The 144,179-nt window shown below is 43.9% G+C and overlaps 4 protein-coding genes across 5 annotated transcripts; 1 reads left to right on the plus strand and 3 right to left on the minus strand.

Annotated features, from left to right (window-relative positions):
* Positions 1–14,363: 14,363 nt before the first annotated feature.
* On the minus strand, positions 14,364–29,058 carry GSTA4 (glutathione S-transferase alpha 4). The gene is made up of 7 exons (XM_081245686.1): positions 28,965–29,058; positions 27,904–28,008; positions 21,395–21,446; positions 19,780–19,912; positions 18,767–18,908; positions 16,856–16,987; positions 14,364–14,968 (listed from the first exon to the last, which is right to left on the minus strand). Exons 2-7 carry the CDS (start codon positions 27,991–27,993, stop codon positions 14,846–14,848), a joined length of 672 nt encoding a protein of 223 aa, XP_081101812.1. The 5' UTR covers positions 27,994–28,008; positions 28,965–29,058; the 3' UTR covers positions 14,364–14,845.
* A 3,519-nt stretch (positions 29,059–32,577) lies between these two features.
* Positions 32,578–85,618, minus strand: CILK1 (ciliogenesis associated kinase 1). Its single transcript, XM_081245357.1, has 14 exons — positions 85,240–85,618; positions 67,692–67,964; positions 64,303–64,357; positions 59,529–59,650; positions 58,446–58,525; positions 51,185–51,317; positions 49,581–49,752; positions 47,079–47,246; positions 44,502–44,813; positions 42,941–43,131; positions 42,679–42,827; positions 40,472–40,600; positions 37,091–37,213; positions 32,578–36,122 (listed from the first exon to the last, which is right to left on the minus strand). Exons 2-14 carry the CDS (start codon positions 67,790–67,792, stop codon positions 35,968–35,970), a joined length of 1,890 nt encoding a protein of 629 aa, XP_081101483.1. The 5' UTR covers positions 67,793–67,964; positions 85,240–85,618; the 3' UTR covers positions 32,578–35,967.
* Positions 85,619–88,472: 2,854 nt separating this feature from the next.
* FBXO9 (F-box protein 9) lies at positions 88,473–110,033 on the plus strand. 2 transcript variants are annotated; one of them, XM_081246415.1, is made up of 13 exons: positions 88,473–88,828; positions 91,818–91,904; positions 94,065–94,218; positions 96,462–96,521; positions 98,144–98,243; positions 100,267–100,397; positions 101,179–101,305; positions 104,042–104,160; positions 104,358–104,448; positions 105,033–105,128; positions 105,576–105,669; positions 107,458–107,609; positions 109,446–110,033. In XM_081246415.1, the coding sequence occupies exons 1-13, from the start codon at positions 88,826–88,828 to the stop codon at positions 109,552–109,554; spliced, it is 1,323 nt and encodes a 440-aa protein (XP_081102541.1). In that variant the 5' UTR covers positions 88,473–88,825; the 3' UTR covers positions 109,555–110,033. The 2 variants fall into 2 exon arrangements, with proteins under 2 accessions (XP_081102541.1, XP_081102542.1); XM_081246416.1 differs by having other exon boundaries at positions 88,476–88,828; positions 101,191–101,305.
* Positions 110,034–124,139: 14,106 nt separating this feature from the next.
* Positions 124,140–139,204, minus strand: GCM1 (glial cells missing transcription factor 1; the record flags this gene model as incomplete). Its single annotated transcript, XM_081245540.1, has 5 exons — positions 124,140–124,961; positions 126,367–126,495; positions 128,091–128,203; positions 129,234–129,486; positions 139,130–139,204. 5 exons carry the CDS (start codon positions 139,202–139,204, stop codon positions 124,227–124,229), a joined length of 1,305 nt encoding a protein of 434 aa, XP_081101666.1. The 3' UTR covers positions 124,140–124,226.
* Between the last annotated feature and the right edge of the window lie 4,975 nt (positions 139,205–144,179).

The following is a 144,179-nucleotide window of genomic DNA, read 5'->3' on the forward strand; positions in this document are numbered from 1 at the left end:
GACTTCCCTGGCTGTCCAGTGGTTAAGGCTTCACCTTCCAATGCAGGGGGTGCAGGTTCTATCCCTGATTGGGGAGCTAAGATCCCACATGCCTGCCGGCCAAAAAACCAAAACATAAAACAGAAGCAATATTGTAACAAATTCAATAAAGGCTTTAAAAATGGTCCACATTAAAAAAATATATTTAAAAAAGAAACAAAACAAAGTCTTGACTGAGGAAAGCAAGCAGACGTAATATTTTAATCCAAGCTCCTCTCATTATTTTGAAATATTGTTTCCTTAACTGTAACCCAGACCCCTAAGCTTCGTCTGCAACGTTAAGGGCTGGTGCTGGGACTCTCTACTGATTTTACCTTAAAATCAAATTAAACTGTAGAAGCAACACACTTCATAAAACTGGTACTTCTTTAACTTTTTGATTATTCAGATATTATCAAATATATATATATGGCTTGTATAAATACTTAATAAAAATAAAGATTAAATATATACATCAATTTCAGCTTTTTTTCCCATTTGGGGAAAAATACCGCTGAAAAATTCAATTTCCTTTCTCACTGAATTGCCAACAGGGATAGAATGGGTCTTCTTGCCTCTGCTAACCTCTAGTGGTGTCAGCAATTGTGGTTAAAAAGAACAGAAAATGCAGGTGGAAATGGAAGGGGAAAAAAAGGACACGCTCCTTGTGGAATGCATGGAAATCCCAAACACGTTTTAGTTAGAACTGCAATTTAGACCACTGACATGTAAACTCATTGATTGGTGGTGGTTAAATACCGTTTCCTCTCAAACAAAAAGTTGCCATAGGTGCAAAAATAACAACCATGTCATTACCACATTTTACCTGGAAAGCAACTAGAGTAAAGAATCTCAACCTAAATTTGCAACCCAGGAACTGCCTAAATCAGAGCTGAATTCAGGGCAGACCAGTAACAGATGTTACATGGAGGCAGCCCTGGTTTATATCGTAAGTGCGGTTCACATCCCGTTCTTTGGAGTTGTTACTGGATAAGGGTATGGATCCAAGGACAACAGTTATGAAGAGGTAATCAAGGCCGCCAGGGAGGTGGAGCGGTGATGCATTTTGTTCCAGGCACTATCTATATGGCGTTGCGAGGACCAATACCCTCATTCTACAGGGAAGGAGACAGAGGCTCAGAAAGATAAAACTTGCTTCGTCACCGAGCTGCCAGAGCCAGACGCCAGGTCTTTCTGATGCCAGTTTCACCATATGCCTCTCACCCTCAGTGGAAGAAAGGAAGCAAACCATGAACTGGGGTTTGAAACATGTACCAAAGCCACCGCCACCGGGACCATGTGAGGGTCTCAAATATAAAGCAGGCAGAAATAGAGCCGGGAGGTGGACAGGGCAGCCCAGGACTTTGACTCCTGAGGAGATAAAATACAGGACACAGGCAACATTTCGGACATACTTGTACCAAAAAACTATTGGTTGCTTAACTGAAATGCAAATTTAACTGGCATCTTGGACTTTTATTGGCTAAATCTACAACCCTACTCCTGGGTACCTTTTGTGTCTGGTTAGTTTGAGTCGGAGGCAGGGTCTTGGAATTGTCCTTAATACGCAAATGCTTGATGATGCCTATGGTATAGACAGCAAACAGGGGATGAAAGAAGATAGAACATTCTCACACCTGGTGAGGGTCATATTCTACGTGGGGTGCCAAGACTGTGTTTGTTTGGAAAGATGAGTAAGAATACAAGGCTGTGTCTAAAACGTCAGTGGGCACGTAGATACATGAGATCTTGTTAAGATGCAGATTCTGATTCAGCAGGTCTGGGGCCAGGCCTGAGACTCTGCCTTTCAGCTCCTAGGGGCTCCCCACGCTGCTGGTCTGGGGCCGCACTTGAGGGATAAGCGTGTACCATGTGAGTAGTTCAGACCCGAGTGGTCTCCAGATGGAGCCATCCACGCCATGATGGGTAGGAGACACTGGGGCCCGCAGCTGAAGTCTCAAGAATCGGGGTTTCAGACACAGCATTCTGCCTTGATTACAGTCAGGCTGTTGGTCTTTTTTTTTTTTTTTTTTGTGATACGTGGGCCTCTCACTGTTGTGGCCTCTCCCATGGCAGAGCACAGGCTCCGGACACGCCAGCTCAGCGGCCATGGCTCATGGGCCCAGCCACTCCACGGCATGTGGGATCTTCGCGGACCAGGGCACGAACCCGTGTCCCCTGCATCGGCAGGCGGACTCTCAACCACTGCACCACCAGGGAAGCCCAGGCTGTTGGTCTTAATCTTTTGCTTTGGGCAAAAGACACACAAGGCACTGTTCAGCCAGAATTGTTGACCTGGTGGTGTTATCTCTTTTCTATCAGCGATGTCTGCAGTGTTCTGACACATGGGGCAGAACATTTATTTTCCAGCGGATACCCGTGTTAAAGGATGCAGAGATCTCATTTCATCTTTCTGTCACTAGAGTAAAGTACCCCCTTCCCCACAATCCCACTTTTCAATGCTTAATTCTTGTTGAATTACAGAGAGCAGGACTGAACTGTGGGCCCAGACCTAGAGAGACTCCTAAGGGGCAAACCCCAACTGCAGGAGGGCCAGGCAGGCATTTGAGAGCAGACAGGCATCCCTGCCCTGGACCAGCCACCATGCTGCCACCAGATGTATCTCTGTTGTGGATTTCTAGGCCTCCTAGCTCATATTTGGCTGACTTGGAGGCAGATGTCATCTTCAGGGTCATCAGCACAAACCTCTACTCCCCGTTGCAGGTTTGGAAGGAGAGAAAAACTGAGATTTACGGAGGAGGGTCTGCTATGCACCAAGCATTGAGCCTAAATCCACCACTGGATTCACAAACTCGCCTGATTTTTAATTTTTGTTCAATTCATTTCATGTGTGTGAATACACATCTGTCTTTAGTGTTTATAGACAAACTGGACACTGCAAGGGTATATTTTGCTTTTCTTGATGTGGATTCCCTGATTAAACAGAAGATGATTTTGGAAATTGTTCAGGTAGGGGATAATCCTTCACATGAAAAAGGCTTTGTAATTCCATTCCCCACGAGAGACTAGGGCTGCCCCTCCCTTTTGGCGGATCATAGAGAGAGGTCTGAAGATGGGCAACACAGCAGGAAAGAGGCAGTACTGTCTTGTAATAAGGAAGAACAAATCTGACTCCATATTAGATCTGGTCCTTTTCCTGTGCTTAGTCATGCTGGCTCTGCACCTTTTGTAAAAGACTGTTGCCTGTAGGCTGAAATACACAGAAGAGCCCGTTCTCAAGACTCTGACCTTTGAAAGTATGGCACTTTTCCATACATACAGAGATAAAAAGTCACAGAACAGAGAACAATATTTGTCTTGTTGGAGATGTATAAGAACACTGTGAACAGACCTACATGGACAGCTGCAAGAACAAAGGCTTTGCATCCCTGCTGGGGACTGGCCAGCACCAAGAAGTCTGCAGCCACCAGCCACACCTCTCCCCTTTTGGTATAAAAGAAGCCTGAATTCTAACTCAGGTAAGATGGTTCTTTGGGACACTAGTCCACCATCTTCTGGTCTGCTGGCTTTCTGAATAAAGTCTCTATTCCTTGTCCCAACACCTCATCTCTCGATTTATTGGCCTGTTGTGTAGTGAGCAATATGAGCTTGGACTCAGTAACGGTAACACCACCACCACTACCAGGGAAGTGAAAGTGAATCACCCACCCCCCTCTTCCCACCCTGGACCACCAGTCTAGAGGACCTGCTTATTAGAAGGCCCTCACCAGAGGCTAGGCCAAGCAAGGAGGTCCCTGCAGGGCTGGACTCAATGCCATCAGAGGTCATGCTGGGAAATGAGATGGAATACTCTCTCCCCAACCATTTCTGGATCTTTTTAAAGCCTTGTGTTTTATAATCATTTTTTATTAACTTTGGAAGAAGAAGGCGCCTTGGCCCTGGCAGGAGCAAGCCTAACTTCTTCCCCTCATCTGGGTCCTGGCTCTGGGAATCTCAGTCCTCAGGCTTCTCAGGGCCTCAATTTCCTCACCTGTGCAAACTCAAATGATCATATGTCTCTTGGAATGTTGTTGAAAGGATTAAATCATATAATAGATATAGAGTACCTGGAAGAGAGCCTGGTCCATAGAATATGCCTGGTAAATGTCACTTTTTTCTCATGACCTTTGTCTAAAGCAATCTCTAATCTCAATGTTGTGTAGTTACAGCATGAGGGACTCTTGATCCCTGATATATCCATACCTATTTCCTGATACCTGAAATTCCTTTTTGAAGGGACAAAGCTTTCACTACAGTTAAATATGAGACATAAAGGACAAACCGTAAAGAGAGGTTGCATAAATCCGAGAACTAATTGTGAAGGGGAAGAGGGCTGTGGTTAGAGAATCCGGAAAGAACAGGATCCCAGTCGGCTTCTTGGGCAAGGACGGTATGTACAGGGTCCTCCAGCCCAGGGTCTGTCTGTCAGCTCTGCAGGTCCTGAAACACCTCTGTGTAAAGTGCCTTTGGAGGTAACACAACAGGAGGGAGCTTATTTCGTTAAAAACAAACGAGACAGCGTGTGAAATTGTGTCACATGCTGCAACGTGGATGAACCTAGGGAACATTATGCTAAGTGAAATACACCAGACGCAAAAGGACAAACATTGTATGATTCCAATTTTTACCAAACCAAACTTGGGTCCACTTGCCTGCTCACGGCAAAGCCAATCTACTGATGCTGGGTTGTGGTGAAGGAAAGTGCAGCGTTTATTATAAGGTGCCAGACAAGGAGCCCTACTCCGTGATGGGTTTCAGGGAGGCTTTTCCCCCCCCCCCCCGGTATGTGGGCCTCTCACTGTTGTGGCCCCTCCCATTGCGGAGCACAGGCTCCGGATGCTCAGGCTCAGCGGCCATGGCTCACGGGCCCAGCCACTCCGTGGCATGTGGGATCTTCCCGGACAGGGGCACGAACCCATGTCCCCTGCATCAGCAGGCGGACTCTCAACCACTGCGCCACCAGGGAAGCCCCAGGGAGGCATTTTTAAAGGCCAGATGAGGGAGGGGTGTCCCAGGGTATGTGATCAACTCGTGTACAATTCTCTGATTGGTTGATGGCAAGGTAATGGTGTCACAGGGGTTAATTAACATTATCAATCCTGAGGCTCCAGTAGGTCTGGGTGTTAAGTGCTCATGGTCATCAGGGAGTTAACTTCTTCCATTTGGTGGGGGTTTTAGCATCTGTAAAACAACTCAGGAAAAATGCATCAGAAACTGTTAGCTAGGTATTTCAGAGAGGAACTAAAGCAGAGGACCTGGGGGAAGGGGCCTGTCCCTGGAAGTCCCCATAGAGTTCCGCGCAGTTACACACTACAATGATGTACCTAGAATAGGCAAATTCATGGAGATAGAAAACAGAATAGAGGTCACGAGGGGCTGGGGTAAGGGAGATGGGGAGTTATTATTTAATGGGTACACAGTTTCAGTTTGGGATGATTAAAAATTTCTGGAGATGGATAATGGTGATGGTTGCACTACAGTGTAAATGTGTTTTGTGCCACTGAAATGTACACTTAAAAATGGTTAAAACAGTACATTTTAAGTCATGCATATTTTACCACAATAAAACACACATAAGAGACATATATACAAACCAGAGATATCTGTTATTTTACAAGAAGAAAATAATTTCCAGGAGGACCAGAATGCTCCTGACACACCAACACACCCTTAACCTGCCAACACACCCTTAACCCTGGAGAAAAATCTACAGGGGAAGCTGTGATGGACTTAGAGAATGAACTTATGGTTACCAGGAGGGGAAGGGTGGAGGGAAGGGATAGTTAGGGAGTTTGGGATTGACATGTACACACTGCTATTAAAAACGGATAACCAGCAAGGACCTACTGTAGGAACTCTGCTCAATGCTATGTGGCAGCCCGGATGGGAGGGGAGTTATGGGGAGAATGGATACGTGTATATGTATGGCTGAGTCGCTTTGCAAGTGCACAGCATTGTTAATTGGCTATACTCCAATATAAAATTTAAAAAGTAAAAAAAAAAAAAAAAAAAGAGAGAGAAGCTGTGATGAACACAGAACCGTTGCTAGGAAAGTGAGGTGATGTTGAAAGCTGACTTGACTCATGAGACTATTAACTCAGGATCCACCATCAGTGCCCCCAGGGCAACTTCCCAACCTTTCACAAACTGGCAGAGAGAAGAATTGGTAATACTTGTAAGCCCTAGGGGCAATCTACCAGACTGCTCCAGCTGCAACCCCTCCAGGACACACAGGTGGGAAAGCTCTGCGTTAGGGGGCCCGGAATATTCATGTTCAAGTACTAGAACAGTCTGCAAATTCCTGCCCTTTGGGAAAACTGCCAGTTGAATTACAGCTTACTTTTGCATTAAATCCTATTTTCTTGAGATCATACCTCAAAGTCCTTAACTGATTTAGGGTCTTCTGAGATTTCCCCAGCAGGAACAGCAATCAACCTGCACAGGGAAAATTGGGGGGTGAAGGTAGTGTTCTAAAGCTTGAGTGAGATGCTGCTTGCACAACTATCTAAATTTACTAAACATTATTGAACACTTTATAATATATCAATTATCCCTCAGTGATGCTGCTTCAAGCATAGCAACGTGGCATTTGTATAAACAAAACCAAAAAAATATTGAGTTGTAAAGGTAAGATTTGTCCCCTTTATTATTGTTTTACTTCAGTAAAAAGTTTTATCCAAAAAACAATGCATCAAGTTCCAATAGTGTAATAATCTGAAAGAAAAAAGTCCACCCTTACAAGATTTGGGGAGGATCCAATAGATATTGGATGGGAATGGGCTTGGGGCAAAAAATGAAATACACTAATCATAGCATTATAATGGCTGCTGAGGGCTATGAATAGAAACACCAGGTCCAAGTTTGCTGCAAAAGATCTATTGTAAGCAGCTTTTGGCAGGAAAGAGCTCTTTGCAGGAAAAAGCTCTTTGCAGTAGGCCCCTTTTGTCCTGACAGTAACCTTACCCTAGGCACCCTCATGTTTTACTCATCTCCTGCCCTTGCACACCTTTCAAATTTTTGATCACGCAATACCTTGCCTAACCTGTTGGTTCTTTCCGTAGATTAAGGAAGTAGAAATGAAGAGAGAGTAATTAACAGATGACCAGATCTCTTCCCTAGCTTCCTCTTCAGTAGTCTTTTGAACAAACTGTGTAAACAAGAAAACATCTAAGGAAAAATCTTGAGAAGTCGACAAGGCTGCACACAAGCCTCCACACAGTGGGGGATGGCGACGACTCCGACCCCCCATCTCAATGATTAACTGAGATTACTTCCCTTTTTCCCTTTAAAAACTTTCATGGCCAAGCAGAATATTTGGAGGTGGTTTTGGGGGGACATTGAGTCTACCATCTCCCCAGGTTGCTGGCATTCTGATTTTTTGTTTAAACATATATTTATTTATTTATTTATCTAGGCTGCGCCAGGTCTCAGTTGTGGCATGCGGGGTCTTTCAGTTGCAGCACACAGGCTTCTTAGTTGCAGCACGTGAACTCCTAGTTGTGGCATGCATGTGGGATCCAGATCCCTGACCAGGGGTGGAACCCGGGCCCCCTGCATTGGGAGCACAGAGTCTTACCCACTGGACCACCAGGAAAGTCCCTGGCATTCTGATTAAAGCAACTTTCCTTTCTACCAACATTTGCCTCTCTCAAGTAATGATTTTTGAGTGGCGAGCAGCGGACTTGATTCAGTAACACTATTTCTTACCTATCTTCAGTCTCCCAAACTGAACACCAGGCCACTGACAAATATATTGAGAAGACCATGGGTCCCAGCTTCAGGATCCAAGTTCTGGTTGGGCCACTCGTTAGCCTGTGATCTTAGACAAATGTGGCTCCTCTCTCTAGTTTGTTCCATCCCTAAAACCAGAATGTAATCCATGCTGGCCGCACACCACAGTGGGAGCTTAGCCTGTGGGGTAAGGGGCCTGCTGAGCCTCACTTTCCCTCTCTGTAAACTGGGGAGCTGTGGGCCTGTGGGGTTCTGTCTGCCCAGCACCTCTCCTTTTTCTCCAGGTAACACCAGCTCCACTCCTCTGAGGAAGCTCTCTTGCCCCCTCCACCTGGTTCCGCTGTGGCTGTAGCTGTGCCCCAGGACCACCCTGGTGAAGGATAAGCCAACCACAGAACAAGGAAGAGACTGAGGCCAACATGCAATGAGATGTGGGCAGTCCCGATGGCCTGAAGTCCCTGAATTCACACTTGCTCTTTCAAACATATGTGCAAATAAACCCCTTCCTTCTTTAAAAGCAATAACCACAACTTGCAAACCACCCTCCACTCCCCCACCCAAAAAATAAAAAACGGAAACCAAAAGCCAACCCCTCTCTCCCAATTTTGCTTCAGGCTGGTGACCAAGTGGGAGCGACCATCTCTGACCTGTTCTTAACTTTCCTCTCTCTGGCCCTGTGTTGAGAAGCTCATACAGCAAACACATGATTTGATGTCCAGGGTAGAGTTCAAAGGGATGATTAAATATCAACATCAGGTTAGGAGGGGCCATCATGGGTCCCCTGCCTAGGTTTTAATTCTTTGTATGCTGAGGCCCAAAACAAACAAACAAAAATAGGCTTTAACTGAAATAGGGGAGATTCATAGTCACCTGGAAGAAAAATTCTCATTTGTCAAGAGTTCCAAACTCCCGAAATGGGAGAGCAAGGCTGGTACCAGGAGCTCCATCCCAGCATCTCCTGGAAGAGAGGACCAGGACCCACAAGGCCCCGCCCTCCATCTCAGTGGGCAGTTTGAGCTGACGGCCTTCACTTGCCCTTCTCTTCCTGTCCAAAGCTGACTCCCCGGGGTCGGAAGAGGAAAAGTGGGACCTTGAATGTTGCTGGGGGCCATTGGGATCTCTGAGGCTCGCTTCCTTGGGCACCCAGAGTTACCCTACTAGCTTGTGTAGCAGGTCCTGGGCCCAAAGAGAACCCTATAGGGAAGGACGAAGCAATTAGGACTCATAGTAAAGATAGCAAGTTGGGACTATCGGGCAAAGAAAACTGCTGGGGCTTTAGGGAGCTGTGCCTTTGCCAGTGCCTTTGGGGTGCGTGCCAGGCTGGAGTCAGACCTAGGGCTTGTGTTCAAAACCCATGAAGCAGAACAAGGCAAATATGGCTTAGAACTTTGGGAACTCAACCACGAGGTGCTCGGCTTCTCAAGGGAGGCGCTGGGGCAAGGAGTGAGGGAGGACCCAGGAAGTGGTTGGTTTTGTAAACAATCCAAGGAGGAAAGGATTTTATCTTTCACTGTAAAAGCCTTCCAAACTGTTTGAATTGTTTATCAAGACCATGCGATGATACTGAAAAGAAACTGGTTTATAGTTTTGAATCATCTCCAAACAATTTTTTTCTTTTTCGACTTAATTTCTATCAGGTCAGATTCTTGGCTTTGGTGAAAGTCAGAGGAAAAAGTCATCCCACACCGAGTGGGCCGGGTTTCCTCTGAGACACCATCCCCATGGCTGTGCAGGTGGGGGATGAGATGGGGCTGTTTGCTAAATGCAATCCCCAGGCTGGGCTTTGACTGACTGGAGCTCAGGCCTTACTGGGCAAGGGGTGCTGACTGGCCTGGGTTGTCATAACTGATGATCAGTCCATCCGTCCTCTGAATGGGGAGGAGGAATTGATGGGACAGGGTATAGCATAAGGAAGGCCATGCCCCACGGTGGTCCTGAAGAAGCAGCATGAAGTCTGGTGGGTCATTAAGTCATTTCACAAGTAAGGCCATGAACCTGGATATATGCTCAGAAACTGATCCGGTGCGTAGCCTGGGCGGGACGTACCAGCAGCAGCTTAGAGTGGTAAAGTTGTGTACCCCAAGCCATTGGCAGGGGCCCTGCTCCAGACCAGAGACCCCCCCTCCAGGAGGAGCCACAGCTGGGTCTGGAACATCACCCTGGATAGCTCTCCATCCCTCACCAAACAGACCCCTGACGGGGGCCGAGTTCCAAATTTCACAGCTTTAGAACATAATAGTTACCCTTAAAGAGTGTATATCAAAGGCTAGGGAATCTTTGGGTCAATTTGTGTAAATATTCTTCAGTTATATCTAATCACAGTGTTACTTGGAATTGTTCGACCAAAGCAAAACCTAGCCTCAGGTGTCTCTGTTAAGTGGAATAGGGTTGTCTCAATTGTCCAAGTTTTTTTCAGGGCTGCAAAATGATGTTTCCCGGACGCTCTCTATCTCCCCTGCTTCCTCTTAGGATTTACTGGTGTCAGCCATTATCTTACTCCTGATTTGTCATTGCCACTTTTTTTCTATCCCAAATACTCAGCATCCCTGTGGGTGTCGGAGAGATCCTGCGGCCTGAAATCTCTCCTCACTCTTCCCTCGATGGTCCTGGTCTTGATGCAGACAGCAAGAACAGTACCCTCTGCAGGCCACTGCTGGAAATACATCAGCCTCCTCTTTATTTACACAGAACAGTGATTTCGTAATCACTGTAACCATCAACCACAGTTGATGAGCTTAAAAAAACTTTCACACATCAGAATATTTTTCTTTAATAAATTTATTTATTTATATTTGGCTGCATTGGGTCTTTGTTGCTGCGTGCGGGCTTTCTCTAGTTGCGCTGAGCAGGGTCTACCCTTGGTTGCGGTGCACGGGCTTCTCACTGCAGTGGCTTCTCTTGTTGCGGAGCCCGGGCTCTAGGCTCACGGGCTCTAGAGCGCAGGCTCAGGATTTGTGGCGCACAGGCTTAGCTGCTCCGCGGCACGTGGGATCTTCCCGGGCCAGGGATCGAACCCATGTCCCCTGTGCTGGCAGGCGGATTCTTAACCACTGCACCACCAGGTAAGTCCCTCAATGATTCTTCAATAAGAAAATTTCACTAATGAGAAACAGGCCAGCAATTGTATTACCCTTCTCAGGAATACCCAGGAAATGTGTATTGAGGATTAACTTGGAGTCAACACTCTGGGCCTCACAAGCTGACAATCTCAGCTTCTCCCTCTCATGACAAAGTTTCAGTTTTTCTTAAAGGTTGTGACTACTCTTGAGACCCTGATTTTACTGTTTCACATTTCAGGCATTTAAAACAAGAGTCAGCAACATCCCTACAATTAAGAAGTTCCTGCAGCCTGGGAGCCAGAGGAAGCTGCCCCCCGGATAGCCACTATGTTGAAGTTGTCAGGAACATTCTGCAGTTCTAAAGGCAGCAGGCTTACAATGGCAAATTAATAAACCAATTGCAGCATCGGCTTATGTCGCCAAGCAACTGTAGATTCTAGGAGTAAAGCGTATATTCTAGGAGTAAAGTGTAGATTCTAGGAGTAAAGTGTCTGAAAAGAACAAAACCATATTGCCATCTGCAGCAAATGCCAATTAAATGCAATATAAAACCAGACCCTGCCCCCTGGAATTCACCTTCTGCTGACCCGTCCCCAGGAGCCTGGCACCTCCATGCATCGCCCCGCCCCCCAGGCAGCTGCTCCAGAGTGTCAGGTGTTCCTTCGGGCACCCAGTCTGCCAAAGCCCCTCTGAGTGGCTTAGGCTGGGTCCCAGGCTCATTAGGCGCTGCAGCTCCTCCTCTGTCAGACACCAGAGCCCCACACCCGTCCAGCTCCCCCTTTTGTCCCAGACACTGGAGGACCCACGAAGGTGTGCACTTTTACCCCGTTGGCTCAGCTACTGTAGCCGGTGAGCCTTGTGGGTCCCCTCTGCTCCGGCTCCTGGCCTCACGGGTCCTACCTAGTTCATTCCTGAACGCTCAACACACTGACGTCTTTGAGGACAACGATCCGCTGCCTGACCGCCTGCTCTTTTTTTTTTTTTTTTTTTTTTTTTTTTTTTTTTTGCGGTATGCGGGCCTCTCACTGTTGTGGCCTCTCCCGCTGCGGAACACAGGCTCCGTACGCGCAGGCCCAGCGGCCATGGCCCACGGGCCCAGCCGCTCCGCGGCATATGGGATCCTCCCGGACCGGGGCACGAACCCGTATCCCCTGCATCGGCAGGCGGACTCTCAACCACTGCGCCACCAGGGAGGCCCACCGCCTGCTCTTTTACCGGAGTCCAGTGGCTCGTGAAGATGGGAGGGTGGAGGGTGTTGGGTCTGGACCCAAAAGCTGGGGGACTCCACCTGTGCAGGATGGGGAAGGGGAGCTTGTTTCCAACGTGGGAAGTGAACTGCACAATTGAAGGTCACGTGACCGTGAGCAGAACGACGTGGGAACCTGTCTTCAGAGGAAGCAGCTTGGCCTGTCATATTTATTTTCTCTAATCCTCCAATTCAGTGCAGAAGCCAACTTCCTCCCTGGTTGTTTTCTCAAAGAGCCAGCCTTGAGGGCCCTCTTGTGTCTAAGAGAATTAAAACTCCCAAAGCACTGTTTGCGCTATGGCTTACAGTCTACACAGCAGGTCCTTGAGTAATAGTATCAGGCAGTGGCCCTGGGTAGTAAAATCCCGGCCAAATGGTCTTATAACAGCTCAAATTTCCTGCCATCCCATAAAATTCAATGATAGAGACCCCTCGGTGTTATCAAGCCAATGTCTGGTTCCCACGTGTAAATTAATCTCCAAATGAGTGTAAAGCATTTCCCCTCCGTGAAGAGTTGGAAGGAGTAATCCAAAAGACCACCCTCACTCAGAAACCAACTGCAGGTTCAGGGAGTGTCCCCCAAACACCCTCAGGTCTGATAATCTGCTGGAAGTACTCACAGAACTCACAGAAAACGGTCATACTCACAGCTTCGGTTCATTACACGGAGAGGATATAGATAAAAATCGGCCCAGGGGGCTTCCCTGGTGGCACAGTGTTGAGAGTCCGCCTGCCGATGCAGGGGACACGGGTTCGTGCCCCGGTCTGGGAAGATCCCACGTGCCGCGGAGCGGCTGGGCACGTGAGCCATGGCCGCTGAGCCTGCGCGTCCAGAGCCTGTGCTCCGCAACGGGAGAGGCCACAACAGTGAGAGGCCCGCGTACCACACACACACACACACACAAAAATCGGCCCAGGGAAGAGATGCACGGGGCAGAGTCCAGGAGTGTTCCAGGCTCGGAGCTCCCAGAGGTCTTCATCCTGCAGAGCCATGGACAGCGCTAACTCCTCCTGACAAGCACGTGTGACAACAGAATTCTGTCACTGGGGAAGCCCACCCGCGTCTGAGTCCAGAATTTTACAGGAGCGCCATCGCGTGGGCATGACTGACCGCCCACGTGGCTGATCTGTCTCCAGCCCCGCCCCCCCCCCCAGAGTGGAGCTGACACCACATGACCCGGAGCCCCTGCCCAACATCACATTGGTGGTGCGGCTCAAAGCCTACGCCGGAAATCATACAGTTGTTATCTGGCTGGTCCAGGGCCCCCGGCAAACAGATACTCCTATCAGGCATGTCTCTGGATAGTAAAATCCCACCAAAATGGTAGGAGAGATTCCAAGGCTTAGAGATCACCTCCCAGAAGCCAAGGTGATCTCTGGGGAAGGTGAGACTCTTTACTGCATCCCCATCCCCATTTTCTTCTTTTTGTTCTCTTGCTCCCAGGAGGCTGGCGGAAACATTAGCCGGGACCACCAATGCTCCTCGGGCCTGCCCGGTGGTGCACCTGCTGCCCTGCCTTTGCTCCTTCAGTAGTTCTAAATATTAGAGCGATGACACAGTGCTTGCATTGTGAAAATGTGAAGACAGAGAACAATCTTCACGTCTGCGTTGCGTTTTCCTCTAATAAAACCCTGAGGGGCTTGCATTGACTGTGACAGGCGTTAAGGATCACCTCACAACTGTCTGTTTTTCACACCTGGGCAAAAATCCCTCCTGTAGGTAGGAATGAGTGTGTCCACTTTATGAGATGCGGATCAAACACTTGCCTTTTTCCAATTTTTAAATTCCTAATTATTAGATACTCTCAAAGTGGCAATTCTTTCTTTTCTAAAATTACTTCTGCTGTTGACACATCTATCTTGCCTACTGCGTGGTGAATTTTTTCTAAAGCAAAAAATTCTGATCTAGACCTCTGATCTAGGGTTTTGTCTTCTGGCACCATGCTTGGCACATAACAGGTGCTCAATTAATATTCGAGATGTAAGTCAACGCATGTTGAAAGCAGTATTAATAAGCCATACTTTTAGTTCTGAAATGCAAAAAATTAGAAGCCTCCAAATAACCACTTGGGTAGTAAGAGGACAAAAGTTAAATATATTTATATTTTCTTATACTTGTGTCAAATATAACTGGAAGGATTATACAAATGATAATGATGTTTGCCTGTAGGGAGGAGAACCAAAGAAAACTGGGGGGACAGGGCTGAAAAGAACACTTTCAACTGTATAGCCTTTTATACTTTTTTGATATTTGAACCATGTGAATGTATTCCAAACGATTTAATTTAAAAATTCTAGCAGCAGGGCAATGATTTGTAAATCCTTTATTTTGGCAAATATCAATGGCATTCGTTACTACCATGGATCAATTATTATTACAGCTCAGAGGAGAGTTACTCACTATCTAGTGAATTCCATTGTTATTAGACACTAAAAACAGGAAGAGACTGGAGGGGTTGAGAATGGGATAAGGAGAGGAGAAAAGAAGCTCAGGGGACAACATGAAGTCCTACCCATCCTCGTTACCAGGAAATGAGTAGACAGAACAGATCTAACTTAAATGCCGGCCCCTCCAAAAAGGTGTTCAGAAGAGGTCCCGTAACAATCACTCACTGGACAAAAAAGGTTGATGTTTCTAGAAGAGATCTCCTTGACATGAAAGACCAACTTAGGAACAATATAGACAGCACCACGACAGAGCTGGATCACGGCAGCCTGGCTTCAATTAAGACACAACTGTGGACACAGCGATTTCTGGGGGACAGCGCTCACTCACAGCCGTGCTGCTGTCCTACGGCATGAAGATGTTGTACACGGTTCTCACGTAGATGTCATCCGGGGGAGGCTTCCTCTTGCTGCCAGGTTCAAGGAATTTCTTAATTGTAGGGATATTACTTATTTTCACTGTGAACTCCTGAAAAGGGAAAATGCAAAAGTTCAAGGCTAAAAGCAAAGGTATTCATTTCTAAGAAAATAGGGCGGTGCAAAATGGCCCATCAGTTTGGGGTTAGTAGATGCAAACTATTATGTATAGAATGGATAAACGACAAGTTCCAACTGTACAGCACAGGGAACTATATTCAATATCCTGGGATAAACCACAATAGAAAAGAATATAAAAAAGAATGTATATAAATATGTGTATAACTGAGTCACTTTGCTGTACAGCAGAAATTAACACAACACTGTAAATCAACTATGCTTCAATAAAAAAATTTTTAAAAAAAACCCAAAATGGTCCATCAGAATACGTTCAATAAATATTTGCTATAGAGATCCAAATAGAACTGTCATCCAGCACCTGTTTAGGGTCTGATCTCTTGGTATGATCATTTATAATCTCTGCCAACAGTGGCTGGAATCTAGGCCAGGCTCTAAACAAATCTCACGGTTCATACTGAGATGTGAACTCTTTTCAGAGACAGAAAAATAAAAAAGATACTTAGGATAGGAGTATACTTGCTTAAATGAAAAAAGGACGAAAAAGACATAGGAAGTACCTCAAATGTACTGATCTCAGAAAAAATGCATTTAAATAAAAATCACTTAAATAAAATTGTTTTAAAAATTCATCAGACAGTACAAGTTACATTTTAAGATTCAGCTGCCTTGACATTTTTACTCCTATTAACAAATAAATCCTCTTTCTGGCTATGTGTGAAAGATGGCCAGTTGCATTTTTTGTAGCCTAGGGCTAAGTTATCAGATACCAGATATTCACGTAAACTGTAATGGAAGAAAAAAAATCTTATTTTTCATTCATAGAGTCAAATCTTACCAATTTTCAGTAATTAAGAAGAAAAATCCATTTGATCTGGTGAAAATTCTGAACTATACGAAGAACTGTATATGCATCATATATAATTATTCTAACAAAATCTTTCAAAATAAAGAGGTCATTTATTTAAAAAGCTACTATTTATTAAATGTCTACTATGTACAAAGCACAGCCTTAATTAAGCAGGCATACAAACATACAGAAACATTCATACATATATCACTAACATTTAACAAAAACTCTAATAATTATGTCAATTAATTCTATGTAAATATGACAATCTTCGGCTAAGAATCTAGACAAAGTTGAGATACCCACTAACGAGGCCATCAGGCTGCTGACGTCTTTACCCTGGGTCTCTTATTTCTTCATATGTATTCAATATATTGAAGGCATTGGATGAAACTTGCTTTTTAAGCCCTTTTCTGCTTCTAAATTCTATGATCGATCCTGCAAGAATAACACTGAAACATAAACTGAGTCACGCACAAAAGTCTCTCCTTGGAATCTGAGAAAGAAGAATGGTGAGAATTCTCTGGGGTGATGTTTAGGGTGCCTCTTATTAGCTCTCAGAATTCAGGCTCCAAAATTTCCAATTTGAGACCATGTTATTTCTGAGAAAGGGAGCCACACCCTGATGACGAGGTTGTTTTTGAGGGTGACTCTCGGGTCCTCCCGTCAGCACATACAGCACAAGCAGATGAGCAGCCCCTGGTTCCTACAACTACGTCTACAGCAGGTCCCTACTGGCAAACTGTGTATGGAGTTTGTTGCAAGAGTGTAGTCATGCAACAATACCGAGGGACAACTTCTTTCACATGTAAACGATCTTTCAGCTCTAAGGGTCTGGGAACCAGAAAACCAGTTTCAAGTCTGCATCTTCATTTCATTTTACTAACTAGAACCTAAAAGAATTACACACACACACGTGCACACGCACACATACACAGCCTACCAAACAACAGATATCGAAGGAAGGCCTAAGAGTTCTGGGCCAATCTTCTCAAACGTTGTTTTATGTACCTGGAGGTGAGGAAAGGCAGACAGGATATTAGGAATTTTCTCTTCTAGAGCCAAAATGGTCTGGAGTAGAATTATGTCTGCAAGGCTCAGCTGATTACCAACAAGAAACCTTTGTCCATGACCCCGTAAAACCTGCAGGGTATAAACATTTTACGTTGGTTATAATACTTGAGATGGAGAAAATGATGAAGCTGTGGAATCAGTGCAGTACCTGAGAAGGGCTGAAACTACAACCTTGTCCTTTTATCCTTTTACGAATAACATCAGCTAAGAAGAAGTTCCCTATATGAGAGGGAGAGAGCGAAAAAGGTGTAGAAATGAAAGCATCCTTAAGTATCTGCTTTACATCAGAACGAGACCCTAAAAAGGGGAAGGAAATATTAATTCTAGATTTAGCATCCAGGGCTTTAAAAGGATACCTCTATTCCATAAATGTATCTACAGAAAAGAATTAGCCCTGATGCATTCAGGGGAAGTGATGTAAGACGTAAGCCACTGATCCTGTCCAAGGAGTCTAATCTCATTTGCCAGTTCTGTGTTTCTGTGTGTCAGGACTCACAGTCATAGACTAGACACGACAGTAAAAAAGCAGGCTTCCTTTCACATCTTCTAAGACAGGGAAAATTAAAAGAATGAGAGCTCATCCTGACTCCCATTTTGAGAGTAACACAGGTGCAGAGATTCATAGGAATAGATGGTGATCGGGAAGGGGCAAGGAACAGTGGTAGAACAGGGAAGATGCCCTTTGCGGATGCCCATGGGTGTGTGTGTTTACATGTGTGTGGCAAGGACTCTAATATGACTCCAAATCAAACAGAGCTACTGGAGCCGGACAGGGAGAGGACGAAGGGTCCAGAGTTGCAGTCCTGGCTCCTGACTTAGGCATGTCACCCAGTCTCTCTGTGATTCTATTTCATTACGGGTAAAAAGAAGGTGACAATTATTTAGCTCATATGTTCGGTGGAGCCCTGACACAGTCTGGGCCACAGGGACAGAGGAACCGGCGGTGACCCTTCTCCAAGGCACCTGTTCCTCCCTCGTCCCAGCACATTTCTGCATCATCGTATTTCACGTTCACAAACTGCCTGTGGGCAAGAGGCCAAGAAACCGGGCTTCCCTGATGGCGCGGTGGTTGAGAGTCCGCCTGCCGATGCAGGGGAAGCGGGTTTGTGCCCCGGTCCGGGAAGATCCCACGTGCGGCGGAGCGGCTGGGCCCGTGAGCCATGGCCGCTGAGGCTGCGTGTCCGGAGCCTGTGCTCCGCAACGGGAGAGGCCACAGCAGTGAGAGGCCCGCGTACCGCAAAAAAAAAAGAGGCCACGAAACCAAGGACAGAAACACTCAGAAAATATCTCTCTTCCTTCTTACATCTAATTCCACATCAATGGCCAGAGGAAGTCTGCCAATTCCAGATTTTCACATTCTCTTGTTTTTTAATTGAAGCATTTAAAATAGTCCCTCTCAGTTGAGGAAAAGAGAGGAGGAGTTTGAAGCTCAGAAAAACAGATACGGTAATGAGACAAGAAATAACAAAAGAGAAAACAAAAAGAGCACAGGGAAGAGAAATAAAACAGCAATGGTTCTTCTCTTTATACCAAACTATCAGGTAGGATGATGAAAGAATGAATGAAGTAGGTGGTTTCTTCTCTTCTGTATCCTGCACAAGGTGGCACCTGGCGAATGTCAGCAATGACAATGCACACATGGGTGAGCCCATATTTTTCCCAGAAAACATGGAAGACTCTGGAAGAGTCTGGGAGGTTCCAAGACATCCTGGCTTTGTGCTGATGGCACGTGTGAGCCCTCAGGAGTCCAGGAGGTTGGTCTAGCAGGGCTCAGCTTTACTCTGCCTGAGCAGAAAGGGGCGTTTGTGGTCTGGTGATGCCGTGTTCACAGGCTTCACTGCCACCTACCTTTTCGAACACAGGGAAGTATCTAATTATAGCCTTCTGGGCCATGTTCACCACTTCCTTTTGCTGATCGTCTGGTTTGAGGAAAGGATGCATGATAATTAGTTCCAGAAGGTCCAGGGTCCCCTCCACATACATGTCAATCCTTCAAAACACAAACAAGCGTTTTCTCAGTCACCCCTCTCTTTGAACTCATTGGCTTCCACAACTAAGTATCCAGAGTGTTTTTCTCTTAAGGCTCTGGCAACTTAAGCACCAAGAAGCATTCATCTCCACCTGTGCCTTTAGAGCAAAGATGCAAAGTCCATTCTAGCTGTGATTCAGAAAAATCTTTCAGAAACACCTGTCACACATCTCAAAGCACAAGAGCCACGAATGTCCTTTCTCCTGGCCCCTACTCCGCCACCCTTACTCCAGCACCCAGGCTTGGTGCGGGTGGAGCTTCACATTTGTAAAAATAGTGGGTATCATTTATAGGATGCTTGGTGTGTACCAGGCATGGTGCTAAACACTCTATATCCGATATTTCATTGAATCCTATGGCATTATGAGGAATGTGCTGTTATTAGCCCCATCATACTGGAAACTCATCAGGACACTGGAGCGTAACACTTTGCCCTGGGTCATGATCCAGGAGGTACAAGGACCAGGCTCTGAGTTCAAATTATAATCCAGTGCACAGTATCCTGGGCCTTGAATGTCACAGCAGCTTCCTATTCCTAATACTCAGCGATAATACATTTGCAAGAAAGGTAAAAAAAAACTGTATCAAAGCATTTAAACATGTTGAAACCTGCACCACACCCCAGACACAGGCTCTAATATCTGAATTCAATTCCTTTCTCTTGTTTTACTCAGACTCTCTGTACTGATTTTCCAACTGGTCTTGACCTTTCTGGGGGTTTGCTCCCTGTTCCCACTAACGATACAGGACATGAAGTGGACGGGTGTGCTGTAGAGGACAACTAATCAGTTAAGCATTGGTAAGTGAGAACACGCCAGAGGGGCCACAGTACAGGGTTCTCTCCTTGAGATCTTTGCCGAAGAGATGGTGCTTGTCCGCTATATAGTGGAGGATGCTCCGGGTCTGCACTAGCTTCATCCCATCAATTTCAACCATTGGCACTTGTTGGAACAGCAGGTGGTTACCTGGGAATGGAAGCCCAGAGTTAGAAGTGATCTCTTCCCTGCACCCCCATCAAAACATGCTCCGCTGAATGAAAAGGGACAGTGGGATCACAGCCTTAGGAAACAGTGTAAAGCTCCCCCAACTACATTCAGGGGTGCAGATTTAGCCATAAAGCAAGCCTGAAAACTAGCATTGATCCAAATCTTCCCTTTTGATTTTCACCCCAGGAGAAACACCTAGCTTCAGTGACAAAGGGTAGGGGAGACATAGTGAAGACCTTGTTTTAGAGGTGCGCTGTCCAATACAGTAGCCAGCAAGCGGCGTGTGTATAGTTAAACCTAAATTTAAGTTAATCAATTTTTTTGTGTGTGGCTGCAATGCACAGCTTACAGGATCTTAGTTCCCTGACCAGGGAATGAACCTGGGCCCACAATGGCGAAAGCCCAGAATCCTAACCACTAGGCCACCAGGGAACTCTAAATTAATCAAACTTTTGAAAAATTTAAAACTCACTTCGTTAGTCGCCCTGGACACATTACAAGTGCTCAAAAGCCACAGGTGGCTGGTGGCTCCTGCGCTGGCCATTGTAGAACAGAACATTCCCATCATTCTAGAATGTTCTATGACTGCACTGCTTTGACAATCTGATCATGAAACCTAAGTCACCAGCTGATACTCACGTACAGGCGTCCACTGCCACAGTCCACCTACCACCAAGTACGCTGTCACTGGTCAAAAAGTAACCCACTACTTTCTTCAAGAAGCCTGTCTCAAACACTTTCCCCACACCAAACGTCAGGGAAAGTTGCAAGTATAGCATACAGCCCAGCCCTGGGGGGGCTCAAGGCTTGGGGGCACATGCGGGTCGAGGGGAGATGTGTACTCAGCACAGGCCTAGTGACGCCAGGCAGTGTCACTCATGACAGGGGCATCACAGCCCTGCAGAGCTGGTCCCTCTCCAAGGAGCCTTGAGTTGGGCCTCAGGACCCTGCTGATGGCCGGGAGGGAGGATGCTTACAGGGGCCTGGGTGTGGAGGGAGGGTTTGACCAGGAGTTAAAAGGGGGCCTTTCACTGATGTCACACCTGTTTGGTACTTATTTCAGAAAGCAGCCCAGTGTAAATGGTGACTTTTACCTGCGTACTTCAAGCAGGTGCAGATGCCTCAGGTAATTCAGAGGAGGTGGAAAATGAGGAGGGAAGGGATGAGGGAGAGGAAGAAAGGGGGGAAGGTAGAGGAGGGCGGGGGAGGAGAGAGAGATGGAGAAGGGCGGCCCACTGGGACGGAGGGAGGAACGGCTCCTTCCCTTTCGCCAGCTTTTATAGAACTACTGAATACGAAGAGACTTCCTGGCAATTTCGGCTACTGTTTCCTCTTGCTTGTCTGGTTTTAGGATCCTGGTCTGGATGCTTAGTGTCAGCAGTATCTTTGCCCTTCCACGTAAATATGGGTTCTTAGAAAAGAAAATCAGCATTACCGACAGGAATACATTTTGATACTCACCATCCTGCAACTTCTGCAGCTGTTCTTTTGTTTCTAAAAATTCTTCATCAAACTAAATTCAAAAAGACAGCCCCCCCCCAAAAGAAGCGAAATGTCATTACAGGTTTAGGACTGAAAATACCAAGTTAAACTGCCTCAGAAGCAGAGAGAAAGAGCATACTCAGTACCCACATCTTGTTTCTAAATGTAACTGGACTCCCAGAAGAAAAAGTTGACTCTGTTATGTCAGAAAGTGAGGACGTACTCAAAGACTAATGGATATGTCAAAAGCAAAGGCATGCAGGACCCTACCCGAGGGATTCTCTAGCCACATCTGGGACAATTTAAATATCGAAAAGAGTGATATCAGTTATGGATTAGAACACAACAAAAAAATCCCTGTGTCCATAAATGATGATTCTAAAAAAAAAAGGGAGAAGAAAAGCTCTCTTTTACAGAATTAGCACTACTTAATGTAGAATTATTCCTAATTAATGATAAAATTAGAAAATCACCAATTTTCACCCTATAATGTAATAACTGATTCTGATAAGGATCATAATGGATGCTGAAATCATTGGGTCATGGGACACAGAATATTCACACAATCTCAAAGTGTCACCCCACGAGTTCCTTATTATGACAAAGAAAAAACATCTCTGCAGATCTGGAGATCCCACCATCCACCTAACCAAGTGGTCAAACTCAGCTCCCCACTGGGGGACACCCTGAGACATCACGTGCTCCCTGCTGTGACACAGTGAGGACGCTGCACCACTGCAGAAAGAGCTCGCCAACCGATTTACCTTGGATCAAACTGCAAGGTGAAAATGGGGCATATCCAGGATGTGGGACACTCTGTAACATAAATGGCCTGTTTTGTTTTTAAGCTCCTCCAGGATGTGCAAGGTTTGGAAAATGGTCTGGGGGACTTTTTGCCTCTGTTGTTCGCACTCTGTGGTCCTCACCACTTGTCTGGCTCCCGTTTCCTAGCCATCTATCCTCTTCCCGACCAAAAGCATGAATTCTGCTCTCAGGGGCAAATCTTTATTTAAAAGGGAATCGACTTTAGCCAGGTAGCCCTCTTCTGATAATTCTTTATGTCATCTGGCCTCCAAGTCACATAACTGATTCCTTACTTCTGTTGGCAGAAATTCATGCAAGAGAGTCAATTCCTCCTTCACACATTCCTTTTCTGTTAAGTGAAGGGTAGGGAAGAAACGAACAAAATGCAGGCTCTGTTCTATTGATAGATGAAAAGACTAGAGAAATAACCACCAAATATCTGAATCTTGATTAGATCCTGGACAGGGGGAGGGGCAGTTATAACTGCTAAATAGTTAAATAACAGTTTCATAGACTTTTGGGGGACGAGAGGGAACTTCTGAATATGAACTGTATATTAGATGTTGTAAAGTTAGTGTTAACTTTCTTAGTTGTGACAATGATATTGCGGTTATTAGAACAATTCTTTCTTTCTTTCTTAACAGGGAGATACACGCTGATGTCTGTAACTTACTTTCAAGTGACAAAGAATAAAGAAAGCAGAGAGAGAAGAGGGAAGGAAGCAAACGTGGCAAAATGTTAAACAACTGGTCAGTTTAGTTAGAAGGTGTCCATTGTACTATTACAACTTTTCTGTAGGTTTTCAAGTTTTCAAACTAAAAGGCTGGGTGGGGCAGGGAAAAACACTGAAAAGTTTCTTTCCTTGTGATACATAAAACTCGTGCTAATGTACTGAGGCCCTTCACATGCCCACGGAGTCCCCAGCTGGTTCCCCACCAGCATCTCTCCCTGCGCTGCCCCATCATCCCCGGAGGCGCAGAGCTGACAGCCTAGACGTGGCCTTTCTCTCTTCCGCCTCAACGGGCATCAGGATGTGTAGGCATGGCCTCTCCTACTCCCAGGGTCCTCCCGTGTGAGGAGGGGGCCTCAATGCCCCTAGAGGCACTCCATCTGTGGCCCAGGAAGTACTAACTTCAGGGCAAGAATGTTCTAGGCATTTGTCCAAATGCCCAGCTGGTCAGGTGTGATGCTGGTGGTGTTCCCTCTGCACCACGGCTCTCACACGTTTATGACCATGATCACTTATAAAGCACATGGGGAAGTGTGTGTGTGTGTGTGTGTGTGTGTGTGTGTGTGTGTCTAGGCTCATCCCTCAGAGATTCACATCCAGTAGTTGGGAGAGACCAGAAATGTACATTTTTAAAAAACGAGTCCTTCCAAGCAACATGGATGGACCTAGAGATTAACATACTAAGCAAAGTTAAGTCAGACAGAGAAAGACAAATATCATATGATTTCACTTATATGTGGAATCTAAAAAAAAATGACACCAATGAACTTATTTACAAAACAGAAACGGACTCATACACATAGAAAACAAACTTATGGTTACCAGGGGGGAAAGGGGGTGGGGGAGGGATAAATTAGGAGTTTGGGGTTAGCAGATACACACTACTATATATAAAATAGATAAACAAAAGGACCTACTGTATAGCACAGGGAATTATATTCAATATCTTGTTATAAGCTATAATGGAAAATAATGTGCAAGATATATATAACTGGAGCACCTTGCTGTACACCCAAAATCAACTATATTTAATTTAAAAAAACGTTTTTTTAATTCCTTCCAAATTGTTCCGATTCTGGTTTTTGACTTCTGGGAACACGTAGCAAAATGCATGCTCTCTCTCACTAGAGAAACTCTCTTCAGTCAAACTTTATAAAACTTGGTCTGTAAGAAGAATCTAGCACCGGAACAGGAGATTAGAGGGTAGGAGAGGGAGGAAGGGAAAAAGTCACCAGGCAGAGCTTGGAGAAGCTGGCGACTGTCTGGCTGCTGCTCCGGGCTGTAAGGACAGACAGCATGCGGCTTCCATCCACACAATCAGCCGTCTCTGTGCCCTGATGGGGTGCTGTTCCCGCTGGGATCCTTGGAGAAGTGCCCCCGCGTCCACACCACGCGCTCCCTCTTCACACGCCCCCTTCTTCTAAGTGAACTGCCCAGAAGTCCTGAATGAGGAGTTTGTGGCCTTCACATCTTCTCTTTTACACTGTTCATCCCCCTCTCCACAAGGAGGATCTGACCAGGTTTGGGGTGGGGGTGGTCTTTGGGCACATGAAGCTCCAAGCAGCCAAGAAGCAGCATCCAGCACAGAGCAAGGCCTGAGGGCTCAAACCAAGCGTGAGATGGAGGACTCCCTGAATTAGGCCAGGCTGTCTCTCAGCAGGTGCGAGGTACCTAGTTACTGGGATGCGTATACTTTACACATCAGGCTCTAACCGACACCGTGACCCTGGGAATCATGAACTCACCCAGCGGCTGCCAGCCTGGCCCTCCTGTTTCAGATCTGTATGAGCACAAATGTAGCTGAAAATGTCACTGGGCACAGAAAGGAGAGGGACCTCTGGTACCACCTTTTGGGAATTGTTCCTGCAAACCACGTGGTCAGCCCTCGTGAGGGAGGCCAGTCTAGCTCCCTCCACCCTGGTCAGAGGAGTGGGCTTGAGACCCACGCTGGGCTAATTACTGTACCCCACCTGCCTGCCTGGTTGAGGGCAGGTAGATCACATGACCCATGTTCCTTTTTGTTTTTCTTACTTAGGGTTGGGTTTCTATGATTGACCAAGAATGCTGACTCACAGCAGAGTAGGAGGGGCAGAATGAAGCTAGGGAAGAGGAGCTTTGACAAGGGATTCTAGTACATACACATATAAGACACCCTCTCCAAAACCTATTAAATAATTGCAAACTCAGAAGCATACAGGGGTTAGACAGGTGACATAAATAAGCTGACTAGGTTCAAGTCAAAGGATCAAGAATTGTTTCGCTTTCCTCTTAACAAAATTAGAAAATATGTCCTGAGACAATAGGGAATGATGGGGACTGTGCAGACTAGAAAGGTCCATGTCTAGGGACCGTCCCTACTCAGAAGCAGCAATTGTTGCCCTATGGAAATGAGGCCCCAGGATCATCAGATCTTCCAACTTCTCAAGAGAAGTCAGAAATCAGAATTTGTATATAAAAATGATATCGACTAATTTAGAAAACTGTAAAAACACTGTGTGGTGAGTTATAATGAAAGCAAACCAACAATAAGAAACAAAACCCCAAACCCATCCACCCTCATCTGTCACCTCTGGAGGTTGCTAGGGTAACGACTCATTATTCTGAAAATTGATAAAGTGGCAGAATCAAGCATTTATCCTGCTTTTCTTATTTGAACTGTACTTCAAGGTAATTAAGTAGTTCATCAGAGAACAATTACTCTTTATGACAGTATCACAGTTAATAAATTTAGGTGAAATGATAGAAATAGAAAAATCACCATTTTGTAACCTCTAACAATGGTGATGATCAAGGCTGCAAACGACACTTGAAAGGGTGATGGAGGAAACTTCATACTGTGTGGAATGGGCTAAGGTCACAGGAACACACTGATCAAACTCAGCAACGCTGAAAATGAGACAGGCAGACATCAGGTACCCCGGATGTCACACAAGAGAAATATGATCGCAGTATCACCTCTGCCGCAGTCTGGCAGGAAAAAAAAAATAGAGATAGAAAGAAAAAAAGGAGCCTGGAGTTGATCAGACTTCTGGATCCAACTAGTAGTTTACAGGAAATATAGAGAATAGAACATGTTAAAATGAGAGTAAAGCCACCAAATCCAGAATGGGGTCATTCTAAACGCAGTTTCTTCCACAAATGGCACTAGAAACAAATGCAGACACTTAGCACCCAGATCTTGGTTGCTAATACCATTTTCTAATAAAATGGACCAGGGCTCTTTGGAGAAGTATTAGGGCTAGGGCAAGGAAAATACAAGATGAGCCTGGAGCATCTTGGAGTGTCAGAAAGTGAGAAAATGCCGAAGGAAAAAAAAAAAGTAAAAAGGGCTACATGGAAAGGACACGAGAGCCAACCTGAAAGAGCCCCAGTGGCCAAAGCTGGAGCTATTTGAGCAACAAAAGAAAGTATTATTGAATTTTAATCGAAAGGATAAAATAAATATACTTAAATTCATGCTGATATAAATAAATGATGGAATAAATAAATAAATGGGGGGGGGGAGACAAATCTTCCTTACATAAGAATTCTAATGCAGATACCAGGAGGTAGAGCTTAATTCCCATCCTTGGGGAGTGTGGGCTGAATTTAATGATTCTCTTCCAAAGAACAGAGGGAAAATTAGTTGATGAACGAAGGAGCCAAGTGACCAGGCTTAACTGCACCAGTGACGACTCATGATGTCCCGTAACCCCTCATATGATGTAATAAGAAGGACACTTCACTCCGTGGTCTTCTTCCCTCAAACCCGGTCTAATCATGAGAAAAACATCAGACAAGCCCCAAATGTGGAGGGTTCTACAAAAAACCTGACCAATACTTTTCAAGACTGTCAAGGTGGTGAAATAAAGGAAAGACTAAGAAACTGTCACAGATGGAGGAAAGCTAAGGAAACATAATGACTAAATACAATGTTGGATCCCGGAACAGTAAAAGGACATTAGTGGAAAAACCAATCAGATTTGAATAAAATCTGTAGTTTAGTTATGCACCAATGTTAATTTCTTGGTTTTGATGTGGTTAGGTAAGATGTTTTCATTAAGGGAGACAGAGACAAGTTACATGGGAACACCCTGCACTGTCTTTAGAACTTTTCTATTAATCTGAAATTATTTCCAAATGCAAAGTTTATTTTTTTTTAAATGCAGAGGAAATGTTACAGATTTTTTTAAATACTGAAAGAAACGTAATCAAATGCAATGTGTAGACCTGATTTAGATCCAGACTGAAACAAGGCCTGTTTGAGACAATCAGATTGTTAGGTGATAATAAGGAACAGCTGTTAATTTTGTCGGGTGCGATAATGGTATTGTGGTTATGTTTTTAAATGCTCATCTTTTAGAGAGCAAAACTGAAGTACTCACAGATGAAACGTAAAATATTCCCAACAAAGCAAGCAGAGGGGAGGCGATAGATGAAACAAGATTAGCATAAAGCTGATGGTTGTTGAAGCTGAGTGACAGGTACATGGAACTCATGGCAATGTCCTATCTTTGCTCGTACTTGAAAATTTCCATAAACAAGAAGCTACAAGAACAGAACAAAAACAAGGCCAAAACCATTGTGGGCCAAAGCATACAGGAAGGAATGCAGACAAGATAGGAAGGCTGCCAGTCTGAAGCCACTGAAATAAATATGAAATTCACCTAGAGATTCTATATTCAAAGTTTTGGCTGTTAACTGGCAAATTGCAGGTTCGTTCCTTTTCTCCTCATTAATAAATATTTACTGGTGGTAGATCAGAAGACAATGATTAAAGCTGAAAGTTAAATACAATTTCATCAACTACATTCCATTTATAAAAAGAAAAAGTCTCGAGGGGAAGGACTCTTCTGACTCAGTGAAGCAGGTCTGTAATATTAGTGGGAGAGGACAGGGCTCCGCCATTGACGTTTCCCTCAAGTCTCAACGTTGTAGGACAAATCTGTGTAGAAACAGCATATAGGTAGAGTACCTCGACTCCAGCAGCAGCTAAAACCCATCGCACGGATTCCATCCGGCCTCGTCCATTTGGATAGTGGAGTTTGGGCTTCGTAGCCATCATGGCCTTTCAGGTTTTCTGAAAAACAAACGCAGCAGCTCCTCGCAAAAGAACCCAGAGCTCAGGCGCTAAATGAATATTCAGGATTTTGGCACAGAAAACTGTTTGGGGGGTTTTGTGGTGGTTGGTAGGGAAGGGATTTTGTTTTCGTTTTTTTAACTGCGTTTCCCCTCACTCAGTAAAAACAGACCACCATTTTAAAACTTAAAAAACAAACAAAACAAAACACTTGGCTTTCATACCGTTTCATATCGTTACGATTTATTACTCTGGATCTTGGGAAGCTGGGGCCATTTGCTGTAAAGACATCTATCTGTACTAGCAGCACGGGACTTCACAGAATCAGAACATCATATACTTTGACCTTGAAAATCTGAGATTTCCCAAATTCGGCCTTTACAGTCCAGACGCCAAGGGCCGCGGAGGAGACGTACACACCCATGGAACCTCTGCAAAAATTCACTTTCACACGCATCAGATTTGAGCCTCACAGCAACAGGGAGGTGGGGAGGCCGAGGATTACTACTGTCCGCAAGGCTTGCGTCGGTGGGCAGGCCCGCGGTGGCGGCCCCGGATCCTGCACGGCCCCGCCCCGCCCGGACACGGGCCCCCAGCCCCGGGTGCGCCCAGGCCACCGATCGGCGTCCGAGATAGGCTCCCGGCGCTCCGCGTGGCCGCTCAGCCCGCGCGGCCCGCCCCGGGGACAATCCGACCCTGCCTTCCACCCAGGGTTGCCGACTCACAGAGCGGGTTAATCATGATACGCACACCGAGCAGCCAAACAAGACCCCCACCCCAGCCCAGGGGCCCCCGTCTGCCCCGATGGGGGCGGGGGCGCAAAGGACCGGGGCAGGAAGACAGGAATAGGATGAATGCGGGGGTGGTTCCGGGATGGAGGGAGACTGAGAAGCTCGGAGCCAGGAGAAACAAGACGAGGGGAAAGGGCAGGTGGGGGCGGCAGAAGGGAGACAGACCTGGGTCCGCTCGGAGTGACCAGAACCGCACAAAGCGCCCAGCAAGCGGTCTGCAGCCTGGGGACCCGTGGGCGGCCCGAGGCGCTCTCGGTGGGCGAGGCTCCGGAGGATTTCACCAACAGACACGGCACTATTTAGCATGCCCCTCCCACCTGCATGGCATGCTGGGTAATATGAAAACAACCCCAAATTGAGCCCGTTTTAGCACCAATTTTAGCAATTTTAGGGATTAAGTGATCATTTAAGTCTTAGTTGGGTTAAGACTTTAAAGTGGCTTTTAGAGATCCGACTAGAAACAAGTCAACCTATGCAAAAAGTTAAAAATCTCTTCAGGTTTATATACTAGCTGCTCCGCAGTGTAACTTCGGATGTGAGGGCGATCTGGCTGCGACATCTGTCACCCCATTGATCGCCAGGGTTGATTCGGCTGATCTGGCTGGCTAGGCGGGTGTCCCCTTCCTCCCTCACCGCTCCATGTGCGTCCCTCCCGAAGCTGCGCGCTCGGTCGAAGAGGACGACCTTCCCCGATAGAGGAGGACCGTTCTTCGGTCAAGGGTATACGAGTAGCTGCGCTCCCCTGCTAGAACCTCCAAACAAGCTCTCAAGGTCCATTTGTAGGAGAACGTAGGGTAGTCAAGCTTCCAAGACTCCAGACACATCCAAATGAGGCGCTGCATGTGGCAGTCTGCCTTTCTTTTGACAATGTCCCTTAAAAAATAAAAAAAAAGGATCAAGTAATTTCATAAATATGTAGCACAACTCATTATTAAATGTGTGATTACATAATTTATATATATAATATATATTCATATTATATATAATATATATTTTATACACATATATTTTCTATATATTTCTATATTTTATATATTATATATATTTCTATATTATATATAATATATATTTTATATATTATATATATTTATATATACTATACTTTTTTCTCCTCTCCCTCCTTCTTTCTTCCTTGATCCAGTGAATCGTCTTGAGCTTCTCCTTCGTTTTGTACATGTTCGACAAAACTGCTTTAAGCCACAGGTTAAACATAGCACCTTCTTGGATGGAAGGAAGTGGGGGCCTTGGGATAGAGGTATCAATGGGGTTAAAAAAGTAACTTGGCTGGTAAATAAGTTAGAACTTTAAAATATTTTAAAACCGTCAAGGTTAGTATAGAAAAATTCTCATGAATTTTAAAGTTAAAAATATATGCCTCCAAAAGGCCTTCAGAACTATCTCTTGCTTCTAGAGGCAGCTTCTGCTATTTCTCACGCTATAGATGTTGTTGATTATTGTTTTCATCCAGGAGGGGTTTTTGAGAGTACTTGGCTTGAGAAGCCTGTGCTGCTGATCAATTACAGCAACTAACAAGATCAGATTTTATTTTCCATAGATTTCTCTGGCAGAAACATGGAGGATGAATTGGGACTGTGTGGGGTGGAGAAAGAGAGCCCTGTTAAATGTCCGTGTGAATTATAGTAGCATCATAAATTTGAAGAAGATGGGTAAGAAAAGGTGAAATATTAATGAGGTGGAAAGGAGAAAGAGAAAAGGTCTAGAATGATGCCCCCCCTCCAAACACACACACATATACACAGACACACAGTTCCTTTCCACCTTCCTTATTTTTCATAACATTTATTGTCATCTAACATACTATATATTTTATTTTGTTATCTGTCTGAAATTTTGATAGAATGTATATTCCAAGAGGTTAGGGATTTTCATATTTTTTACAATATACTTTTGTATATCCTGCTCTTAGAATAATGCTTCGCACAAAGAAGGCGTTCAGAGAACACTTGTTGAAAGAATGAATGAATGAATGAATGAAAGGACGATACCTTGGTTCTAGCTCCATAAAGGTTTGGGGGAAATAATCATGAGTAGGTTTGTCTTTCATTCCTGTGAGCCGTACAACTGGAAATGTCCACTAGACAGTTGAAGAGGCTGGTGGAGGTTGGGGTGAGCAGATGTAAGCTGTTATATTCAGAATGGATAAACAACAAGGTCCTACTGTGTAGCACAGAGAACTATATTCAATGTTATGTGATAAACCATAATGGAAAAGAATACTAAAAAAAGAATTATATATATATATGTATAACTGAAGAACTTTGCTGTATAGCAGAAATTAACACATTATGAATCAACTATATTTCAATAAAAAAATAAAAATAAAATTAAAAAAGAGGCCAGTGACAACTCAGAAGAGAGGACTGAGATGGATTAACTTGGCAGCAAAAGGGTGAGTTTATCCAGACAGAGAAAATATGTAAAGTAAGAAGAAAAAACAAGAACAGCTGGGCACACCAAGAGTCAGGAAAGTCACTTTCAAATACGAAAAGCAATATGTGTTCAATTTCATTTTTCTAACTCTGACCTAACACAGAGATTACTCAAGTTGACATAGGTAGGAAGCCATATATATATATATATATTTTTTTTTAAGTGAAAGGAGGTTTATTCATAGAAATACACACTCCACAGACAGTGTGGGCCATCTTGGAAGGTGAGAGAGGCAGAAGCCATATTTTCCAAACCTGCTGAAGGTGGTCATACTTTATCAATATTTTCCAAGCCACCTTTCTACAAAGATTCGCTTTCATTGAACTAGGTAGGACAGGCATTATTATAAACGTTGTTGATCAGCCAAATCTTTATCTCCATTTTCTTATTTCTAATTGGTTGAACCATATCAAATTGTTGGTATTTTACTAATTTTTTCTAACTTACAAAAATGGACACCTCATACGTCCAACCTAATAAATTAGGGGTCATATCATCCTAGTGATCTTGTTTACCTGAAAGAGAAACTAAGGCAGTGTCATAAGACTCTCATTAAACAAGCTTGTGGAGAAATTAACAACTCCTGTTATAATAATTCTGCTATTCTACAACAGGTATGCTTAGGTCATTCTGCTCCTTGGAAGCGCCTGAAATCATTCTATTCTTGGAGACCCTTGGAGTTGCTCCCAGCCTGCGACAGTCTTACTCATGGTGTCTTTCTACCTACCTGATATATATCAATATATTCAGAGGCCCTGGGAACTCATCTCAGTCTTTGACCCTTCCCCCATCCAGGTCCAGGGATGTTCTGATGGGGAAGGGCACATCACCTACGGATTCACCAATACAAGGTTAATTGGTAAACCACGTTCCCTCAAAATTCTTTTAAGGTTTCAAAGAATGTTTGGGAGAAGAATTTCCTGTGGAATTCTGTATGGAATTCATGAAGTTAGGAGCTTCTTTTGAAGGTTTATATGGTACATATGAGTGTACTATGAAAGCTAGAAAAACGCAACGTAGATATTAATCGTGATGAAATCAGCAACAAGAAATTGTTTTGACCTGCTTTTTTTTTTTTCAAATATTCCTAGTCACCTAACTTGCTAAAAGCTAGATTTAAAAAGCCTCCACATTGCAAGACAACGCTTCCTACTGCTAGTCTAAGTGTATGCTTTCAATTTCACGGCAGTAACACTATATTAAGCGTTAAGGAGAAGTTATAAAATATCAAAATTCCAAATTAGGAAATAGTAATGTTATTGTTTGATGGAAGAACATAAAAACAAAAACAGAACACTCAAATCAATTTTTCTTAAGCTGTAACTTTATTTGGAGTAGAATTTTCCTTAAGTAAAGTTAATGTTTTTAAACACCTTAGGACAAACTATTCAAAAAAGGAACATTTTATTTCAGAAGGGGCTTGAGTAAGTGGTTTTCTGTCCTCCTACCTTCCCATCATATGACTATTTGCTTTATAATTAAATATATTCGTAGTTACTCCCCTGTAATCAAACCAGGAGACTAAATTGCTGTCAGCACTGAAATATCCACATCAGAAGACTGTTCAGGTCATTTCAAATTCACATTTGCACAGTGACTATAAGAAACTGATAATACAGATTAACGTGATATATGCCCCCAGTTTGTCTTCTATGGGTTTCCATGAGAAGGTCCTCACAATAAATTATATAAAATACAGTACTTTGGTTGTAAATTGTAAAAAATAATTCTAAAAATTAACCACATATATTAAACAAACAAGTTGCTACAGTATGCTTTAAATGATATAAAATAATTAGTATGTCAAACATTTTCTTATAAACATATTGCTTTGGATCATACATTGAGCTGAAACATACAGCCTGCATTCTTTTTCTCTCCTAAATGGCACAAAACAATGGCTTGATGCCACCTCATGAAAAAACATGGTGCCCATGAACTCCAACAGTACTGGTAATTTGTACTTAAAAACAAAACGATTCTTGCGTTACATGGGTTGCCTTGGCTGTATTCAATTTTTGATAACTCCAGATGATGACATAGCGTCAGTTTATTAGACGTATATAGTCCTTTAGGCAAGAGATATGTCTAAAATATTGCTTAAAAATCAGTTTTCTTCCTATTTAAATCATACATGAGCTGGGTGAGGGCTTAGTAATTAATGGCAGCTTATTGTCAAATTAACAATCACACCAAGAGTAGCTTTTATGCCCATGCAACTTTCCCTGCAGTTCACACACATACCCTTTGGCATACCACTGTCACTGAACCTTTGGGCACTGTACCATTTCCTGACGTCCCAGAAAGCTTTCTGCCTGGAAATGAGGTACAGACGTGGATAAGTACAGTTAAACTCATCATTCTTCTTGGTGTCTTGCAGTAGATTTTGTAAGTCTATAGTAACTAAAAATATAGGCAACAGGTAGCATTTCATTTTCACTTAACAAAATAATGGTGACTATTTGCTTCTATAGTAAACAGCTTGTATGCTCAATTTATCCTTTACCCATTTCAGGGCGGGGGGAAAAGAGAACTTTATAGGATTTTGCTAGTTCTTTAGAATTGACATAGTTTTTTCAGCCTTCTAGTTTGCTCAATGCAGCGTCAGCTACTTGACTTGCAAATGAATAAACATGTTTTGCTTCCCAAGGGAAGTTGTTTGCTGATAAACAAATGAAAGAGGAAGAAGAAGAAAAGTGAAATATTTTCTGAATTTGGGCCCTACAAAAGTAATAGAAAAACAATTTTATAATGTGTAATAACCAGGTAACTGGGTTTTTCAATTAAAAAAAATTGTAATGACCTTAACATAAGCTAGAGGGCCAAGAATATCGTATTCACAATCCATCTGGTTCTCTAGGGGGTATTTACAATTTAAAACCAGCTTTCCAGCAAGCTGGGTAAGCTTTCAGATTAACTTACTTTTTATACATAATACAGAAAGGGGAAATAAATATTAACCTCATGGTAAAGGACGCATCTCTGGAAACACATTTTCTGTTGCTTGAGATAATGAGAATATAATACAGAAATGAATTCAGCTTCAAGTTGTGCTTACATATACATCTTTATTTCCTGAAGCTTTGCTGCCAGTTTGTTAACAGGAAAATATTACCTCTCAAATCCACATCCATCATGTGCTTTTCTCAGGCCCCCGGCGATCATGGTGCTTGGTCAAGTATATTTTTGAGCCAGACTCTCCAAAGCACAAATTACTCCCTGATTTTAGGTGAGGGCCCCTTGGGAACCATCCTGATTTGTTCAAGCTGCAACGTATTATGAATACGTCAAAGCAAAAATTTACCAACTTATTAGGTTGAACCATATCAAAGTGCCGATATTCATTTTAACCTACAAAAACGACAATTTCATTGGCTCAACTTGCTATATCCTGGAACCAAATGAGAGTGCCTTGAGTCCTGCGAGAAGGTGAGTCAATATACTCAGGAGATTATGTCGCATTTACAGACGGTGACCTTCTCTCTTGCCTTTCAGGTGACCATGAGTGGGGGCGAGTGTGCCCACAGAGGTGGATCAGAGTGGACTTTTTGTCTTTTTCTGTCTCCAAACTAGCTTTGTCATTTTCAAAATTGCTGTAAACATTCCTCTCAATGGAACAGCCTCTGCCCACCATATAGAGTTCTCACTGTTGAAAGAAACTACACAAGGGTTAAGAGTTCTTTGAATGTGGCACGTGACAGACACTGACATCATGGTGGCTGTGACTTCCCAGACCAGTGGGACCTCTGCCATCTATCTTTCCTGCTCCCCAAGTTGCCATGAAAACTGAGCTAAATGCAACATTCTGAGGGTTAGGATAATAAAAAATCTTCTGCTGCTTTGAAACTTAGCTTTTGGATCATGCATCTTGGCAGGGATACAGTTTAAGTGACCGTGTTAACCTTTACATGGAGAACATTTTGGCTTGAAAAGCTTCCTTTTTTGTGGGTACTTATACAAGTTGATTTCAAAAATGGAAGAAAATAGAATATCATGGCATAGCTTGGTTTCAGCTGGATATCTCCAACCACCAAAAAGGGTGTTATAAACATTTCTAAAAATATTTACTTAGAGTTCTTTCATCTGGGGAGTAAAAAGAAAACAAAGTGAATTATGTAATAGTACTTTTAGAACAGCACAGCGGTATCAAAAAGTCAAACCAATAACATGGTATTGAGAACGGCAGATGGTCAGTTTTCTGGTGCTGGGGTCAGTCCAAAAAAGCCTAAAGTACCGAATATGCCACATTTAAAATCTAACCACTTCACAAATATCTGCACACATTGAGGAAAAAACCCTTTATCGTGTAGCCTTAAATTGCACCCCTGTTGCAATACTGCATCATTATTATTCTATTTTTAAAAATCTGTATAAAATATTATCTGGAACCCCAAAGGAAAATCAATTAATCTTTAAAAACTTCCTTACAAAGTTGACTGTATAAAATGCTAAAACATAATCCATATATACAAAATGCTGCTGTTTAAGAAAATAATGGGACCCAGTTTTAGAATAAAATAACTTTGTACAAAAAAAGGTACTGCATTCAAATCAATATTTAAAAAAAAAACTTTAAAAATGAATATTGAAATGTCTCAGTTCAGAAGAATAACTATAAAGTGTTTGCTTTTCCACCATCCGAAAGTCTCTTGCAGGTAGAACACCAGCTGGCTGAGGGAGAGTGTCCTGCCGTCCCCTACAAAGGGCTTCGTGACAGTCATCGCCGAGATGCATACTTAGCAGCCCAGTCTGTCCGGCCGTGCACGGGCTGGGCGGCCGGAGGCCGGGGCAGCGACCCTGGAGTGCTTCTAGGTTGCGTATGGAAAAAAGGTCGCCCAGGATGAGGTCTCACAGCCTTCAGGGAAGAATAACCTGCAATGAAAGAGAAAGGTGGGTCTGACTGATACGGGACCCATGCAAACAAAATGCAGCAAAGAGCATCTTGGTGGCAAAAATATTAGCAAAGGAGAGTTCCAGAGCAGCCGCCTCTTCAGAGTCCTCCCTCCCAGCTAAGGACAACCCCATTCTATAGTGGTCAGGCCAGAATTACTGGTGTCATCCCTGACCCTTCTCTTTTTCTCAGATCCCACTTGTAATTTTCAGCAAATCCTATTGGCTCTACCTTCCAAACCTACCCAAAACCTGGCCCAGGTCAACCATCACCACTGGCCCAGACCAGCCTCATTCCTCGCCTGGATAATCGTGACAGCCTCCTGGTTGGTTTCCCTACTTCCACTCTGCTCGCCCTTTCAGTCTAGTGACAACAGGGCTTGAGTGAGCCTGGAGGTAGAAGTCAGATCCCCTCAGTGCCCAGCTCAGAACCCTCTGGGGGCTTCCATGTGGCTCGGAGTCCTGACGACGTGCTTACAGTGACCTGTGGGGGGCATCCCCCCCATCACCTCTCTGACCTCCTCTTCCTGCTACCCTCCCCTTGTTCACACCATTCCTGCACTCCGCCTCCCTGATGTTCCTTGCATCTACCAGGCCCATCCTACCTGGAGGCCCAGGCACCAAGAGCCTGCATTATAGGGCTTGCTCGCTCACCTCCTGTAGATCTTTACCTGATGGCTCCTTTGCAGTGAGGTCTTCTTCGGCCGCCCTATGTAAAATGCATCTGCACCCCACACTCCCTACTCCCTGCTTTAGTTTCCCCTTAGCACTTCTGGAGCATCTTATTTGGTCTACTCATTGTCTGTAGAGTACAAGTCCCAGGAGGACAGGGAGCTTTGTGTCTCCTTCACTCGTGGACCCTAGGCCTACAAGGGCCAGCACAAAGCAGTTGTATGATAACTGTGTGTTGAATCAATTCATGAATAATAATAATCTGAAATAGAACTCACCAGGGGAAGGGTCAGGTATAGGTGCCACATGGACCCTCTGCACAGTAGAACCGATTTCTTTTTTCAGAAAGGAAGGGATATAGTTTCCAGCCAGTCCACTAGAACTTGTTGAGGTGGAACCAACTGATTTGCAAAAGGAAAAGCTTGTTACTGCAAAGACATGCACAGGACACCAATGGGGGTAAAGGACAGTGGGGCAGGACAATAGAGAACCAGGTTTGACTTTCAGGGGAAAAGAATTAGGATAAATACAGTGAATTCCAAGCAGAGCATTCTACCACACCACACTGCTGGAAACACTGGGGGATGGGGCGAGGGTGTGCAAAGACAGTGCTGACCCTGTAGCTTGTACCCACAAGGAGGCTGGTAGGTTGGTTTGCTTAAAAAAAGGGGAAATTTGGAATTTTCTGTTTGTAATAATAAGTTAAAGCTGTTCTGGAATTTTCTTTTTCTGCTCCATAATATACAACAGTTAGCCTTCCATGTCAGTATATACAAATTCCAGAATATGGTTAAACCATAACTCATTTAACCATTCTCTTATTGATCAGCATACAGGTTATGTTAATTATTTAGCTATTATAAGTAATTCTATGCTAAGTATTCTTGTCCAGAACCAGAAAATTAATCCTTATTAAAATATATTAAATACGTTCACTTTTTATGTCATTTCTGTCTTGAGACAGTTTTAAGGGCAGGAACTGGGTGCTATTCATCTTAGTGTTCCAGGCGGTTCATGGAAAGCCTTACATATAGCAAGTAATTGATATGTATTGGATGGGTGAATGCGGATTTATAATGAGCCTTATTATTAAGGCTTCAAGGTGCACACGGAATAACGAAGAATGTTATACAAAAGAAAGTTATATCAATTTGGAAGAGTTCATGAGGGGGAGAGTTGCTCTCTGTCTTCACAACACAGAGCATTCTTGGCAACTGCTCAGGGCAGAGTGGGAGAAAGGGTCTGGAGCTCCTGTGTGAGGAGCCGTGTTGGTCAGCTGGAGCACATTTTGCAATTTTGGTGACTAGATAGATAAGAAGAAAAATGGGAAGAGAATTTGAACAAGGAAAGCACAGAAGGAAAAAAACGTAGTCAGTAAACACAAGAGAAGATGATCAACCCTCATTAGTCAATGGGGCATGCGGGTTGAAGCCACAGTAAGATGCCATTGCACACCCTCAGATGAGCACCCGTTTACGATCTCAACAGTACCAAGAGGCATCAAGGGCAGAGTACAACTCCCACACCCTGCTGGACAGCAGCTGGGCAAAATCTGTGAAGTCCAAGATGAGCACAGCCTTTAAGCTAACGCGTTTATGTCATACCCAGAAACCTCACACGTGCACACCACCTATAGGGGGCATCAATGTTCACTCCGGCGCTCCTGTGAAAACTGTCAACAACTTACATGTTGGTCAAGAAGAGAAGGAATGAATAAATTATGTTCTAAGTGTCCATCAACAGATGAATGGATAAAGAAGACGTGGTATAGATATACAATGGAATACTACTCAACCATAAGAAAGAACAAAATTTTGCCATTTGCAGCAATACGGATGGACTTGGAGGTCATTATACTAAGTGAAATAAGTCAGATAAAGACAAATACTGTATGATATAACTTATATGTGGAATCTAAAAAACATTAACAAAGAAACAAAATTGAGTTATTTGTAGTGAGGTGGGTGGACTTAAGAGTCTGTCATACAGAGTGAAGTAAGTCAGAAAGAGAAAAACAAATACCGTATGCTAATACATATATATGGAATTAAAAAAAAAAACTGGTTATGAAGAACCTGGGGCAGGACAGGAGTAAAGACGCACACCTACTAGAGAATGGACTTGAGGACATGCGGAGGGGGAAGGGTAAGCTGGGATGAAGTGAGAGAGTGGCATGGACATATATACACTACCAAATGTAAAATAGATAGCTAGTGGGAAGCAGCTGCACAGCACAGGGAGATCAGCTCCGTGCTTTGTGACCACCTAGAGGGGTGGGATAGGGAGGGTGGGAGGGAGATGCAAGAGGGAGGGGATATAGGGACATATGTATATGTATAACTGATTCCCTTTGTTATAAAGCAGAAAGTAACACACCACTGTAAAGCAATTATACTCCAATAACGATGTTAAAAAATATTAACAAACTAATGAATGTAACAACAAAAAAGCAGACAGATATAGAGAACTAGCGGTTGCCAGTGAGGGAGGGAAGGGAGGAGAGGCAGTATAGGGGTAGGAGATTAAGAGGTACAAGCTATTAGGTATAAACTAAGCTACAAAGGATATATTGCACAGCACGGGTAATATAGCCAATATTTTATAATAACTATAAGTGGAGCATAACCTTTCAAGACTGTGAATCACTATAGCGCACACCTGTAGCTTATATAATATAGAACAGCAGCTATACTTGAATTAAAAAAGTTATATTCTAGTATAAATAATAAATCGTGTATCATACACTTATATATATTGTATATGTAATACTATATATAATGTGATATATATTCTATGGATGTATAATTGCTGCATACGTAATATAATTATTAAAATGAGTGGAGATCCAGGATTATATGCATATAAATTTTAAAACACGCAAAACCACACTAGGTATTTCTTGTATACTAAAAACAAAGCATGGAAATAATAAACACCCAACTCAGGCAGAGTGGGGCTCGCGGGGAAGGAGAGGAAAAGAGGAAGGGAGGAAAGGCAAGGCTCTGGGCTTCGTGTGTGTTTGCAGAGTCTTTTATAAGCTGGGTGGTGGGTACGTGGGTGTGGATATATTCTCTTTCCTTTTTCTATTCCTTAAAATACATGAACACGCAATGGACAAAGGCAGGGAGAAGAGAAGCCCAGATGTTTACTTGGCATGTGGAAGGGGAAGCAGCCCACAGCAGGGGAAGCTGTCTATTGGGCACGGGGTGTGTCTGCCTGGAGGACTTCTGAAATACATCCGTCTATTATCTAAAGAGTAGGCAGGGGCTTCCAAACCGTCCACCTTCCAACCAGAAGGGGTTCAGATGCCCCGGGCTAAGGCTGGGCCATCAGACAGAAGGGAGAAGCCAGAGCAAGGCAGACCCAGTGAAGTGTGACACGGGAGGTCGCCCACCACAGAGCAGGGCCTCAGAATCCAGACTCGTAAGACTGTTTTTCCCTCGCACCAGGGAAGACTGCTCTCGTCCCCTGCTACTCTTGACGGCAGAGCCCGAGGGAACTGGCGGAGTCCCCAAGGTTTGCTGCCAGGTGAGAGAGAGCAGCACGGGCCTGGAAAAGAGGCCCAGGGTTTTCACGCCAGAGGCCCTTGTGGTTCCACGGCTTGTCACCCTGCCACATCCATGTTTCTTATCATTTAGGGGTTGATCATCATTACTCACCTGAATTTATTTTGCTGATCACTGATACCATCCCTGAAGATTTTCCAGACAAACCAGAACTAGACCATGGATTAGATGGAATAAAATCCTTTCCTGGATTCGGGAGTATGCCGTTTCTTATATTTATTCCTAATAGGGAAGAAATGTTTTTCAAAGGCAAAATTTATATTTAATCTTGCATCCCATGTCAGAGATGAAACGAACGCAGAATCCAATTTGTCAAAGACTTCCTGTGTTTCAACCATCAAAGCAGAAACTGACCAGGATGCTGTCAGCAGATGGGTGGCAGAGGGAAGATGCCATCTTCGGGGCGAGTGTACTGTCTCCTGGTGGGCGGCCTGGCAGACTTCAACTTCTACCAACACATCTGTCCACGTCTGATGTCCTGACCACCTGGTGCAGTCCTAGGTTTCTGTGCCCCTTGGCCTTCCTACTCGTCCGCCTTCGCAGACCACTGCCTTAGCTGCCCGAGTTCTTCTCTTGTCCCTCCACACCCCCAAGCCCAGCTCTGCAGCCCTCTGCTCTCCTTTCTCTGAATTCTGAGGTTCCATCCTCTCAACCTGACACAGACTATCAGAGGTGACTCTAGTCTGTACCAATGACCCTCACTGACTCCCTCACGCCCAAGGCTGCCTTGACCTTAACGGCAAGACAAACCACTGCCCCCCGGACCACCCACTTCCCACTCCTATCAGGCCTTGAAGGTAGCTTTCAGAACAGAAAAACTCAATTCATCCTTTACCCTTCTTCAACCCTTAGAGCCCAAAAGAAATAACTCTCTCTGACTGTGCTCACTGCAGCTGGAGTCTTTGCCCACCGCCCCCCATACCCTGTCATCTGGAAAGTGTCAGGCCAATCTCCTAAGGCCACAGTGCCAAGCCTGATGAGGTCTGGTAGTATTTAGGAGGCCTGTTCCCAATCAAGAGTGGGGAATCAGTGCATCAGCAGGGCCTCCATTCCCCGCCCTAGGTCTCTACCCTGGGTCTGAGCACCACTGTCCCCACCTGGACAACAGCGACAGCTTGTGGGCCCCTCACCCATGCAGCACATAGATGTCAATAAAAGAATGTCACTCCACCAGCTACGACCCTTCAAGAGCTTCCAGTGGCTCATGAAATAAAATCCAAATTTCTTATAAGACCCCCAAAGATGCCTCATGCGTCTAACACCTCATCCTCTCTGACGGGGCTCGGGCCATGTGTTGGCCTCTCACAAGCCAAGCCCTTTCCTGCCTGCAGGCCTCTGTACCGGCTGTTCCCTCTGCTCAGCATGTCTCTGTGCACGTGGAGTTCCTTCCCAATCGCTGGGGCCCAGCTCGGAGTCACTTGCTCAGAGATGCCTTCCCCGACCACTCTGTCTAAAGTACTGCCTCTGCCCCCATTTCATCACCCTTAACACCAGTTGTCACCGTCTGTGGCTATGGTGTGTCCATTTATTTACGGTCTGTCTCCCACCACTAGAAAATATGAGGGGGAGGATACTGTCTACATGCTGCTGGCTAAAGTCACCGCATAGCCTGTGATGTGAATGGAGGCCCTAGAGGTGGGCAGCCTAGTGGTCCCTCTTGGCTATTGTGTCCACCAGATTCTCAGTGCCCAGCATGGAATGCTGTGCGATACGGATTTACTGATGGAATGAATTTGTGAATGAACGGTTGGCTAACACTGTACGCTTAGAATACAGAGAATGTGGAGAGAGGTCTGGGCACCCTCCAACTACAATGTTTTCACTTAACCCCTGTGGTACAGCCACATGGGGTGACTAAGCTCCCATCTGCTTTCCTGAGCAAACACACAGGGCTGGCAGTTTCTGGAGAGACCTCGGGCAAGCTGCCTGGTTCTTCCTGGTTACTCCTTCCCTGGGGACTGGACCCGGTTTCCTCTACCAAATTTCTTATCTTAGGCAACTACAGAAGATAAGAATGTGAAGCCTGGGAATTCCCTGACGGTCCAGTGGTTAGGACTCCGCACTTCCACTGGTCAGGGAACTAAGATCCCGCATGCCATGTGGCCAAAAAAAAAAAAAAAAAAAGAAAAGAAAGAAAGAATGTGAAGCCTGGGCTTCAGCTAATATTTCTATGGTGGTCCCACCAGTTCGGAAGAGAAGCCCCAAGCACTTGCCATCCAAAACAGGATCTTTGTGAGCACGTGATTCCAGGGACACGATTTCTTATCAGTGATCAGAGCAAAGGCGGGAATGTTTCTTACCAGGCAGGTACCGGGAATGCTTCAGGTAGTGCTGCTTGGCTGCTGACCTCAAGGTGGGCGTGTCGCACCGGGGATAGGATGTCTGGGTTGGGGCGCTATTTCCGGCGCCCACGGGCTCTGAGGGCTTCAGGTCCAGAACACTCTCAAATCTGAGTGGGGAGAAGATGGTTTCGGTCAGCACGAGCTGGGCCGCTCCTCCGACGTAAAGATGACCTCACAGACCCCAGGTGTGGTCCGTGCGCAGACAGGAGCCCACACTTGCCTGCACAGAGTCTCATCACTCTGTCTCTTCTTGTTTTTCAGGTCAATCCTGGTGAACGATGGGCCGAAATCCGAGTCATCTAAGTCAGCCCAGCCATCAGAATCCTTTGCCGACCTGGAAACGAGACCCCACCTTCTCCTACTCTTTGGCTTGATCTCACCATTTTTGTGCTCCAGGCCAGTGAGAATTTTCTGTGGATACAAGGAGAGGTGGGGGGAAAAGCAATACTTGGTATTAACGGAGCTCACCCACAAGTCATCCCCATTCTGAACTTTCTCGGTTATGTAAAGGAGGGTTCTGGGGCGTTTCCTTCCCCAATATGCAGAGTTTATTGGAAAGGACAATGGTGGCAAACACAGTCCCAGACCTGTGTCACTCATCCTGCACAGATTACATCAGTTTTCATTCAATGGGGACGCTAAGCTGTGTAAGATAAGGATTTAAAAAAAGAAATTTAAGGTACTTCTCAACATATGAGGAAAGTGGCTGGATGCTCAAACAGGGCTCATCTCTGAAAGAGTTAGTGTGATTGACACGGTCCTAAATAGAAAGTAAGAGAATATAGCTAAAGTGTCAGTCACCTGCTCTTTTATAGAAAACAATGCAATTAATGCCTTCTTTGCCTTCTCAGTAGACCTGGATCCTATTTAACTACAGGATTAGCTACAATAAGAAATTTCCAAACACCCACTGCCGCTGCAGGGGGGCGGGGGTAAGTGGACAGTCTGGAGACACCATCCCTGTCACCTCACGCTGCCCTAGTCGGGAGCCAGCACTCACTGAGTGAATGCTCGTCGACAGATAAAGTATTACTTTTGCATAAAGGTGTTAGAAGATCAGACTCTCAGACAGCACTGTAAGGCTAATGGAAACCAGAGTCCCGTGTCAGATTATTATCTTATTGACTAACACTCACTGTTTCCTTTTGAACAGCAAGAGGAAAAGAAAGAGCTGGGCTCCATCAACAGCCTGGCATTACCAGCATCGACTGATAGCACTGACAGGAATAATGATCTACAAATATTAGCGGGGCACTTGATGATTTTCAGAACATCTTCACAAGCAGCAAGACCTTTGATCCCCATGAACAGCCCTGTCTGATGAGCAAGACAGGCATTCGGATCCTCCTTTTCCAGGTGAGGACACTGAGTCCACAGGGATTGATAATAACAGTGACCAGCGCTCTCATCATCCACCCCTATTTCACAGATGAGGGAGTGAGGAGCAGAGAGGCCAGGTACGCTGCACGGGGTCACGAAGCTGTGAAACAGCAGAGCCGAGATGTGAGACCCTAGTGATCTGGGGCCACATCGAGCCTTCGGCCACCACCCCACGGCCAGGCCCCCAGGCGTGGCATTGTAATTCACAGGCAGAGCCAGAACTTGAATTTAGACCTTTAACTCCAAAGCCAAGGCTCTTTTCACAATTCCATGATATGGCAAAGACAGATCTATGATAATTAGACCTTATCTGCTGAAAAAAGACAATATTTCACTCAGTAAGTAGGGTCAGAAGAGGAACAGGCCAGACACAGGGCTCTCAAGCGAATCTTCCTGCTTACTGCCTGGGGATGCTTGGTGTGGAGGGCTGGCAAGAGCAAAGGGCTCGGCTTGTCCTCTGGAAGGTGGTCCGTCCTGGAAGCCTCGGCTTTGCAGGGGTACATGAGATGCTGAGGGGGCTGGCTGGCTTGACGCTGCCTCAAAGAAATGCGCGCGTGTGGCTTGGCTGGGGGCTGGGCAGGAGGGACCGGCTTTATGTGAGGCGGTGGGGCTGCCTTTTCCAGACCGTCCTTCTGTGGTTTTCCTGAATCGTGAAGGCTCTGTGTGGTGCTGCCCAGGGGGTGCCCAACCTGGAAGTAAGGATATCGAAGCGCCTGGAACGACACATAAGGCTGTTTTAGGAGAAGAATCTGGCCAGGAAGGTTGACACCATTCAGGGTTGCTGGCTAGATTTCACGAAACCGGTTTACTACAGCTGCTTAGCCCAAACCAATGATAAAACAGCACCCTGAATCTGTAACACCCTTTGTGAATTTCCTTATCTAAACTAGTGTAAAATGTACGGACTGGTTGCCACACTTAAATTACTTGGGTAAAGCGCCCAGGTTCACTGCTATGCCCTTTGCTACTTCTGCCAGTATCCTGGCTTTGTAACTTATTTGCTGTGTGTCTTAAATAGGATATTTCATCATTCTAAGCCCATTTCTTCAGTCCATAGAAAGAAAAAAAATAAAATGGAGAGAGCCAAGTATAACGATCCAGGAGGACTCTGAAAAATCAAATATAAAATAAGCAGGTACAGATAAACAACAAGGATTTACTGTATAGCACAGGGAACTATCTCCAAGATCTTGTAATAATCTGTAATGGAAAAGAAATGTATATAAAACTATCACTTTGCTGTGCACCTGAAATTAACACAATATTGTGAATCAACTATACTTCAATTAAAAAAAAATAAAATAAGCAGGTGCGTCTGCTTTAACACCAGAAACGCCAAGAGTGTAATGCACGCTACAGTTAAACCTTGCCCATCAAAATAATCACGGTCTCTGGATCGCCGAGGGATAAATCTTAAAGTGCTGGGTTTGCAATTCTTTCTGAAATATCCCCTAGTCTTTTTGAGTGGAAGTCATTGAATACAACATAACCTTTCTCAATGAATCTGGGACATAGCTGTAAACACCTGTAATGATAATAAGTGTAGATACAGAGGCAAATAACGTGGATACTCCCATAGTGATCCTGGACCCTGATATCTAACTTGGAAAGTCTTCTCTGTAGTCCCAGGTATTTTTGCAAGTCTCAACTGACTTGGGGGTATTTTTAGCTTTTCTGATACTATTCTTAAAAGTACACATTCCTCTCTTGGTTCCTGGGTTCCTTACAGAATCTTTTTCTTTTCATCTCTAAAAAACTTTTCATCTGTAAAAAACTGGGTTCATCAGAAAGCTTCCTTCCTGCCCTGAAACCATTTGTGAATTTCATCACCAGAAGCACATTTCTGAGCGCTCTCCAACCTTCCTGAGCCATCCAGGGTCTTGGCTGTTTCTTCTTTGAGCCACTGGACAGCTGCTTTTCTCCCATTCCTTAATCCCCCCAGTCGTCAGCTCTCAGCACTCACAAATTCTAACATCATGTCGGCCCTGTCTTCAAGTGCCTCTGTCACTTTCGTTCAGCCAAATCACTGACTCTGATTAGAACTGGTCACCTTTTTGATTCTCTGAGCAGTGGGATTATCAATGAGACAAGCTGAGAAGGGGCCAGGTACAACTACCACAGAAAGAAGCTGGCAGGAGGCCTGGCGGTGTTTGAAGCCCACGGCACTACAAGTCTCTTGGGTGCACTTTATAATCTAAGTCAAAGTGGCCTTGGGGGAGGGCGGATTGGGAAAACAGGAGGTATGGAATTGGGAAAACAGAAGGTGTGTCATCTACGTGACAGAACTGCCATTGAGAGTACACTATCTGTACTAGTTACTGGTGGAGTTATTAAGGCAAATCACTTAAGCTTTCTTTTCTTTCTTTTTTTTTGGCAAATCACTTAAACTTCCTGAGATTCAGTTTTCTCATGTATAGAATAAAAACAGTTAACACCTATCTCATGGAGGCTTCACGGCGTTAAAATCACATAAAAACATACTAAAGCATGTGCAAACTATAAAATGCTATAAAATGCTAATTACAATTATTATCCTAGCTCTCTCTCTCTGTCATCTGTAAAATGAGTGATCTGGATCTTACAAGATATCTTCACTTTGAAATTGCCTTTCAACAACCAGTACTGCCTTATAAACAAACTGCTACATCATCTTAACTCATAGAGAATATATTTGAAAACATCTGCCAAAGACAGGTGGATATATGTTTATTTTCATTTCCACGTATACAGTGATATATGACGTGAATTGTATGGCAATTTGCAAAGCAACTATATTGTTTAAACCTTAACTACTTTAGACACAGACAGTTTCAAACTAGTTTAAGTTCTTCTACCTTATATAGTTCACCATTATTGGTATTCAATACTAGTTTTCATACATAATGCCTAATAAAATACTTCCCATGAGATTTATAGGAATTATTCACAGTTAGACATGAACTTCGAGAGAAACCCATCAGAAGAAAATGGAAGGAAACCTGACTAGCTGTTGGCCGTTTCTTGGGATCCCACTGCAGCATGTCTCTCAAGAGGTGAACTGCTTCGCTGCTGGCATTTGGAATCAGGGTCTTCAAGTTATTGGGCACACAGTGGGGCCAGCGGAAGTTCATAGCACTGGACAGTTGGTAGCCTTCAGGCCAGTCAGTCTGAAAGAAGGAAAAGGTGGAAAATCTTGCTCAGCCAATCGCTGTGATCGGACTTTATATTCTGGCATGTATGACGTGTCACTGCCACGTCCATACTCACTATGGTGGCGGTGGCACTGTGGGTACTGAAATGCAGGAGGATGCTAACAGAGAGACACAAAGAACAGGAAGGCTGGGGGACAGTGGGAAAGACGCTGGATTTGCCACCAACTTTCTTTTTTTTTTGGCTGAATCGTGCGGCTTGCAGGATCTTAGTTCCCTGACCAGGGATTGAACTTGGGTCACGGCAGTGAAAGCGCCAAGTCCTAACCACTGGACCACCAGGGAACGCCCCATACCAACTTATTTTATAACTTTAACACAAGACAGTTCACCTCTTGAGATTTGGGGGTTGAACCAAATTAGTATTTTCCCAATTGCGTTCCATGAGACATAGGTTTTAGAAACTGCTAATGAGATTTTTTTTGGGAAAAAATAAAACAAAACACCTTGTTCTTGGTCAAATAAACTTGTGAAAGCCTACATACTACTATATCCCCATCTTGATGAGTCAAAGTACAAACGCTTAGAAACCCAGCAGTCAGGAGAGCTATTAGTCTCAAGTCCTCCACTTTTTCAAGCATCAGACCTACGGGGCACTCAGCGCTGGAGGGAATGACGGAAGATGCTGAGCAATCAGTGTTTAAGATCCCTGTTAGTTCCAACAAACTCCTGTTTTATAAGACACATTCTGATGTAATTGCTTTTTATTTTTTTAAAGTGAAGTGGCAGAATATATAGCTTGTATCATTCATTCACTTAGATAGTTACTGAGGGCCTCCTATATACTTAATGTTGTCGGGTATCCAAAAAATAATCCAATATAAATCCTGTCCTTAAAGATATTATGGTCCAAAAGAGAAAATAAGACATTTATTTTAAAAACACAGTAACACAAAATAAAAAGTAACAAAGGTCACAACAGAGGTAGAGATACAGTCATTCAGAGGAGGGAGAGATTCCAGCAGGAGAGTCTGGAAATCTTTTTTTTTTTTTTTTTTTTTTGGTACACGGGCCTCTCACTGTTGTGGCCTCTCCCATTGCGGAGCACAGGCTCGGAACGCGCAGGCCCAGTGACCATGGCTCATGGGCCCAGCCGCTCCGCGGCATGTGGGATCTTCCCGGACCGGGGCACGAATCCGTGTCCCCTGCATTGGCAGGTGGACTCTCAACCACTGCGCCACCAGGGAAGCCCTGGAAATCTTGAAGAGGTGGCATTAATGATTCCTTCAGATAATTTTTAAAAATTTTTTGAGGGTCTGGTTTGTACCAGCAACGGTGCTAGGATGTGTAAAATAAATGCAAAGAAACACAAGACAAATCCATTCCCTGAGTGAGCTTATGGTCCAGGAAACAGATTATGTACACAGATAATATATTAATAACACAGAACACAGTTGAACATGCAGAGATTAGAGGAATAGGGAGAGAAAGGTTACGAGGGTCCTGGAAGAAGAGTGGGATTGGGGCACGTAAGACATGCACTTGGCAGAAGTGGGAGATTCTAGAGCACAGAGCCAGGAGGGGTGTAAGTGGCAGATAAGGAATGAGAGTTAGGGGGCTGGGCAGTAGATATTTTTAGGAGGGGAGGACAGTACCAGAGCTGTTCTTTAGGGGAATAAGTCTGGCCACAGACTGGAAGAAACGCTGGAGGGAAAAGACTTGAAGGCAGAAAGACTGGGGAGGTGCCCCCCTCCCCAGACACAGGCAGGGCTTCAGTCTGAGATACTGGCTGGAGATAGCAGGATCTATGGGCCAACTGCTGGGATAAAGGAAAAGGGGAGCAAGGGAGAGAGGAAGAAGGTAAAACTGAAACTCAGCCTCAGCCTCAAGGTAAAACTGAAACTCAGCCTCAAGGCTGGATGTGATGGGACCACAGGCAGAAGTGGGGAATGAGCAAAGGAGGCTGGTTGGGGGCGAAACAAAAAGCAGTCTGGGTCAGACGTGCTGAGTTGGAGGTGAGGGTGAGGGTGTCCCGGAAAAATCCCAGAGAAAGATGTAAATCTGTGACCAGAGTTATAAAGGAAAGGGGGAGGGCTACAGATCACATTAGGAGACTTCTGCACGGATAAGAGTTGTAGCCACGGGAACGCAGAAGCTCTGCAAGGGAGCGGAGAGGACGTGGGCAGAAAAGCAGAGGAAGCCAGGAAGTCTTCCACTGCAGGGGAGGAGGAGGGCGTGGAGGAATACCCAGGGCGAGGAAGATCCAGAACGAGCCGGGGCTGCCCAGGGCGGGGGGCAGGGAACACAGGAAGCTGCAGCTTTGTCCCACAGGCCTTTGTCCCACATCATTACCTTTTTGGGTGTCCCCAGCACTTGGCAGATTTTGAAGATTGTGTCGATCTCACTGGCCCCGGGGAAGAGTGGCCGGAGGGTGTACACCTCTGCCATGATGCAGCCCACGGCCCAGATGTCGATGGGGGAGCTGTAGTTTGTGGACCGCAGGAGCACCTCTGGGGCCCGGTACCTGCAAGACCAAGGAGAAGCTAGTTCCACACCTGCCGGTCAGAAGCAAACTAAATACACAATCAGCTCCTCCGAGCGTTTCTGTATTTCTATTTTCTGTCTAGCTCAGGGCGGTGCATGGACTCATCATGCAACAGCCATAGCTGCAGTGTAAAGCTGGACTGCTCTGCTACACAGGGTTTTCTATGGAGCATTTCTTGATGGGCCTCTGCTCTATAGCATTTTCGAGAAATACAGACAGTGAGAGAAAACAGGAAAAGAATGAGTGAGAGAGGAGGGAAAAGGAGCGCGAGAAAATATAGAACTAGTGGTCTGTAGGCTCTTCTTGGTTATGGCCAACTGCTTAAATCAAATTTTTAGGGCCTGAAAGTTTTAATAACACCAACTGGCTGATTTTCAGACAGGTCTTTGGAGAATCTTTTACACAACTCTTTTAGGAAAAGGTCTTCTGGAAGCTCTATATACAGAATATAATTTAGATTATGGAAAAGCACAAGGGACTTCCATTTAAAAAATTTTTTTTATTGAAGTATAGTTGATTTACAGTGTTGTGTTAGTTTCTGTTGTACAGCAAAGTGATTCAGATACATATATTCTTTTTCAGATTCTTTTCCATTATAGTTTATTACAAGATATTGAATATAGTTCCCTGCTCTCTGTTGGACTTCCTTCTAAAATTGTTTACAACACAAGCTTTTTTTTAAAAAAATAAATTTATTTATTTTTATTTTATTTATTTTTGGTTGCATTGGGTCTTTGTTACCACACACGGGTTTTCTCTAGTTGCGGTGAGCAGGGGCTACTCTTTGTTGTGGTGCGTGGGCTTCTCACTGTGGTGGCTTCTCTTGTTGGGGAGCATGGGCTCTAGGCGTGCGGGCTTCTGTAGTTGTGGCTCAGGGCTCTAGAGCACAGGCTCAGTAGTTGTGGCACACGGGCTTAGTTGCTCCACAGCATGTGGAATCTTCCCAGATCAGGGCTCAAACCCGTGTCCCCTGCATTGTCAGGCAGATTCTTAACCGCTGCGCCACCAGGGAAGCCCCTATAATACAAGCTTTTAAGCTTGTACAATGCCAACATTCCTACACATATGTTTCAAATGGTGTTCTTAGTGGAAAATTAGTATTTGTGACAATAATATTATCCTCAGTATAATGGTATATATATATATATATATTTTTTTTTTTTGCGATACGCGGGCCTCTCACTGTTGTGGCCTCTCCCGTTGCGGAGCACAGGCTCCGGATGCGCAGGCTCAGCAGCCATGGCTCACGGGCCCAGCCGCCCCGTGGCATGTGGGATCTTCCCACACCGGGGCACAAACCCGTGTCCCCTGCATCGGCAGGCGGACTCTCAACCACTGCGCCACCAGGGAAGCCCTAATGGTATATTTTTAAAGAAGTGCAATTAAATCCTTTGAGGAAGATGGTACTCACCATCTGGTAGATACATAGTCTGTGTATGGAGGTCTTGATCGGATTTCTCGGGCCAATCCAAAGTCTGCAATTTTCACGAGTTCGGGTCCCATACAGAGGAGGTTCTCTGGCTTTAAGTCCCGATGGAAGAAGCCTGCAGAGGTGGTGGAGAAGGAATTCAGAGGCAAGATCGTGTCTGCATTACTCTTTGCAGCTGTATTGCTCTTTTCATGAAAGTGATAGTCTGGTATGACACTGAAGGCTCTACATTCATCTCAATGTTAATGCAGAGCCCTTTGGACCATTCATTTCCCCCTGACAAATTCAAAAATGTCAAATCATTCAAAAGTTGATCTTCATAATTTTTTTCCAAGAGAGCAAACTTCTTTTAAAATATCAAAACTGAATTATGGGCTGAGATAACTTGGCAAAAAGAAATTGTCACTCCAAGAAAAAAATATGCCTACCTCGCCCCAGTCAGCCAGAAAGAATTTGAGATTAAAACCATTTCAAAAGACAAGTCTTATGGTTACTGAGAGTTTACATCACAGCAAAAACACAATCACATTTTTTGTTTAAGAAATAAGGGATTTATGAATATGACCTACTCGTATCTGAGATTCTGGTGTGTGTTGAAACAAATGTTTAAATGTCAAATACTGATTACTTTGCCCAGTAAAGAAGCACAGGGGTACATCTGTAATTCACACTGTGAAAGGCAGAGATAACTCATTGAATGGGAAGCCTGTTTCAGCTACCGCAGGGCTTTAGGGGTACATGTAGGAGAGACTCAAACACCCACAGATCAGCGTCACATGCCTCTGAAGACCCCAAACCTTCCTCTTGCAGAGAGAATCACTGACAGACATCATTCTACCTGAGTCTAAATCTCAATGGGTCATCAAAACCGGAAATACAACTGTGTCAATGCTGCTGATGGGGTTATTGGTTACCTGCCACCATTACCAATGTTGTGAAGTTGGATTCTAAGGAGCACATTTACGGGAGGAAGGAAGAGCTATCACTGAAGATGTCAGCTATTCCTCAACCACCTCTGTGCTGATGTGCTCAAGTCTGCATCTCTAACGTGCCTGCTAAATCCTCTCCAGACCTGGTCCCTGCCACCCTTGCATTGACCTGTCCCAAACCACTCTTCTCCTCTCCCAAATTATCTCCCCTTCTTGAACGTTTGATATGATATCCAGGTAGCTTGTAGCTATGCTGGATCCATCTGTCCCCAGACAGTCATGGAGCTGTGTCACATTTTCCATCAAAATACCTCCTATCTGTCCTTTCTGCCCTTTCTCTGACTTAAAAATGTGTAAATACGCAAGCAGTTATGAGAAAGGGATCTTTTGCCAGTGCATCCAGCAAGCCTCCGGTGGCCCCTAAAACATATGACCTGTGAGACCGATGGTCTCTCTCCCTAAACACTCAGAGCATCAAAAGCATGAGAAAAAAGAGACGGCAGACATCATTTTCGTACTGAACAGATGGGAAAAGTGAGTCATGGGGGTGGCGGGGGATGAATGAGTCACAATCCTACCAAGAGATGTGTCAGAGCTCTTGTACTATCCGGCTCTGCTCTGTCCTGTCGATCCAGACAGCCAACCTTGATTTGTGGTGCTGGTCCTCTCAAGTCCAGATTCACCCTGTCTCTCCTCTTAGACTCCCTTTTTCTCCTCTAGTTGGGCTAAACTGCTGTTTCCAAACCTTAAGTGCCATTTCTCTGATAATGCAATGTCCTCCACCCCCAGGCCCCACTGCAACTGCCCCTGCCACCACCTATATAACACCCACTCAGCAAACCTGCATCTTCTCCCTGTTCAGTTCATCTTAACACATCAACTATACTCAGATACAAGCATCATTCTTGGACTCCAGACCTTGGACCTTGCTTCCACCCAGGTCACGCTCCAGTACACACTGACCACCTCCTCCCATCGGTCAAGCTTTATCCTTTCCCTGCTAACTCACCTTTAATCCTACTTCCACAGAGAACGTGGGCACTAATGAAATGAGGAGAGAGAAGATTCTGGTTCCCCATTTATCCCTCTAAGCAGCTTTCCTTTCTATGGATCATACTTCAGGCCCAAAATAAACTATCAGAGGGAAAGTGGCTAGGAAAAAAGTTTAACTGCAAACAGACTCTTTAAAAATGCCTGATGAGGGCCTCCCTGGTGGCGCAGTGGTTGAGAGTCCGCCTGCCGATGCAGGGGATACGGGTTCGTGCCCCGGTCTGGGAGGATCCCATGTGCCGCGGAGCGGCTGGGCCCGTGAGCCATGGCCGCTGAGCCTGCGCGTCCGGAGCCTGTGCTCCGCAACGGGAGAGGCCACAGCAGTGAGAGGCCCGCGTACCGCAAAAAAAAAAAAAAAAAAAAATGCCTGATGAAAACTGTATTTGTCAGCTGACATATGTCATCTGTTATACTGTATTCGAGGATAAGCCTTTATAACTAGGAAGCATTTGTGAATATGTCTGTAGAATATCTGGCCCTCTGTTCTTTTCATTACTGAATAATAGCAATAACTATTATCAGCCTTATACCCATGAGTTCTATTCCTTGGTAATTTAAGGTATAAGACTCTCCTGTCATGTACGTTTACTTTTCATCTCTATTTTAACAAAGCATCACGATTTTATCACTATGAGAGGGAACGCTGCATAGTGGTTAAGTGTGTAGACCAATCAGGTTGCCTGATTTCAAATCTGGCTGGAAAATCACTTAACCTCCCTGTGCTTCACTTTCCTCCTCTGCAAAGTGGGGAAATAACAGCATCTACCTCATGGGGTTGTTTTGTAGGATTCAACGTGTCAATATTTGTGGAGCTTTTAGTGCAGTGCTTGGCACATCTGCACCTTGCAAGAGCCTGTCACTGTCAGTAGTACGAATCCTCTCATTTTATCTTCCCCACAACCTGGCAAGGGGGACAGGCAGACATGGCTCCATTTGCTGCAGATAAGAATTAAGGCTCGCGAGGCCGGTGACGTGCCCCCCACCCCTCTTGTGAGGAGGTGGCACTAAGTTCTGATCTGACTCCTGGCTGGGTACGTGTTCTGCTGATGTGTGCACTCAGGCTTGTAACAATGAGCCCACGTCTCCCTCTGAGCTTCTGATGCACAGTGGAAACCCTTATTGCTGGGTTATTCAGAGATCATGCAACAGCAAAGTGCTGTTAACACAGAATCTTCCTGTTCGAAATTGTTTGGCTTTCAGAACACAGGAACAGGCCTCCAATTTAATTTCAGGGTACCCCATGCCAGTCGAATAACAGAGGGATTTTCTCTTTCATCCTGGCAGAAAATGCGTTGAGCTTCCTTTTTTTATTAACAACCCTTGGGCAAGAAAAACGTCAAGCCACAAAGAAGGCTTTCTCCACTCCACATTCTGTTCATGAGGAATCTGATAGGAATATATGGAAATAACCAGAGAATACTTAAACATTATGAATTTCTGTAGCACACCTTCCTGCTAGGGAAGTTGTAATTTCACAGATATTACTGAATTTAAACCCACAGTGCTTTTATCAAGAAGGCCAGGAGGACAGCAACACACAGAAAGGCGAAGGGCTGACTCAAGGTCATGCACAGCAAGACATTGGTGAAACATGGTAGCAGAGAACCACCTCTTGGGGCCAAACATTGTCCTTTAAGCCACCTAAGGCGTTCTGGCTTTCCTGCATGGATATCTGCAAGGGCAGGACAAGGATGAAACATGGTTTGCATTAATTATTTAATTCCTGCAAAGTATATATGCTTTGGCATTGCTCGATCAGCACCCAGTTGAGCTGAGTTTTCATTCCCTGTGGGGGGAAGTAGTCACTGACATGAGCCATGGCCATGGCAACCACCTGCAGCTCTGTTCTCTGCTCCCAAAGGAGTCCACTCCCAGGGACAGAACGCACCTTCTCACAGTGAGAACCAGACAACAGGGAGGAGCCTGAAACTCACAAGACAAATCTGCAAAGCGCTTTTGATTATTTTTTTTCTGCGACTGGAGGAAAAGAACAACATAAAGCTCCAAAGTTAAGTCAACAACGCATGAAAACCATTCAAAAGTTTTCAAAAATCATTTATCAATGAAAACGAGATAGAACCTACAAAATGAATATCCATCCCACCTCCAATTACTGTCACCACTTTCTTCACTTCTTGTTCTCTGTGAGAAGAGACAGGTTTTTCTAGAGAAGTGTAGCAAATGGGCACAGATATCGGAGCTAATCTCCGCTCTACTGCTTTAATGCAGGGGGGCCTTTGGCAGGTCTTTAAACCTCTCTGAACCTCAGTTTCCTCTTCTTTTTTTTTTTTCTTGCGGCACACAGGCCTCTAACTGCTGTAGCCTCTCCCGCTGCGGAGCACAGGCTCCGGACGCGCAGGCTCAGCGGCCATGGCTCACGGGCCCAGCCGCTCCATGGCATGTGGGATCTTCCCGGACTGGGGCACGAACCCGTGTCCCCTGCATCGGCAGGTGGACTCTCAACCACTGCCCCACGAGGGAAGCCCAGTTTCCTCTTCTTTGAAAGGAATAGATACCACCTGTCCTCTCTACCTGAGAAACTGGCAAGGAAACAAATAAGGTAACAGATGAAATGATATTAAGCTCAAACTAGAACTGGCACTTAGCTGGGGGACAGTCTCCACAAGAATCTTAGGGAGAAGCATGGTGCTGGGGTTAGAAAAGCAGAGGAGGTCTGACCGTCCTTAACTGAGCTTTCCCTTCCACCCTTTCTGAACACAATCAGAGTATGTAAGGTGTGCAAAGAAGACTGACAGTGCAGAGTTTCAACGAGGTGTTTTGACACAATAACTTAGGGATGCTAAATTACTGGATACGAATATGTACCGTGTGTGTGTGCATACATGTGCATTTGTGGGTATTGGGGGGAGAGTGTATGTGTAGGTGCACATGTGCATGTGTACACGCAGATGTGTGCGTGTGTATGCACAAGTATGGGTGCGTGTGTGTGCGTGCGCATCTGTGTTGATTTGATGGGATTTGGTAAAGACCTGGATAAAAGGATACAAGTTGTTTCTGGCAACAGCTATCTGAGTCTCACAAAAAGCAACAAAAAGGAAAGGAAGAGAAAGCCAACACGTATCAACTTTCTTATAGATCCACCATGCAGTTCCCAGTACTGAGCAAAAAGCCCCAGTAACTGAGACACTACGACGGGTCCCTACGTGAAAACTTCTGGTTGACCTTTCTCTTTGGAGAATCCCTTTGATTTCTCATCATTTGTTTTTCCTGGGCTCTCAAATCTAGTAAGTGCCCCTTCTCCTCCTATTTGTCCCTAAAGACACCATACCAGAAGTTTTCAGCGTTTTGCAAACTCATACCATTCCTTGGGAAATTCTTGTGGCAAAAGTGCCCCTTCTACCTGTGTCAGTGGAATCAGAGATACCTTTTACTGAAAACTTTTTACTAGGATTGGTTCACGGGCTTGCATATCACTCTCCAATTATTCAGCACATGCCCGCAGCTTCCAAGAACTTGTACAGACAGCCTCTGTTTGTCTGTGTGTGTTTCGTTTGGCCTCTAAATGTGATGGCTGCTTAGGGGTCACAGAGCAGGCTGGGAAGGGTCCCAGACGTACCATGCAGCACAATGTCTTTTCCCCTCACTGCCAATTTGCGTCAAATCTGAACTGACTGTATCATCAAAGGGCTTCCGCCCAATTTTCTTATTGGGTAATGAAACTCATTTGTTGGTGCAATATTTGCAATGGCAATGATACCCTTAGACTGGGAGGGAACAGATTTCTGCCTGTGCAAGATCAGCTTGCCGTCTGTCTGTCTGTCAAAGCAACCTCAAATGGCCTTCTGAGGGACTGCTGGCTCCCCTCGTGGACACGTCCATCCCGAGGCTCTGCGTTCATGAGAATGTATTGACCCAACACAAGTTGGGTCTGTGGCCAGTTAGTAACTCAGACTAGTAATGCCTCAGGACTTGCTGGAAATATAACCTCAAATGCATTGCTACTCAATACTGTTCAAAAGCTCAGCTAAGAACAATAGTGATGGAGGATTTCCTGAAGGATATATGACCACCCATTCTTCTGGATGCCTTAAATCTCTCCCTGGGGGCTTCCCTGGTGGCGCAGTGGTTGATAATCTGCCTGCCGATGCACGGGACACGGGTTCGAGCCCCGGTCCGGGAAGATCCCACATGTCGCGGAGCAACTGGGCCCGTGAGCCACAAATACTGAGCTTGCGCGTCTGGAGCCCATGCTCTGCAACAAGAGAGGCCACGATAGTGAGAGGCCCGCGCACTGCGATGAAAAGTGGCCCCCGCTTGCCACAACTAGAGAAAGCCCTCGCACAGAAATGAAGGCCCAACACAGCAAAAATAAATAAATTAATTAATAAACTCCTATCCCCAACATCTTAAAAAGAAAAAAAAATCTCTCCCTGGACTCACCAGACCATCCCCAGAGTGAATCATACTGGGCCCCAGTAGGACCATTTTCTCTGATCAGGTGACGTAATTGGCCTATATTGAGGAATATGACCTGAAACTGTCCCATGTAACTTGTCACTGTGTTTACCATAAAGTCATGTTACATAAGGATCCATGACAGAAACCTCTCTGGTATCAGTACCAAGAATAGTTCTGCTTCTCTTGGGCAACTGAACTGTTTTTACCTCAGAGGAACCATGTAGGTTGTAATTGGTCGTGTTTCACATTCTGCATTGTCTGACAGCAATCTCAGGCTCACATCTGTGGCCTGCTTCTCCTACTTAAGTAAAACTTGCTGACGTGTATTTTGTCGATTAGCCTCACCCTGGCTATGTCCATGCCTTGTTTTGCCTTTTTCTTTGCTTATTTTAAGTGTATTTTATTTTCCTGGGTTGCATAGATCTTGTTAGCCCACTTTGCACCCTTCTGAACAAGCTGAAATTGAAATACGTTAAAAAAAATGAAAAGTCACAGCAAAGCAGTGTTAGTTAGTAGGTTAAACATCATATGTGAAGCTTCTATGAATTCTAATCGTAGGTTCCTGATTAATACACCAGTTAATGGTCAGGAATAACACTTAGACCTGTAACTAACAAGCTTAATGTTAAAGCCTAAAGAATAAGAACACACAGACATGAAAAATAATGAGGGAAATTCAGAAATCAAGCTACAGAAGATAATATATTCCAAAATCCATTGTCAGCCTCTCAACTCTTCAATTGTTTCTGGGAGTCAATTACAAAAGACACTGATGCTTCCTACATCTTCTACCTGATGACAGCATTTCACTGCTATTCCAAAGCACAATACTCCAAATCACCTACCGTGTTTGTGAATAAATGCAAGTCCTTGCAATATCTGATACATGATATTTCTTATAGCAGATTCAGGAAACAACTTATTTCTGTATAGGGCAGAAGAAAAAAAGTTATAAATCTAGATTTATGAAATTTGTTAATGAAAACAAAGCCCCTGTTTTCATGTTCTTTTGGTTATACAGTAAGAATTTAAGAAAACACTTGCTGACATGCTAATTTGACTAGATCCTCTGATAATAAAGATCAAAGAAAAACAACTGCTTATCCATGTAAGAAAGCGTACCTTATAAGCACCAAATATATCCAGTTACGTTACAAAAAAGAAACCATCAAACATTTAATAACAAACCAAAAAAAAAAAATTCCCTCCAGTGTATCATATAAAAATCTCCTCTCTCCATAATATAATTAAAGCTTAAAAATTTTTGATGGGGGAAATCTGAGGTGCTTCAGATGAAGGGCTTATGAGATGCAGTGGATAGTGACATTTTCCTCTGGTTGGGCAAACCACACAGCTTCTCTGCTGTTATTGACAATGGAAACAATATTTGTTCACTGAAATCACTCAGAAGGATGCTCTGAATGGCATTCACCTGCCACCAGGAAAATGTGCCCAAGAGGTTCTACATGGTTTACTTTTCAAGTCCAAAATGACCATCACAGATAAGTTTTTTTATTAGTTTCTTTGTCTTCCCAGCATGCGAGCCCTGTGCACTGTAGTAAGAAAGGCACTGAAAGGAACCTGGAAGTTCCGCTGGATGGCTCAGAATGAATGAAGCTGCTACACTCCTCACTTGTGGTCACTCTGCCCATATAGTCCTGTGGGAAGGAGAGCTGCAGAGTACCTGTTAAATCTCTGAGCCTGTTAGGGTGAATAACCCATTAAGACATTCAAGACGGCTGCACTGAAAGCAGCTTCTCTGCCGTTATCACAGGGCCTCCGAAGCAGGAATGCAGGTGGGGCCCTTCATCTCATGGGCAGCTTTAAACAGCCAAGGACAAGCAGCATGCCCACAATAAACAAAAGCAGAAAGAAAACACATCCACTTTGCAACATTTATTTCTAAGATCATGATGACCACACTGTACCTTTCTTTAATGAGTTGGTAAAGATTTTCCTTCATGTACTCAAAGATAAAATAAAGATGATCATTTTCCCTGATAACTTCTTTTAATTTTACTACATTGGCATGGTTGAGCTTCTTTAAAGACTGAAAGGCGAAGAAGAAAAACAAAAAATTAGAGCAAGTCTGCTGTTGAAAAAAGTAAATCCACATATACTTAGGGAGAAACACCTAATTCTAGAAACACAGAGTGCCACAATTCATGTTTTATTGACAATATGTTAATAAATGGTATTTCTCTGAAGTTGGTATTAACTTTATGTAGAAAAACTATTTCAATTAACTGACCAGGAGGTAAGAACTTGACCATAACTGGAACTTCTGGCTGCCCCCAGGACCAGGCAGTGGGCCAGGGCTATTTTAGGTGCACTCCTTCCAGGTGATGGAATTCACGCCATGAAAGTGGCCAGAGGGGAATCCACTGAGGCTTTGATTGATCTGATACTGAAGAGGCAGCTGCTGGGAGCTGAGATCACCAGCCAGCAGTCTGCTGACACTCTGAACAGGAAATTGCTCAGACAGAGGCTGGCGGCCTGATTTTCCCAACTTTCTTCGGACACATGTGTGTCCATGGGACGTATAGTGCTCCTTACAAGGTGAGTGTTAAAGGAGAAGAAGGAGGGGAGAAGGAGGAGAAATCTCATTGGAAAGACCCTGAGGTGAGATGGGAGAGACACCTCTGCTTCCAAGAACAGCAAAGGCAAAAAAGTCAAGCGGGGGATGAGGAACAGAGGGTGGCTCAGAAAATGGTAAGTGACCTTGTGATTATTCCCCATGCGCATGTGTGGTTTTCCTATTCCTGGAACATACACGTGAGTGCAGCCACGCGCAAGCTATTTTCCATTTGCATCACTAGCTCTGTCCACAGTGAACAAATACACTTTCATATTGGTGAGCAGTAATCCAGTTCATGTGTGACAGCCGGACACCCAGCTGTGGGTTTGCTCACCAGGTGATCAGAATTTGATAGACCGTCTCCTTCAAGAATGCCTCAAGGGGTCACCGTGGCAGGGGGTTGAGCCCTTTCATTCAAAAAGCCTCTTCCTCATAGAGACGTGAGTCCGATAATAATAAATTGTAAAGCCCTCTTTATCTTTGAATTTCCTTCAAAGGAACATTCCTTCTATAAAACAAACAGAATGTCTGAAGATGAAAGTGCTAACATGAGTGGCCAAATCTGGAAGGACACTCAGTAACAACGCACCCAAGGGATCAGAGCTGGGGAATGTGCAATATGACCGAGTTACTTCAAGCAGCTGGGAAGAGGGAGGAAATACGGCCAGTGAATGAGAACAAAATAAGACTCTTCTGGAACCTCTTCCCTGAAAGACAAGCTTTTGCCAAGTGCCTCTCTGGCAGGAAATACTCAGCTGTTTTGGCCAAATGGCCAGATCCTTCCAGAATGACCCAACAGGCTGATGACTTTTTCTAGTTGGGTTGGATTTCTGGTTCTCCATGAGTAGCAAGCATTGCCTAACTTGTAAGGATTCACCAGACTCTCGTGGACTGCAGGCATCTTTCCTGCTTGTTTGCTTAAAATGCACCACCAGCAATGGCTGAGGTGTCCAGTGGATGAGCAGCAGAATGAACAGGGCAGATTCACTCAGAGGAAAATGAAGTCGGTTTCAAAGCTTTGCAAGAAGAGAATTCTAGGCAAGGAGTAGGATACCGTCTGCCGCAAGTGTGTTTTGAGCATGAATTACTGGCCCAAGTCTAAGAGTGGCTCCAGCTCTTGTTTCTCAGTGAGGCTCAGGGGCAAGTTAAAGTCTATATCAGTTTAATAGAAAAAGAATTAATTTAAAACATGAATTAATTTTGTGGAGGACTTCGTGTGATTCACTTTCAAGAGGTATATTTCCAGAAAGAAGGCATCTTGTTTTGGCTTGGGAAAGGCTTCCAAAAAGATGCAGAGGCGGGACAGTCGTATCAGGCAGAGAAGGAGCACATCAGGGGGATGCTTCAAGGAGGAGTAATCTGCAAGCTCTGAGTGGTCGCTGAGAGTCTCATACACGAGACTTGAAGGAAGAATCAGGCTTGGACAAACTCGGTGGGAGGGCAAGGGCACGTCAGGAGGGAGCTGCTCAGAGATTGGGCGTGGGAGCGAGTGGCCACCCAGCGTCGGAGGGATGAGAACTGCCTGGATGCCAGGTGGATGCCCACTGAAGTCTTCTGACAGACCCTGGGCTTGAGACCAAGCTTCGCTGCCTAGAGCTGTGTTTCCCTCCAGCAAATTACGGAATCTCTGGGCCTCAGCTGTGCTCATCGGGAAATTCAAGATACTAAGACTTTGCTCATCAGGTGGTTGTGGGGATGAAATAAGACAGAGCACGTAAGGTGCTGCCTGGCCCATAACAGCTGCTCAATAAATGGTAGATGGTGGGTGAGTGAACAGCTGAGTGCTGGGGAGATGAGAGGTGTGGAGAGAGGGGAGCACAGGCCCCTGCTATGAGCTATGGTTTCTGAGTGCAGGGGTAAATGATAATTAACACAAGAGGGAGAAAATATGAGCACTGAGGGAGGCAGACGTTCTAGAAAATTCAGACGCTGATGTCCACTAAGCAGTTGGATATATGGGACTGAAGCAGGGGTCAGCAAACTTTTCTGTCAAGGGACAGAGAGTAAATATTTTGGGCTTTCTAGGTCATATGGTCCCTGCTGCAACTACTTAGCTTTGCCAGTGTAGTGTGAAATCAGCCACAGATAATATATAAACAAATGGACATGGCTGCGTTCCAACTGTTTAAAAAAAATTTTTTTTATTTACAAAAACAGGCAGTGGGCTATTTACTGACCCCTGGTCTAAATGCATAAGAAAGAAAAAAGATGTGATGGGGCTGCTGAAGCGAGAGGAAATGAATAAAATCACCCAGGAGGAGAAGCCAGAGCAAAGGAGAAAATTGCTGAGAAGAGAATGTGAGGAATTATCCATACTTAAAGGCTGAAATCATAGAACCACTGGTGAAAGGCAAGAAGAGGTAGAAGAGGTGAGTCAAAGCAGAGTCACAGAGACCTGGGAGAGGAGAGGAGGAAGTGGTCCACAGACAAGAAAATGTCTGAGAAAATGATCCTGGCCTTTTTCTTTTGTTTGTTTGTCTTTGTTTTTTTGCAGTACGCGGGCCTCTCACTGTTGTGGCCTCCCCCGTTGCGGAGCACAGGCTCCGGACGCGCAGGCTCAGCGGCCACGGCTCACGGGCCCAGCCGCTCCGCGGCATGTGGGATCCTCCCGGACCGGGGCACGAACCCGCGTCCCCTGCATCGGCAGGCGGACTCTCAACCACTGCGCCACCAGGGAAGCCCTGGACTTTTTCTTTTAATCTTTTGGCCACGCCGCACAGCATGTGGGATCTTATTTCTCCGACTAGGGATCGAACCCGCGCCCCCTGTGTTGGCAGCGCAGAGTCTTAACCACTGGACCACCAGGGAAGTCCCAGTGATCCTGGACTTGACAGCTGGTGGCTTTTAGGAGAGCAACGTCCGTAGAGTTGCAGAGGTGAATGCCTGATTCAGTTAAGTGGAAAGTCAGTGGTGGGGGGAAGTGACAGCGGAGGGGGTGCTCTGGAAGGTAAGGTCGGAAGGGGAAGGGGTGGGAGCTCCACGGGGCGGAGGGCTGAGCCTGGTTAGACAGAACGGTGGGCACGTTGATAGACTGAAGACAAGGAGCCAGTGGAAAGGAGTTTAAAGATATGGGGAGGTTGATAATAGCCAAAGGTGTCCCAGTGTCCATCGATGGATGAATAGATAAACAATATATAGTAGATCCATACAATGGAATGTGAATCAGCCTTAAAAGGGAAGGAAATCCTGACACATGGATGAATTTAGAAGACATTCTGCTAAGCGAAATAAGCCAGTCACAAAAATGACAAATACTGTATGATTGCACTTATATGAGGTACCTAGTGTAGTCGACAGATAGAATGTAGAATGGTGCTGGCCAGGGGCTGGGAGGAGGGATTCATGGGGAGTTATTGTTTAATGGACATAGAGTTTCAGTTTTGCAAGATGAAAAGAGTCCTGGAGATGGGCCATTCTGATGGGTGTACAACGTTATGTAAGTACTTAATACCACTGAACTGTACCATTTTTAGGTCAAATACGCAATTCTGTATCTATTTTGAGTCCTTTGGGTTCTAGCACGGGACACCTTTATCGCTATTCTAACAATCTGGACTATTTCTCTGATTATCTACCTGGCAACCTGCCACTTTCCTTTGAGTTGTTGTTGACCTTAATGCATAGGCATTGTTTGCAGAAAATGTGCAAAGAAGCCTTCTCCAGAGATGGCTACAAAATGTGATTCATACATATGTTCAACTTCTGGATGGTATGACAGATTTTCTAATGTTGTCCAGTTTGCTATGTAAACAAAATTGTGCAAAGCTTTAAAAAAATGGTCAAAAGGTAAGTACTATGTATATTTCATCACCATTTGAAAGAAAAGAGACACTAGTGAGAAACTAGTGAAAGTTGAATAAATCTGTGGTTTAGTTAACAGCACTATTACCAAGGTTTAAAAAGAAGTACATGCACACACATCAAAAACTAAAAAAAAAAAGTACACACATATAAATAGCACAGCAATCTTCTCCTCTCAGCTGTCAGCTGCATTACGTTATCATCTGCCTCCTTTTTCAACATCAGTGAAACAATTCAAACTGTATCAACTATAAATCTATGCATGTATAAAGCTATTTTAATCAACCATACCATAAATTATCCCTTTGTGTATTAATAAATACCTTGACCTCCCGAAGGTTCATGCATTCCTCCCAGGAATAAAACTTTCTTTTCATTCTAAAAGAGAAGAAAGAAACAAATAGCACGTTTATTCCCAGTAACTGGCTATGCTTTATCTTAAAAACAAATGTTTTCGTTCTGAACCTAAAGAGCAGTGCTTAAAGTGGGTTCCAATTTCTACCAGATACTGTACTATCCAAAACAGCATTTTATTTAAAAACCTGGCAGTGCAATCAATCCTCCAGCACAGAATTTCCCAGCAGAGTTAGCATGAGGGCATTTCAAAGAGGCCTGGACTGCTATCTTTCTCTGTCACTAATTAGCTAACCCTGCCCTGGAGGAAAACTCCCAGGCTTATTTTATCTGGACCAGAGCTGTCCAATCGAACTTTCTGTATTGGTGGAAATGTTCTGTACTGTCCAGTATGGTAGCCACTAGACACAGGTGACTACTGAGCACCTGGCGTGAGGCTAGGGCAACACAGAAACTGAATTGTTAATTTAAATTTTAAATTTAAATTTAAATGATATATGATTACTTGCCACCATGTTGGACGGCACAGGGATGGACACTCCGGTACAGGGGTTGGCAAACTATGGCCCATGGGCCAATTCCACCCGACCATCTGATTTTATACAGCCCATGAGACAAGAACGGCATTTATACTTTTAAATGGTTGGGAAAAACAAAGCAAAAGAAAAATAATGATTTGTGACATGTGAAAATGATCTGAAATTCCAGTTTCAGTTTCCATAAATGAAGTTTTGTTGGAACACAATCACACTCATTTGCTTCCATATGATACATGGCTGCTTTCCCACTACAACAGCAGAGATGGGTTATGACAGAGACCACATGACCTGCAAAGCCTAAAACATTTACTGTCTGGCCCTTTGCAGGAAAAGTGTGCCAATCCCTGGTCCAGAGCCTGAGGGGAGAGACAGACAGCCTGGTGAGCTGGCCAGAAATCTAAGGGTTCTCTCTTTCATGGCCCTTCAACCACATCATCTCATTTGAATCTTACAGCAGCCCCATGAGACAGATGGGATGGGTGGAAACTAAGAAACAGAGAAGTTATGCCATTTCACCAGGGTCTCATTGCTGGCTAATAACAGATCAAGTCTCATCTCTCCCCCTCACTCTGAGAGTCTGTCCCACACTGTCTCCCAGCTGAGTGACCATTTCCTTTATTCATGCCCCAGATATATTTTAGCCCCTGCTACACATGGCAGAGGCCCAGGCACTGGAGACACAATGATGGGCAAGACGTTGCTCATGGAACCAACCTCGGAGCAGGAAGGCAGGTCATCAATCGACTTCTGTGCTGAGTGCCATGAAGGGAAGGGACAGGGCACCATGAAAGTGGACCCCAACGTGACCTAATTTTGTCTAGAGTATCAGGAAACAGCCTTCCAGTGAAGTGGTATTTCAACCAAGACCTGAAGGACCAGGAGAATTTGGCCTGGTCGGAGGCACAGGGTAGTGAGTAGCATGGGAAGACAGAGGGCAGAAAGGTACCTGGTGAGTTCAAGAAGCCGAAAGGCCAGTGTGGCCAGGACAAAGCAGGCAAGGGAGTAGTGGGAGGAAATGCAGCCAAAGAAAACAGGCAGGGGCCGAGTGAAGCAGCAAGTTGTAAAATTGGGGGCTTGACCCTAAAACTGATAGGAAGACATTAAAAGCCCTTCGTTTGGGATCCTTGAAAGTAGAGCCTGAGGCAAGGACTTGGATGCAGGGAGTAGATTTGGGAGGTGGTTCCAGGAACCCAGGACAAGGAGCAGGGAACCTAAGAACAGAGATGGGGGAAACCCATGAAAGGACACATTACAGAGCTGACACTGCAGTGGGCAATGGGGGCTCAGTCCTGCTGGGGACCTTCTGTGGACCAAGCACGTGCACCTGAGGTGGGATACTGGTGGCGGGCACATCACTGCATACCCCAGCATGCTGAAGTCAGGTGGGACAGGGGACATGATGGGGCAGCAAAGAAGGTTTGGTACAATTGATTTTAGACAATTAGACTCCCGTGTTTAATATAATCCCTTCAGGCTGGAATGGACACGGGTAAGAATGGAAGCCAAGAACCCTAGAGAGGAAAGTATTCTAGAGGCAGAGGTGGTAAATGATAATGAGTTGAATGGGAGGTTAGCAGTGGGGAATTGGAGAAGTAGGTGGATCAGAAAATATCTGGTAGTTAGAGTCTATAGGACCAGACGACCAATGCTGGGGCACAGGGAGGGGTGTCGGGGGACTCCCCGACTTTGCAGGGATGGAAATGTGTCATTTATCAAGACAGGCATTATATGCTGTATGTAAGTTCAGTTTTGGGTATGATGAGTGTGAAATGTCTTCAGGGCATCCAAATGGAGATGTTGAGAAGGCAACTGGATATAGATGGGTGTGGCAGGCAGACTGTAAAATGGTCCCCAAAGCCCCCCACCTCCTGGTATTCACAAACTGGCATAACCCCCCTTCTTTTAATGACTTGCTTCTAACCAATAGAATACAGCAGTTTGAGAGGATACCCCTTCTGTGATTAGTTTACAAATGCAATAAGATGTCACCTCCATCTTGGTTGAAGACTCTCATTGCCTTCTTGATTTCCATGTCTTGATGGAGCAAGTTGCCATGTTGTGAGCTGCTCTTTGGAGAGGCCCACATGGCAAGGGACTGAGGGCAGCCTCCAGCCAAGAGCCAGCAGAGGACTAAGGCCCTCAGTCCAACAACCCCCAAGGCACTGAATGCTGCCCACAGTCATGTGAGTGAGCTTGGAAGTGGATCCTTCCCCAGTCCAGCCTTCAGATGAGATCCCAGCACCAGCTAGCAGCTTGACTGCCACCTCATGAGAGATCCCAAAGCAGAGAACTCAGCTAAGCCAGGCCCAGACTCCTGACCCACAGAAACTGTGAGATAGTTGTCTTAAACCACAATTTTGGGGGGCAAACTGTTATGCAGCAACAGATAACTAATACAATGGGTCTGGACTCAGATTGCAAAGGGCGAGTGGGATGGGGGGAGCAAAACCGTAGTCACCAGACTATCACATGTGTAAAGGATCCAAAATAAGTCATTTCATTTCTCAGTTTCAGTTTCCTTTCCTATAAAATATTTCTTAATCTGCTTGTTACTAACTCCCCATATGAGAAGATCCTTGGAACAAGTACTAGAGCTGTATGCAAAGTAGTGCATCTAACATGGGGATGTGTTTAAGACTCTAACACGAGCATCCCAGAGTTCACAGTCATCTAACCCACAGCAATCAATGTCTGAGATTCTTTTCCATGCCTCCCCTGTAGAAACTTTTCACAGATGAGGAATGGAGAGCATAGAGTTAAAACTATGTTGACAATGTGTTATTGAGGATGGATTCATGAGCATGAAGGATAAAACTTACTTTTTAATAGCAATCAGTTCCCCAGACTCGATGCTTCTTCCCAGCAGGACGGAACCATAGGTTCCATCCCCGAGTTGCTTGATGGTTGTGTATCTATTCATGGTGTGCCCGCACAGGCCGGACACTCATCTCAGGGCCGAGGCGGATCAGTCCTGCAGCCGCAGCAGACCTCCCCGGAGTGTAACCAGATTTTTCTATGGCAGCACCAGCACAAGGTATTCAATAGAACGTGACTATCTCCGAAATACATATTTTCAAAGATGAGTCTTCTGCCTATAGAAAAAAATGAAAGACAAGGATAAATGTTAATGTACATTCTATGTCTGTCTAAATCAGGGGCCAGCTGTAACCCCTAGCCTGCCACCTGTTTTTTGTAAATAAAGTTTTACTGGAACACAGTCATGCCCACTCACTTGCATATTGTCTGCAGCTGCTTTCACACTACACAGCAGAGTAGGAGTGACACAGACTGTATGGCCCACAAAGCCTAAGGGATTTATTATTGTACCCTTTACAAGAAAAAAGTTTGTTAACCTCTGGTCTAAATAATGCTCGTTTCCAATTTTTTATAAAATGAGACACAGCGTTCTTGGAAAGTAATTTTATCACTGACTCAGAAATGAATCAGCTGCAATTTGATGCCTTTCTGCTGACTAACCACTGTAGGCAAACATGACATGATAACTATGGTCGATGGAAATTGCTGAGCTACAAGAATCCATGCTAAATATACTGTGTTCTGTGTAATTCAGCTACAATTAACAATGTAAACATACAAAGGCCAAGGAATGCTTAAATTAAGGTTCTCCTGATATAGAACTTACATGTGCTCCATGAACTGTTTGTGGCTAGGCAACAACAGTATTTTATATTAATATTATTTTTATTACTATATATTCAGAAGCTAAACAAAGAACTAGTAATTTTTTAAGGCCTGCATGTAGGATGTGTCTCTTTTAAAGTCCTTCAGTTGTGTTCTTTAAAAAGATAAGTCATGGGACTTCCCTGGTGGAGAAGTGGTTAAGAATCTGCCTGCCAATGCAGGGAACACAGATTCGAGCCCCGGTCCGGGAAGATCCCACATGCCGCGGAGCAACTAAGCCCGTGAGCCACAACTACTGAGCCTGTGCTCTAGAGTCCATATGCCACAACTACTGAAGCCCACGTGCCACAACTGCTGAAGCCCACGTGCCTAGAGCCTGTGCTCCACAACAAGAAAAGTCACCACAATGAGAAGCCCACATATGTGAGGAAAAGTAGCCCCTGCTTGCTGCAACCAGAGAAAGCCCACACGCACCAACGAAGACCCAATGCAGCCAAAAATAAATAAATTTATAAAGAAAAAGATAAGTCATTGATTTCTCATTTATAAAATTGAGTGTCATTCAGTCTGCCTATAATGAAGAAAATGCAGTACATAACTTAAGTGATTGCAATGCCTTTAGGCAAACATTAATAAAATGTAAATGCTTAAATAAGAACACTAAAGACATAAAAAAATACATCTGTCAAACTAATAATCTGAAAAATCAAAAGATCAGAAAAGAATGATAGAATAAGTGACATTCTGCATCTAAATCCAGTCAATGCAGCTTCTCCTTCCAGAAGAATTCCAGTCAATAAATGTAGAAGGAAAGAGGGAAATAAGAAATTCGCTATTAGGCAAACGTCATAATTTGTTGCAGACAAGATTTGCCGATGGATGCAAATATTGGTCGATGAAGGTTTGAGGAGAAACAGGCTATTCGCATAGTTTCAAAGTATCTTTGGGAATTCCCTGGCCACCCTTTCACTTACCAGGCCCAGTTTCTTCGATCTCTCATTGGGGAACAAAGATACAAGCCAAATGGAGCAGCCAAAAAAACAAAATATCTTTAAGACATTCATTAATGTCAAAGGGAAAGATGGTAACTCCACAGGCAGAAATCTAACAGAAACCTCCTTACCCAAGTGATCAAGTTCAACATCAACATTACTAAGACATACGACACCATGTACCCTGGATATGATGCTCTGAGGAGGGCACACCATCACCTCTGTGGTGTTCTGTCAAAAATGCAGAACCTCAATCCACTCATGAGAAAACGTCAAACTCAAAATGAGGGACATGCTACAAAAAACTGACCGATACTCTTCAAAAGTGTCAAGATCATAAAAGGCAAGGACAGACTGAGGAACTGTCACAGATTGGAGGCAAAGAAGGAGACATGACAACTAAACACAATGTGAGAACCTGAATAAGATCCCAGAACAGATAAAAGACATTAGCGGAAAAGTTGGTGAAATTTGAATAAGGTCATAGTTTAGTTAACAGCACTGTGCCAATGCTAACTTCCTGAGTTTGATCACTGTCCTATGGTTATAGAAGATGTTAATTAGAGTAAGCTGGGTGAAGAATCGCTAAGAACTGTCTGTACTATTTTTGTAACATTTCTGAAAGTCTAAAATTAGTTCAAAATTAAAAATTAAAAAGTAATTCTAGTCTATGTTTTTGTGAAGGCTTTGCATGACCTTGAGAAACCTTAAGAACTGTAAAGGTTATTCCTGATTTCACCATATTCTACCATATAACTGGAAAACCTTTTAGAGATCAAGCCTACCTGCCCCTCTCCCACTCATTCCCATTTCCCCATAGAACCATTTTAAGGCCCCTGGTTTGAAGAGCATTTTCCTTCTTTTGAAGCTCTACAGGATCAGACAATTTACAACTTCCTTCAGCAGCTCTTTACAGTGATAGATTCTATTGCTGGTTAATAAATATTTATAAAGCACTTCCTGTGTGACAGACCTTATGTTAATATCTGGGGATACAAAGACCAATAAAATATGGTCCTTTTTTTTTTTAAAGATCTTAGAGTCTCATGGCAGAGGATGAGAGTGGGTGGATGCATACTCATGAATATGCACTAAGATATTTCATGTACACTGAGGGTACAGGATGTGGGGAGGGGTTAAGAAGAAAGCCCCCTGGCTTCTAACTTGGTTGATTCCACTTGGGCTCAGGAGGGCAGTAAGAAGAGTCTTCATAAAAGACTGAGTCTTGAAGGAAAAAGAAAAGTAGGTGTTTTGTAATGTAGGGGATTCTAGCATTCCAAGGAGCAGAAAAGAAGGCACAGGGGCTTGAATCTGGGGTGGAGGGGAAGGTGGGAGCTTGGAACTGGAAAGAGTTAACCCCAGAAGTTTGCTTGCTGAGAGCCTCAAATGACATTTCAAAAAACATAAGGCTTTGACTGGATCCTATACTAAAGGAGAAGAAAACACTATAAAGGTCATTAATGGAAACAATTAGGATATGGATGCTAGATTAAAGTATTGTATCTGTATTAAATTTACTAAAGTTGATGTCTGTCCTGTGGTTGTGAAACAGCATAGTCTTATTCTAAGAAAATACACCCTGAAGGATTTGTAAGCAAAGGGCCATAATATATGCAATTTATTCTCAAGTGGTAAAACAAAAATTCTGTGTGTGTGTGTGTGTGTGGAGAGAGAGAGAGAGAGAGAGAGAGAGAACAAACACACAATGGGGTAAAATGTTAACACAAGGTAAATTGGGGAAAAGGTGTATGGGTCTTCTTTGTACTGTTCTTGCAACTCTGTATGTTTGAATTATTCTAGACTAAAAGTTTAAAAACAATTCTCAAAATGGTAAAGGAAGGAAATCTTTAAAAAGATGATACATATCTTAAGCATTTTTTTCAGCCTAAAACATTTTAATGTAGATTTACCTAATAAAACCTAATATGAACTTGCTCATAAGACAGAACACATCATACATCATGGCTCCTCCACTTCACGATTTGTGCATTGTGGACTCTTTTGGATTCAAGGTGTGTCTCAGCATAACATAGAAAGAGCATTTGGGCCACAACATAAGCAATTTTGGGCTCTGTGTTTGTTTTCCCCTCTTTTTCCTTTTCATATCTATCTCCATCTATTTTTGATATGACATATGATTTCTGCATCATTCATAATTTCATTTTCCAACAAATTAAAATTCCCAAATCACTGTTGTATGTCATCTTCCTTAAAAAAAAAATCACTGGAACTTTGATCTGTCAAAAATCAGCTAACTCATAAATTACATGCTTTATTTATTATTTTTTTTAAAGTAGGCTTTGACCTAGAGACAATGGGAAGTCAATTAAGTTTTTATTTTAAATAAATTTATTTATTTATTTATTTGGCTGTGTTGGGTCTTCATTTCTGTGGGAGGGCTTTCTCTAGTTGTGGCGAGCGGGGGCCACTCTTCATCGCGGTGCACAGGCCTCTCACTGTTGTGGCCTCTCTTGTTGCAGAGCACAGGCTCCAGATGCACAGGCTCAATAGGTGTGGCTCACGGGCCCAGTTGCTCCGCGGCATGTGGGATCTTCCCAGACCAGGGCTCGAACCTGTGTCCCCTGCATTGGCAGGCAGATTCTCAACCACTGCGTCACCAGGGTTTTTTTTTAACAAGAAAATAACATGATCGGATTTGCATTTTGTAATCCAGTTAGAGTATTTTTCTTAATGTCCAACCGAAACCGGCCTATTCTAATTTAAGCTAATTTCCTCACGCTTTGTTTTTTTGTGTGTGAATATAAAGAAACTATCTCACGAAAATGTGATGTACATCAAATTAGTAATCAAATGTGTATCTCTCAACCTCCTCTTGCTGTAATTATACAACCTTTCCTCATAGGACCTGTTTTCCACTCCTTTAATTATCTTTGGCATTCATCTCTGAATCCTCACACATTTCTCCATGTCTTTGATGAACTGTGGCACCCAAAACTTAATAACGACCTACATTCCAGTAGCCTGTGGGCTCTCCCCCACTTTTTTTTGCAATGGCATTATATATAATAATAATAATTCATATCTATCAATTATTAATCATAGAAGCCTTTCTTTGACAGTTAGTTCCTCATCTACTAAAACTGCATAATTGGGACAATGTCCTCCTAGATTATCACTGAGAAAAAGTTATCTTGAAAAAATTAAGAACTTTACTGAAATCATGATAGAGTGGGATATTCATTCAGTATACAGTCACCCTATGATTCCTCCTTGTTACTGTCTGTCACATTATCATAGAACAAAATTCCATTTCTCTGGCAAGATTTGACCCTCACCAACACGTGGCGGTTGCTTTTTAATTTTATTTCAGGTAATTACATACCGACTGTAAAATGGATCAGACTAGAGTCTCTTTAGGCACTGAAGTCAGGGTGACAATTTTATTCAAACTTTACCAAGATGCCAAGCACTATGCAAGGCTTCTGGGGCATATTATGGATAAGAGAAGGGTCCTTCCTTTAACTCCTGATCAACACGTACATGGAAAATGTAGGAAACGCTATAAGCCCATGGTAGAGAGAGCAACAAACTCTTGGGAGGAGGGAGGGATCAGACACCCCTTCAGAGAAGAGGTAATATTGAGGTCTGAAGAATGAGCAAAGCTTTATTACACAGAAAAGGGAGAGAAAGGAATTACAGATGGAGGAAACTCTGCAAAAGGTTGGTGGGTGTAAGAGCTTGGCATGTTCACGAGAGCTTACGGTTCCTACGCTGGGTGAACAACAGAATCACCTGGGGAACTTTTAACAAATACTGATGCCCAGGCCCCACCTCTAAGAGTCAGGTCGAGGTTGGGGACTGAGTTTTGATAATTTAGAAAGCCCTCCAGGGGACTGTAATGTGCAACCCCACTGTGAAGTACAGGGCTAGGACATAAAGGCCACGGAAGGCAGTAAGGAAATGCAGGGAATGGCTAGAAACTTAGGGTGGGACCCAGCTGTGAGGGCGTACATCTGTCACGCAGGAGTTTGGTCTTTACCCTGCCACACGGGAGCTCTCTGGGGCTTTTAAGCAGGGAAATGACATGAGGGAGACCCCCCTGGACTATTCAAACTGATGTTAGAATAGAGAGACTAGAGGCAGAGAGACTAGATGGAGGGTACTGCAATAGTCAGGTGAAATATGTGGAAGGCCTGAACAAAGGCACCAGACAGGATGAATGTTATAGAGAGTAGGAGACACAATGGGTTCTGTTTTCTAAGGTGTTGAATTTGAGATATGTACAAAACCTCTCACTGGAGATGCTCTAAGGTTGCTTTATTTTTTTTCCCCTAAAGATAGTGCATTATTGGAGTTCTTATTAGGAGGACAACATTCAGACAATGCTAATACCTTGCACAACTCTGGGGTACTCATAGAACACTACATGAATGGTGTCCATTGGAGTTCTGCAACATGGCAGCTGCGGATCCAGAACAAGGGACATGACAATCTCAACATACACCTGAATTACTGTTCAACTTTGGATGACAAGCTTCCAGAAAGATATTCAAGAACATAATAAGGGGCCTAAATGAAAGCACGAGAAGAGTAGTTGAAGAAACAGAGAATACATGAAGAAAAAGGGACTTAGGAAGCTGTGGTGATTGTTTTAAGGGTACAAAGGAGTATCATCAGAGAGGAGAATTAGTTACACTATATACAGATATAGAGAACAGAACCATGACAACTATCTGAGCTTTCTGTTCTCTACTGAATTATTTCATAAACTAAAAACAATGAAGTGGTATTATTCAAATTAGCATTAGACAAAAAGTAGCATTCAACCCATAGTGAACTCTGAGCATATCCTAGCAGGAAGTGGTTACTGACTTTTGAGATCAGTATTGTCCAGTTGTTCATCATTTTTGTGGTGGCTTGAATATGATGACTCATGTTATACTCTGAAAGGAAAGGACAAAAACTCACTGCTGCTCTGGGTAAACAGCAGGGTGACGGACAACGCACTAGGAAAAAGAAGGGCGATATGACTGATGCCATTGCTGATCTACCCAATAGCAACATTCCCTTTGCTGCTTAGTTTATAGAGCTCTGATTTTATTCACGATTCAGTACAATCAGGGATGGCAGCCACCTACTACAGCCCCAGGGCACGAACAATGATCAGTTGAAGCCAAGCCAAACAATTCTATTGTACTTCCTTCCCACTGAATACTGTTTAGGAGTGGGACTATGGCTCTGACTTAACGAGACGGAAAGGAAAGTGAGCTGGTGAGGGAAGAGAAGGCCTTCTGGGAGGGAATCTACTCTTTGATAGAGACAGCTGACAAAGAGTTTGCCCTGTGTTTCTGCCTTGAACATGGTTGTATAAAGCTGTAATATTCAGAGCTGAGACAGTCTTCTGGTGATTATGAGACATCAGCTCTAAAGATGAGAATCCCAACTGCTGAGGATGGATTAAAAGAAAGAAGCTGAATCCTGGATGACATCACTGGGCTGCTGCACGATCCCTGAAAATATCTGCTTTAGATTTCTTGTTATATGACCTAATCAAAAGTCTTTGTTGCTGAAGCCACCATTAGATATTCTGTCAAGGACAACTGAAAGCATTCCTCTGGAACACACACAGTGTCCAGGGAATGGCCCTTGGGGTAAGTTTCTGGCAGGGTAGAGATGACCCGAGTGCTACAGTTGTACAAGCAAGAAGTCACCATGTGGACCACTAGCCAAAAATCTCAAGGAAGGCTTAGGGCCACTGATCCCTAAATAATGGCTAATTTCTCTGGTCAAGGACATGTCATTTACTGATTCATGCATGCATCACTGGCAAAAACCAATTTAAAAAATTTTTCCTTACTAACAGTATTAGTTTTCCACAGCTGCTGTTCACGAATTACCATAAACTTGGTAGCTTAAAACAGCAGAAATGTATTCTCTCACGTTTCTGGAGGCCAGAGTCCAGAACCAGTATCACTAGGTCGAGATCAAGGTGTTGGCACCTCCTCCAGAGGTACTGGCTCACTTCCTCCTTGTGTCTTCCAGCGTCTGGTGGCTGCTGGTGTTCCTTGGCTTGTGGCCACATCACTCCAGTCTCTGTCTCTGTGGCCACACTGACTCCTCTCTGTATCAAATCTCCCTCTGCTTCTCTCTTATGAGGACTAGTGTTTCCATTTAGGGCCCACTAAACCTATCTCCATTTAGAGATCGGTAGGTTTATCTCCCCATCTCAGATTTCTTAATTTAATCACATCTACAAAGTCTATTTTGCCAACTAAGGAAAAACTCACAGGTTCCAGGGACTAGGACCTGATATCTTCAGGGGAGAGATACCACCATCCAATGAAACCTCCCAAAGACTCCCACAGTCATCTGAGCTATGGCAGCCGTGGTTTCTAGTCATACAAAGTTGAATGTCTTAGGAATGAAATCAAGAATCTAATGCTTAGTTACCCAATGTACAAAGGCAGTCCTTTTTGAACGATAGAGAGTATTTCTCTTTAACTCTACAAAGCAGACAAGACTTCACAATTCTGGCTGAAATCTCAGTAGATGACATTAGCATATGGAGATTCTACCCTGTGTGGACCAGGGGTTGCAAACAGGCAGCCTGAGGATGGAATTCACAGATATGCTTTGAGTTTATATTTTAAAATGGGAACTTTCATATAAATAGCGAGATTTGGGGTGGCTCTAGAAAAACTGAAGAGCTGATAACACAAGGTCCTTTGTCCTCCGTAGGAATAAAAGCTAGACAAGGGTGGTCACTGGCCTTTTAGGCCAAGCGTGAGCCCTCTATCCCGCCACTGTCCCCAACCTCCCTGTGTCCCTAAAATGAATGTCGTGTCAGTTGCTAATTTTTTTTTTTTTTAGTTGCCATTTATTTTTGCACCTTCACGGCCACTTGTTTTACAAGAAGAAAAATATTTCTCTATTCCTCTGCCTATATCAAAAGTAACAAAGGGGCTTCCCTGGTGGTGCAGTGGTTGAGAGTCCGCCTGCCGATGCAGGGGACACGGGGCCGTGCCCCGGTCCGGGAAGATCCCAAATGCCGCGGAGCGGCTGGGCCCGTGAGCCATGGCTGCTGAGCCTGCGCGTTCGGAGCCTGTGCTCCGCAAGGGGAGAGGCCACAGCGGTGAGAGGCCCGCGTACCGCCAAAAAAAAAAAAAAAAAAAAAGTAACAAAGGAAAAAGTCTGGAAAAAACCTCATTTGAAGAAAAACTGGAGGGAAAGAAAAATTGTTGTTCTCTTTTTAAAAGAGAAGAACAACTCCTTACTGTTTAACAAGCACATATCCAGCTTCCTTGATCCTTTGACATTTCCTCCTCTGCCCCTGGGAGCATCTGAATTCACAGTTCCTGGTATAGATGGTCACTACTGCCTGTGAAGGGAATGGGGTGTAACAGCCCATCCATTAACTTGGGGAATCAGCTAACATGTTAATGGGCCGTACTTCTAAATACCACTCAGACTCCAAGAATGAACTTGGATAATCACTCACGATAACCAATCCACACGTAGCTTACTAATATAACAAATAAGCCAAAAAGGTAATAATAATTTCAGAAGTTACTATGTATACCGTACTGTTATAAGTGCTTTGCATATTAATCCATTCAGTCCTCACAACGGCACCAGGTAGGTACTATTATTATTACCCCTATTTTACAGATAAGAAATCTGAGACACCAGCTACTTGTTCAAGGTTATGTAACTAATAAGTGTTGGCAGTGAGATAGGAACCTGGGCCGACTGCACCAAACTTAAGGGAGAGATTGCAAAAGATCCAAAGGTTATGAAATCTTTTGAGGATCTGAGGACGAGAGGAATTAAAAGAAGTACTTTGTAGCTCAAAGTCCAAATATGGAAACCGGTGATGTGGCCATGCTCTAGTTGGCCTCATTCTACAACTGAACTTCAGTGGACCGAGCGGGGACCTTGCCAGCAGTCACTGCCTACAGGGGAGGCAAGTGATTGCAGACAAAGAGGAACTGAGTCCCAGTTTCCACTTGGCACAGACCACCTGTGACTCGGAGCATCTCTTGGTCCTCGGGTTAATTTCTGTGAGGTGAGGGCACGGGACTTAATGAAGTAAGGTGGTTTCCTGCTCCGTTATTCTGTGGTTCTGTGACTCTCTGGGTCAGGAATCAAGCTGGCACTTGTCTAAGGAAAAAAAACAGATCAACGTTTCCACCTTTCCCATCACATGCACAAAAGCTAGCAAAGAGCAGACGGTGCCCCAGAGGGACCCTGTGTGCTATACATCGTCTCCCGTCCAGAGCAGGATAAGTGTCTCACTGTCTCAGCCAGACACCAAAGCTCAGAATCTACTCCTTTTCCTACCTCCGAGTCCAGCTCAAACATCACCTTTCCAGGGCCTCCTGCCCCAACCTGCACAGACACAGCCAACGGCTCTCTCCCCAAGAGGCCACAGTGCCCTGTCCCCACCTCCCCAGTGGTCAATGACACGCAGGCCTGTCCCGGACAGTCACCACGCTTCTTTCAACTCTGCTCTCATACCTCATGCTCCGCCTACACTAGCAGGAACTCATGGTTTGAATGGTGAAAACATGAATTTTAGTCTTTGCTATGTATCTTCTGTACCACCCTTGGTAAGTATCTCAAAACAGAATGCTTCTATTTCTTCATGTGCAAAGTCATGGTACTCAGATTGTTTGCCCTGAGCAGAAATGTTCTGAAGTTCTGAAATGGGAGAATAGTAAATACTGCAGAAAGGCTAAAGCAGGCAGGCTGCCTGGGCCCTCCCGCCATGGTGCTGGAATTACTGGGTCTCAAAGAATCACAGAAAGGTCCCCACAGTGTTGCCAGACCAGGCCTTCAGCTTCTGGGTTAGGCTGTACCCAACTCACAGAGCAGCACAGCTGTATTTCGCTTTCAAAGGGCTCCAGACAAACTTTGAAATGAATGCTATGGTTCTTCTGGCTAGGTGACATTGGGGAAACCTTCCTGCGGTCTGTCCCAGTTCCCTCCCCTCGGCTCAGTCTTCAGTAGGGCAGATCGTCTGCTCACAGCCAGGATCTCACACCGGGTGCCCTGCTCATTCCCAGCCTGGGAAACCAACCAGGCACAGGGTGGTCCGCTCTTTAGTTTGAAAACTTAAGAGTCATTGAATAAATGCCACAATTACTCATATTTTAAGATAGGAGACAGAAAATTGTACGCAAAAGTGGGCATCTCTGGGAGTCGTGGTTTACCAGCTCCACTTCCACCATTCAGACCTGTGTGAAGAGCTTTTCTCCCTGAGCCTTGATCGTTTTCCACTGAAAAGATGCCATTGCTTCCACCTGTCCTCATCGGAAAACTAGATCATGTGCAAAATCACTCAATGGCCCTTCTCCTGGCACTTCTGAGTTCCATTTTACCTTAACTGGCATGAATTCTAGGTTTGAACATTTCATAACTTTACAAGAGTAAAGTTAATATTGTTACATTTCTTTTAAAAAGGTACTAAAAATAGTACATCTGTATTTCTAATTTTTCTCTCTGGGACCTAATTCTTCTGCCCACATGCATTTTAGCAAGAATGTCCTTTAAATATTTTGCCTCTTGGACCAGTGCTTTTTTCTGCACTGGGGACAGCAGCTACAATGCCAAAAGAGCCTCCTTTATTGTGGAACGTGCTTTGCCTTTCCTGTGACAAGGAGCACATTAAAGATGCTTCTGGCTCCTGACTTAATTGGAAGGATGGGAGAAGAAGATCCATTACCTGGGCTGCCCTCTTCTATTCCCCAGAGACTGTTTCATGCCCTGACCTCCCTCACATCCTTCAACTCCAGCTTCTGAAAGGAGAATTCATGCACCAAGTCCTAAATCCCAGGAGAAGGGTCTACCGCTTCCCGTCACTTCTCCCACAATGGGCGCTGTGCCCCGAACCTAAAGTAAAGTCTTCCACTGCTTGTAGATTAGTTCTAAACTAGGACCCATCATTCTCTGTGGTCTGTGGGCTGTGAAGAACCGAAGGGAAAGGAAATGTTGAAGACCCAGGGGAAGAATAACTTTCCTCTGGCTTGTGGGAGACTGCGGATGAGTTGGGGTGACAGTCCCCCAGCTTCACGCAGGCGGTGGCCGTGGTCCCAGCCCCAGTTGCTCACCTGGTTGCCGCCCTCTGTTCTAAGGGTGGGCAAGGGAGGGCGAGGTGAAGATGAGGGAGTGAATCAGAACATGTGACACATTCAAGCGCTCCTCAAATATCACAGCACGTTTAACTCAGGGCTGATCTCACGCAGCGTAAGATGCTTCACCACCATGTGTAACAACAAACAAATCAATAAAACATATCGAGGACGTAAAGGCTTAACATAAAAATAAAATAGAGCAGGTGTCAGCAAATGTTTTCTGTGAAGGGCCGGTAAATACGTTAGGCTGTGAGGGTGGCAGGGTTCTGGCACAACTATTCAAATCCTCTGCTGTAGCACAAAAGCAGCCACAGATGACACGGAAACAAATGGGCACGGCTGCATCCCGGTACAAGTCTATTTACAAACACAGGCAGCCGGCAGGACATGCCTGCAGGGCATGATGTGTGGAGCCCTGAAACACAGGAAACCCTGCATGGAGGCAGAGTACTTTAGCCCTTTCCACATAATCCTCCTTTACCCGTGGGTCACAGGGTTACCTATACAGACTGTGTGTATCCCGAGAATATAAGCTTCCTGCGGGCAGAAATTTTGTTACGTTCACAACTGTATTCCCAGCAACCAGACAAGTACCTGGCACCCGGGTGGCCCAAATAGGTGCTCAAAATAAAGATGTGTTGAATGAATAAAGTAATGAATGAGTAACTTACGGGTTTATAAAGGGTCACTTTGTTAATTTTCCTATACCATCAACCCCACTCCTACTGCCATCCCTCATAGATTCTTTGCAAAACTGAACAGCTCTATGGAGACTAGGGCACAAAAATTATGAATCCTTCTAAAAGCTTTTCTAACAATTTAGGAAAACATTTGCTTTTTAACAGCTAAGATGACAGGCAGGCATATATAACCTACTTTTTTCTCACTCGGTTCCGTCTGAGTTAAATCAATCATCAGTACATTCATTTTCAAAGCACAGGCAGTGTCCAAGAGGACAGAACCATTAACTATTGTCTTCTTGGAACTACAAACTCATGCAGATTAACTTTCATGGTATTGTGAAATATGTAGTTGGACATTACACCACTACTCCTTTATCTTCTTGGTTCTGGGCCATTATCTTTTATATTAACCACGAGAGCAGTCACATGTTATCAGCACTTTATCACAGACCACACTACACCTACAGAAAGATAAAAAATGACTCACATTGATCTATCCTCACAAATATGTGGCTCTCACAAGCCCTCAGCCATCACTGTACACTTATCAAGTGGCTACTAAGAGCATGGTGGAAATAACACTGTTGTGTTATTTTATTTTAAAAACAGTATTTTTTAAATAAAAAAAACTGAGGATGACAAACAAAATCTAGGAAAACTTGAAAGTAAGGTAATATATAACCTAATGCTAATTAGCATAGATTGAATGCTCAGTTTAATAGGACCTAAGTTGAACACAGGCATAGTATAATATTGAGGAAACCTGACTATAGAATCAGACCTTTTTTCCCTATAAGGGACCTGAATGATCACTGCCCTACACACCCTCACTTTACAGCGGAGATGCTGCAACCCAACGGACAGAATTCTTGTTACCTTCAGGGCAGCAGAGTTTTAAATGTGTGAATATAAGAAATGTTTTCATAGTCGATGAAAGAGGTAACAAATGCTCCCACTTCCCCTTCTGCAAAAAGTACATGAAGGTATTGCTAATCCTGAAACTACATAGAAAAAAAAAGTGGCAGCTCTCCAGAGACGTCCTTTCTTCAAACTCTGAGACAGCTTCAAAAGTCAGCGCTCCCAGGATTTGAAGCCAGCTGCACAGGTGAGTCCAAACCCAGGCACTTCTTTCTCCGAAGGTTTCAACTTTCAAAGCACAGTGAGCCAGGCACTTAAAGTGCAAGGATGCTTCCGTCTCCTTGGAAGGAATCAAGAAAGGAAGCTCTCCGCTTGGATTGAGTATTTCCCTAGGATCTGTTGAGCAGTAGAATTTTCCGAGCATCAGACAGCACCTTACGAGAAGCAGAGAGAGTGAGTGTGAATTCTACATCAACCTTGGTTACCATCTCGAGGGGACCCTCCACTGCTTCTACTTCTTTGGCTACAAGTAAAGATGCCTCTGATTTCTTCCTTCCACAACTCAGCATTTTAATGCAATCTGCCCCAGGTATTGATTTACTTCAGCAAATTGCTTTTACCAGGTAATTTTCTTGAACACACAGGTGTACTAATAAGGAAGTTAAAACTGTTTCAAGGAAAGCACAGCCACAACCTAGGACATGGTTACACTGAAGATATGTGTGTAAGTCATCTGGCGCACACCTCTGCACATTCTCCGGGTCACCTACAGCAACCACAAACACTGAGGCCCACAGATAGGAGGTTTCTGATGCTCTACTTACAGGCCTTTCTCAGAAGGCCATGGTCAAGCAAGAGAGCTGATGAGACAATTTACAGTTAAGACACTATTCACAGGCTGACAGATCAACATACACAGAAAGGTCACTGTACCCAGAATTCTGCCAAGAAATCGCTAGGCAACACGTCCTACCATAAATACATACACTCACACATACCCTCACAAGCAGAAAAACAGAAGTGCTACGTACAACTCCAACTCAGCAAGATCCTGCAAAATGAAATGGAGGAGCTTGCCGCAAAGAAGCAGTGAAAAAAAATTTAAAGGCAGTCGTGTTCCTGGCAAGGTTCAGACGGAAAAACAGCAACAGATCCCAGAAGCAGAGCTGTCACCAGGAATAACCTAAGCTCAAGCTGTTTTAAGTAAGGGCAGGATAACACTTACTAAGGATTCTGCATGGTTGCCATCCCCTGGGCCTCCAGACCCAGCCATGACTTGACTCCAAGTTAGCTGACAAACATCTACCAAATATTTGCTGCATGTTCAGGGCTCTCCCAGTCACTGGAGGGTTGAGCAGATTTTTGTCAGGTGTGTTCCAGGTGCTGTTCAGGCACCAAGACCATCTCCACACTGCAGCCAGGTGGGGAGGCATTTCCCCTATTTTACACGCAAGGACTAATGCTTGGAGAATCCATAAGGCCACATGAGTACTGAGGAGTGAGGTCCCGACCTCAATTCTGCCTGACTTCAAAGCCCACAACCCCACATTACCATGTAGAAAATATGGCTCCTGCCCTAAAGAGGCTTAAAATAACCTAAACCAATGAGAGATCAATATAAGCCCTCGGGCTTCCGTGGTGGCACAGCTAAGTCCGTGCGCCACAACTACTGAGCCTGTGCTCTAGAGCCCGCGAGCCACAACTACTGAAGCCCGTGCGCCTAGAGCCCGTGCTCCACAACAAGAGAAGCCACCGCAATGAGAAGCCCGCGCACCACAACGAAGAGTAGCCCCGGCTTGTCCGCAACTAGAGAAAGCCGCACGCAGCAACAAAGACCCAACGCAGCCAAAATAAATAAATAAATAAATAAAAATACAAGCCCTCAATGCTAGTGTCAAAGTCAAACTTTAAAAGGTGTATTACAAAAGAAACAAGTATCTGGAGATTTGCAAGAGAGAGAAGAGAAATGAATAGTTACAGAAGAAGTTATAGAAGAAGTGAGGACTTAGCTTCCTCCTCTGAGGAAGGGTAAGATGTGCACAGGAGTTGGGGGAGAGGGGTGAGGGTTTCTAGGACAGCGATCTGAGCAGGAACCATCCTGGCCCCCTTAGTAGACCAGGCTCGAAAGAAGACCACACCCATAGAGTGCAAAGATGTATGCTGAACTGAAAATAGAATTTAGATAGGAGGCGTGAGGCCTGATTATGAAAGGCCTTAAAAATCAGGCAAATTATTTTAGACTTGAGATAGTTGAGAAGGGAGAGGACCTGAGAGCTGCAAGGCAAGGAGAGAAGCGAGGGACTGATAGCTTTAAAAGACTAGATGGACAAAAAGATGAAGAAACCAGAAGGTGTGTGTCTCATTCATTCATTCATCCATTCCATCCATCCATCCACTCATTCAGCAAACATTCAGTGAGGACTTACTAAGAAGAGCCAGCTTGGGGGGCTAGCTCAGAGGCTGCCCCAGTCTGCAGGAGCGGAAGGGTGAGCCTCTGGATTAGAATATGGAGGGAGGGTGCTGTATAAATCACATGTCAAAGGTCTTCATGACTCATTGATAGCAAGGATGAAGGAAATGAAGGAAAAGACTGTTAAAGAGAATTCCAAAAGGTTCAAGACTGACAGGATTTCCACCATTACTGGGAACCTCAAAAAACAATGAGAAGAAAACAATGAAAGTAGAAAAAGGGCTTTGATGATGTGAAACAGTCAACACATAAAACCCCCAAAGCCTGGTTTCTTTATCCTGGTAGCCTGTTTACACACAGTCTGTAGGTAAGAAACTTCAGTGAGAAAAAAGCATTTCTTTGTGACTAAATGCTGAGTTCCCTTGGCTAGGACAGACCTCTGCCCACTCAAACAAGCTCCATCAACCCTCCAACCATCCTTCCATCATCTGAAACTAAACTGGTCTCACTTAGAAATGTGGTTGCCCGCTCTTGCCCTGCCACCAGTTTTGACTCTGGAGAAGGGGACAAGGTAAAGTGGACAGGCAGGGTCACTATAAGGGCTGGACCTTAGGGAAGCAAGCAGTGGTACAGGGTATCATTTTAAATAAAGAATCACACCACTGCTCTTATTTCTACACCCACAATTACTGGTCCTCAAATAGACAGGAAGGCCAAATTCTTTACCAAATTGCAGTGCTTTGTTCAGAAACTATTTCAAATGTGCATATTTATGAATACATTAACTCTTAGCACAGCTAACATATGGTTGAGGCACAAATTCTTCTTAATAATTTATATGTTAGCTACACAAATTTAAAGTTCATTTTAATTTTATATTCAGCAATAGTACAATTCACTTTGGGGGCACATCCTGAAAGCCCACTCACTGGAAAATGTGAGAAACGAAAACTGTACTTATCAAACTGCTACAAAGAGTGCTCCAGGCAAAAATAGAAAGCAAGTGCCAATACCTTAGAGAAGTCTAGCTCTGGATGCAAAATTCAGGGTGATATTTTCTCAGTGTAATTCAGCTTTAGCAAAAGCAGCTCTTTATTTAGTTATAAGTGGAAACGAATACTCTTTTCTGCAGAATAAGGCATTCAACTACTTTTTTATTTAAAAGTAAAAGCCCTCAATGCTAGTGTCAAAGTCAAACTTTAAAAGGTGCATTATAAAAGAAACGGTGGTTCTGTAAAGTCCTTCAGCATCCCTCTCATAACATCTACTCAGATTAGTAAGAAAGAAATCAGAGCAGAAAGAAACCCAGTGAAAAATGGTTGCACATAAATGTGTGAGGATTTCTTGCTCAGACCTCTTGCGGGACAGCCAAAGGCCTAGTCAGGAAAATTCCGAAAGCAGGTCCTCCATATCCTACCAAAGGGGCTTCAAATCGGGCCGGGATCTTTCCCTTCTTTAACGCCAAAAGATAAACACCCACCAAAATCTTCCAGACTCCGAGGAAGCGGGAGTTTTTCTGCCAAGAGGGAGAGACCCACAGGACCGCGGAGAGAAACTACAGCCCTAGAGCCTCTCCCTCGCCCTCCGATCCTTCGCGGGGCCACTGCACTGGGGGCCCTCGCAGCTCCGGTCCATCACCCCGAGTGACAGGTCACCCGGCAGAAGCCCCTAATCCCCACCCCACTTACCGGCGCCGCGAGCACAGGCGGGGGCCCGCGCCTGCGGGGAGCGCGGCTTCTCGGAGGGCGGGCGCCGAACCGGCCCGGGAGCGGGAGCAGGAGCAGGGCGACCCCCGCTAGGACGGGCCGAGGGGTCCGCGTAGGGACGCCCGGGGGCGCCGCCGAGGGGCGCGGGCCGCGCCGCGCATGGTGAGCGGCTGGGCACCCGGCCGCTCTCCAGCCTCCGGCAGGAAAACAAACAAAAGGCAGGGAGGCTTCTGGTGGGGACGACCGGCCTCTTTCCCTGGGAAAAGTTACCCTGCAGCTCCCCCTCGCTGGCCCCGCGCGTCCCTGCACCGCGGCCGGGCCGCCGGGGGCGCCGAGCCGCGCGCTCCGCTCTCCACCCGGGGCCCGCTGGAGCCCAGGGTCCCTGAGGCCCGCCGACCGCCAACGCGCCCTCCAGCTCCACACGCTCGCCTTACTGCAGATCGGCTGCCTCGGGCATCAGGATGGAGAAGTGCAGGCTGAGGATGCATGTTCGGAGGACATCTCATTACAGGTGATCGAGGTGAACACACTTTTCTGGCTTTAAAAAACGTAACTGCAGTGCCACCGAAAGTGGTTGAAGATGGCAAACTGCGTCATATATATTTTACCATAATAAAAAAATATTTAAAATAAAAACCAGACTGCCTGTTAGCATCCATTTGAACTTCAAGAGTTTTTATACTGTGAGCAACTTTAGTTTGGAAAACTGGATTGTTAGGTGGGGAACAGACTAGATAATGGTCTACAGAATCGTCCTCTGTGTGTTGACTAGTTATGTGAAGTCTAACACTTAACACTTTTTAAACACTGTCACTTATGTCGTTAGTTATATTGCGGAGGTAAATCATCCTATAAGGATTGGCCCTGAACCACTTTGAAAAAAGAAATTGCTTCAAGGTCCTCAATTTAAATTCACATAACTGCCCCAAGCCAAGGGGGCTTTAGTTGGAGGCATCAGAATCACCGGGATAGCTTGTGAAAACATATTACTGGGCCCTCTCCCCAGAATTTTGGTGCTGATGCTACTGGTCAGGGAAACCACACGGCCCTAAGCAACAGTTTTAATTAATAAAGCAGTAATCCTTTCACACATTGTGGATCTTTCTCTGAGTTTAAATTCCCCAGCTCATATCAATTTTCTCTCACTATCTTTGTTTTTGAATTCTAAGAACCGAAAAGATTGTTTTTTCTAAGACGAATCTATGCAAAAGGCCCGAATCCCTCTTTCTTCTTGCTTCTGTTGAAGAAACCTACAAGATACAGGACAAACTTCCTTAGACTTCCTGTCTCAAATGGGAAAGGGTCATCTGGCCACTTGGCAAACGTATAACATTTATCTACCTTCATGTTTACATATATAACACCCAAACCATATGGCAAATGAAAATTGAACGTCATTGTCAATGAAAAGATAGGGAGACAGGAGGCAGCCTAAAAAATCATATACTACTCCCAGAAAAAGTGATTTTTAAAGTATTTTAAATGATCAGTTTTAGTCAAATTCAGTTGTCCAAGCAACTGGCAAATGGACTGTCTTGATCTACCTTTAACAAGGGTCCACTGGGCTAGTAAGTGGCTTAGGTCAGTAGTCCTAGCCTCGGGAAAATTATAACCACGTAAGTATTATATAATATGATGAGATAATACAACCCTGTAAAGAAGCCTAGTGGATACAGTGGATACTGACCTAAAATTGAAAATTAGTAGCTATGAAACATAATAGCGTTTTAATAAAATAGGTGCTCAATTTATTGTTAAAAGTATGAATTATTATTTTATTAAACTTTTTTGTTTATTTACTAGAATAATAGAAATCATCTGTGCTAACTGACTAAGCATTCAACAAGTTTAATGAAATAGACTCGTTCTGAAAATATTTCAATACCCCATTCCTCATTTGCAAAACTGATCTTTTGTATTCATGAGCCACATATAACATTTTCTTCTATTATAAATCCATACATCTAATCTTTCTCCCCTGATTTAAATTTCAAAATACAATTTGAAAGATGTCATTGGGAGGAAAATCATCCTTAAAAGACCTAAGCCCTAGTCTCTTATAAAAACTGAAAACTAGTAAATTTTTAGTCCCTGTTAAACAAGAATGTACTTTTTATAGGTAGCTAACTTAGGATGCAAATGAAAACACACCCATCGGAAGGGTGGATTCTAATATTAAAAGACAGCAGTTGGGGCTTCCTTATTGTAGCTCACCATTCTGCACCCCTCCCTTTTTTTTTTTTGCCTCTATTTTCTGAAGAAAAATGTACTGCATTACTAAGATCTAAATAAATAGAATAAAAGAAAATAATGGATAAGAGATTTAAACTCTTGTGAACCCGTGGAACCACGAGTAGGATCTTGGAAACCTGATGACTACTGGTACCCCACACCTAGTAGAAACTTTAGAAACTACATAAATGTTTGCTGAATGAAGGTAAGAAGCCCCAAGACTAGGTTTACACAGAGCAGAGAGCACGCAAAATTCAGTATTTAAAACAATGTAAAGTGTGGGAAAATAATACACCACCTGACAAACAAGAGTGTCTTCTGCGGAAATGAAATCAGGTGTTTGGGCTGTAAGAAGCGGTGTCCGGACGGCAACTGAGGGCTGGCGCTCTACGGGGAACGGCGGACTACAAATCCCAGTGCGCCGCGGGAGCCGTCTCCGCAGGACTCCAGGTTCGGAGCCGTAGAGCCGCAACGTCCTCCCGGGTTGCATGATGGGATCTGTAGTGAGACGGGCGTTGCGGGGGGCTGTTTTCTCTCCTACCGCTACTCTTCTGAGCGCCTCTTTTTCTCAACCTCCAGGACCGTGTCTTTAAAAAGTTTAGTCGTTATAACAGCCTGTGACGATAGTGGAATTTAACTGTCTCCCTGCAATCCCGGAGTGGGACTCTAACCACAGTCGCTGAGGATCCTGTAGTGACCGTCCCGGGCACCCAATTCGATGCCTTCGGGCCGCTTGCCTTAGGGTCTCAACTCTAAATTTGAGTTAAGTCCTGTTCAAGTTTGCATAAGTTCACTGAGCCGAATACTAGGCTGAGTTTGGCCTTCGGCACCCCGGGCTGACCTCACCCGGGCTGTCCGTCGCGAACACAGCAAGCGCACGCCCCTAGCCCTCCACAGGGAAGTGCGCGGGCAGCGGAGCAGGGCGGCCCACGCGGGCGGCGGCGGGTCAGCACTGCGCATGCTCGCTGCGCCGGCGCAGGTTTCCACGGCAGGGGTGCATCTGCGCTGCGGCGTCCGGGGTCTCCAGCAGGGTCGACGCTCCGGTGCGCGCACAGTCCTCGGCTTCGGCGGGCCCCAGGCGTCCCTGCGCTCCGCGAGTCCCCGGCCGCCGCCCCAGCGCGCCGCGATCTGGCCCTCTACCCTGCGAAGATGGCTGCCGTACGCCGGGCCCGCAGTTACTGCCGCTGCCTGGTGCGCTTCTCCGACCGAGAACTCTGCTAAGTCCCGCTGCACCAGACGGCAGGAGTAAACACCGGACTCCCGGGGCACCTCCTCGCGGGGGCGGTGCCGAGGGGGCGATCAGAGCCTCTCGGCCGCAGCCGGCTGGCCCGCCAGCATGGTAAAGCGCCGAGGAGCTCGGGCGGGCGGCGGGCGGGACGGCCCGGGCCTGCGGGGAGCCCCGGGGGAAGTGGAGAGGGGAAACCTGCGAGGGTTGAGGGCTGCACGGCTACCACCATCCTGGGGCCCTGGCCTGAGGGTGGCGGACAGTGCTAGCCCTGCCCGCTTCCCGGGGTTCCTTCCTGCCGAGCCCCCCAGCTGGGTCTCCAGGTGAGCAGAGCGGGTTTGCTGGACGGCCGAGAATAATGCCTCTCGGCCTGCTGAGGGCATTGAACCAATCTCGTCCCTTTAATTTTAATAAAAGCGAGCGTAGATTGAGGTGAGCCGTCGCAACATCTGAAAGCGGGAGGGAGCCTTGGCAAGTGGAGACACTTGTTGATCGCCGCCCCCGCCCCCCCCCAAAAAGCCTGCCCATGGAGCCGCCGTTCTGACCCCTTAAGGAGTCCTGGATTTAGGAGGCACCTGCCCCAGGACGCGGCAGTTCCTGGGGCAGGGTTTTGGCTGGCCGTCCTGGCGGCTTAGGGTAGGAAGGATTTTGTCTCATTTCACGGCAGTGAGGGCCCAAGCAGCGTCAGTGCGGTCCAAATGGAGGAACTGAGCAAAGCTCCAGAAATTGACAAAGTAGATTCCATGGGGCTATTGCGTGCTGGCATATGTAGTCTCTGCCCCATGCTGCTTTGCTTTGGCTTCAAATAAATTGTGCATCCGAGAAACTAATCTCTGGCTAAAGTTGAGTGATTCGAGAGTGAAACGATACCAAACTCATTAGCTTATAGTAGACACCGAAGTGTTTATTGAACACACGAATGGTTGAATGAACTTATTTTGTGAAGTCAATTTGGTGAATAGAAAAACACTAATTGACTATGCTTTTAAACTTTCAGAAATAGTTCTCTGACCAGGATTAAGCACTTAACTTTCTGTATTTCATTAGTCCCATGTGTAAAACAGTAAAAGGATGAACACACGAGCTACTCTAGTGAAAGGTGATGTTAGGTCAAACTCAGTTATGAAAAACAAAGTGAAAATTTCTGGATGACAGCCAAAGACCTACTTATTTCAAGTAGTATTTGAGTTGAAGAGCATAGTAAAACCCCAAATTTGATGGTTCGTGTTATTGTCATCATACTGTCACAATCAAAGTCTTAGTGGATGAGAGCTCTATTAACACAGCTCAGGGGAGAAAATGCTGTCTGTATTATAGGCTTCCTGTCTCCTTACCTCATCCTTGAGATACGCATTATATATCCTCATGGCATTTTATTTGTTAATTCATTTTTTGAGCAATTATTATCAGCCTGGCATAGTGCCAGACCTCAGATCTTGATGCCAATGCACTAATTTCTAGCTAAAGAGACGAAATCTCAATACAAGTTTTAAGTGCTGTGATACCAGCACAATTGTAATGGGAAAACCAAAGAGGCAAGTGAAAGGATCAGAATTTGTTTCCTACTGGGATAATCCCTGAGCTGAATCTTGAAGGATGAGTAGCAGTAGCCAAGTGAGGAGGAAGAGGATGCAGGCATTCCAGATGCAGAGAGCAAGCAGCATGTGCCAAAGCGCGGGGCTGGAGAGGTCAGGGGGAGCTCTTGAAGTCAGTTTGGTGGGGCTGCTGGGCTAGAGGTAGAGGCTGAATTACTGAGATACCCCAGGGACCAAGGTCCCCTTCCATTAGCTGTCCTTAGAGTTTATAGTAATAAAGCAGACCCTTATTTGAGAAGAGAGAGAAATACACTTGTTAGATCTATAAAGTCAAACCCTTTTATTGTGTAATTTCCCATTACTGATGATCTGAGTGGGAAAAGCTCTCAGCTTAAAGAGACTTAAAAAAATGTATTTGACAGTGCGTTAATGCTCAGATTTTCCAGTTTTCTGGAAATTCATCCGAAGCTCAGCCTTTCTCATTTATTTCTTCACTGATTTAGCCTTTCCAGGGTGCCAAGCACTTTACCACGTACTAACTAGTTCACTTCTTACAGGCACCTCTGTTGTAAGTCTGGTTGCCAGAGATAAGATAGGGAGCCAGGCTTGTTTGTGTTGTGCTATGAAGTAGTGCAAGTATATCTGGGTGCTGTGCTCAAAGATAGGTGTTAATACAGACATTTTAGTCCTGGGAACAAATTACAACCCAAATTGGCAATTGTAAAACTTACCATGTTTGGAATGAGTGAAGTTAAATAGGTTTTATTATTTTTATTTCTAACTAACCTTCAAAGTCACTTCCCTGATTGCCACATTTCTTTATAGGACTGAACACTTGAAGCGTTGAGCAAGTCTTATTTGCTAATAAGTGTGTTAGGTAATAGATCGCACCTAGGCAACATTTCGTTTTCACTGGAACATAAGATCCAGTTTTATTTAGCAAACATTTATGGAGAATAAAAGGATAAAATGGAAGGAAACTGACCTGAGGCTTCTATTAAGTCCCAAGCCGTGCGCAGTAGTTCCAGCCCAGCTTTATTCCACTTTAAGTCAATCCAATATATGAAAATCTGGATTTATAAAAAAAATAAAATGGAAGGAGCTTCTTTACAAAAACCTTCACTCTTACATGTCTTTGATTTGAATGAGCTTTTCTAGTACATTTAAGATATTATTAGACTAAAGTCGTTCACACATTAATAACATTCCAGTTTGTGTAAAGAAGGGACAACCATATATGGACTATATATGGTCTTAAGAGATCCATGAAACAAAAACTATTTGAACTCTATACCACCAACTGTTATTTTCTGAAGCAAAGTCGTTCTTTTTAACCACCTACCAAAACATTTTAAGCTGGAGCCCAGTGAAGTTGTTTATTCTACAGTATTAAAAAATTAAAGTATCAGACTTTTATGACTGGAATCATTTAACTTACCTGTGAAGAAGATACTTAGAGAGAGGCAGCTATGTGCTTCACTGGGCAGGTAGCTGAATAGGAGATGTAGGTTACTGAGGGAAACCCGTGTTTGCTTATTCCTGAGCATTGTTTGCTTTCCCCCACTCAGGCAGAAGCTGAGGAAGATTGTCATTCCGACGCTGTCAGGGCAGGAGATGATGATGAAAACGAACGCCCTGCTGAGACAGATTTGCAGGCATGTTTCTTCATTTATTTCTTATTCTGTTGCTTTCCATACATAAGCAGGAGTTGGTCATAATTATGAAGATTCATAGGTTCTTATTTGCATTGAATGTAGCTGTATCTTCATACCGGTTTTTAGAATACTTAAGTTATAACTATGTTACAGATTTCTTTTTCTGTAAAAAGGAATATCAATAATTGCTGCTGTGTAATTCAATATGTGGGTTTAAAGTGTTCAAACCAAGGCATAAGCCTGACTAAAACCCATCACCTTAAAGAAAAAGATTGACAGATTTGACCACCTAAAAGTTTAAAACCTATATATAGCAAAAGACCTCCTAAATCAAGAGAAATAATTAACTGGAAAAACTATTTACCATCTAGGGGAAGAGGATTAATATCTCTGATACAGATGTAACATCCTTATAAAAGTAGTAACAACAGAGGATAGAAAGATAGGAATGGATAACTAATGGAAAAAATTAATATAAATATTTATGAAACATTAGAAGAGATAATCAGCCTCACTAATAATTTTTTAAAAATACAAATTAAATCAGCAAAGAATTTTTTTTTAAAAAAAGATCAAATTAGTGAATAATGCCTATTGCTGTCCAGGCTCTGAGAACACTCACACAGTATACATGAAAGCGTAAGTTGCTACAGCTTTTTTGGAGGGAAGATTAGCAATATGGATCAAAATGAAAAACATACATTCCGTTTGAACCAGCAATCCTACTTCTAGGAAGTTAATCCTAAGGAAATAATAGGGGAAGTGAGTAAATATACACATACAAAAATGTTTACTGTAGCATTGTTTATATGGAAAAATGGAGTACAACCTAAATATCCATCACTTGTGTTAAGTAATGATGCATCCATACAGTGAAATATTCTGCAGCCATTTGAAAGGATAGGGTAAAGCTTTGTGCATCGAAATAGAAAAATATTCATTGTAGTTAGTTAAGTGCTTCTTACTGAATTTGTAATCTTTATAATACTTGTGCATTTGGAGTGCACCATCTAGTAGGCATTAAGAGTGCTGCTAGGACTTCCCTGGCGGTCTAGTGGTTAAGACTCCACGCTTCCAATGCAGGGGGCTTGGGTTCAATTCCTGGTCAGGGAACTAAGATCCCACATGTTTAAGTCAGAGGTATATGTGTTACATTCGTAATAGGAAGGTGGGAGTCAAAGCAGTGTGCAGAATGTAGAGAAAAATTATTAAAAGCTTTCATGTTTTAAATCTGTACTCTTTTTAAAAAAAGCCAGCACTAATATATACAATCCAATTACCAATGTCCTTCTTTGGGGGAAGGGCATCCCAGGTTGGGTTCCCAGAAAGCAGACTCTGAGGTGGATGTAAGAGGTTTATTAAGCAGTGCTGTTGGAGTCAGCACCTGTGCCAGGGAGGCAGGGAGGGAAGCCGGAGTGGGTTGGGGGAGCTGGACTGCTCTGCAGTCTCGGTGGACCAGCTCAGTTAATCCTGCGGAAGTTCTGAGGACTTCCTCAGAGCGGGGGAAGAATGACCTTTCAGAGAGTGACCTTTGATCAGTCGTTGGGTGGGGAGCACCTGGGAAGGGGTGTGGTCTCCCTGAGGCCCTACCGCAGGGCGAGGGCTGAGGGCTGTTCTTCCGTGGCACTCCCAGCTGTTCCTAATGGGGGGGTCTGGGCAGCACAGCAGAGCCCACCACAGAGGGGGTTTCACTTTTTCTATGTTTAGATTCTTTTTAATGATATGTATTAGAAAAAATAATTTCTTTTAAAAATGAGAAAGGTTATTAAAAGAAAGATTTGGGACTCGCATACAGGATTTTGAGGTGATGTATTCCAAGGGAAGAAATGTTTGAAAGCATCTAAGTTCAGTCCCTAAGTGATGGCTTACACTTTTGATTCCAATTAAAATTTGATTTTCTCATACTATTAGATTTCTCCTGCATGGAGAATCTTATTTTAGGCAAAATTTCACGATTTCTTCAAAGTCGTAAGCAAAAAATTATCGTGGAAGATAACAGGTATTTAATGGTAGTATTCAGTCATTTCATAATTTAAAGACAGTGTTTTCTCATCTTAGCATATGTATATGTGTGGACATCAGAGTTGGACCTATTGACAGAATGTTCCAGAGTTGAGCTCCTCTTCCTCGGTGGGTCCTGAAACATTCTTCTCCCCTCAGGCACAACTCCAGAGGTTCCGAGCTCAGTGGATGTTTGAACTTGCCCCAGGTGGAGGCTCGAGCAATTTAGAATCTCGACCTTGGAGAGCAACGAGAGGCTCTTCACTGAGAGCGGCGGACGCCAGAGGAAAGCAGGAGCTGGCAAAAGAAGAAAAGTTAAGTGTTAGGGGCGTTGTACTTGGCAAGATGGTGACAAGTGTGCCAGGGTGTCCATCCCTCACCACTTTTTGTAGGCCTTTGGATGACACATTACTCCTTCTTTCCTACAGGTATAGTCTTGCCGGAACTCTTTGGTAATATACACCCCTGAGATTCACCTGGTCTAAAAGACAGATGCCTCTGAATCTGTTAACAGAAGCCTGAAAGGGGAAAACATTGGTTCAAATGTTAACACCTTCCCAAAGGTCATAATGCAATATTTTGTTATATTTTGAATTGAACAGATTTATAGTGATGCAGTAATTACTTCCTTATCCTGGAAAATTTTGAATGCTTTCTAATGGTTCATCTCTTTCCTAGTGCCTGTTCACACAAAGTACACACAGCCCACCATTTCAGTTTTCACAACATTTGTCCCTCGGTGTCCGGGGATGCTCACCTTCCTTGTATGAAATGGTGTAGCATTTGCGTATAACCACGCACATCCTCCAGCATACTTTAAATCATCTCTAGATTACTTGTAATACCTAGTACAATATAAATGCTCTGTAAATAGTTGTAAGTACAGTGTAAATGCTAAGTAAATAGTTAGCAGTGTGCAGCAAATTCAAGTCTTGCTTTTCAGAACTTTGTGGAATTCTTTTCAAATATTTTTGATCTGCAGTTGGTTGAATCCGAGGATGCAGAGAGCAGGGATGTGGAGGGCTGACTGTATCCTGTTACTCCACAGGGGTTGTCATCTTCATACCATCAGACCCAAGTTTTTCTTTACAAAAATTGGCCATTTAATAATCGACATTACCATGATAACTAAAAACTTCCATATTTGTTTTGTTTCATTTTAATTTTGAAATAATCACAGGTTCGTAGCACAGGGGAGTCCTGTGCACCCCTCCCGTCCTCCCTTGATGGTGACACCTCCCGTAGCTAGACTTCTAGGAAGTAGACCTTGGTACAGTCCACAGAGCTTATTCAGGTTTCCAAGCACTTCACTGTGTGTATGTGTATAAATAGTTCTGTGCAGTTAGCCGTGTAGCTTCATGTAACCATCACCACAATCAAGATACAGAACTGTTTTGTCACCACAGGGCTCCCTCTTGCTACCTTGATAGTTATACGCTCTCTTCTCCACCTCCTCCCCAGCCATTCCTAACCCCTGGCAACCCCTACTCTGGCCTGCATTTCTATAATTTGGATATTCAAAAAGTGTTGTTTAATTCCTTTGAGGTCCGTCCCAGTTGTTGTGTGTGTCAGTAGTTTGTTGCTTTTTACCACTCAGTCGTGTTGCATGGTGTTCACGTACCCCACTTTGTTTGACCACTCACCTGTTGAGGGACATTTGGGGCTATTATTTAGTTTGGGGCTATTATAATAGTTTGGGGCTATTATTACTAGAACTGCTATGAATATTCACATGCAGGTTTTTGCATGAACATGAGTTTTCATCCCTCTGGCCTAAGAGTGCAATTGCTAAGTCGTGTGGTAAGTGCATGTTTGATTAAAAGAAACTGCAAACTGTTTTCCAGAGCGTCTGCACCATTTTCCCTCCAGCAGTGTATGAGTGATCCAGTGTCTCCACACCCCCGTCACCATTTAGAGTTGTCATTACTTTTTAATTTTAGCCATTCTGATAGGTGTGTAGTGATACCTCCCTGTGATTTTAATTTGTATCTCCCTAATGGCTAATGATGTTGAATATCTTTCCATGTGCTGTTTCCCATCTTTATACGCCCCTCTGTGAAATACCTGCTTGTCTTTTCTGATTGGATTGCTCATGTTTTTACTGTTGAGTTTTGAGAGTTCTTTATATATTCCAAATACAAGTCCTTTGTTGAATATGTGGCTTGTAAATTCTTTCACTCTGTATAGCTTGTCTTTTCATCCTCTTAACAGGGAATTTCACAGAGCAAAAGTTTTAATTTTGATGAGGTTTAATTTATTAGTTTTTCCTTTTATAGATTGTGCTTTTGGTGTCAAGTATAAGAACTCCTCGCCCAAGTCTCCCAGATTTTCTTTCTTTCCTTTTTTTCTAAAAGTTTTTAAAGTTTCACTTTTAAGTCCTTGATCCATTTTCGAGTCATTTTTTATGTAAGCTGTGAAGTTGAGGTTGACATTCATTGTTTTGCCTGTGGATGTCTAACTGTTGTAGCACCATTTGTTGAAAAGGCTATCCGTCTACCACCCACACTCATTTTTAGTACAGATTTTCAGAAATTGTTTTTCACTGTTTATTTTTATAGGCTCGAGAACTCTTCCTAAAAGCGGTAGAAGAAGAACAAAATGGAGCTCTCTATGAAGGTAAAAACTCAGGTCCCAGGATCATCTTGTCTTGACAGTTTTGAATAAGAACTCTTTGCTATTCACCAATTTTTAAAAAAATAGAATATATTTATACAGAACATCAGTCTCTATATTTGATATTGATTTGTTAAAAATAAAAATTGTATTTTTATATAACCTGTCTCTTTCCAAAAAATATTGCTGAGAAACATCATCATATTGGTAGGATTAGTAAAATAACCTTTTTCTACATTTAGGGTTTAGTATTTATCCTTCATTATTAAAGTCTTAAAAATACTGTTGCTGATCGAAAAATAGCGGGATATGCTGTTGAAAAAATAGGATATACTCCTTTTATAGGTGAACGTTATTTCAGAGGAACATGTACGTGCTTTCTAAATGCTAATGTACATTTTAGAGAAGGAATACTCTTCAGCCTTAATTGTCTCTTTTCTTAGGCCAGTAGAAATGTGTAAGTAAACCAAGTGGTGGGGCTGTTTACCAGATCAGGTTTGTAATTAGGCTTTCATTTCCTGATAGAAAAGCTGTTAATTGGGACATGGGAAGAAATGCTAACACTTCAGTGGTTTGAAAATACCCCCCAAATAACATTTTCAAAATTACTGCATTGGGGCTTCCCTGGTGGCGCAGTGGTTGAGAGTCCGCCTGCCGATGCAGGGGACACGGGTTCGTGCCCCGGTCCGGGAAGATCCCACATGCCGGGGAGCGGCTGGGCCTGTGAGCCATGGCTGCTGATCCTGCGCGTCCGGAGCCTGTGCTCTGCAATGGGAGAGGCCACAACAGTGGGGGGCCCGCATACCACAAAAAAAAAAAAAAAAAAAAAATTACTGCATTTATTTGCAAGTTTCTTCTAGGGGTTTTTTCACTCTGAGGTATGAAAAGGGCCCAAATGGTGATATCCCGCCAGTCTTTATTAGCCTGTGAGATTCCTGTCTCCACGTAGTTCACAGTCACTCACCCAGAGCAGCAGAACATGGCAGAGTGGACTTCATCTGTGGGGAAAGAACTAGTCGGCTTCTGCAGCCCCAGGTTCTGTGGGACATCTCTGTGGGAGAGACTGCTCAGTGTTCTAGTTCTAGACCACCTGGCCAGCAGATTGATTTAAAAACAGGTTGTATAGGTTACTTAGCTAAATAAGAGGCAGCTAGACTAAAGGAAGTTGGATTTGAAGAATAAATTCCAATAAATTCCAAAAAACCCTTCTCCTTATTCTACTCAGGAGGAAACATTTGATTTTCCTCAACTCTGCATCCTAGGAAGAAGTTTGCTTAAAGGTGTTTTTGTTGGGGCTGCAGCAGTGGCATTTTCAAAGCACAGAGGAAGACAGCCACATATAAGATCATTTCTGACAATATGTGAGAGGCAGAGGGAAAAGATGGGCTAAAAGATAAGAGTAAAATGCAACATCTTAAGTTTCTGTAACGAGAGAGCTTTAGAAAAAGATTATTTCTGACTAGTAGGGTTTGGAAATAAGTTTGCTCACTGCTACTGTTGCATGTAGAAAAAGGGAATTTGGCTGTTTATAAAGAAAGTTACCAAATTAAACCACAGTTAGGGTAATCAAAGGAAATGACAAAAATGTATGGTCATAGCTAATTTAGCTTTATTTTTTCTTTTAGCCATCAAGTTTTATCGTAGGGCTATGCAACTTGTACCTGATATAGAGTTCAAGATTACTTATACCCGGTCTCCAGATGGTGATGGCGTTGGAAACAGCTAGTGCGTACATAATTTGATAGACAGTAATATATAGAGTTTGTTAAAGTTAAGTATCTTTGCCCTGTCGACTCTTAACATGATAATGATAAGAAGACGGTGCTAATTCTGTTGTTATATAGTCTTTAGTATAAAGACTTGTTTATAAAGTTGTAGAAAATTTTTAATTAGGGAAATTTTAAGAGTAAAGTATAGAAATGCATATTTTAAACAGGTGTAACAAAAATTAGGTGATGAAAGTTTTTTTTTTTTTAATAAAAGCAGTGATTACTGAAAGGAGTAAATTAAAGGACACGTTTCAACTTTCTGAAACCTATAAAGTCAAAACTATTAAAATGTGATCAGGACAAGCCTGAAAAATGTTAATGGTTGAAATTGGGTACATAGTGTTTTATTACACTAGTCTTTCTCCTTTTGTATCCGTTTGAAATAATACAATTTTTAAAAGGCTTTTTATTAGGAAAATGCTGGACTCTAACCAGACTTTGTTGTAGATAGAACACTGTTAAGACTGTAACATTTGTTTAAAAACACGGGCCAGACATAAGCGCTCCTAAAAGAAACCAAAGAAACTGTGTTTCATCATACAGATGCCATTGGCATCATGGTCATGGAGTGACTGGTCAAGCATTGACTGTTTATATGGACAGAGACCAAGAGAACATATTTTTCAGCCAATACTTTTGAAGCTGTGTGTAAAACAATTATAAAATTGTATTGGCTTAACCCCTCTCTCTCCCAAAGCTCATATTAGAAGGGAAGGGAGTCTGTCCCCACAAGAGGATGTCAAGTTTAAAATGAGCAGTACATAGAAAAATAGAATTTTGGTGATGAGATATTATATTACTTCTGCCGTGAAACAATTAAGAGGTTACCTTTATCGATAACTTAACGCTGATCGCCAGTGCTATTTAACTGCTTATAGTATTAACACTTAAGCTTTGGCTAAGCCACATTAAAAAAATCCTGATGAAGTCAGCATTTGTTGTCTGTTTGGGGCTAATAATATTGTTCACTAAATTAGATTTAATCACGTGAGGTAGTTCATACTCAAAAGGACTCATTTGGGCTTTTTCTAAACCTTCTTTAAATTTGGGTAGAGTCCTTTAGACCCAGCTCTTAGCCAGTTTTATAAATAGACACCAAGTGCTGTTAAGAAAGGTTGTATGAAAACATTAAAGAAACATTTCTTTCTCTCCCGTCCTGTTACACAAACCCAGATGCTATGAAAGTTCTTTAAGGGTACAGTTTATTTTCTTATCAGACTTAACAGGCCCTAAAAGCCTCTGCTGGGTTTTTTTTGCCTTCTGTAAAAAGCTGGTAGCATAGCCCTGCAGTCCATCTCGCCTCAGCCGCGTGTGCCCTTTGTTGTCTTATAATTAAGCCCATCCTGGTTTTCTAACTTCATCCTCACCCAACCTTCTTGTAAGTCTGATCACTTTTAAGGTTACTATTAGCAAAAATGGAAAGCTATGTATTTTTCTAGAACTCTAACTATGTATTTGTTTATACTGCTAAATTATTTGTGGACCCTGCTTTTTAAAATTACGTATTTTCCTCTCTAAAGGTAGGGTGATAAGGCACATACGTTAGAAAATCCTTGGTAAGTAAGCACCTCAGATAACATTTGTATATTTTATTTTTATCCAGTTACAATGGATTATGGTCACTTAATAGGATATATTTACATAAGATTTTAAAAAATCATTTGAAAGTATCTTTTTACTAATTCATGTAATCTCTATTTACCATAAAACTAATTAATTAAATCTCAACACCTGTATCCAAAAATTCTAATTCTTTGCGGGAATTAAAATTGCTGAAGCTTTTTTCTTCAAAAAGTTGGTATGGTACTCCTTTGCAAGGCAGGGTAACCATTTATCATATTAAAAAAAAAAGTAGTAAGAAGTTTGCTTTTAGATGACTTTTTCTAAAGCAGATTTTGAAAGTACTGTGGAAAATCATTTTCTAAGCTGTGTTGTGTAGACTGTGGCACTGCGTTCACTCACCTCCCTTCTTTTCTCAGCATCGAAGATACTGATGATGACAGCAAGATGGCAGACCTCCTGTCCTACTTCCAGCAGCAGCTCACGTTTCAGGAGTCTGTGCTCAAACTGTGTCAGCCCGAACTTGAGAGCAGTCAGACTCACATATCAGGTGTGACTTCATGGTCGTTATAACTCAGTGAGAAATACTTTTCCTTAGATTTACGTTTTCCAAACTTACAAGGTCAGATAGCTTGTCAGACAGTTGCTGTAGTTCAAAGTATGGTGGGAGATCTAATTGTAATTAATTTGTGCATACTGATAAGCTTTTCAAGATCCGAAGTAGAGTGGAGTTTGTAGCACAGTTGTTAAAGGGTGCCATTCTTTTTTCAGTGATGCTCTGTGAGGGTGAATGTGTGAGTTGGGGCGGCCCTCAGAAAACTGGAGGGACACTGGCATCATCGGGCACTTCAGCCAAGTTGGACGGTAGTCCTGAGATGGGCTGAATGTTTAAAAATTGATGTTTTTTTTTGCTTTTCATATGTTAAATGTTGTTTAATTAGCTATGGGACTTTCCAGAGGAGGACAATTGAAAATTTCCAAGGAGATGGAAATAATTTTTTAATGTTAATAAATGCATACACACACATACATACTAGACTATTTTTCTAACATACCTATTTTTATGTATCTTGATGATGAAATGATCTTCCAAGGGAAAGGGGTACTTTATAAAAGTACCTTCGGATCTGTTCAATACTGAAGAAACAAAGATATTTTGTGTCTTGATGTTAGGAACCATTATTACTTCTGGGTAGTTAAATATACTTGTGCTGTAGCTCTGAGCAGTACTGAAGGTGTGGTTTATAAAATTTAAGGAATACATAAAGATATCTGCATGGAGAACGTGACAGCAGAGCGATGTATAGGAAGGAGAGTCACTGAGAGGACAGTTTCCTTTGCAGCGCTGCCGATGGAGGTCCTGATGTACATCTTCCGATGGGTGGTGTCGAGCGACCTGGACCTCAGATCGTTAGAGCAGTTGTCACAGGTGTGCAGAGGATTCTATATCTGTGCCAGGTACTTACTGTTTCTTTTTAAGCAACTCTGGCAGTGGTGAAAAACATATCAACAAAGTGAAAAGACAACCAATGGACTGGGAAAATATATTTGCAAACCATATATCTGATAGCAGGTTGATATCCAAAATGTATAAAGAACTCATACCACTCAATTGCAAAAAACCCCAAATGCAATTAAAAAATGGGCAAAGGATCTGAATAGATGTTTTCCCAAAGAAGATATACAAATGGCTAACAGGTACATGAAAAGTTGCTCAACATCATTAGTCATTAGGGAAATGCAAATCAAAACCACAGTGAGATATTAGCTCATGCCTGTTTGAATGGCCATCATCAAAAAGACGAGATAAATGTGGATGTAGAGAAGCGGGAACCCTTTCGCACTGTTGGTGGGATTATGAATTGGTATAGCTACTATGGAAAACAGTATGGAGGTTCTTCAAAAAATTAACAATAGATCTACCATATGATCCAGCAGTTCCACTTCTGAATATATATCCAAAGGAAACAAAAACACTAACTCTGAAACATATCTGCACCCCATGTTCATAGAAGCATTATTTACAAAAGCCAAGACATGGAAGCAACCTAAGTGTGGATGGATGAATGGATAAAGAACATGTGGTATATATAAACAATGGAATATTATTGAGCCATGAAAAATGCAGAAATCCTACCATTTCTGACAATATGGATGGACTCTAAAGGCATTATGTTAGGTGAAATAAGTCAGAGAAAGACAAATGCTGTATGATCTTACTTACATGTGGCGTCTACATAGAAAAGGAGAATAGACTTGTGGTTACCAGAGGTGGGGGAGGGAGGAAGGTGGTCAAAAGGTACAAATAAGTACTAGGGATGTAACGTACACCATGACGACTATGGTTACCATCGCCATATGATAGCGAGTTGTTAAGAGAGTAGACCCTAGGAGTTCTCATCACAGGAGACCTTTTCTTTTTATTATATCTGTATGAGATGATGGATGTTCACTAAACCTATTGTGGCTTATTTCACAATAGATGTAAGTCAGACCATTGTGCTGTACACCTTAAATTTTTACAGTGATGTGTGTCAAATATTTTTCAGTAAAATTGGGAAAAGAGTTATACTTTTAAAATCTGGTTATGTGAAGAATAATCATAGTTTAGTGTAACTTTATTTAAGATAGGTAGTCCTTTATGAATGTCTTATATAAAAATAAATACTTTATCCTTAGCATCTAGAACTTTTTAAATAACTCTATGTAGTTCTTAAAATTCAGATGCACTGGTTTTTTTTTTTTGCGGTACGCGGGCCTCTCACTGTTGTGGCCTCTCCCGTTGCGGAGAACAGGCTCCGGGCGCGCAGGCTCAGCGGCCATGGCTCACGGGCCCAGCCGCTCCGCGGCATGTGGGATCCTCCTGGACTGGGGCATGAACCCGTGTCTCCTGCATCGGCAGGCGGACTCTCAACCACTGCGCCACCAGGGAAGCCCCCAGATGCACTGTTTTTAAATAACCTAATTTCATTTGGAGTCTTGTGTTTTGGGTAAAACATTTGAATTACTTTAAAGCCTTTGGGTTTTTTTTGGTGATTCTATGTGCATTTCTGGTTAACAAGTACCTATCAAGCACCTAGTGGATTGACCCAGCCTTTTGAAATTGCAGTCTCTAGCACTGTTATTCCATTAACTTTCCTTTTAATTACATATGAGAAAACAAAAAGGGAATTAAGAAAATAAATTTTCAGGGGTTGGATAAAATTTGGTTATAAAAGTATTCGTTAAAAGAAAAAAATTTAAATACGTTGCAATGTAAATTTGGGGGGTTTATCTCTTTTTGCAATCTGGCTTCAATATAAGTAATTCCTACGTCTTTAAAACTGAATGTTTTCAGTTAAAGATAGCGTTAAAGATGGCGTTAAAATTATTTTTAGTTGTATTAGAACCATGTCAGTTGCTTCGTTTTTTGCAGTAATCCCATGACAAAGTCTTGTTAGGGTTAGGGTTGGTGCTGTCTTCAAAACTGATCTCCAGTCTGACCGTTTCACTGTTTCTCCGAGTACCATTCTGGCTCAGCCACCATTAGGCCTGGTCTGGATTATGGCATTGGCATCCTGTGTGGTCTCTGGGCTTCTGCTCTTACACGCCGGGAGCACGTTCTCCATAGACCACCAGTCATCTTTTAAAAGCATCAGTCATGCTCAGAACCCTCCAGTGGCCTCCACTTCACTCAAAGGGCCACTCCCGCCTGTAGACCACTACGTCACCTGCCCTGACCGCCTCTTCACACACGTAGACTGCACTTCACCCAGTCACTTTGCTGCAGCCACATGATCCTTCTCGCTCCTTGTTGAACATGCTGGCCACGCTCCAGCCCTTGGGCCTTGCATGCTGTGGCTTCTGCCAGGATACCCTTCCTCGTCACCGTAGACACCTGCCCAGAAAAAAATAGTCTCTGTTTCCCCACCACCATCATCCTTGTCCTTTTACTCCGCTTTGTTTCTTTTCGTACTGAGCACACTACCTGAAACTTTTCTCTCGTTTTCTTCTTTTTTTGTTTGCTTTCCCTGTAAAAGAGCAGGGCCTTTGCCCTGTCCATCAGTCTGTCCCCAGTGCCCAGGACAGTGCCTGGCCGGCACTCAACCAATATTGCCGAATGGAAGATGGCTGGTGGCAGGAATGCTTCTCATGTCTGAGTGCGGATAGGGACTCACCTGTTATATGTATTGATGTTGTGCTTTTATTACCTAGAGATCCTGAAATATGGCGTTTGGCCTGCTTGAAAGTTTGGGGCAGAAGCTGTATTAAACTTGTTGCATATACATCCTGGAGAGAGATGTTTTTAGAAAGGCCGCGTGTTCGGTTTGATGGTAAGTTGAACTCTTTAGAGCAATGGTGACCTGTTGTGCTGATTTTGAGAAATACACAGTCTTAATTTTCTATAACAGAGCTGAGTACTCTAAGTATATTTAAAGGAAACCACAATAAAAACAAAGCTGGAAACATGTTACATGGTTGTAAAAGTTTTTTATTATTTTCTTTTTAAAACATCTGTTTCTTTTTATAGGAGTGTATATCAGTAAAACCACATATATTCGTCAAGGGGAACAGTCTCTTGATGGTTTCTATAGAGCCTGGCACCAAGTGGAATATTACAGGTACAACTGTAGTAAACTGAGTGAGTGAAAAATTCTCTCTCTCCAAGTATTGGTTCGTTAGTTATTGGACATCTGTTCTTTGTGGCTTTTGCATTTATCCACAAAATGGCCCTCAGTATTTTCATCCAGTGTTATAACAGGCACTGCACTCAAAGAACCAGTAGGTTAAGATAAATCAGTTAATTCCTCCTGGGCTCTAAACCTAAGAATTACTATAAAGTCATTTTAGAGCTCCTCCGTGTCTTCTGCCTTGTCAGATAGCTTGTGCTGTTACTCAGGCTTATTGTTCACCAGATACTAGTGTTACTGAGAAACGCGTAAGCTATGGTAACTGCTCTGTAATAGCATTGGGCCTCACTTTTTTTTGACATTAGTTAGTGCTTTAGGGAAAAACACACAAATACTTTGGTTCTCTTCTGCTGGCCTCACAGGTCATGTTTGTGTCAATGATGTTTTGCCAGTTCTTTGGTCCATGGTATTTCCATTTTGGTTTCACAGCTATGAATAAATAGGTTTCGGTACCAGTAAATAAGGATGTGTTTTATATTTGCATGTGGTGTTTCGGTGTTTTCCTTTTTCCACAGGTACATAAGGTTCTTCCCAGATGGCCATGTGATGATGCTGACCACCCCTGAGGAGCCCCAGTCCATTGTTCCGCGTTTGAGAACCAGGAATACCAGGTAGTGTCTTCCTGTAGTTTTCTATCCAGTCCACATCTTCGGTGGTAACTTGCAGATTATGTAACTTAATACTGGATTAAAGAAGCAGTCATCTGGGGCACTTGTGAAAAATACCAATCCTGGGAATTCCCTGGCAGTCCATTGGTTAGGACTTGGCAGTTTCACTGCTGAGGGCCCAGGTTCAATCCCTGGTTGGGGAACTAGGATCCCACAAGCTATGTGCAGCACGGCCAAAAGAAAAAAAAAAAACTGATCCCTGGGCCTCTCCCCAGAGATGTCCCTCAGTAGGTCTGGGGCCTTGGAAACTAGGTTTACTCACATCCTAGCTGATTGTCCTCGGGCAAATTGAATAAACACTTCTAACTAACCCATTACTTTCTCGATTACTTAAATAAATACACATTACTGATTAATAGATTTAAAGTGTTGGTTTTTTTTAATTTTTAGAACTGATGCAATTCTACTGGGTCATTATCGCTTGTCACAAGATATAGACAATCAGACAAAAGTATTTGCTGTGATAACTAAGAAAAAAGAAGAAGTGAGTATGCAAGGTGGAATTGGCAGTTTCCTTTTAATTTCCTTACCCTGCTCATTCAAGCATTCTTGATTAGAAAGGTTGAAAAATACTGTTTCATAATTTATACAAAATGGGTGTTGACTTATAGCATATCTCTGAGGAGAGCTGGAGGGTTTCTAAAATACAGTTATTTTTTATTGGATCAACTTATTCTTCTCCAAGTTTCCTTTTCTGGTCCAGGTTTTTTACGCATGAAAACGTAAAGCCAAAGTAACTATTAGTTATTCCTGTGAAATGACTAGTAGAGTTATATATGACTATGTTTTTGCTTTTCTCATTTTGAATCCTAGGAGATTTTCTTCCTAAACGGACTCATAGAGATAATTCTTTCACAAGGATATTTTTAGAATTTCAGTTTGTACTGGAAATAAGCTGAAGTGAGATAATTTCCTTCTTCCTTTTCTTGCAAAAGGAAAAAAAAATGCCGAGCAAATACGGTGGCTGAATTATTACATTCCAGAGTATTTTAAATTCTCTTAACAGATTAAGGGGCTAATTTTTTCCACACCTTTTCTCCATGTGCCTTTTTTCAGTCCTGGTTGAAAACACTAATGTGTGCTCAAGAAGTCAGTTGTGAGGTAGTTAGAATAAATACTTGCCTGGTGCTTTTATAATTAATATAGTTCTTGAATGAAGTTTCTCTTGTGTTAAACACCTCCCTCCCACCCCCAGCACCATGTATGGGAATAGTTAGGGCGGGTTTCATCTGTGAGTCCTGTGGCCCTCGGCTGTGGCTTCTCCGGCTCCCTCTGGCTCCTGGAATCGGGGGCAACAGTCTGAGGGGCAGAGTTGCTTGCTATCACTGTGACCTTGGCCGTGAGTTTCCTGAGGTCAGAGGTGGGGAGTCGTGAGGCCCTAGTTGTTTAGATTTTATCTAATAAGAGAGTTTAGGGACTCCCATGCTGATGGCCAGCTTTCTCTGCAGAATATGACTCAGTGAAGCCGTGCGTAGTGGCGACATTCTTGTGTTTTTAGCAGTATTTACAGAAGTGTGATTCCAGTGGACCTTGTCACATCTATTTCTCTGTTGGCTATTTTACTGTTTTCACAAAGGATCAGCTATACTCTGCTTTTTCTGCAGCCTTCACCAGTTTATCACTTGCCCTCTTTAAAAATTCCCAAGTGGGGCTTCCCTGGTGGCGCAGTGCTTGAGAGTCCGCCTGCCGATGCAGGGGACACAGGTTCGTGCCCTGGTCCGGGAAGATCCCACATGCTGTGGAGCGGCTGGGCCCGTGAGCCATGGCCTCTGGGCCTGTGCATCCGGAGCCTGTGCTCCGCAACGGGAGAGGCCACAGCAGTGAGAGGCCCGTGTACCGCAAAAAAAAAAAAAAAAAAAAAAATTCCCAAGTGTTTTCGAGTAGAAGGAAATACTAGGCTTAGAGATGGGAGACAGGAGCTTTAGTTCGCACCTCTGACACTGGCCCTGGGCTGCCCGCCCTGGGTCCTCATCCTGTCGGCCATCACACGGCAACGATGCGGTCGCACGTCACACCTGGGGTTGTTGTGATGGCTGACTGACATGGTGATGTTGGAGGGAAGAGCCTTCTGCGTTTAGAGTCCTTTGTGTATTTCCAGGCACTCACACACATTCTCAGTTGATAACCAAAATAGCTGTTTACTATGTGCAGATAGTATGTAACTTAACATGTTTCTGAGGTATTTATGTATAGATGTAGCACCATCCATCTCTCTGTCTCTCTGTCAGTGAAGTGAGGCCTCACTGTTGCTCATGCATCTCTTCTTTTGCAGAAACCACTTGACTATAAATACAGATATTTTCGCCGTGTCCCTGTACAAGAAGCCGATCAGAATTTTCACGTGGGGCTTCAGCTGTGTTCCAGTGGCCACCAGAGGTTCAACAAACTCATCTGGATACATCATTCTTGTCATATTACTTACAAGTAGGCAAATGCAGTAAAAACCCCAAGGTTACAGACTAGATGTGTCCTTCCTGTTCAGCTGAGGGACTCAGATAGGGTTTGATTCCTCAGAGTTAATGTTCGATTACAAAGCAAAACCACAGCATAATAATCCTTCAAACCAAGGAAACGGCCAACCGGAAAAAACCTAAAAGTGGACCAGGACGTGGAGCATTCAGAGCTCCTGCCCATTGCCCATGGTAATGCGAGTGGGCACCTACCCTGTGGGGTTGAGAGCAGCTTCCGTGCATGGATGGTGCCTGGTCACTAAGCTGTCTGTGCGTGACTTCATTCATTGGCTTACTCAAGGCAGTTGTAAAGCACCAAGACCTTTTTTCTTCTTCCATGTTTCAGTCTTATCATTTTTCACCTTATTTCCATTTGGTTTATCTCCAGGGATTATACCCAAATTTAAAATAAGTTGTAGTTAGGAAAGTAAGTCTGCTGGAAATATCCCGTGTGTTCCAAAGCCAAATCTATTACTGGTTCCTATTTAAAGCTCTTTGTCCTATGAGTTAGGATATACTTGTATGAAATAATTAATGAGCAGATGAGAATGTGTGAGAAAGGAACAGTGCAGAAATGAGTAAAGTAAAAAAAAAGGAATTAGGAAAGTGAAATGTCAGTTCGTGTGGATACAGATCTTAGCTGATGTTAGGTTTGAAAGAACACCGGTGTGTGCCTGAGGGTCTCCACGCCAGTTGAAATCAGAATTCTGAGAGGCAGGTTGTGAGGTCAGCTTCCATTAGCCTCCTTCACAGCCTCGACCACGTTGTTGAAAACTTCCTCTGTCACGTTTCCATCTTACGAATAACTCTTCCCACTCATCTGGGAGGTCCTGACAGCTGAGAAAGAGCATTTTTCTCTCTTCTCATCCTTACCTACTGGTCCTCCTATCTTCTTTTTGCTTCTCTGAGTAATTTGTGAAGTGGAATCTTTTTTTTTTTTTTCTTTTCAAAGAAAGAAACCAAACCCAGAAGTAGGGCCAAGCAAATGAAAAGCATCACATCTTAAGAGAAAAAAGTGATGTCATTTGTAACTGCTACTGATCATGTTGACTTCCTTATAATAATATCTATAAAGTCACTTGAATTTTATGTTTTTGTTTATTTCTCCTTTTTTGTTTTTAGGAGAAAATTAAAAGCTGTGGTAGTATAACTCGTCACCTGCTTCCCCTCCAACCTGAAATTGTGCTGTTGATCATGCAAATATGAACTCATTAAATTCTCTTCTAGGATTATAATTCTTTCTAAAATACATTTTAACAAGAGCTTTACAAAGTCTATAGTCTTTGACTTAGAAATTCTACTCTTAGGGATCTGTTTTGTTTTGTTCATATTCAAAAATATCACAACATCATTTTTAATTGCCAAACATTGAAACAGCCTATATCTCCAGCAAAAGGAGAATTAAGTAAACGTGGTATAAGCAGACAGTGAAATATTATGCAGCCACAAAAATGGCTTCTGAAGAGTATTTAATGACATGAGGAAATGCTTATGTCATAATGTTTAAAAAAGCAGGATGACAAGTAGAGTATGATCTCAGCAGTAAAGTTTGATAGCAAGGTTGAAGTGCCTGGAAGAAATGCTTCATGAGGCTGTATCTAGGTGATGGGATGATGAGTGATTTTTCTTCACATTTTTCTAAATTTTTCAAATTTTCTATAATACACTATATTATTTAGAATTGACTGAGATGAATTAAATTTAAAAAAGGCTAAAGCCTAAAATAAACTCCTCCCCCCCCCCAAATAGGCAAGGATTTCAAATGAGTTAATATCTCCTGGTAACGAGGGATTCTGTGCTTTCTTTCCAGATCAACTGGAGAGACTGCGGTCACAGCTTTCGAGATCGACAAGATGTACACGCCCCTGCTGTTTGCCAGGGTGAGGAGCTACACTGCCTTCTCCGAGAGGCCCCTGTAGCCCTCACGTCCACCCCTGCCATGATGCATGAGTAAAAGTATATAGAGAAACAGAGCATCTAAGTTATAAATGTACATATATTATATATATATGGAATTGGAACTTATTTTACATTGTTGGCGTTCTTTCAAGAAGAGTATAAATTGATTATTTTTTTTATGTAAAGAGAGAGTTGATTCTTGGGGAGTTTGTTTTGAAATTATTATAAGTTACAGTACATTTATGTTGTGAAAAACCACATGAGATTTAAATCATGCCCTTTTTCGAGCAGATTTCTGAGCAGATTCTGTCACATAGGTCGTCTTCTGACTGATCAGCCCAGTATTTAAATGCATCAGGGGAGCACCCCACGGGATCAGCATTTATTTCACCCGTGACATAGTGTCTTTCACTAAAGGCTCAAAATGTGAACACCTGTTCTGGATTTGTTTGAAACTTTGACCAATAAAGATCATAAATAAATGTTTCTTTCAAGAAAATGTATCTGGACAGCCTTTTTAAAATGTCAGAATGATAAACAATCCTCAGGTAGCCAGTGAAGGCTTACAAATGAATGAGCGCCTCTTTCGTCTTGGTCTTCATACACAGCCACAGACTATAGTAGCTGTACTCTGACCCCACCCAGGCCCCCTACAGATACGTGACATTAGGTGAGAAAGGGTGACTCCCTCGGGGCCAGAACTCTTCAACAAGCTCAGCCAATCATCTTTGTTCCTAAAAGAGCGGGAGCGGATCATATAAACCCAGGCCTAACTCTCTCCAGAACTAAAGTTGGGAGAGAGCCAACCACCAAGTGAACTGTACGTTACTGCCCTGGGAACGACGCTATGAGTAATTTCAGAGTTTGCGTTTGGCACGTCTCTACCAGATTCAGGTTTGGTTTTGGTGATTCAAATACAGCTAGAGTCGAGTACCTGTGTACTTTCAGAAGTCAACAGCTGCAGCCAGGATTGCTTTCAAGTTCATAGTGACATTAAAAGATGCTTTGGGGACTCAGCTGGTGGCACAGTGGTTAAAAATCCGCCTGCCAGTGCGGGGGACACGGGTTTGATCCCTGGTCCGGGAAGATCCCACATGCCCCGGAGCAACTAAGCCCGTGTGCCACAACTACTGAAGTTGGCGTGCCTAGAGCCCGTGCTCTGCAACGAGAAGCCACCGTGGTGAGAAGCACACACACTGCAACGAAGAGTAGCCCCCGCTCACCGCAACTAGAGAAAGCCCGCGTGCAGCACCGAAGACCCGACGCAGCCGAGAAAAAAAAGATGCTTTGTAATTTCCCACAATTCAATGTGGGTCAGGCCTTTTAAAAAGCTAATACATATTATGTTAAAGATGAAAACCGGACTTCCCTGGCGGTCCAGTGGTTAAGACTTCACGCTTCTAATGCAGGGGGTGCAGGTTCAAACCCTGGTCAGGGAACTAAGATCCTACATGATGTGTGGTGCAGCCAAAAAAGATGAAAATCCCCATCCGGTGTGTTTAGGAAACAAAGTTCCACTTAGTTTGGCTTTTTGCAGCAGTCTGAGAAGTGAGAAATGTGGGCACGTCACAGGAAAGTGTAAGCTGGTGGATGCTGTGTGCCATGCTCAACCTCGCTGGGATGGGTGAGCCGAGACCGGAGCTAGTTAACTCCCACTTCATCTTAGGCTCAGCGCCTCTGTGACACATTCCTTGATTCCACCAGCAAGTGTCCCTTTTCTGCGTTTTCAAAATACCCCACATTCCCTCTATCCCAGCAGGTATCACACTATTCTAATTTTTGTACATGTCAGTGTCCCTTGATAAAAGTCTGGGTTCTTTTAGGACAGGGGCTCTTTCTCTTAAATTCCTGATCCCAAAGCACCTCTGTGCTGTGAACATTAACCCCTAGGAAGCAGCAGACATTCCACGGGGCTTTCAACACTGCCTTTTTCATTTTTTATTTATTTTTTATTTTAAAAATTAGAGTATAGTTGATTTACAATGTTGTTCGTTTCTGCCATACAGCAAAGTGAATCGGCCATATATATACGTATATGCACTCTCTTCTAGACTCCATTCCCATACAGGTCATCACAGAGCACCGAATAGTGCTCCTGGAATAGTGCTCCTGTGCTATGCAGTAGGTTCTCATTAGTTATCTTTTATATATAGTAGTCAACACTATGTTTCTTCTTTCAAATGAATGAACTATGCTTTTGCCACTAGGTGACGCTCTTGTCCCACTCCTTTAAAGTTTGCTTCTTTTTCTCGTCAGTGTGAGGGAGGGAGCTGGTTTTCACACAGGAAAATGGGGCGTCCCACGGCCTTCCGATTGGCCTTCAAAGCTGCACGTGATAGGAACTAAGACAAGGTGTGTATCCAAAATGAGATGCCACCCTGACCACAGAGCCCTGACACCCGCCTGCTGAACTCCTCAATAGCCAGCCAAGGAAGCCCGGTCTTCTTGGCCAGTGTTTATCTGGCCGGCTTATCTTGGCTGCAGGAGGAAACTGAATATCCTGTTTGGAATGAACAGAAAAGGGCTCCTGGGATGAGGCATCTGGGGTCGGGTTAGGAGGTAGACAAGATGGAAAGGGGCACAAGAGAGACCGGCCTTTCCCCTTTTGACACACACGCGGCCTGATTTATTATAACTATTGCATACTTTGGGAGGCCCCGAGCCCTACTTCCCAGTCTTCTGCCCAGTGCAGATATTTGCTGCATCACCCCTAAATCCACTCGAAGCTTCTATATCTGCACCTTCTGCCTGTGACTCCAATAGACATTTAGTCGTGGAATTGAGATTCATAAAAGCTTGCAAGACTGATCCAAGATTTGACTGACAGCAGATGCTACGTGTGTGTGCGCGTGCAGCAGATTGAGGGGGAAGAGTGTGGAAATTCCATCAGCAGCACAGGCTTCTTTCTGACAACATGGATTTCTGTGCAGACTAACTTTTCCTTGAACACTGGAAATACATTCAACCCGATATACTGTGCGCAGGCCAAAGGGGCAGTAAGTTGAAACCTGCTGTGGAAGCAAAGTGACTGTATAGTCAGGTTATTGTCAAAATCAGGACACTTTTTAGGGGAAAGAGGAGTGTGTTTTGTAATTACACTGAGACAACCAGTATAACACGGGACTGTCCTGGGCAAGTGGGGATGGATGGCCACTCTACATACCAGGCATTGCCAAGGCCCTACAACCTGCTTTTCATCAGATTTCACTTGAATGAGGTTATTTGTTCTGATCTATTTTTCTTCCTCTTGACAGAAGAGAAGAAAATGCTTTTGGTTTCCTAGTGTGTGAAGTGACTGCTTTGGGCCCTGCTAATTTCCCTCAGAATGTCACCAAGTCTGCACTTGGCTGATGGAGACTTTGGTGTGAGGCATCACCGACAGCATGAAAAAGTGCTGATTTCTACTCTTTGTTAGGTTCTACTTTTCTCATGTCTGTTCTTGATTCGTTCTCACATCTGTGCTGGGATTCTGTTCAGAATACCAGGTAACTGAGGACAGTTGCCGAGAGACGTCTTCTTTTTGCCTTATGACTTTCATTCCCTCCAAGTGTCTGGCTAGAAGCCAAGTTTCCTGCCTTGTTCCTTCTTTGTTCTCATCTGTGGACACCTACTCTGTGTGATCATCTGGAGGAGCAGGTTTATTTGGAGCACTGTGACATGGTGTGGTTCAAAGACCACCAACTGGATCAAAGGACCTGCACTCAGAGCGCCTAGCACAGAGCCTGATGCATCGTAGGTGCTTGGTAAATGTGAGCCAACTCCCAGTCAGACCATCCTCATCAATGCAGGGCCGGGGAGCAGTGGAGGGGCAGCCTCTGTGGCCTTCTCGACCAGCAACGTGTCAGAGGAGGAGATCCTTGCCTGGGGCTCCCAAGTCAAGCCTCCAGTAATAGATGCTTGTACCGTTCGGAGCAAGTGGTAGCTACAAACATTGGGGCTTCTCTAGATTAAGGCTCTTTTGGCTAAGCATCCTTCAGACCTAAGCATGATTCCTTTGAGTCCCTGGAATCTGAGTAGGAAGGAAACGATCTTATTCCTCCAGATGTGAAGGAGTAAGGTTTTCCCCTAACTCAGAACTTGAAGGGAGAAGTAAGGAAATTGTGTAAAATGGTAGAAACACGCTGGAGTTTGGAGCTGGATAGCTGTGGGTTTGAACATCCACCCTTACGAGCACTTATTATCGTAGTCAAATTCACTTAAACACCTGGAGCCTTATTTGTAAACTAGGCATAATGGTAACTAGCTGCAGGGTTGCCATGACAGCAAAATACTACACATCTTAAGCCCTGGCACAAAATAGGCTTTTATAAATGGGAACTATTATCGCCTAGGATTATCTAAAAGAACAGTAACACTCAGGTAGGTGGGGGAAATAGCTCTATGACTGGGAGCCCCCAGAAAGAAGATCCTAAAATCATAAATCTTGAAAGAGAAAAAAGCCCTAAGACTATACACAGAGCCTGATGCATTGTGACCTATCTCAACTGGGCAGTTTATATCAGAAATCCTCTAATCCTGGGGCAAGTCAGATTATGTCAAATCTATGACTGGACTTGATCGATTGGTAGGGATTGCCTGAAGTGCAGTTGAGAAAGATTCTGATGCTGAGTCTGAACTCAGGGAAGCATGCCAGAATTGATTGATTAATGATGCCTGCCCTGGGTGCAGGACTGGGGTGGCACATAATTACCCTCTGTTCCTCACTGACCAATGCATAAGACTGCTCTTAACACAGGCAAGGGTCTGGACGTCTAGAGCAGCGGTCAGGCTTTGGGTAGCTCAGGGGAAATAAATGGAAGGCAGTGATGCTCCAAAGGCTGATACAAAAGGAAAGGTGTGGAAGATCATGGGAAATCCTTGATAGTATGTTGGACAAATTTCAATGATTTCCTAATTCTAACCAGGAGCAGCCCAAAAGGGGTAGCCAGAAGAGCCTGAGAAATTACCTGAGAGAGTCAAGAGAAAATTACAAGTTTAGCGCCCATGACTATACCAGCTGGCATCACGCAATGCTGTACGGCCCTCCTCTCTGTGGTAGGGTCCGCGGGGGGCCACGAATGAGTCACAGTGGGCCAGGCAGGTAGACAGTTGCTAGCGGGTCCCTGTGTGGCTTGCCTGAAAGGGAATCAGCTACTAGTCTCCTGTTGACTGTCTCCTTGAAGCCAGATCTTCCCATGTTTAAAGAGAAGCTGGTTTGTGTGTGAAATGTCCATATTTTTAAAATTTGGATCAAATTAAAAAGACACACACAGGGCTTCCCTGGTGGCGCAGTGGTTGAGAGTTCGCCTGCCGATGCAGGGGACATGGGTTCGTGCCCCAGTCCGGGAAGATCCCACATGCCGCGGAGCGGCTGGGCCTGTGAGCCATGGCCGCTGAGCCTGCGCGTCCGGAGCCTGTGCTCCGCAATGGGAGAGATCGCAACAGTGAGAGGCCCGCATACCGCAAAAACAAAAAACAACCCCCCCCCAAAAAAACGTTAGACTCTAGGGGTCCCTTTTAGACGCTAAAATCAATGGAGGAAACTGAGGCCCCGAGAAATATGGCTCACCCAAGGACAAGGCAGAGAATGCCTTCGGTAGGATCCAGGACAGCTAACTCTAACTTTGAGGACTGTTTTCCATTAAGCCAGAGATTTGTCACCAATGTTCGAAATGTTCTGATAAAAACACAAGTGAGCTATCACAAGGCTGCATTTTCCAAAGACTCCATTTTGCAACTGCAAGAACAGGCCTTGATTGGTCTTGTCCTTTCAGCCTTTATGAATGTAGCATTTGGAGGGTAACATGGGACCATCCCCACCTCGGTGCCATTTCCTTGGCAGAAGGGAGATGTGTGGGTCGTGTCTGCATCCACATATTTCAAACTCTGAGCCAAACCTTCATCACGGGAGTGGACAAAATGAGAACACGCTCACAGGTAATCTGCAGCAATGAGTCTTGTTGTGCTCTCCGTCACATCTTGCCATGTTTCTCTGGGAACATTCAAATAAGGAGGAGCTTCCATTTAAATCAAGAAGGAAGATTAGACTGTTTCCTTCTTATGACCAACCTGGCAACCTCCACTGCAGAGTAAGTCAATGTAGAAAGGGATCTTCAGATGCTAAGACAAGACCATTATCTTCACTTTACAGACAAGGAAACAGAGGCTCAGAGCAGCTCAAAACCCATTAATTTGCAGTCAAACAAATGGGCCAGGCACTGTGCTACATTCTGGAGATACAATGGTGGGGATACAATGGTGAACAAACAGATGAGGTCCTGCCCTCAAATTGCTTCCAGTCTCGCAGGAAAGAGATTGTCGGTAAGTTATATGAAGCTGAAAGGAAGCAGACTGTGCCTCTCCAAATAATGCCACTTTGGCATAAGGATTGCTTTGAGCTGAATGCAGCTGAGAAACAGTAGACTGCAAGCAAAGCTCTCTGCCTTTCCCCCTGTTTGCCTAAAAGCTGGGCATAAATTTCCCATGAGAAGGTGCCTCCCTCCCCTCTAGTACCAGGAAGGGCAGAATGACTCTTCTTCACTGGAGAGGACCATAGACTCTCATCAGTCCAGAGACGGCAGGGAGAGGAATCCACATCCCAAAGCTTCCTAAAACAAACCTCATCTTCTGTTAGTTTCCCTGTACGTCTACCATCCCACAATGCACTGCCCCTAGATGCTCAGAGCCCTTCTCCTCTGTTGTGACACTCCTCCACAAATGTATTGTCCTTTGTATTAGCCTCCGGGTCTGACCACCTCTTTGGGGTTTTCCTTGAATTCTGTAAGGCCCTCAATACGCATTTGAAATAAATCTCTTTATCCGGTTAATCTGTTTTCAGCAGTTTAATCTCCAGGGTCCCAGCCAAAGACCTGAGAGGGTACAGGAAAGTTTCCCTCCCCTACAAAATCTTCTGACACCCAGTCCCAAGCCCCTTCTACTTCTCCAAGGTACTGACACCACACTCCTGAGTCGGGTGAACGGGATTGCCCAGGTTGGTTACTTAATCCTCAATTTTTATCGGCTGCTTTCGCCCAAACCTGATCTTGTCATCACCCCCACTGCTTCCCTAAAACATGCTTCCCATAAGGGAAGATGGAGATCTCGATCTCCATGGCCAGCGCTTCGTGGGTTTCTCAGCAGCATCTTGCAGGGTCACTAAAAGCCCAAAGCAAGCTGCCCAGCCCACATCTTATCTATGTCCTGATGATGGGCTTGGCCCAAGAAACCGGAAGCCAAAGAGAGAGACAGCTTCAGGTTTTTGCTTATAGGACAATTACTTAGCCATGCAGACTATGCCAGGCTTTGATGGCTTCTGCGAAATGCCGAGCATTTCTAAGTCAGCCTTTTGATCTCTATTCATCCAAAGCAAGTTTCCACATCCCCGCCAAGAATTCTTCACATTAGCCCAGAGTGCTGTGTCTCCATCCTATGGTTAAGCCCTGGCAGCTTTTGCTACCACAGCACCAATAAAATGCAGCAGGAGAAGCCACGGTGACTCTGATGAAGCGGGCTGCTGGAGGTAGCATGGCAACTGATGCACAAAGGCGCGTGTGTTTGTGTGGGAACCTTGGGGATGCCATGGAGTACTGTGGAGGTGGCGTGGCTTTGCCAGGCCCTCATGGTGGCACCTCAGTGAATGTCACTGGATGTTGTGGGTGCCCAGCTGCAGCCCTGAGTCCTCTCAGCACCGAGTGACAGGTGTAACCCAGATGTGACTTAAGCTCACTTGCTTGGGTGTCAGGGACGGTCAATCATACTAGCAGTTTGCCCTGAAGTCTACCTTGCCTGCTGTGTGCCACATCCCCAGAACTTATTTGTACACTTTGACCAACATCTCCCAGTTCCCCACCCCCTTGAAGGCTCATTCTCTTAACTAACCCTTACTCTGCACTGTCTCCTGGGTGTCCTTCTGGGTTACTTAACATCTCGGAGTTCAGTTTTCTTGTTTGTGGAATGCAGACAATCACACTTTCTACATCATTGTTTTGAGGAGTAAATAAGGTAGTGTATAGATTGGCACAACTTCTGGCACATTCTATGCTCTCAATAGAAAGTCTCAGGGTAGTTCCATCAACAGAAGAATGGATAAAGATGATGTGAGAGATCACACACACACACACACACACACACACACACACACAATGGAATACTACTCAGCCATAAAAAAGAAGGAAATTTTGCCATTGGCAGCAACCTGGATAGAGTTGGAGGGCATTATGCTAAGTGAAATAAGTCAGAGGAAGACAAATACTGTATGACATCACTTATACGTGGACTCTAAAAAATACAACAAATCAGTGAATACAACAAAAAAGAAGCAGCCTCATAGATCTAGAGAACAAACTAGTAGTTACCAGTGGAGGGGGAGGGGAACCACAGGGGTGAGGGAGTGGGAGGTACAAACTATTGGGTGTAAGACAGACTGAAGGATGTATCAACATGGAGAATGCAGCCGATATTTTGTAATAACTATGAATGGAGTGTAACATTTAAAATTGTATAAAAAAATAAAAATTATTTTTTAAAGTCTCAGACTATTTAACCTTCTGTCCCAGCCTTCATGAAAGCTTTCAGCATCTCAGGATGGAGTCTCAACAGTTCATAGACTTGAGTTCCTCAAAGGATGTTTTCCATTTGCCTTATAACCAGAGCAAAACCAAATGGTTCCAAGAGGTGGGAAAAGGCCAGTCCATGGAAGGTCTGTTGAGGACATATGAAGAGCCTGAACAGACAGGGAATTAGACACGAGCTCTTTACTCTCTCAGGGTAAAGAGGACAGTGATCTGTTCCATTGTTTGCACAAGGAGAAAATTGCTGGTATGAGGTCACACAAAAGGAACTTGAAGGAATGACAATTCCCAGGCTGTACATCTCAGCCTGCATCAGCCTTAAGAACCCTATGTCTCCTGGTTACTGCCGATTCTTGTATTTTATTTTGTACCAAAAGGAACACAAATTCTCTGTGACAGTTAGATAAACAACCCCTAAGCAGAGGATGCTTAGATTTCCAAAATAATTTTTTTCTTAGCAAGGCAAAGGAAGCTAGAAAAAGAAACAAGTCAGGTATGTTTCTTCTCTCCTGATGAAGAAACAAAAAACTGCTCTGGAGGAATCCTCCAGATATTTGCAGGATGAGAGGATAAATTACTGAAATCACCTTGGGCCGAAAGCCTCCTGTTCTCATAGGACAATACTTCCATTTTAAGGGAGGGATTCTGGTCAGAAAATGGACAATGATTCTTTCTATTTTGAACAACAGAATGAGAATTTGGGAGTTGGTTCTGGTTTTAAAATTCATTCCATCTTCTTTTCCTCAGTCACCATGTGCAATTATTTATCCTCCATTCCATCTCCCCCAACCCTCCCCTCACTCACTCTTTTTTTTTTAAATTGAAGTATAGTTGGCTTACAATGTTGTATCAGTGGCTGCTGTACAGCAAAGTGACAGCCACACACACATATATATTCTTTTTTAAACATTCTTTTCCATTATGGTTCATTCCAGGAGATTAGATGTAGTTCCCTGTGCTATACAGTAAGACCTTGTTGTTTATCCATTCTAAATGTAATCGTTTGCATCTACCACACCCAAATTCCTCTCCCTACCCCCATCCTCCTTGACAACCACCAGTCTCATCTCTACGTCTCCCTCACCCACTCCTCAAGTCTCCCCATCTCACTCATGCTGTGAGCTTGGAGGCACCCAGCTGGCCACCAAGACAGTCAGCTTCCAACCAAGCCCTAATGTCCAGGTCCAGTTTAACTTTGACCCCTAACTGGTAGGGCTGGTTGACAAGAGACAGCGATGGCTGTTAAGGCACCATCTGGAGTCAAGGCCACTTAGAGGCTGGCAACACCTAAACAAAATGCCATCAGCTAAAAGAATTAAAAAGTGGAGTGTGGGGAAAGGACTTGGGAGTGGGGAGGGATGGGTAGAGATGGCTGTTATTCGTCAAAAGTTTGGTGGTGCCATCTGATGTTTCAAGCTATGTACAATGTTCTTGCTTTGAAAAATATCATGACTGTCATTTTCTAGAAAAAAGGTTTGGGAGGGCAGAGTGCCTAGTTTAGTAGATGTGAAATGTTTGAAATATCCAGAAAGCCTTGGACCAAATAGAAACTAAAGTTCCCACCCACGCAGTGGCTGTTCCTTGACACTTTCTTGAGGTGCAGGGGGAGCCTCCCAGACCCAGGAGACTGCTCCACGCCCATGGCTTCATCCCACAGCCTGCTCCACCCTAAGCCTGTACTTTCCTTTTCTGGCCTTTTGAATATTCAACAGAGCCTAATTTAAAGGCCTTTCTTTGTAATGCTGTGGCTGCCAGCCGGTCCCTAATCTAAAAAGTACTTTGGGTTCTGTCCAAAAGTTTGAAATTCCATGTATTGTGGTCAGTGCAAATGTTAGGTTGTTTTGACAACTGCATCTTAAGAGTAAGGACTAGCATTTTCAGGGTCCTTTGCTTGGCTTTCTGACTCACACAGACTTGGATGCCTGGGTGTATATAAGGCTTTTAATATTTTTCAACTGAAGACCTAATATTTTTTCCTTGTCCTCAGGGAACAGTAAGGCATCCTTGAAATGACCTGAATTCAAAGCACTTGATGAAATTACTATGCTGATTATGTTCTGAAGGAAAGAATTTCTCTTCTCTGCAAAGATACAAAAACATGCTGGATAAGCTTTTGTTTGGGAAGCTGTAAAGGAGATTCATGTCTGTTCAGATATTTGCACAAGTGACCTTTAAACTTTGTTCAAACCCTCGGATCCAATGGTTATAGCTCCCTGATTGGTTGTTTATACTCAAGGACCATGCAGGGTGGGGAGATGCAAACTCCTGGGGCTCTCTGAGGGGAGGTGAATTACATCAGACACTTTTTATCAGACAAAATTCCTAGAATTTTAAGCCAAAATGTTTAGCAAGCAGAGACACCTGTCTTAGAGCATGGAGGAAAGGCATTTTAGGTGCAAATAAATAAATTTAATGCAGCAATGAAAATAACAAATACAGCTATACACAACAATATGATGATTCTTCTGGACACAATGTTGAGCAGAAAAAGCAGATATGAGAGGGGCTTCCCTGGTGGCGCAGTCGTTGAGAGTCCGCCTGCAGATGCAGGGGACACGGGTTCGTGCCCCGGTCCGGGAGGATCCCACATGCCGCGGAGCGGCTAGGCCCGTGAGCCATGGCCGCTGAGCCTGTGCGTCCGGAGCCTGCGCTCCGCAAGGGGAGAGGCCACAACAGTGAGAGGCCTGCGTAACGCAAAAAAAAAAAAAAAAGCAGATATGAGAGCATTTGCACTTGGTGGTGGCCAGACTGCTGTGTTCTTGAGACAATTTATTGAGCTTAGGCTATGACCGTGCACTCTTTTGTGTGTACATTATAGTTCAATACGTTTTTAACAGTACACCATGTGACTCTATTTGTTAGGTTCTCCCCAAAAAGCCAAAATCAAACTATTGTTGAGTAATACATATAAAGGTAGTAAAAATATAAAGAGCCACCTTAGCAATCACCTTCGGGATGCAGGAAGGGGCTTGTGATCAGGAGTGGGTGGGATTGAGGGCTGCAGTTAGGGGACCTTCTTTACCACATCTTCTGTATCCATTCATCTGTTGATGGACATTCAGGTTGTTTCCATGTTTCGGCTATTGTGAATAGTGCTGCAATGAACATAGGGGTGAATGTATCTTTTTGAATTACAGTTTTGTCCTGGTATATTCCCAGGAGTGGCACTGCTGGATCATATGGTAATTCTATTTTTAGTTTTCTGAGGAACCTCCATACTGTTTTCCACAGTGACTGTACCAGTTTACATTCCCACCAACAGTGCAGGAGGGTTCCCTTTTCTCCACACCCTCTCCAGCATTTATTGTTTGTAGACTTTTTCATGATGGACATTCTGACCCATGTGAGGTGATACTGGGGACCTTCTGAAATGCCAGTAAGTTCTATATCTTGGCCTGGATGGTGCTTATACAAGCATTTGCTTTATAACTCTGCTAACCTGAATATATAAATTTATATACTGAGACAAAATAATTTACTAGATTCAAACCAATCTAAATTTTTATGAGTAGGGGACTAAATTAATTACAATATAGTCATTTAATGTATTACGAACCATTATAAATGAGGTAGCTGTGGTCCTTTATCCTTATAAGGATCTGATGTCCAACTTGTGTCCAAAAATGACAAAAGTCATGTTAGAAATGAATCTACTATGATACCACTTACATATATAGCAGTCCCCCTCTTATCCATGGTTTTGCTTTCTGTGCTTTCAATTACCTGTGGTCAACTGCAGTCTGAAATATTAAATGGAAAATTCCAGAAATAAGCAATTCATAAGTTTTAAATTGCTCACTGAGTCGTGAGATGAACTCTCACTCTGTCTGGCTCCTTCCCACCCAGTACAAGAATCATCCCTCTGTCCAAGGCCTCAACGCTGTATATGCTCCCCAACAGTTAGTCACTTGATGGCCATCTCAGTTATCAGATCAACTGTTGCAGTATCACAGTCCTGTGTTCAAGTAACCCTTATTTTACTTGATAATGGTCCCAAAGTTCAAGAGTAACGATGCTGGCAATTCAGATATTCTTACTGAACGTAATTTACAAATTAAACTTTGCCATCACTATGTATGTATATATAGGAAAAAACATAGCATAGCATAGCCTGAAACTATCCATGGTTTCAGGCATCCACTGGTCTTGGAACGCAACCCCCCAACGGATAAGTGGGGGACTACTGTATGCAGAAAATATCTCTAATCTTTGGAAAACAGAGAAGAAACTGGTCAATGATGCCTTAAGAAGGAGACTAGGAAACAATTTTTTATCATGTGCATTTGTCACCATTCAAATAGAAAAGAGCATTTATCTTGAAAATGTTTGCTGATTGTATGGTTCTTTCCAGATTTTGTGTCTAGGCTCACCTTTTTGTAAAGTACTTCAGCAAAAAAGAGGTACTGGCATTCAAATACAGCTGCCTGACCATGGCCATGTTCATTACACAAGGACTCTTCTAAGCAAACATTTCTCAAGCACATATTTTGAACCTGGTGCTGTTAGGCACTGAAAAATAAAGGTAAATGGGACAAAACTGGAGCTCTCATGGAAGACGGTGAGCAGGAAGAAGAAGGAAAGGAGACCATTTGGTGCCACTGAAAAGTCTCTTCATGCAGTTCTTCAATTCTGCTGCTCTTTGTGTTCAGGAAATGCGGTTGGGTCATAGCCCTTGTCTTGACGAGTCTTAGAAATCAACTAGAGGACACGTGTTTTATAAACCAACCCCACAAGTTTCATACTAGACAAAGTACTATTACTTCAGTGGTAGCATCTTTGTCTTTCTGCTCCTCTGAAACTCTTTCACTCTCTCCCTTCCTTCATTCTGTTTCCAAGAAGGCGTAGGTGAGATCCTGGGCCTTTCATGTCTGCTCTGTTTGAGATGATTCCAAGGACGTGGAAAATGCAACAGATAATGCAGCTGAGGTGCTGAGAACCCCAAATATTGTGGAGAAAAAAAATAGCAGAGGACATTTCCTGCCACAGATGGGACAAGTTTTCAATTCTCCCTGAGGAGTACTCTATCACTCCTGAAAACGGTCCTAGTACTCTAGCACTCCTGAGGAGTACTCTAGTACTCCTGAGGAGTATTCCAATATTCTAGTACTCCTGAGGAGTACTCTAGTACTTCTAGTACCCCTATAGTACTAGAGAGGAGGAGGACAGGCCAACAGATCACTTGTGTGAAGAGAGAAGTCTTGCCTTCTGCTCGTCGTCATGATTCTGATTTATCTGTGGTTACCTTCTGAAAACCATTTCCTAAAGAAATTCTTTCAGCCATTTCCCAAAGCAGCTTTTTAAGTGGCTATAAAAGATTTCGGTCATTTTTCTCCCCCAGTTTTACTGAGATATAATGTTATTGAGATATCACTGACATATAACCTTGTATAAGTTTAAGGTGTACAACATAATGCCCTGATATATGTATATAGTGCAAAATGTTTACCACAATAAGAGTGGTTAATATCCATCGCCACACAGTTATATTTTTTTTCCTTGTAATGAGAACTTTTAAGATCCATTCTCTTCTTAACTTTCAAATATACAATATGGCGTTGTTAACCATAGTCACCATGCTGTACATTACATCTCCAGAACTTATTTATCTAAAACTGGATGTTTCTACCTTTTGATCACTTTCACCCAGTTCTCCCACCCATCACCCTCTGCCTCTGGCAACCACAAATCTGATCTCTATTTCTATGAGTTCGGGTTTTTAAATTATCCACATGTAAGCGAGTTCATACAGTATTTGTCTTTCCTTCTCTGATTTATTTCACTTAGCATAATGCCCTCAAGGTCTATCCGTGTTGTTGTAAATGATGTGATTCCTGTTTTTTTATGGCTCAATAGTATTTCATTGTGTATATATATATATACACACCACATTGTCTTTATCCATTCATCTGTCTTAGGTTGTTTCCATGTCTTGGCTATTGTAAATAATGCTGCAATGAACATGGTGGTGCAGATAACTCTTCGGGATAGTGATTTCATTTCCTTCAGATATATACCTAGAAGTGGGATTGCTGGATCATATGGTAGTTCTACTTTTAATTTTTTGAGGAACCTCCATACTGTTTTCCACAGAGGCTGCACGAAATGACATTTCCACCGGCAGTGCACAAGTCTCCCGATTTGGATCATCTTAAAGGACAGAGGTTTAGAAGCATTTCGTTGTTGCAGTGATCCAAACCCATGTACCTCATTTCTTCATCAAAATCCCATTTGCTGCTCTTGCCAGTCAGAGAATATTGATGATGGGGCTGAGAGGTGTAGGTGAGGAGTAAGGGGTCTTCCTGAGGTGAAAGGCAAGTGGTGGAAGGGTGGTAGCTGTTAAAATCCACATGCACCTTCTCTTCATAAAGTTCACCCCCTTGATTTGGCCAGAAGGAGTGACAGCTAGTTTTGGCTGCTGGTGATTCCATAGGAATCTGCTGGAGAAAGGGTTCTGAAGAGCTCTGGGAAGGGGAGAAGTCGTAAGGCCAGCTGGTCAGAGGAAAAGGGTAACTGGGACAACTGTTGTCATTGGAAGGATTTCTCCCCAAAGCAACATTCTTATTCCATGTTTGCAGATCACTGTAATCAGAGAAGACTCCAGAGACAGGAGGCTGAAGCAGGTCCTGGCTGCTGGAGACCCGACTATTGGACAAATCGCGTTTCTCGTAGAGCTGAGTGGGGCCCAAGGTGGGAGTGGAGTCTCTGGGGTCAGAGGTTCTCCCCAAAGCATAACTCTCAGAGAAGGATGAGCCATCATTCAGGGCCTTCTGCTGGGGAGCGTTACCTATTAAATGTCCACTGTAACTACTAGGCAATTGGACACCTTCCTGGAAAGACCAAGTTAAACTTTCCCAACTTTGTGTTGCACCTGGAAGAGGCTGGAAAGGAAACAGAAAACTCATGTTAATAAGTTAAACTGACCTAACTACCCCAGACACTCACGAGTGACCCTGCACAAATAAGTGCTCTTCAGATTTTCTTCATTCCTTGCATACCTGAAGCACAAACACACACAGGGCTTTGCACAAGCACCCAAGGCCTGGAAGAACTAAAGGCTGCTGCCATTTCCGTTTGAAATCTGACCAACCAGGAAGGGCCGAATTGCCCTTTACTCAGACAGGAGTGTGTTTAAAATGTTTCTCCTTAAACCCAAGTCTGATATCCTAACTGACTCTGTGAGAAACTTGTAAGGGGCTATTTGAGAAAAATCAAACTTTATCTTCAAAGTTTTACTTTATCCTCAGTATAACTCTCAGGGGAACCTCATTTCCCTCCTTGACTTTTTTCTATTTTTTAGTGCTGTGTGGATTCCATGAGACCAGGGCTTATTTTTTTTCTCAAGAGACTTTGAACTCATTTTGTTAAATTGTAGATCTCTGGAATACGAGGTGGTCAATTTATTTTTATCAGTGGAGAAAGTATATTGTCCTCCAGTTAATCGCAAGAAAAGAATCTGGTTGAGAATTAAGTTATCCTCTTATTTAGGTAAAACTATCGACCGATGGGGTTGGAGAGACTGTGACCAGGTAGGGTGAGTGGGAGGAAACACCCTTCAACTTCTTCCAGGGCTGGGAGATGGGATAAGACTGGTCATTGGGATTCAGGGGTTCCTATTTCCCTACAAGAGACTCAGATTACAATTTTTCTTCTTAAGGTACTTTAGAGCCTCCAGGGATGGACTGGCTTCATTTCTGTACTCCTGAAATGTGGAACATTGGACAGTAGAAAAAGTAGAGGAATTAGTAACACTATTAAGCAGACAAACCCACAAACCTACAGTATGACACCCATAAAGCCATGAACTTCACATCACAGTTTGACTGCGGGAAGAAGCCTCCATCCCCACATCCCTGGATGAGCACTGTTCTCAGAAACTGCCTGGTTATTTCATCTTGGTGGAGTGCGCTAAGGAAATCATCTGCTTTAGGGAAGAATGAAAAAGCACGAGGCTCATATTTTGTGCAGATCATTTCATTTTGGTTCTATCAGAAATACAGAGTGCCAGACATAGGTTAAGTGCTGATTCGAGTCTCTTTTTAATTGTAGTAGGGAAGACGGTTCTGAAATTCTATGGACTTTACAGTTGAGGGCATGCTACAAAGATGGTAGAAATTAAGAGGAAACCCGCAGATTCAGCTTCTTTGGCAGAGGCTGACTCACGGGTGAGCCTGAAGGTATGTGATTTTCGGCTTCATTTGTAGGTAAGGGACAGGGAAATCTACTGCCGCCACCACAGGGATGGCAAGTCGTCGTACGTTCTGAAGCTGCATGGGGCAATGTTACCTTTATCTGTGGGCCCTGTTTCATCTTCGAGGAGACAGAGGAAGATGCAGAGTGCGTTTTCTTCATTGCTCTTCTGGCCTCGGCTTCCAATTTGGTTTCTGGCTTTGGATGGTCATGCTCTCCCTTTGACTTAGAGGAGACGAAGCAGTGAAATAAATAACTAGATGCACTTCACGGTGTGTAAAGCTTTATCCTGTGCCCTGCCATTGGACTGGGTATTGCTGCAGTTGACTACTAAGACAAGATTGGAGCAACCTTTTTTTTTGCTTTTAATTAATTTTTATTGGAGTATAGCAACTTTACAATGTTGTGTTAGTTTCTACTGTACAGCAAAGTGAATCAGCTATATGTATATATATATCCCCACTTTTCTGGATTTCCTTCCCATTTAGGTCACCACACAGCATTGAGTAGAGTTCCCTGTGCTATACAGTAGGTTCTTATTAGTTATCTACTTTATACATAGTATCAATAGTATAAAAAATAGTGTATATATGTCAATATATATGGGAGATATGTATATGGAGATATATATATCTCCCAATTCATCCCACCCCCCACCCTTTCCCCCTTGGTGGAACATCCTTTTAAGATCCTCCCAAGGCCCCCATGCACTCTCCCGCCTGCCCATCTGCCTTTGCTGACGATGCTCCTTCCTTGCGTACTGTCTCTCCCCAGCCTGGCCAAGTCACATTCACAGTGATGACAAGTAATGCTGATTACATAATTCTCCCCGAACCTTCCGCACAAGGCTGTGAGGGCTATACCATTATCATCCTTCCCAGGAGGCATGGAGGGGTTATACCACCTGGGAAACCTCCCCTAGTCCGTGCGGGAGCTAGGATTCAAAGTGTGCCAGAGCCAGCCAGGCCAAAAGCCAGCTGTTGGCCATTCAGGAATTTGTGAGCTGGTTGTAAAAACAGCTTGACACTTTGCTGTACACCTGAAACTAACGCAACATTGTAAATCAACTATACTCCAATAAAATTAAAATTAAAAAATATATTTGATGAAGAAACCGAATTAACAAAGAGGAAAGAAGGGAGAGAAAACTTCAGCTCATCTTGCACACTTCTACCAAAGACAGCTTTCCAGAGAACCTCTGTCAAGCTTTGCCATGTGCTTTGCCATGAAACTCCATGTTCAATCTTATGATCGTATAAGTAGTAAGAAAGAATATATAGTAAAATAATTAGCTTTTTCAAACAAACAAACAAAAAAAATGGCTTGATATCAGCCATGATGGGAATAGTTATATCCCAGAAACTGGCAAACCCTACACATCAGAACGTTTTCTTTTCAGAGACGGGTTTAGCACGGACTCAAACCCAGGCAGTCCAACTGTCAGAGGCCACTGTTTCTACCACCTCCCCCATGAGGACTTCTTAACACCACATTTTACAGAAAACTGGGGCTTAGGGGAGTAAAGCAATGTGTCCATGTTTACAGAGCTGGGTCTGTGGAAGGCCAGTGCTTGCCTAAGCAGATTACTGACCGCAGCATCCCCTTCGGAGCCTGAGGCAGGGGCAGCCGCCCCTGTCCTGGGCTCCAGCCCCTGACTCCTCTCTCAAGGTTTGGGGTATAGACGTTTGCTCGCCCAGAGGGTCCCCCAGGGAGGGTGCAGGCTCCCCTCCACCTGTGCATTTCCTGGAGGAAACTCATGCTGGTCCTCTGTGAAGAGCTCCTGAATTAAAGAGAAATGGAATCTCTAACTCAAATCCAACCTGGAAAAATATGAAGCGTCCGTCGTGCCTCCAGAAGTTAGTGACAGGAAAGCCCCCGTGGCCTCGGCAGGGAATGAGCTTCAGGGGCCCATCGCAGTTGGGACAGTGTTTCCCTACAAAGGAGCAGAGGAAGGTGACTCAGGAAGGTGACTCAGGAAGGTGACCTGCGTCTGTGCAGCCCTGCTGATTTCAGGTTCCTGGGTGGCAAATATTCCACCTGGGCACAGTTTTATAGGCTTTCATACACTGGGCATGACCCCTGAGCCTAGGAGGCCAGACCACCAAAGCAGCGCAGGTCACTCTCACACGTGGTAGAGGAAGCAGTTGCCTACAGAGTGGGATATATTACAGGACAGGGGAGAGCTCCTTTGAGCAAAAAAAAAAAAAAAATCCCTCCCTCCTTATTTACTGATACTTGAAATTCTTCGTAGAGAAGCAGAAAAAAATTCTTTCATTTCACAATTAGAACTAAGGGTCAAGGAGCAAAACCACATGACGGAGAGAACGCAGCTACTAAAGTTTCACTAAAGTGTAAATGACTGATACCAGATCCTGCCCTGAGAGCAAGTTTTGAAAACAAATTACAAGGAAAGAACATGAAGTAACTTGAGGTCTGAAGTGGGCAAGGCACAGGGAATGCCAAACGCATCTATTTCACAATCTGATGAATATGATAAAAAAACAAAATGAAGAATTATCTCAGCATGTGATTATGGCATGACCCTAAATGGCATGGAATTGAGTCTAACCTCAGAGTCAGTCCCGGCTCCCACTCCAGATCAAAGCACTCACTGAGATCATTTTGGGGACCCCATTCCCCAAGATGTGAGGTGGCAAGCGTGATACACAACTTTCTCTTAAACGTTAGGTGGGTGTGTTGGTGAATTACTGTTAGTTCCCTAAGTGATGTGTCTTCCTTTTAACAGAGGCCCGAGTCAGGCGTCTTAACCCGAGGGAGGTTAATGCTGGGTGCCCTGGGCGTGGCAGATCTTTGGGACGGATACCGGAGCCCAGGGAGCTGGCTGGCTCTCCTTAAGATAACCTAAAGGACCGGCCTTGGTCTCCACCACCCTCCAGGGCGAAGGATGGGCCCTTGGGGGGTGCGGGGACGTCGTGGCCCCTCGGGGCAGGAGCCTCACTCACTCTGCTGCTTCTGCCGGGCCTTGTCGCAGATGGCAGGCCTCAGGTAGACCTTGCGGCCCTCAGCGACTAGGCAGTCGCGGCTGCAGACCACCACGCCCAGGCAGGACTTCTTGAGGATGCGGGAGTTGTGATTGTTGGTGTTGCGCATGGCCCAGCTGCTCATGTGCCGCTGCGCATTCCTGTCCTCCGAGCTATAGATGTGCTTCTCGTAGGCATCTGGCCATTCCTGGAACCAGTCCGTCTTTTTCACATTCTGATGAAAACACAAAGACTATTATTATAGTTTCAGCTGGAAAACACCACTGTGCTTAAAGCTGCTTTTGGCGCTTGAGAGCTGGGCGCGAGACCTCTAGCAAAGACCAAGCTGGATTTCACTCCGCCGTGAGGGTCTGAGCACGCACAGCGCAGCCGCGAGCACGTGATTCCTGGGTCCACCCAACAGCTGCTCCCTGGACCAGAGTGAGTTGTGATGCCGCCCCTCTACCCCGATTGATGTTTCTCTAGCCTTTGGTGATAAGAGTGAGGACCGTCTCACTGAGAATGTTGGAGGTGAAGTAACATGATTGTGTTCTTGCACAATGACAGTGGACGGCACTGGGGTGGGGCAGTGAGATGATGTCTCTCGCCGGGCGGTGGTTACCTTGTTGGGAAAGCGGAGGTTTTATACAAAGCCACCTGAGATACGCGGTGGAAGGCTGGAGAGCCGCTTTCTCCCCCGTGGAGATTTTCTCCCCTTTGCTCTACACTCATGTTCATGCGCCTCAAACAGGGCAGAGGGGTGAGGAAGAGTTTACTTTGACTGGAAACGTCTGTGTTCTTGCCAGGACGGGCACAATTCCCTGCCCATGAATACCTAACTAAACTCTCCTTTGAGTGCGCAGAGACACAGGATAGTCAGTCCTTACAGCATAAGTTATTTAGCTTTCTGTGTCTCAGTTTCTTTACCTGCATAATAGGGCTAACTAACTAGACCTGCCTACCTCAAGTGGGTCTGAGAATTAAATAGGATAATATATAAAAATTACTTAGCACAGCACCTAGCCTGGAGGGAGCTCAGAATAAATGTTAGTCACTGAAGTTGTGGCTCAAAAGGATGTGGCGTTTGACAGATTCTTAGGGTGAGAATCATTAAGGGGTCTCAGTAGTCAAACTTAGGCTGTGCCCACCCCCGTAGCTTCCAGAGCCTTGGTATAAGAACATTTTCAGCAAGAAGATTATAGAAGGTTATGGTAGAAGATTCTAGAAGCTCCAGGAAGAGAGATCAGGGTGCCTCTGCTTTGCTTCCCCAACAAGAAGACACAGCATAGGATATGAGAAAGGAAAGACAAGACGTTTGAGAAGGAAAAAAAGCAAACATCATTAGGATGGAAAAGCAACTCAGGGAAGTAGGTGTCTCTTCAGTTAGATTTCAAGTTTAGAACATGCCAAAGAACTTTGTAACATGAGACTCAGGGCAGGTGACTGTCTCTGAAGCCGAATTTTGCTCTTCTCTAAAATGGGGACATTGATAAAACATGCTTCACAAAAGTACTGTGGAGAGCAGATGTGTTGTGAACTGTAAATTTTATATAATTAATGATAGTTGTCATTTGTACGGAACTCCATGGGAACTGAGGTGGGTCTGAGGAAATAGAAATGAGAGGTTTTATGTACACGAGAGGTAGTTCTAGTTAATAGCAAAGAGTTGTGGTCTGAAAACTAGGGCTATGGGCCTAATCCAGCCCAATGCCTGTTTTCATAAATCAAGTTTTATTGGAACCCAGCCATGTTCATTCAAGTGTTGTCTGTGGATACATTTACACACCATGGCAGAGTCCAGTAGTCGCAGCCGAGACTGTATGGTCCACAAAGCCTAAAATATTTCCTATCTGGCCCTTCACAGAGAGCCTACCAGCCCCTGGTAAGAGCACAGCCTGTGAAGGCCCTGGGTGAGGGCCTTACAATAGTTCCTTCCCTCTCAGGGCTCCACTTCCTGCTCTGTGAGATGGAGGTCACAGGATTACTTGCCTGGCAGGGATGTTGTGAAGAAAGACTGAACGAGTTAGCACACACAGAGCATTCAAAACAGTGCCTGCTATTCACAACTGCCAAGACGTGGAAGCAACGTAGGTGTCCATCGACAGATGAATGGATGAAGAAGATGTAGTATATCTATACAATGGAATATTACTCAGCCATAAAAAAGAATGAAATAATGTCATTTGCAGCAAGATGGATGGACCTAGAGATTATCATACTAAGTGAAGAAAGTCAGAGAAAGGCAAATACCATATGATATCACCTATATGTGGAATCTAAAAAAAAAAAGATACAAATGAACTTATTTACAAAACAGAAATAGACTTACAGACATAGAAAACAAACTTATGGTTACCAAAGGGTGGGTGGGTGGATAAACTAGGAGTTTGGGATTAGCAGGTATAAACTACCATATATATAATAAACAGCAAGATCCTACTGTATATCACAGGGGACTATATTCAATATCTTGTAATAAACTATAGTGGAAAAGAAAACAAAAACAAAAACAGGGACTTCCCTGGTGGTCCAGTGGTAAAGAATCCGTCTTCCAATGTAGGGGACGTGGGTTAGATCCCTGGTCGGGGAATTACGATCTCACATGCCGCGGGGCAACTAAGCCCACGCGCCACAACTACTGAGCTCGTGTGCCTCAGTGAGAGAGCCCATGTGCTGCAGTACAGAGCCCACATACCCTGGAGCCTGCACGCCACAACCAGAGAGAGAAAACCCACATGCTACAACTAGAGAGAAGCCCGCGCGCTGCAATGAAAGATCCCATGTGCCTCAACGAAGATCCCATGTGCCACAACTAAGACCCGACGCAGCCAAAAAAATAAATAAAATAAATAAATAAATAAAATAAATAAAATAAATAAATATTTAAAAAAAAACAGTGTCTGGCATAGGGAACTGTATTCAATATCCTGTAATGAACCATAATGGAAAAGAATATGAAAAAGAACATATATACACATATATATGTATATATATGAATCACTTTGCTGCATACCAGACACAACATTGTAAATCAACTATACTTCAGTTTTTAAAAACAAAATAAAATAAAACCAGTGCCTGGCACACAGCAAGTTCCACATCAGTGTTAGCTGTTACTCTGTCAGATCTGGGGCCACACACACCAGCCAGTATGATTGTGAGGGCCACCAGCTTTTAGGACAGAGATGAACCCCAGAGAGGTCACTTCATGCTATAAACCTTGTTAAGCCAAATGCAAGACAGGAGTCCAAGCCCCTATAAAACAAAAGCTTAATTGGTGCAGATCTTGTTAGTGACCTTCTTTCTCAGAGCAGTGACAATGCCCCTCCGGTGCTGCCCTGTGGTTTGGGAAGGGAATGCTGCTCGAAAAGGGCAGGAAGAAGGGAGATGGCGTCCGGAGGAGTCCCCTCTGGTCCATCAGGCAATTACAGTCGAGTGTCTAGGAAAGAGGCCTGGCCAGGCCAAGATGCTGAATGAGCTGTTTTTTCCAGTTGTTTCCCTCTCTCCCCGACTTCCCTGGTAATTCTGAGCTGGACAAGACTCAATGCCCGGGGTGAGGAGAAGACCTCAGGCAACCCCACAGGCAGCCCTGTCTCCTTCCTCCACCCCCTTCTCTTCTCTTCCTTCTGACCTAAAGCTCTAAATAGTGCTCTCTTGTCTTCTGCCACAGAAATGCCACAGAAAACATAATATTTTGTCTTCTGAAATAATAAGAATGTAGGTTAAAACATTAAAATATGGACCTTTAGCAATTTGGACTGGGGATTTGAATTCTTCAAATACAAAACACAGTTGTCAGGGCAGCAGAGAAAAGGGTGAGGTGGACTTGAAGGAAAGCTGAGATTTTCATGTTTTAAAGGTGAGGGGTCCCTTCAGGCTGGTCAGTGGCATAAATTCCACCAACCTGGAGGAATGACAGTGTCTCTGAGAGCGGCTCAACCACTCCAGTTAAAGCAAGTACTCCCTGCCTGTGGAGGAAGAAATGAGCTCCACTGTCTTTTTTCTCTCTCTCTCAGGTTAATGTATATTTTGATCTCCCTCTGACGTTTCCTCTTTGATGGATTATTTAGAAATATATTGTTTAGTTTCCATGTATCTACAGATTTTCCTGTTGCCTTTTGCTATTAATTTCTAGTTTGCATCCATTGTAGTGGGAGAACACATTCTGTGTTTTTGATTATTTTAGCATTGTTGAGGTTTGTTTTAAAGCCCACAAAACATTCTACATTCCAAGGTCTGTTAGCTTTTTTTTTCAGCAGCTCCTCCACTGGTACCTTAGTTTTCCAGTTCCATTAATAATGCAGTAATAAGATTGACAAAGTATGACCTCAAGAAAATTACTTAGGAGTAAGTGTATTTACATCAAGATATTCTCTTGGCTATTTATTTATGACCAGTCTTTTGACCTGGATGCTTAGTGAGATTTTTGACATTTTTTGACATTGCAGTTATGAGAAAACCCAGATTCCAGTGATGCAAAGGAACCCAGGTGTCAATGAATGATAAGGAACTCTGAAAAGCTCCCAAATTTAAGGCACTAGAGAGTAAAATTTTCAAAGGAAGAATAATTATTTCTTAATCTTGTTTAGCAAATCCCCACAAAACATTTTTTTCTTTTCAGATCTTCTGTTTATTTTAATTTCTAACTTTTCATGAGTAACTCTTTGTTTTTCCTCTTGGTTAAGAAGTTTATAATTTAAAGGGAATATTCTTAAGGTCTCCAACGTGTAAATATAACAAATTTATATTTTATAATCTCATGGGTAATGTCATTGGGGGTTTAATGAATATTTCTGGGCCTTATGTATGTAGTTTCTTTCCCTAAGAGACTTAATCCTCTAACTCACTCAAAACCTTTGAAACTCAATGCTAGGGGTCCCCAACCCCCAGGCTGTGAACCGGTACTGGTCCTTGGCCTGTTAGGAACCGGGCCACACAGGACAAGGTGAGAGGCTGGCGAGTGAGCAAAGCTTCATCTGCCACTCCCCATCACTCGCCAGCGCTTACATTACTAACTGAACCATATGCCCACACTCCCACCTGCCCCCCATCCCCCACCCCTGTCCATGGAAAAATTTTCTTCCACAAAACCGGCCCCTGGTGCCAAAAGGGTTGGGGACCGCTGCCCTGTGCAATCAGAGCACCCTTCATCCTCCCTTCATTCTAATTTATTTAACTACTTGAAGTTTTAATAGGGTAACTTAAGAATTAAATATACAGTATTACATAAAACTAATGAATTAAAATCAAAATTCTGAAATAAGGTATCAAAAATATTTACATTATCATGTTATTATATTAAATTTGATTTTTCCCTTGGAATATAATCTATTCTAATGTAAAGCAATGATCTGCCAGGTTTTCTTTAATAAGAATAGCTTATTGGGCTTCCCTGGTGGCGCAGTGGTTGAGAGTCCGCCTGCCGATGCAGGGGACATGGGTTCGTGCCCCGGTCCGGGAAGATCCCACATGCCGCGGAGCGGCTGGACCCGTGAGCCATGGCCGCTGAGCCTGCACGTCCGGAGCCTGTGCTCCGCAACGGGAGAGGCCACACCAGTGAGAGGCCCGCGTACCGAAAAAGAAAAGAAAAGAAAAGAAAAAACTGAATCGGGACTTCCCCAGTGGTCCAGTGGCTAAGGCTCCGTGCTCCCAATGCAGGGGGCCCAGGTTCGATCCCTGATCAGGGAACTATATCCCACATGTGGCACCTAAGAGTTTGTATGCCGCAACAAAGAAAGATTGAAGATCCTGTGCACCACAACTAAGACCTGGGACAGCCAAATAATTAAATAAATTAAAAAAAAATTTTTTTAAAAAGAACGCTTTAAAATTTTTTTTAAAAAATAAAATAAAATAAAATAACTGAATCATCTTAGGATAGCCTGCATCCAAACCACCTTTCACGCCGGTAGCCTCCCAGATCCCCTTGCTGAACGCCTGTGCACAGCTTCCCCATATGTAGCCTTTGAACAGTCTTCAAAATGCTCTACTCTGCCTGGATTTTCTTATCTTCACCTGCCCTAATCCTCTCACCTTTTACAATGTACTTGTCCAGAGAGCCTTTGGCCAGATGTTCTGCCTTGCTCCCCATGCCTGAGTCATGCTGAATTACGTACGTCCTCTTTCAGCGCCTCTGGCATTTTTCTACACAGCATCGATTCTCTGTTTGGACACTGATCTTGCTCCACTGGTCCAGAAGATCATGAGCCCTTCTGTGAAAGTTAACATAGCTTAACGGCCCCTGTATCCCTGAGCCTGCTATGGTGTCTTGCACATCCCCGTCACTCAAAAACCTCTGCTATCCTGATAAGGATGTCATTGTTCACGGTTGCCAAAAATTAACCCATAGATCTTGATCTATCTGGGATGTATAAAGCGCTATGGAGTTCCCAGGACCAAAAGATGCAGTGAGCACTCGGGTAACCATCTCAAAACTTGAAGCAGGTGGGTGGATTAGTAAGAAAGGAATTTGTCTACAAGCTACAGGAATTTGCAGGAATCCTGGCAAGAATATAAAAATATGAACAATGAACTGTAAATTCTTTGTATGGGTGGGAAAGAGAATGAAATTGGGGAAATGTATAATAGTAATAAGCCAGTGCATGTTATTATAGATGTAATCCTTTAAAACATATGTTTTAATGCTCAAACAGATGGTCTGAGGTACACTCATCACCCAAGGGGCTCCATGAAAAAAGGGCTCTGTAGTCAAAACTGTGTTAGGGCAACAATGCCAACAGCTTCCTCTTGGGAGAGCCGCCAGTGCAGTAAGAAAGGCACCATGCCTGCAGTAGAGAAATTGGCTTAGGGACTTCCCTGGCGGTCCAGTGATTAGGACTCCGCGCTTCCACTGCAGGGGGCACGGGTTCGATCCCTGGTCAGAACTAAGATCCTGCGTGATGCACGGTGTGGCCAAAAAAAAAAAAAAAAAAAAAAAATTGGCTTAACTTCATTGAACTTAGTCCTTTTCTTCCTTCACAGCATCCATTAAAATTCCTTGTAACTTACACACTACAGAACACATTTTGGGAACACATTTGTTCTAAACAGCTTAGACATTTAAGAAGGGTATCTAAGGAATTACTATTTTCATTTTATAGAGAAAGTAATGAAGACTTAAGAAAATAGATTTGTTTAGAGTCACACAGATAAGCCATAGAGCCAATCATTCGTGAATGTCGTATTTGTCGTTTGTGTTTAATACGTGCCAGGCCCTGTGGTTGGCACCCGGCCCCCATTCTAGGGTGCAGGCCGTCTTCCAAATCTCAGTTCACCGAATCCTAGACTCTTAGAACCAGAAGGGTCCGTAAGAGACTATAGAGTGTAAGCACTTCATCATCAGAAGAGGAAAGGGAGCCTCAGAAAAGCTAAACCACCCTGTGAAATTCTACAAATAAAAAGAGGCAGGACTGGAATTCAAAGCCAGGACTTGGTCTCCTAGCCCTGTTCTCACCATACACCACTCTGCCTTCAGAAACACTCTTGAAGTATAAAATCTACTGTGCTTGGAAATCCTTCCAAGACCTTTTATTTTTCACCTCAACTAGGTCTTGATACGATTCCAAAGCCAGCATAAACCCAGACGAGGATGGTGTTGACTCTGCTCAGAAAATACTAAGGAATATTTTGCTCTTTTTTTTTTTGCACTACGCGGGCCTCCCACTGCTGTGGCCCCTCCCGTTGCAGAGCACAGGCTCCAGACACGCCGGCCCAGCGGCCATGGCTCACGGGCCCAGCCGCTCCACAGCATGTGGGATCCTCCCGGACCGGGGCACGAACCCGCGTCCCCTGCATCAGTAGGCGGACTCTCAACCACTGCGCCACCAGGGCAGCCCCCTATTTTGCTCTTTTAATCATTTCCTGGGCATATTTAACAAATTGAAGGGCACTTACCTATTTCCACGAACAATCAAACTTTTTCCACGAACTAAAAATGATACACTTCCAAAATTGAATGTGTATTTTTGCTGTAAATGTCTCATTTTAATGTCTTGGGTAGCTGAGAATGCTTGAGTTTTGGAAAATTCATGTTGGAACATGAACTTTTATGAGCCCTGAGATCCCCTCCAGGGAAGTGTTTCTTCCTTTTGTCTACAGATTTGATGAATGATATGAATCCTCTGTCCCAGAAAAAATAAACGTTAGTACAGTGTTGCCCGCCAGTTCAGAGGATTCGTAGACCCCATTAAAGTTCCTGCTCTACGATGTGACTTTGCAAAATCATCTATGTACCTGCTTCCTTCAACTCTTGTTTTTGAGGATGCCCATCTTCTCTATTTGAGAGCTGCAATCATGAATTAGGAATATGGGTCCCTGAGCCAGGAGTAATTAAAATTAACCTTAAAGTTTCCTCTAAAACAGCTACAACTATTGTAAACCAATTACAAGCAACTACAAAGATAAATCCTTAAAATAGATATTTGCATGATTTAGCTGTGGTGTATTGAACCATCCTTAAATGGATGGAAAGTAGGGCATACTTGGTGCTTCCCAGCTTTTCTAAGACCTACCCAGAGATAATACGGGAGGAGATTTAAGGGTAAACATAAAAAGAGACAAAAGAAACACTTCGGGGACTTCCCTGGTGGTCCAGCAGTTAAGACTGAGCTTCCATGGCAGGGGGCACAGGTTCAATCCCTGGTCAGAGAACTAAGACCCCACATACCATGTGGCGTGGCAAAAAAAAAAAAAAAAAAATTAAAACAACTAATGTTTTCCACCAAATTAAGAGTTTAAAATGTCAATTGCTGGGACTTCCCAGGTGGTCCAGTGGTAAGGAATCCGCCTTCCAATGCAGGGGTTGTGGGTTCAATCCTTGGTCAGGGAACTAAGATCCCACATGTCTTGGGACAACTAAGCCCGCGCACCACAACTACTGAGCTCGCGAGCCTCAACTAGAGAGCCTGCGTACCGCAAACTACAGAGCCCACATGCTCTGGAGCCCTCACACCACAACTTAGAGAAAACCCACATGCCACAACTAGAGAGAAGCCCTCGCACCACAACGAAAAGCCCATGCGCCGCACCTAAGATCCGAGGCAGCCAAAAAAAAAAAAAGTCAATTGCCAAAGATAAAGCGAAGAAAACATGAAATGAAAGTCACTCTGTAGTTGGAGAGGAGCCCCATGTCTGTGGACTGTGTACTAGTTACAAAAGTTCTAGAAGAGCACTCTCACTGGGACATTCCAGTGACAGATTTAGGTTAAACCCATGACTATAGCAAATAAGGTAGTATGGGAGCTTGTGCATTACAGAGAGTCGATCTATGGACAAACACATTAGCGTGGATATTATTTTACTAGCTGGCAGGCGGGTGCCAAGCCAACTTTTTTTTTTTAATTTTATTTATTTATGGCTGTGTTGGGTCTTTGTTTCTGTGCGAGGGCTTTCTCTAGCTGTGGCAAGTGGGGGCCACTCCTCATCGCGGTACACAGGCCTCTCACTATCGCGGCCTCTCTTGTTGCAGAGCACAGGCTCCAGACGCACAGGCTCAGTAATTGTGGCTCATGGGGCCAGCTGCTCCGTGGCATGTGGGATCCTCCCAGACCAGGGCTTGAACCCGTGTGTCCTGCATTGGCAGGAGGACTCTCAACCACCGCGCCACCAGGGAAGCCCCCAAGCCAACTTTGAAAGAGAAGGGAAGTAACATTTTCTTTGCTTCAGTCTGTAACCGGGTGAGTCTGGTTGGTAAGGTGTTGCTCAATTCATAGATCTTAGCACCTCCTCTTAAAAGTCCTCAGTCAGATGTCCAGCTGAAGCTCTGGAGGAGAGGTGTTTACCCAGCTGGGACCCTCATCAAGTTCCTTTCAGGTCTTAGCAAGTTACCGGTCAAGACTTCACAGCCAAATGCTGAAGGCGGTGTTAAAGCAAGTACATACCTGTGGCAGTTTCATATCATTAATATCCCAGCTTAACGTCTCTTTGTCCTCAGAATCAACGTTCTCAAGTTCCATGATAAAGTCGGGTCGCCCACAGGTTTCCGTCTATCCAACTGCCCTCAGGAGTGCTTGAGAATTTTGTTCTCAAAGGCTCTTAACACAGTTGGATTAGTCCACCCAGGCAGTTTTTAGACTAGTAGACTGTCTTCTGACACTAAAAAATAAATGACAGTAACACTGACCATTAAAGTGACAAAAATCAGTGCTCGTCTGCCAGAAAAGCCTGTTTCATTGATATTTTGGCAAGCACCAACATACAAACAAAAACAAAATGTAGGAGCCATTAGTGACCTTGCTGAAATAAAGCTTGACCATGGGAGATCAAAAGAAGATCATCACATTCACTCTCAGATTTAGGCTTCCTTCCTCATTGCTAGCCCCAAGCAGGAAGGCCTTAGTAAGGACCGTTGTCACCTGTAGCCAATGGTTAAAACCTTATCCTCCACGTACCTTTGTTGGGGCAGGAGGGATAGCTGGCTTAGAGTTGTTTCCATGGATACACCTTCATAAATTAGCTAACCTGGGGTGTGTTACAAGAGGGGCACATCACAACCAGATGTGTCTAGAAGTCTTTTTTAAAATCTAAATTTCCATAGAGATGAACAATCCAGTATGTATTTTATATCTTCAAATATTATCAAATGATAATTAGACTCCTCTAAAACCTTGGTGATATTGACATTTCAAACCTGGTAACGCTGTGTTGTGGAGGTTACCTTGTGCATTGTAGGATATTCAGCAGCATCCTTGGTCTCTGCCCATTAGGTGTCAGTAGCAACCCACCCCTCCTTGTTAAAAAATATCTCCAGACATTGCCAAATGTCCCCTGGGGGTCAAAACTGTTTGAGAACTATTGCTCTAAAATAGTGTTTCTCAACTTTGTTTAATACAAAGCACCCTTCAAGACTTTCTGGCTTTATCTTTAGCAATCTCACTCTTCCCTGCCCCCTACAAGAAAATTCTGTCTGACTTTACTCTGATTAAATTGTATTGTATAAACAATAGATGTTCAAAAATGTTTGTGCAAACTGTGTTTTTTTCCCCCATGAGAAATACTAGTTTCTAGTTATAATTGGTTAAAGGGGATATACCCCCAACCAAAAAAAAAAAAAAAAGAAAAAGAAAAAGAAAGAAAGAAAGAAAAGAAAAAGAAAAAAAAGAAAAGAAAAGAAAAAAAGAAGGAAAGAAATTTAAAGTGTTCAACTCTGAGGAAAGAAAAGACAATCATTTTGAGATGAAATGTGCTTGTTAGCAGAATATGAATAAAACGCGTTTACATGTGTGACATTTCCATTCGCTGGTGCGCTAGTAAAAACAAGGGCCATGGGCTTCCCTGGTGGCGCAGTGGTTGAGAGTCCGCCTGCTGATGCAGGGGACACGGGTTCGTGCCCCGGTCCGGGAAGATCCCACATGCCGCGGAGCGGCTGGGCCTGTGAGCCATGGCCGCTGAGCCTGTGCATCCAGAGCCTGCGCTCCACAACGGGAGAGGCCACAACAGTGAGAGGCCCGCATACCGCAAAAATAAATAAATAAATAAATAAAGTAGTAAAAAACAAGGGCCATAATGATGTTACATAGAACTACTTAACAGTCACTCAAACCACAAATTAGTTTAATAGTCTCAACCTTAGGAAGTCCCATGCACTCTGTTCCTCAGTTACTTAGCTTTATGTAACCCTAATTAATACTTGTCACTCACTGAGACGTACTGAGGGCAAGTGTATGGATATAGAAGACTGTTGACCTGAACATGTAAATGAAGTTCTTGGCCACTAAATAACAATCTAATAGGAGTCTCTTCCTTCCCTAATGCACCTACCCACACTCACCTACAACTTAGTGGTCCAAGACTCAAAAAGATGAACCCCCTGCCCCCCAGTTCAAACACTGATGTGCAAGACTAAATCCCCATTGAGTTTTAAATCAAATTCTATGTTTGGCAAATAAACACCAAGTTACTGAAGAAATGATGCCATAGACTGACTTTAATTCAGACTTAAGTATATTAGACACAAATATCAAGGATAAATGTGATAGCAATGGTTTTATGTACTTTTTAACATTAACAACAGTAACTTGGATGGTCTAAACTTTGTTACAGCTAACTGGAACAGGCTGACCTTTTTACAAAACCTTGAATAACAAGATTCACATTTCAAAAAGTCAAAGACGTTGTTTTAAGCCTAGGCAATGTAAATAGATATAATTCTTTTGTTTTTAAATTAAGGGAAGGGGAATCAAAAATCCTGCTGCAGAAAAACTACATTGCTTTTTTGATTTTTTTCTGATATAAATTCTTGACAAATGAATGAACATGAACTTAATATTTCTCTGAAAGTTAAGACCAAAACACAGGAGAGAAGAAAAGATGGTTTGCAGCCTTTAAAACATAAACAAGCCAATTCAGTTTTCCTCTAGGATTAAAAAACTCCATTTGTCAAGACTTTCTTTTTTCAAAGCAACTTGGGCCAAGCTTGAAACTGGTTCAAGTTTCATTATCTCTACAGAAAACCGACCAGAACAAATGAAACCCTGTAGAAATGAGGTGGCCATTATCACATCCCTTACATTTGTCTCTCCTCAGGATTTCTGGCTTCTTTACCTTTTTTTTAAATTGATGTATAATTGATTTACAATATTACTTTCAGGTGTACAACGTAGTGATTCGATATTTGTAGACATCCCAAAGTGATCATCATAAGTTACCATCTGTCACCATATGAAGTTATTACAATATTATTGACTATATTCCCTATGCTGTATATTACTTCCCCATTTTTTTTTTAATCTTACAACTGAAACTTTGTAATGGTTTCCTTACCTCTGACTTCTTATGGAGATGTAGACAAAACTGTGTCATAAAAATCTCATCTCTGGTTCAGGTCCCAGCAAGCTCTGGTCATTTTCTATGCAGAAGCTGCTGTTCCCTAATCCAGGTCAAGGTACACTATGCTAATGAGCTCTGGCAATAATCCAATCAAAATCTAGATGCTCTCAGCTTGGGATAGGTAAGAGTGACCTGGGAGCCACTTAACCAGCCCAATTCTTTGCAGAATGCCAGCAATGTGATGAATATTCTATAGTACGCCTATGAACTTTCCCCTTGTTTATGTCAAAAGGCATTTTAACAGAAATGGACATTGCAAAGATTCTCATGAGGAAGTCCAGATGTTTTCCTTCTTGTAATTTCAAAGTTTGAGCCCAAGGCAGACTGATTAACGGTAGATTCTAATTCCTCCACCATGTACCTCTGCGTGTGTACTAGAGAGAGAAGACAGACAGAGAGAAACGTGACAGTGATGGAATTTATTGGAATAGATATTGGTTAACCAAGATCTCCCAAACCAGAAGCACTAAAATGCTGTCCTGCCCCTAACAATGATGCCCCACTAATTCTGAGTGTTCTAATCTCCCAGAATAATATAATCCTGCCTTCAAAAGACATTCTCAGCAGTCGGGGCACAGTTCACCTGCCATGTTCCAGGCAGTCTGCTAGTCTCTGGAGATACAGGGGATCATTAAAGCCATGAAGAAGTTCAGTGGTGGAAAAGATGAGCAGACACTGAATCAGCCTAAGATAACATGATGCATGGCATAGAGGTAGTCTAGAAGGATGTACAGGGGGAAGGTTTTAAGCTGGAGGGAAGAGACTCAGGGGAAACTTTTTACACCAATAGGATGCCTGATCAGCCTTTTGAAGGACAAATAGTCAAGGCATCAAGGAGTAAAAGAGGTTGCTCTAGGTAGTGGCAACACCATGGGCAAAGGTAAAGTGGTATGACAAGTGTGTGCTCAGCCTGATGAGAAGTCGGTACCTGTAGGAAGGTCCAGACCATCAGAAGGAGGAATGAGCACACCGGGAGACAAGATGCTGGGGAAGCCTCACCGGCTGTGTTAGGCCCTGGGAGGCCTTGGCAATGTTGGGAAGATGTCCCACGAGGCTTTCAGTTCACGAGTGAACTCCTCCATCTGGAGGTGAAGACCCTGAATGATTTTCTTGTGCTTTTTCTGGCTAATCTCGGTCTGCTCTTTGTAGGCCCTCCTTGGTCAGATCTTTCTCCACACCCTGAACAATGGTAGCAGGACAGAGCCTGACGTTGTGCCAGCTGGCCAAAGAGAAATGTCCATAGGGTCCAGCTCCAGAATCAGGAAGCAGGGCAAAGAGTGGACGTGGAGCTGTGAGGAAATAAGGTGATAATTGAACCTGCCATGATTATCCACTTGCTCAGGGCTCCTCGCCAGAGTTGTCTTCTCCCCTCCATACATTTATACCCCCTCCATCCTTCAGGAGTCCCCAAAATGTCACCCCTTATGACGTCTTCCCATGTTAGTCTAGAGCACAGGATTTCTCACTTCAGTGGTGTTCCAGAACTCTGAGTTATAAGCTGTCTTACATCACTTAAAACTAGCACTTTTTTTTTCTTAATTACAAAATAAATTCATAACTTTTTTTTTTTTTTTTTTTTTTGCAGTACGCGGGCCTCTCACTGTTGTGGCCTCTCCTGTTGAGGAGCACAGGCTCCGGACGCGCAGGCTCAGTGGCCATGGCTCACGGGCCCAGCCGCTCCATGGCATGTGGGATCTTCCCGGACCGGGGCATGAACCCGTGTCCCCTGCATCGGCAGGCAGACTCTCAACCACTGCGCCACCAGGGAAGCCCTAAATTCATAATCTTAAACAACAACAACAACAACAACAACGCATGTTTCCATCTCCTAGAGATTCCCACAGGTAACATTTCGGTCACTCCTTTCAGGCTCTTGTTTTCCTACATACCTCACCAAATGCAGATCTTACTTTGCATGATTGTAATACGACTGTACGTACTGTTGCTTTAACTGTGCATGCCTGTTAGTCCTAGTTCCCTGCTAAGCTGCTATTTCCTTCAAGGTGAGGTTGGTATCTTCCACTCTTCTTCTCTTTACAGAAGAATCTGCTGGAATCCCAGCCTCAGCAGCAGATCCATCCTTGTCCCAAGAACAAACCCCAC

This window comes from Mesoplodon bidens (assembly GCF_964165515.1).
Source record: "Mesoplodon bidens genome assembly, chromosome: 10".
Lineage (NCBI taxonomy): Eukaryota > Metazoa > Chordata > Mammalia > Artiodactyla > Ziphiidae > Mesoplodon > Mesoplodon bidens.

Bases quoted from the DNA above. Each gene is read 5' to 3' on its own strand.
- FBXO9 (XM_081246415.1), top strand. The intron at 104,161-104,357 runs GTAAGTTGAACT...TTCTTTTTATAG, and splicing joins GCCGCGTGTTCGGTTTGATG to GAGTGTATATCAGTAAAACC. The intron at 105,670-107,457 runs GTGAGTATGCAA...CTTCTTTTGCAG, and splicing joins TAACTAAGAAAAAAGAAGAA to AAACCACTTGACTATAAATA.
- CILK1 (XM_081245357.1), bottom strand. From the start codon at position 67,792: ATGAATAGATACACAACCATCAAGCAACTCGGGGATGGAACCTATGGT. The intron at 47,247-49,580 runs GTAATGATGTGG...TCCTTCTTTCAG, and splicing joins TGCTGGGGACACCCAAAAAG to ACTGACTGGCCTGAAGGCTA. The intron at 44,814-47,078 runs GTTTCCTTCCAT...GTGTCGTTCCAG, and splicing joins AACGGCCAACAGCTAGTCAG to GCGCTTCGATATCCTTACTT.
- GSTA4 (XM_081245686.1), bottom strand. From the start codon at position 27,993: ATGATGGCTACGAAGCCCAAACTCCACTATCCAAATGGACGAGGCCGG. The intron at 21,447-27,903 runs GTACTCTACCTA...TTTTGAATTTAG, and splicing joins TAGCTGCTGCTGGAGTCGAG to TTTGATGAAGAATTTTTAGA. The intron at 18,909-19,779 runs GTACTGTGGCCC...TGTGTTTTGAAG, and splicing joins GATCTCAAGGAGAGAACCCT to GATTGACATGTATGTGGAGG.